This window comes from Manihot esculenta, chromosome 3 (genome assembly GCF_001659605.2).
Source record: "Manihot esculenta cultivar AM560-2 chromosome 3, M.esculenta_v8, whole genome shotgun sequence".
In the NCBI taxonomy this organism is placed as follows: Eukaryota; Viridiplantae; Streptophyta; class Magnoliopsida; order Malpighiales; family Euphorbiaceae; genus Manihot; species Manihot esculenta.
The window spans coordinates 2,436,893-2,546,154 of NC_035163.2; the positions used below are offsets into that span (position 1 = coordinate 2,436,893).

A 109,262-nucleotide genomic window follows, 5' to 3' on the forward strand; every position below is an offset into this window, starting at 1 on the left:
ATAATTAAACATTCAACTTCACTCTTATATTTATTAAAAATGTCCATTATTCTATTTTCATTTTTCAATTGAATTAATGTATAAATTTTAATTAAATTCAATCAGCAATACTAATCTGAAAATTTTAAAAAATTAAACTTTTAAATTTTTATATTAAATTAAAAATAGCTCAAAATTTTTTAATATTTGTGTTGAATTGAGTTTAAATTAAAATTTTTATATCAATTTGGATTAAAAGAATTAAAATAAATAAACTAATATATTTAATAAATACAAAGATAAATGGCTAAATGATAATCTCAAATTTGGCTAAATGTTAATTTCTTAATTTTAAAAAATATATTTAAAAAATTTATTAATAATTCTTTATTATTTTTAATTATTATATATTAAAAATTTTAAAATATTATCTATAAAAAAATCATATAAACTAAATATTAAATTTCTTAACCTGAAATATTTAATTTAAAAAAAATTAAAAATTGAATTTTTTTTAGATTTTTATATTTAACAAAATCAATAGTATAAAAATTTAATTCTCTTAAATTTTTATGATAATTGATTTTGAATTACAAATAAATATTTTCAAAATTATTAAAATTTTATATTGAAATTATTTATTTTAAAAATTTACTTAAGTACCTCTTGAAAACTTTTTTCTTTTATCCTTTATTTTTTTAATTTTAAATTTATTCTTTTTTAATTAATAATTATTCTTTAAAAAATTATTTTAATTTAATATTGACTAGTATTATTTAACCTTTATAATTAATAGTAAGAAATTTATTATATTATTTTATTAATTAAAAAAATAATATTTATATTTTTAATGATAAAAAATATGTAAAATTTATATTTAAATATTATAAAAAATATTAATAATAATTTTTCTAATAAAAACGATTGTTATTTATAAGAATAAAAATTTATTTTTAATTTAAAAATAATAAGAAGGATGAAAATTAAATAAATTTAAATTTATTATTAATTTATCTAATATAACTTGATGATCTGAGATCCAATAGAATAGGGTTTTACAAGGGTTTTGGTATTGAAGAATAAAGCTTGGTCCATCTCTCAAGAGGGGTATCCCTTTTATCCTTTCTGTCTGCTTGCTGATGACGTACAACGACTCTCCTATGATTGGGCCACGCGTTTCTGCCATACAGATATGGGCGTACGAGGATATCAGGCGCCTGCTCCATGCGTAACGGCCTCTGATTCTCCCCCGTGCGTACGCTCGAGCAGATCTGCCAGGCTGTATGACGAGTCTCGTTCTGGATCCTGGGCTGGGCCGAGAGCTGGGCTGGACGCGGAACCCAGGAGGAGAAGGAATCCGTGGGGAGGTTATACGGGCTGGGCCGATCTCGATGGGGAAGAATCTGGTGGAGTCCAGCCTCAGGGGTCTGATGATCTGGGCTTGTTTTGAGAGGGCGCGCGGGCCTTCCTTTCATGGGCCGTGGCCGTAATCTAGGCCCAGGATTGGGGGTAGGGAAATCCAGCGGTCATCAATTGCCCCTTCACCTTCTTGGCAGTTATTGCTCTGACTGCCGAGGGGGTGAATATCAAGAACCATTATGACCGCGTCTGTTCTCGTACAGATGCCTTCATAACTCCCTTTCATCTTTTTGTCATTCCTCATTTCTTGAATCCTATCTGCCTCTTTCACTTTCTGGCCTTTCCTTACCTCTCAGATACTCTGCTCTTCTTTACTTCCTTGTCATTATCGCCTGGACATGCTTCTTTTTCCTTCTCCATGAATATCTTTTAAAGATCCTGACATCGTGGGTTTAGAGTCTAGAGTTACTTTGCGCTAAGACTTCAGATTTTGAGTATATATCAGTGTTGACTCCTCTTCACTTCTAGGCCCTTTGTCGGAGAAAGGGAGTCTTTCCTTCCAGCGGGATTCTCCTGTTTTTTCTGCAAAGGATCTATTTGACGCCTTCTTCAAACGGATTGAGGTGAGCCTGGGGCTTCATTGCTTTGTTGCCCCAGGGGTTTGCTTTAATCTTACTTTCATTATCTTGACAAAAGATTATCCTGACTTGTCTCTGTTTGGAACTTTTTGCAGTACCTGAGATAAAGATGAATCAGTCCAAACCTCTTGAAAATCTGATATTACCTTGAGGGAGTCTGAAGGTTGCTTCCGAGGTCCTCCTAGTAGGGCGGTTGATGGGAGGAGCCATTTGGCAGGTCGTTGAAATTGTTTTACCCAGATCGTCTGGCTGGCCTCCTCCTCTGGTTACTGTTCGAGCTCCAAAGAGGCTATGGGCCGTTGAGAGGTCTGCTTTGCCTTTACCTTCCTTCGAGAAGGAAATTTTCCCGATGCCCCTGTTGTCTGCTTTTGATATAAATGGAGGTGGCGAAAATGATCAATTTATTATCCCCTTTGGTGTGGAATACCTGTATTATGAGAGGCTGAGATCTGCTGCACTCAGTCAAGCTTCCGTCGATGCCTTCGAATATATGCTCTGTGATCTGCTTGAAGCCGTACCTCGAAGACTTATGTTTTTCATGCGTGACATACGAACAGCATATAATATCTGAGCTTGTTCGAATGTACCGTGAATCACACTTGGGCAACCAAATGTTTGTCTATAGGGGAACAGTGAGAAATGCTTATGGGAATCAACTTATTCAGTTCTCCTATAATAACGAAGCAGGGTTCGGCCGACCTATAGAGCTCGTTTTCCGTATTCAAGAGTTCCTCTGTATCGAAAACTAGGATAGTGATAGGTGATAGTGATGTAAACGTAGACGATGTATCTGGTCATGTAAATCCTCTAAGGATAGCTTTTTGTTCTGTAATGTGGGTATTTGTAACGCGCTGTAATGAAACTTTCATTTTTTCGTTCATATCCGAACTGTTCTTTATTATGCATGAGATGTTGAGACTGTTTTCTTCGTGGTTTTCTTTGAGAAGTCTACGATATTGTTTTTTCCTTCTTGCTTTTTAATTGATCCGACCTGGAATCCATTTAGCCAGTCTGAGTTTTTAGTTTACTCTTTCCGAGCTGTATCGACCGACCTGCGAGCTTGCTTTCGGTTTACTTTGTCCAAGCGAGACTAATCCGACCTGCGAGCTCTGCTTTTAATCAAAGGGTTGAGCTTCTGACCCATAACTTTCAATTTACTTTTTTCCGAGCTGGACTAACCGACCTGTGAGCTCTGTCTGCGTTCAATGAGCCGAGCTCTAAGTTCCCTTAGCTTTCAATTTACTTTTTCCGAGCTGGACTAACCGACCTGTGAGCTCTGTCTTTAATCAATGGGTTGAGTTTCTGACCCATAACTTTGTAAGATTCCGAGGCGTCTTCGTCGCTTCGTTCTGGGCTCTTGGCCTTTGCTTAATGATGATCCTTCTTAGGTGATAGGCTGGTCTGACCTTTATCATGCTTCCCCCTGTTTGTCTCCTTGGGTCCTTCTACGACTTACTCTTCTTCCTTAGTTTTTACTGCCTGAGCGGTGATGATGTGCATTTTGCGTGTCAGGTCATCCTGAGTGAGAGATTCAATTGGAGCTCGGTCTCAGGGTTTTGACAACTTGAGTTTGTTTTATGCGAATAGCGTGTGGGCCTTCGGCTGATGGGCTATTGTCGTGGGCCTGGCCCTTTGTAGGGGTGGAGAAGCCCAGCGGTCATCTCCTTGCCCCTTTACCTTCTCGCCGGTTATTATCTAACCGTTGAGAGGGTAAACTTCGAGAGCAATTAATGATCGCGCCGCTCCAAGACAAAACTGCTCAGAACAACGTTTCATCTCATTATTGCCTTTCACTTCGAATTCTCCCTGTCTTCTGAAGAAACTCGCTCTCTTCTGCTCTCTGTTTTCCTGCAACTTCTTCTGTTTTTTCCATCCTATTGTGTTTTCAGGTACGCTTCTTTGCTCTTCCATGGAGGGTCCAAAGCTCCCGGATGTCGCTAATCTTAGGTCGCATATCACTTCTTCTACCATAAATAAACATATTTCTCAGAGGTATCTAGATACTCCGCTTTATCTTATTCGAGCTCCTTTCCAAAATGAAAGGATAGTTCTTCCAAACCCTCCCCCCTGGTTTGATGGATCCCCAGAGGGGGCGTTGTATAGTCTTTTTTCTCAAACAGAGGGATTTCGGTCTACCTTTCCCTTTTACTCCTTTTTTTGTCGAGATTTTCCGATACTTTGGAGTAACCCCCCGGATGTTATCCCCAAATTCTATTCTGTTCATGAGTTGTTTCGAATCCATCTGCCGAAGTTGGGGTTTCACACCCACGGCCTGTCTGTTCGTCACTTTCTTCCGTCTCGTTAGGGCAGTTCAGAATTTCTATTATTTTTCCCCCTGTAGTGGGTTGTCTCTTTTCACGGGCTACAAGGATTCCATAAAGGGATGGGTTGAGAATTTCCTTGTGGCGGAGCTGAAATTAGAATCCGCCTTATCATGGGAAGTGGATCTAAGTTGGGAGGATGTTCCTCCGGGCTGCAATGACCTGCCCTGGTTGAGCCTTATTGAGCAGGTGGGATTGCTTCGACTGACTTCTATTGAAAAGAAGTATGACGTCGAGAAGTGTATGTTCGTGTCTAATCTTAGGGATATCCGGGACACGGGTATAGTGCCTCGTCCAATGACTCTGTTTCTTCGTTGTAAATGATATTATAAAATGCGCTAATCCTTTATAGTTTCGTGTTTTTGCAGCTTCTGTTGTTGAAATGGAAGAGATCAGGCATCCGAAGAATTTAGTCCTGTCTCGGGATAATATGCATGCAATTTTTGATGCCCTTCGGGCTGGGCGTTCTGTGCCTGAGGTCGCTGCAGAGGTGGCTCAAGTTGCTTCTTCCAAGAAAGTTAGCCGACCTCCTACCAAGGCTTCCTCTCGAGATCCTAAGCTGAGCTCTCGAGGCTCTAAGTCATCTCGGCCCTCTAGTCGTGGCAAGTCGGCCTTGACTATTAAGCCTATTGAAGAGTCTAAGTCTGCTCAAGGTTCTTCAGAGGGTGTGAGGGAAGTTTCTCTAGCCATTGTGGAGCAGACCGGGGTCGTTGAACAGGCACAGTTGGGTCTTGCTCGTTCTTCTGAAGAGGTGTCATGGGGAAAATTTAAGTCCCCCATTACTGAGGATGAGGAGGCCCCTGGGAAGGGAAAAGAGATCGTCCTTGTGGAGGATGACGTTTTGAAGGCGCCTGCCAAAGATGCCCCTGCCCCTGTGGGGGTCAGGTCTGAGTCTGGAGACTCCGTAGGGAAAACCGGGGACAAGCGTCCAGCGCCTCATGGAACACCTGCCCCTCCTCCTGCCCAGAAGAAGCCCAGGGTTTCCAAAGGATCTTCTCCTGCCCTTCCTCCTATTGGGAAGGGAAAAAATGTTCCTGTTGTACCTCTATTGTCTTCTACTGACGACACTCTGAACGTAGCGGACATCACTTCTCAATCTCCGGCCAATGCCGTCGCCGAATTTCTTAGAGAACGGATGTTCGGCGGAGCTACAGAGGCCTCGGATCCACGCCTGCTTGCCCTTACTGGTTTTTTAGCCAGTTCTACCAAGGAGCAAGCGTCCTTCCGATCCCGATCTCGTGAAGAGCTCGGGAATACAATCAGGGAGATGCTTTTGATGGTAAATTATTTTTCTCTCTCTTTCGGTCTTCTTTATTTCTTTCTTTTGATGGTTGTCCTCTCTTACTAGGTGACGGGTCTTTTTATGGAGGTGGACGCTCGCGACCACTCCCTCCGGGAGTCCGTGGATCGCCGGATTGAAGAGGCGCGCCTGGAGGAGAATATATCTGCCACCAATGACGCCAGAGGCAATCTTACAGCTGCCCGGGAACATTCCCAGTCCCTCCAGGCTGAGTTGCACTCTGCGTTGGAGGCCCTTAAAAGAGCTGAAGACAAAGCGGCTGAGGCAGCAGAGCACACCAAATCCCTGGAAGCAGAGTTGTCTCGTACTCGCAGGGTTCTCCAGGAGTCTGATGAGAGAACAGCTGAGGTGGAAGTTCGTTGTGTAGAAGTTTTAAAGCAGCTGTCCTCTATGACAGCGGCTCTTCAGGAAAGAGATGAGGCTGTAAGTCAGAGGGATGAAGTCTAGTGCCAATATGAAGCCTTAAAGGCTGATTCTGAAGGACTTCAAGTTCGCTTGAATGAGGTGAATGCTCAGAAGGAGAGGGCCTTAGCTCGGGTGGAAGTCCTGGAGCAGGAGCTGAGCACGAGCTCTGAACGTATCAGAGTCCTGGCTTCATCGGCGGAGGAGTCTCAACTTCGCCATCAACAGCTTAACCATGAAGTCAGGACTTTGGAACGTAAATGTTCAGCCCTGCTCGAGGTGGTGAAACATGCTGAAGGCAAGGTCCTACTAGAACGCGAGAGGTGTCTAGCAGAATATCAGGAGTCGGAGGAGCTGAAAAGAAAGATTGAGCAGGCTTGTGAAGCTCACCTTCAGGACTACAAGGATTCTCCTGAGTTGAAGGCATTTATAGCTGAGGCCTGTGAAACGCATCTTGACGAATATCTAGCCTCTGCAGACATGAAAGCTGCTGTTCTTTAGAAAGCCTTCCGCATGTATGTAACTGGTTACAATCGCGGTATAAGAGAGGCTAGGCATGCTCCTGATACTCCTCTGGCAAAGCTTCGTATGGCTGAAGTGGACTCTGATAGTGAGCCGGTGTTGTATGGAGAAGATGATTTCCCTATGCCTAGAGGGGACTGTCGTATTGGAGGTCCGTCGGCTGTATCTTCTGAAGAAGAATCCGAGTCGGATGGGGAGGACCTGGGAGCCCTTGAGTCTGAAGGAGGCGACCCCGAATCTGGAGGGGAGGACCTCAATCCAGGGTTGGAGATTGCCCCTGTTGTTGATACTAAGACATCTGACCCAAAGGATGCCGGGCTTCCTCCAGATACAGTTGTAAATAAACATAATGTAGGCGAGGATGTTTCCTCCAGATACAGTTGTAAATAAACATAATGTAGGCGAGGATGTTCTTACAAATGTAAGTCCCTTAAGGACTATCTTTCCTTCAACCTCGTCCGATAAGTAGATTGTAACAGCCCTGTATTCTTAATGAAATTTTAATTTCTTTTTACTTGAGCTGTTTTTCGCTTTATAATTTGTCTCTCCTTCTCGTAACTGTAATGCTTACATTGTATATTTTTATTCATAAGTTTTTTCTGAACTAGATTAGCCTTTAGTCATGAGCCTGATTCTTAGCTAACTGTCTGAACTTATAAGTCAGATCACATACCTTCTAATGGTGATTAGCAGGGCTGCCTTTTTGCTTTTAGTTCTGTCTTGCCAGGAAATGAAGCTGAGGTCCTTTCTTCCCAAATTGCCCTCAACCTTTCATTACATGAGTGTTGAGGGGGTAAATAATTGTTTCCTGTTTCCTTGGTTATGAGCTCTGTAATACCCGGCTAGACTCCGGTATCGGAATTCCTACCGTCCGGTGGAATCTCGGATGTCGGAAGCCTCTAGTAGGGTAGAAACATGTTTTCATAAAATGTTTTAATGTTTTTCATGGTTTTAAGTAAAGAGGAAATGAGTTTTTGAATGAAAACAACCTTGGAGGAAAACCCAGGTTCGGCCACCGAACCTCAAGTTTGGCCGCCGAACATGCAGGCATTTCGGGTGTGCCTTAGGCCCCCGAAGGCATAGGTTGAGGAAAGTCCAGGTTCGGCCGCCGAACATGGCATGCATGCGGAGGCACGTTCGGCCCCCGAACGTGGCCTGGCCAGCCACTATAAAAGGGTCCCTTAGCCGAAAACGGGCGAGTTTTTCTCCCCTTTGTCGGCCAAGGTGAGCTCTCCGCCGTTCCTCACCAATCCTTGAGTTTTTCCTTCAAATCTTTCAAGATTTTCACAAGTTTTTGCTTTGTTTTGAAGATTTTCGAGTTTAAAGCAAGTTTTGGAGCTTTGAGGTTCAAGAACTCAAAAATCTCCCACCTCCGAGTTTAGGACGTCTCTCTCTCGATCTTCAAGAGGTAAGAGCCGATCTTAAGCTCATTTCATGTTTAAAGTAAGTTTTATGCAAGATCTATGGGAGTAGACTTTGTATACCAGATGACATAGGGCTAAAAGGAGACATTATGAGGGAGGCTCATAATGCAAGATACAGCGTTTACCCCGGAGCCACCAAGATGTATCAAGATTTGAAGAAAGTTTATTGGTGGCCAGCGATGAAGAAAGAAGTGGCACAGTTTGTGTCAGCCTGCGAAGTGTGCCAGAGAGTGAAGCTGGAACACCAGAAGCCGGCTGGAATGCTTAACCCGCTACCTATTCCAGAGTGGAAATGGGAGAATATAGCTATGGACTTCGTAGTGGGGTTACCGGCGACGTCCAACAGATTGGACTCCATATGGGTGATTGTGGACAGACTCACCAAATCTGCTCACTTCATCCCTGTCAGGAGTGGCTATTCTGTGGACAAGTTGGCGCAGGTGTATGTTGATGAGATCGTCAGGCTGCATGGGGTTCCTGTTTCAATAGTGTCTGATAAAGGGCCCCAGTTCACCTCCAGGTTTTGGCGGAGTCTGCAGAATGCCATGGGTACTAGGTTGGATTTCAGTACTGCCTTCCACCCCCAGACTGATGGACAGTCAGAAAGGACCATCCAGACTATCGAGGATATGCTCAGAATGTGTGTGCTGGACTTTGGCGGTTCTTGGAGGCAGCATCTACCTTTGGTGGAGTTTGCCTACAATAACAGCCATCATGCTAGCATCGGGATGGCTCCATATGAAGCTTTATATGGAAGGAAGTGCAGGTCACCTGTTTGCTGGGAAGAAGTTGGAGAAAAGGCCTTGGCAGGGCCTGAGCTAGTAGAGATTACCAGTAGGGTGGTACCCATAATCAGAGAAAGAATCAAGACTGCTGCAAGCAGACAGAAGAGTTATGCAGACATCCGCAGACGGCAGGTAGAGTTTCAGGAGGGGGATCTGGTATTGCTCAAGGTGTCTCCAATGAAAGGAGTGGTTCGGTTCGGAAGGAAAGGTAAACTGGCTCCACGGTACATCGGACCCTTTGAAGTCTTGCAAAAGATTGGGAATGTGTCGTACAAGCTGGATTTACCTGCTTCAATGGAAAGAATCCATCCGGTTTTCCATGTTTCCATGTTGAGAAAGTTCGTGTCAGATCCGGGCAAGGTTCTTGGTGAGCCTGATGTGGAGATCCAAGAGGATCTCACCTATGTTGAGCAGCCAATACGGATCCTAGACACCCAGATCAGGAAGCTGAGAAATAAGGAAATCCCGATGGTGAAAGTCCTTTGGAACCACCACAATATGGAAGAATGCACTTGGGAGACACGGGAGTCCATGCTCCAGCAATACCCTTATCTTTTCTAAGATTAGTTTCTTATATGTTTCATGTGTTTTATGTGTATGTTATGTTGTGTACCTTGCATGTGCTAGTTGAGGAACATTCGGGGACGAATGTTCTTAAGGGGGGGAGAATGTAATACCCGGCTAGACTCCGGTATCGGAATTCTTACCGTCTGGTGGAATCTCGGATGTCGGAAGCCTCTAGTAGGGTAGAAACATGTTTTCATAAAATGTTTTAATGTTTTTCATGGTTTTAAGTAAAGAGGAAATGAGTTTTTGAATGAAAACAACCTTGGAGGAAAACCCAGGTTCGGCCGCCGAACCTCAACTTCGGCCGCCGAACATGCAGGCATTTCGGGTGTGCCTTAGGCCCCCGAAGGCATAGGTTGAGGAAAGTCCAGGTTCGGCCGCCGAACATGGCATGCATGCGGAGGCACGTTCGGCCCCCGAACGTGGCCTGGCCAGCCACTATAAAAGGGTCCCTTAGCCGAAAACGGGCGAGTTTTTCTCCCCTTTGTCGGCCAAGGTGAGCTCTCCGCCGTTCCTTACCAATCCTTGAGTTTTTCCTTCAAATCTTTTAAGATTTTCACAAGTTTTTGCTTTGTTTTGAAGATTTTCGAGTTTAAAGCAAGTTTTGGAGCTTTGAGGTTCAAGAACTCAAAAATCTCCCACCTCCGAGTTTAGGACGTCTCTCTCTCGATCTTCAAGAGGTAAGAGCCGATCTTAAGCTCATTTCATGTTTAAAGTAAGTTTTATGCAAGATCTATGGGGTAGAATGCATGTTTAGCTCATAGTTAGGTTTTTGAGTTTATGTTGTGTTTATGAGCAATGTGTGTTGTAGTTGGGGTTTAAGTTAGTTTGAAGCCCCTAGGAGCCAATGTATGTATATTTGCATGATTTGAATGAGTTATATGCATGTTGGAAGTTTTGGAGGCAAATATGCATAGAAGAGCTGAGTTTCTGCCATTCTGGGAGAAGGAACTTTCGGCCGCCGAACCCTCTTGTGGAAGCAGCCTTCGGCTGCCGAAGCTTGCCCCCGAAAGGAGACTTTCGTCTCTGTCTGGGAGTTTCGGCCGCCGAAAGTGCCGCCGAACATGCATGAGTTTCGCCTCTGTCTGGGAGTTTCGGCCGCCGAAGGTGCCGCCGAACCTGCCTGACTTTCGGCTCTGGAGGGACTTTCGGCCGCCGAACCTGCCGCCGAAAGTGCCCTGTCCAGCCTTTCTTTGCATGTTTTGCATGGATGTTTTGAGGTGTTTTAGGGGGGTTTTGGGGGATGTTTTTAGAGTTATGTTCTAGTTGTTTGGTCCCTCATTTGAGTCCACCTGTGTAGGTTCGGACCCGAGGAACCGAGGACCCCAGCAGTGAGTTCAGCTGCTTCTGAGTCAGTAGAGCTTCAGCCAGAGGTGAGTAGAATAAACCTTTACGATTTTAAAACAAATAAATTATAAAGTTTTTAGCATGTTCATGCATCATGAATGCCATGTGATGAATTAGGTTGTTTGCATTAGAATTCACGAATATGTTGCATTGCATTTATGATGTTGATGTGGATTGGTTATTGGATGATCCTTTAGTCCTCATATGGCATGATGATGTTATGGCATGATATGGTATGGAAGTCCAGGTTGTACCCATTCTACGTCCCTGGCACTATGTAAGAGAAAGTCCAGGTTGTACCCATTCTACGTCCCTGGCACATTGGAACGTTATGATATGTTATGTTAAGAGAAAGACCGGTTGTACCCATTCTACGTCCCGGCACTTTGAAATGTAGAGGACTATTGGTGACAATACCATCCGAGATGTGATTTATTGTGATGTGTTGCATTACATGATGGCATGAGATTTAAATGTTGTTTTCTATTATTCTGCTCACTGGGCTCTAGTAGCTCACCCATTTTCCCTAATCCCCCAGGATTGCAGGTACGGGCTAGACAGAGAAGTCAAGAAGAGTAAAGTCTTGTAATTGTAATAGTTAGAAAGTGGACATGATAAATTGTAAGATGATGTATAACTGTATAGTTATGTTATGTATAATGATATTGAGGATTAGAAGTTGTGCTTGACCCTATAGATGTTGTAATCCCTTTTTGTTACATGATCTTAATGTTTTTGGATGACTATGTTAGCCAACTCAACACATGTTATGCCACCCATTGGGGGCATTGATGAGACCCCACAGAGGGGTCAAGTTTATGATTATGATTATGTTCAGTGCATGCACAGGTTGAGTTTGGCGTATGATAGAATGTATGAAAGAAAAGTTTTAATTTTTATGTATGTTGTTGATCATGTATGGGATTAAACAGGTTTACAGGTTGCATGTCAGGCTTGCTACGGGTCCCGGCGGCCTTAAGCCGATCTGGATCCTAGCGCCGGTAGCGGTCCGATTTTTGGGTCGTTACAGAATGGTATCAGAGCCCTAGGTTCATATGGTCGGACCTAGAGTGTCGGGCTCATAGATGTTATAGAAGGTCAAGCACAATAGGAAGATCATGTCCACTAGGATAGGATGTAGAGTCCTGTCTTGATTGAGGATGTGAAATGCCATGATTATATACATGTGCATTAATGCTATGATATGAATGATCTGTATGTGATGAGGGTTCATGTGTGCCCACATGAACCATATGATGCTAATGTTTGCTTGTTATGTGCTGCCTTTCAGAAAACAGGATGAGGGGAACTCGTCGATCGGCAAGATTGACTGGAGTGCCACCTGAGGATGAGGGCATGAGCGCCCGTCCTCCTACATTGCCTAGGGCGATGTCTAGTAGGTCTAACAGAGACAGAACAGTAAGAGACCCTAGAAGGTCTTTAGATCTGGGTAGAAGCACATCAGTCAGAGGAACAGTTTAGGGAGGAGCGTCAGAGGACATGGGGGATGATATGGATGTAGAGCAGAGGAGGGATGGCAGTTTGGGAGTTAGCATGTCAGAAGAAGGTATGGGAGAATCCCAAGGAGGCACATAGGCCTCGGGATTTGTTCAGCCACCCCACTACCCACACTTCTCACAAAATCCCGGGTGTTCGATGGGAGGTACATCGGATTACCCTAGCTTCACCCCTTACCCCACACAGATGCCATACCCACCCTACTACCCACCATATTCACAATACCCAATGTATCCACCCCCACCTTACTATCCAAACCCTACCTCAGAAAATGTTGCCCCACCTCCACCACCTACAGAACCAGCAGCCCCAGCTACTCAACCTCCTAGACCTAGCTCAGCCAGTGGGAGCAAGGTCAAAATGACCGACTACATGAAACTGGGTGCTCCTCAGTATGAAAAAGGGGATGAACCATTTGTGTATCTGGAAAGGGTTAAGGTGATCACAGATGAGATTGGGGCTGATGATAGTAGAGCCATTCAGATGGCTGGGTTCACTCTTAAGTGCAAGAAGGCACGAGAGTGGTTCAAGAATTATGTGAACCCCAGAGTAGACAGCATGTCTTGGGAGGAGTTTGCAAACGAGTTTGCAGGATGGGCGTTCCCAGATAGTTCAAGGGAGCTGAAGATGATAGAGTTTGAGCAGTTGAGGCAGACCGAGGATATGGGTGTAGAGGAGTTCACAGACAGATTCTTGGAGCTGTTGCCATTTGCAGGGCAAAACCTTGACACGGATCAGAAAAGATCAAGGAGGTATATCATGAAACTCCACTCTAGATATTCCTCCTTGATCCAATCAGCAGATAGGGAGAGCTTTCACGCCATAGTGGATATGGCCCGGAAAATGGAGGCCAGTGCCATCGTTCAGGGAACAGTTAAGCAGTCAGTGGCACAGCCTTCTGGTTCCAAGACCCCAGGCTCTTCTTCTTTCAGTGTAGCAGCTTCAGGTAGCAAAAAGTGGAGTAACACCACTAGGAAGCCCAAGAAGAACAAGTTTTGGAACAAGGTCAAGTCTAGTCTGGGACTAGGGAGTGGCTCAAGCTCTGGCGCGGATAATGCAGTTTGTGCAAAGTGTGGTAGGCTACACAGAGGAGTTTGTTGGGCTGGGACAACAGCCTGCTTCAGATGTGGGCAAGAGGGACACATGGCTCGGGAGTGTCCTAGGGCAGCTTTTGGAGCGCAGTCTCAGCAGACAGCTTCTGGCAGTGTGGCTCAGCCAACAGCTCCAGCCATGACTCAGGCCAGCGGCAGAGGCAGAGGGAGAGGGGCAGCCTCTTCTTCAGCGGGTTTCAGAGGTGAAGGTCCATCAGCTCCAGCACGGATCTTCACAATGACTCAGCAGGAGGCAGATGCATCTAACACCGTGGTGGCAGGTAACTTAGTCATTGGTTGTTCAGATGTGTATGCCTTGATGGACCCTGGTGCATCTCATTCTTTTATTGCTCCGAGAGCCGTCCAGAGGTTGGGGTTGATGATCTCTGAGTTAGAGTGTCCTCTCTGGGTCAGTGGACCCAAGTGTGATCCATCAGTGGCAGAGTCAGTCTGCCAGTGTAGTCCTGTGTTTGTTGAGAGAAGATGCTTGTCCGCCGACCTGGTGGTTCTAGATTTGACAGATTTTGACGTCATTCTAGGGATGGACTGGTTATCTACCCATGGTGCTACCTTGGACTGCAGGGACAAGGTAGTCAGGTTCAGAGGTCAGGATGGGTCAGAGGTTGTCTTCAGGGGAGACAGGAGGGGTACACCTAGAGGTCTGATATCAGCTGTTCAGGCTCGTAGGTTGCTTAGGAAGGGATGTCAGGGGTATTTGGCTCATGTGAGAGAGCTTAGCAGTCAGGTTAGAGAGCCCGCCTCGGTGCCAGTGGTTAGGGAGTTTCTAGATGTCTTCCCAGACGAGCTGCCAGGTTTACCACCTGCTAGGGAGATAGAGTTCGAGATAGAATTGATGCCTGGAACCCGACCGATCTCTATCCCTCCCTACAGGATGGCTCCAGCCGAGTTGAAAGAATTGAAAGAACAGTTGCAAGAGCTGGTAGAAAAGGGCTTCATCCGACCGAGCACCTCACCTTGGGGTGCACCAGTCTTGTTTGTCAGAAAGAAGGATGGATCCCTTAGGCTTTGTATCGACTACAGGCAGTTGAACAAAGTCACTACCAAGAATAAGTATCCGTTGCCTAGGATCGACGATCTATTCGACCAGCTAGCCGGAGCAGGTTGTTTCTCCAAAATAGATCTGAGATCGGGGTACCATCAGCTAAGGATAAGGGAGGAGGATGTGCCGAAGACAGCCTTCAGGACCAGATATGGGCATTTTGAGTTCCTTGTAATGCCGTTCGGGTTAACCAACGCCCCTGCAGCATTCATGGATCTCATGAACAGAGTGTTTAGTCAGTACCTGGATCACTTTGTTATTGTCTTCATAGATGATATCTTGGTGTATTCCAGGAATGCAGAGGAGCATGCCCATCATCTGAGGTTGGTTCTGCAGACCTTGAGGGAACATGGCTTGTATGCCAAGTTCTCCAAGTGTGAGTTCTGGCTGAGGAGCATTTCGTTCTTGGGGCATGTAGTGTCAGAGAATGGGATAGAGGTGGACCCCAAGAAGGTAGAAGCTGTGGCTAACTGGCCTAGACCCACTTCAGTGATGGAGATCAGGAGTTTCTTGGGTTTGGCAGGTTACTACAGGAGGTTCGTTCAGGACTTCTCGAAAATAGCAGCTCCTCTGACCAGACTAACCAGGAAGAATCAGAAGTTTCTGTGGACCGACCAGTGCGAAGAGAGTTTTGAAGAGCTTAAGAGGAGGTTGACTTTAGCACCAGTTTTAGCTCTGCCATCTAGTGATGAGGACTTTACAGTCTTTTGTGATGCGTCCCGTGTGGGACTGGGTTGTGTACTGATGCAGAATGAGAGGGTGATTGCTTATGCTTCTAGGCAGCTAAAGAAGCATGAGTTGAATTACCCCACACATGACCTTGAGATGGCAGCAGTAATCTTTGCACTCAAGATGTGGAGGCACTACCTCTATGGGGTAAAATGTGAGATCTTTACAGATCATAAGAGCCTGCAGTACATCCTGAGTCAAAGAGATTTGAATTTGAGACAGAGGAGATGGGTAGAGCTGCTGAGTGATTATGATTGCAAGATTCAGTATCATCCGGGTAAGGCGAATGTCGTGGCAGACGCCCTAAGCCGGAAGTCACTAGGCAGTCTATCCCACATCACGGCAGAGAGGAGACCAGTGGTGAAGGAGTTTTACAAGCTCATTGATGAAGGTCTACAGTTGGAGTTGTCTGGTACAGGTGCTTTAGTGGCCCAGATGAGAGTGACACCTGTGTTTCTAGAGCAAGTGACTCAGAAACAGCATGAGGACCCAGAGTTAGTAAAGATTGCCAGGACTGTTCAGTCAGGCAAGGACAGTGAGTTCAGATTTGACAGTAAGGGGATCCTCCGCTATGGGAGCAGACTTTGTGTACCAGATGACATAGGGCTAAAAGGAGACATTATGAGGGAGGCTCATAATGCAAGATACAGCGTTCACCCCGGAGCCACCAAGATGTATCAAGATTTGAAGAAAGTTTATTGGTGGCTAGCGATGAAGAAAGAAGTGGCACAGTTTGTGTCAGCCTGCGAAGTGTGTCAGAGGGTGAAGCTGGAACACCAGAAGCCGGCTGGAATGCTTAACCCGCTACCTATTCCAGAGTGGAAATGGGAGAATATAGCTATGGACTTCGTAGTGGGGTTACCGGCGACGTCCAACAGATTGGACTCCATATGGGTGATTGTGGACAGACTCACCAAATCTGCTCACTTCATCCCTGTCAGGAGTGGCTATTCTGTGGACAAGTTGGCGCAGGTGTATGTTGATGAGATCGTCAGGCTGCATGGGGTTCCTGTTTCAATAGTGTCTGATAGAGGGCCCCAGTTCACCTCCAGGTTTTGGCGGAGTCTGCAGAATGCCATGGGTACTAGGTTGGATTTCAGTACTGCCTTCCACCCCCAGACTGATGGACAGTCAGAAAGGACCATCCAGACTATCGAGGATATGCTCAGAATGTGTGTGCTGGACTTTGGCGGTTCTTGGAGGCAGCATCTACCTTTGGTGGAGTTTGCCTACAATAACAGCCATCATGCTAGCATCGGGATGGCTCCATATGAAGCTTTATATGGAAGGAAGTGCAGGTCACCTGTTTGCTGGGAAGAAGTTGGAGAAAAGGCCTTGGCAGGGCCTGAGCTAGTAGAGATTACCAGCAGGGTGGTACCCATAATCAGAGAAAGAATCAAGACTGCTGCAAGCAGACATAAGAGTTATGCAGACATCCGCAGACGGCAGGTAGAGTTTCAGGAGGGGGATCTGGTATTGCTCAAGGTGTCTCCAATGAAAGGAGTGGTTCGGTTCGGAAGGAAAGGTAAACTGGCTCCACGGTACATCGGACCCTTTGAAGTCTTGCAAAAGATTGGGAATGTGTCGTACAAGCTGGATTTACCTGCTTCAATGGAAAGAATCCATCCGGTTTTCCATGTTTCCATGTTGAGAAAGTTCGTGTCAGATCCGGGCAAGGTTCTTGGTGAGCCTGATGTGGAGATCCAAGAGGATCTCACCTATGTTGAGCAGCCAATACGGATCCTAGACACCCAGATCAGGAAGCTGAGAAACAAGGAAATCCCGATGGTGAAAGTCCTTTGGAACCACCACAATATGGAAGAATGCACTTGGGAGACACGGGAGTCCATGCTCCAGCAATACCCTTATCTTTTCTAAGGTTAGTTTCTTATATGTTTCATGTGTTTTATGTGTATGTTATGTTGTGTACCTTGCATGTGCTAGTTGAGGAACATTCGGGGACGAATGTTCTTAAGGGGGGGAGAATGTAATACCCGGCTAGACTCCGGTATCGGAATTCCTACCGTCCGGTGGAATCTCGGATGTCGGAAGCCTCTAGTAGGGTAGAAACATGTTTTCATAAAATGTTTTAATGTTTTTCATGGTTTTAAGTAAAGAGGAAATGAGTTTTTGAATGAAAACAACCTTGAAGGAAAACCCAGGTTCGGCTGCCGAACCTCAAGTTCGGCCGCCGAACATGCAGGCATTTCGGGTGTGCCTTAGGCCCCCGAAGGCATAGGTTGAGGAAAGTCCAGGTTCGGCCGCCGAACATGGCATGCATGCGGAGGCACGTTCGGCCCCCGAACGTGGCCTGGCCAGCCACTATAAAAGGGTCCCTTAGCCGAAAACGGGCGAGTTTTTCTCCCCTTTGTCGGCCAAGGTGAGCTCTCCGCCGTTCCTTACCAATCCTTGAGTTTTTCCTTCAAATCTTTCAAGATTTTCACAAGTTTTTGCTTTGTTTTGAAGATTTTCGAGTTTAAAGCAAGTTTTGGAGCTTTGAGGTTCAAGAACTCAAAAATCTCCCACCTCCGAGTTTAGGACGTCTCTCTCTCGATCTTCAAGAGGTAAGAGCCGATCTTAATCTCATTTCATGTTTAAAGTAAGTTTTATGCAAGATCTATGGGGTAGAATGCATGTTTAGCTCATAGTTAGGTTTTTGAGTTTATGTTGTGTTTATGAGCAATGTGTGTTGTAGTTGGGGTTTAAGTTAGTTTGAAGCCTTTAGGAGCCAATGTATGTATATTTGCATGATTTGAATGAGTTATATGCATGTTGGAAGTTTTGGAGGCAAATATGCATAGAAGAGCTGAGTTTCTGCCATTCTGGGAGAAACCAAGTTCGGCAGCCGAAGGAACTTTCGGCCGCCGAACCCTCTTGTGGAAGCAGCCTTCGGCTGCCGAAGCTTGCCCCCGAAAGGAGACTTTCGTCTCTGTCTGGGAGTTTCGGCCGCCGAAAGTGCCGCCGAACATGCATGAGTTTCGCCTCTGTCTGGGAGTTTCGGCCGCCGAAGGTGCCGCCGAACCTGCCTGACTTTCGGCTCTGGAGGGACTTTCGGCCGCCGAACCTGCCGCCGAAAGTGCCCTGTCCAGCCTTTCTTTGCATGTTTTGCATGGATGTTTTGAGGTGTTTTAGGGGGGGTTTTGGGGGATGTTTTTAGAGTTATGTTCTAGTTGTTTGGTCCCTCATTTGAGTCCACCTGTGTAGGTTCGGACCCGAGGAACCGAGGACCCCAGCAGTGAGTTCAGCTGCTTCTGAGTCAGTAGAGCTTCAGCCAGAGGTGAGTAGAATAAACCTTTACGATTTTAAAACAAATAAATTATAAAGTTTTTAGCATGTTAATACATCATGAATGCCATGTGATGAATTAGGTTGTTTGCATTAGAATTCACGAATATGTTGCATTGCATTTATGATGTTGATGTGGATTGGTTATTGGATGATCCTTTAGTCCTCATATGGCATGATGATGTTATGGCATGATATGGTATGGAAGTCCAGGTTGTACCCATTCTACGTCCCTGGCACTATGTAAGAGAAAGTCCAGGTTGTACCCATTCTACGTCCCTGGCACATTGGAACGTTATGATATGTTATGTTAAGAGAAAGACCGGTTGTACCCATTCTACGTCCCGGCACTTTGAAATGTAGAGGACTATTGGTGACAATACCATCCGAGATGTGATTTATTGTGATGTGTTGCATTACATGATGGCATGAGATTTAAATGTTGTTTTCTATTATTCTGCTCACTGGGCTCTAGTAGCTCACCCATTTTCCCTAATCCCCCAGGATTGCAGGTACGGGCTAGACAGAGAAGTCAAGAAGAGTAAAGTCTTGTAATTGTAATAGTTAGAAAGTGGACATGATAAATTGTAAGATGATGTATAACTGTATAGTTATGTTATGTATAATGATATTGAGGATTAGAAGTTGTGCTTGACCCTATAGATGTTGTAATCCCTTTTTGTTACATGATCTTAATGTTTTTGGATGACTATGTTAGCCAACTCAACACATGTTATGCCACCCATTGGGGGCATTGATGAGACCCCACAGAGGGGTCAAGTTTATGATTATGATTATGTTCAGTGCATGCACAGGTTGAGTTTGGCGTATGATAGAATGTATGAAAGAAAAGTTTTAATTTTTATGTATGTTGTTGATCATGTATGGAATTAAACAGGTTTACAGGTTGCATGTCAGGCTTGCTACGGGTCCCGGCGGCCTGAAGCCGATCTGGATCCTAGCGCCGGTAGCGGTCCGATTTTTGGGTCGTTACAAGCTCGGATGTCTATGTATGGCGAACTGACTCGAGTTATGAGTACGGTCCTCCTTTTTTTTTTTTTTTTTTTTGAGCTGAGAGCTCGGCTCTTCACTCTTTACGTAGGCTTTTACACCTATGGCTTGTGATGCTTCGTATATCCCTGGGTATCTTCCAGGTTATTTGCTGTCTAGACCTCTTTGTAAGCTGAGCTTAGCGTCAGCGATCACTTTTTAAGTGCCTTTTGGCCATAGTGCTCCGAGCTCCTTCGGGAGATCGGGATTTGGACTTGCTTTGATGCCTTTGGATGCATCTTTTTGTGAGGTCGGAACTGTATTTTCATGAATTGTCCCTGCATATGATATGGGGATTTTTTGCTTAGAGATGGTCTTAAGGCCTTCTCCAGCTGTTTTTTACTTTGTTTCCCGGGAGTTCTTAGGGGGTCCCGGTCTTCTTCGTGTTTCCGGGACGACCTCGGGGCCTCGCCGGCTGTTTTTGCTCCAGGAGATCTTACGGGATCCTGGTCATTTTGGTATTTCCGGGATGACCTCGGGGCCTCGCCGGCTGTTTTTGCTCCAGGAGATCTTACGGGATCCTGTTCATTTTTATATTTCCGGGACGACCTCGGGGCCTCGCCGGTTGTTTTTGCTCCAGGAGATCTTACGGGATCCTGGTCATTTTTGTATTTTCGAGACGACCTCGGGGCCTCGCCGGTTGTTTTTGCTCCAGGAGATCTTACGGGATCCTGGTCATTTTTGTATTTCCGGGACAACCTCGGGGCCTCGCCGGTTGTTTTTGCTCCAGGAGATCTTACGGGATCCTGGTCATTTTTGTATTTCCGGGACGACCTCGGGGCCTCGCCGGTTGTTTTTGCTCCAGGAGATCTTACGGGATCCTGGTCATTTTTGTTCCGGAGTGACCTCGGGGCCCCGCCGGCTGTTTGTGCTCTCAATTTGGTTTGTGGTGTCAGGAAATCTAGGGGGTCCTGTACACCTACCTTTCTTTTTCATGGAGGAATATTATTCATGATAATAAAGATAATCTCATTGTGTAAATAACTTGTTTCTTCCATATTTATCAGAATACAATGTTTTTCTTTACAACTATATCAAGGGAAATACCTCTTGAGGTGTTGAATATTCCAAGCGTGGGGCTCCTGGTTCCCTTGCATATCTTCAATCCGGTATACTCCTGGCCGGACCACTTTTGTTACCTTGAACGGGCCCTCCCAGGTCGGTGCTAGCTTACCAGCTGCCGCCCTTTTTCCTGTGGCTTCCAGGTTTTTTAAGGTCAGGTCTCCCACTTTTAAGCTTCTTTCTCTGACCTTTTGGTTGTAGTATCGTGCTGCCCGTTGCTGATAGGCGGCAGTTCGGACTTGAGCTTCTTCCCTGATTTCCTCAAGGGCATCCAGGTTGCTTCTTAGCTTGTCATCATTCATGCTTTCACTAGCAAATTGGACTCGATGAGTAGGAATCTGCAACTCAACTGGGACTACGGCCTTTGTACCATAGGCAAGTGCAAAGGGCGTTTCTTTAGTGGGTGCTCTAGGGGTTGTTCGGAGTGCCCACAGGATGCTGTTGAGTTCTTCTGCCCAATTTGCCTTTGCCCCATCTAGTCGCTTTTTTAATCCTTGTAGGATGGCTCTGTTGGTGACCTCTGTTTGGCCGTTAGTTTGAGGATGAGCCACAGAGGAGAATTTATGCCAGATACCCATGTTCGTGGTGAAAGCTCTGAAGGTGCTGCAATCAAACTGTCTGCCATTATCTGAAATAAGCACTCTGGGTACACCAAATCTGCAGATGATATGCCCCCACACAAAATCTATCATCTTTCTAGCTGTGATCGTGGCTATTGCTTCTGCCTCTGGCTATTGCTTCTGCCTCTGGCTATTGCTTCTGCCTCTGGCCATTTTGAGAAGTACTCTATAGCCACCACTACGAATTTCCTCTGCCCCGTGGTTTTGGGGAAGGGTCCCAGGATGTCAATTCCCCATTGCGAGAAAGGCCATGGACTGGATATGCTAGCTTGAGGAGTGGCTGGAGTTTTGATGGCATTAGCAAATCTCTGGCATACGTCGCATCTTTGGACGAACTCTTCTGCTTCTTTTTTAACAGTGGGCCAATAATACCCTTGCTTGAATACTTTATTAGCTAATGTCCCTCCTCCCTCGTGGGCTCCACACATGCCTCTGTGTATTTCTTCCATCACCTTCGTAGCCTCTTCCGGGCTCACGCATCGGAGCCACGGACTGGACTTTCCTTTTCTGTACAAGGTCCCCCTTATCGCTTGGTAGTTAGCGGCACGAGCTGCTATCTTTTTGGCTTCGTCTTTATCCTCGGGGAGTTTACCTTGCTCCAGGTATTCTAAGTAAGGGGTCATCCATGTCGGGTTCTGTTCCACCTGCAATATCGTGTTAGTTTTATTAAAAGCAGGTGTATGGACATGTTGTACGTACACTTCATCGGGAAGCTGTTCCAGTTCTTCTTTGGATAATCGGCTAAGCAGATCTGCTTCCTCATTTTCCTCTCGGGGTATTCTTTGAAACCTGATGGTTACTCCTCGACTTGTGAGCTCGGCTTCTAAAGTTTTTACTTTAGCCAGGTAACTCTGCATAAGGGGGTCTCTAGCCTGATACATCCCTGTTACTTGGTTGATCACCAGCTGAGAGTCGTTGTTTATCTCGAGATCGGTTACTCCCACTTCCAGTGCCACCAACATCCCATTTATCAGGGCTTCATATTCTGCCACATTATTCGAGGCTTTGAACTCTAGGCGTAAGGCGTAACACACCTTAAAATCCTCTGGCCCCTTAAGCATTATTCCGGCACCACTGCCCTCAGTGCCTGATGCTCCGTCTACATACAACTTCCAGTTAAATTCTGGATGAGGCTCCCCCTCACGTTCCCGTCCTGCTATCCCTGAGGATGATCCTCCCTGCTCCTCGTTGAATGAGCATTCTGCTATGAAGTCAGCCAAAGCTTGAGATTTTATAGTTGTCCTGGGTCGATATTCTAGACAGTAAGGGCTGATCTCTACGGACCAAGCCAACATCCGACCTGAAGTTTTCGGCCTGCGTAGAATCTTCTTTAAGGGTTGGTCTGTCATCACAACTTCTTGGTGGCCTTCCAAGTAAACTTTGAATTTCCGGACTGCTAGCAATAGGGCGTAAGCCATTTTTTCAATGTTCGAATATCTGACCTCGGTATCTCTGAGTACCTTGCTGACGTAAAAAACGGGTTTCTGCTCCCCTTCTTCCACCCTTACTAACACTGCGCTGACTGCTTGTTCTGAGGCTGCCAAGTATATCAAGAGTTCTTCTCCTTTCATAGGACTACTGAGCACGTGGGGCGAGCTGAGATATCTTTTAAGCTCTGCGAAGGCCTTTTGGCAGTCTTCTGTCTATTCAAAGTTTGGCACCTTCCTCAATTTTTTGAAAAATGGTAAGCATTTTTCTGCTGATCTTGACATGAATCGGTTGAGTGCTACTACTCTTCCGGTTAGTCTTTGGACGTCCCTTACACAGGTCGGCTCTGGCATTGTCAATATGGCTTCTACCTTCTCCGGGTTAGGCTCGATGCCTTTTCCGCTCACCATGAATCCCAAGAATTTTCCTCCTCTAATAAAGAAAGCACATTTTGCTGGGTTCAACTTCATTCTGTACTGGTTTAATACCCCGAATACCTCCTTCAAGTCTGCTATGTGCTGCTGGAAATTTGGGCTTTTTACCACCATATCATCTACATAAACTTCTACATTTCTGCCAATCTGGTTTTTGAAGATTTTATTCATCAATCTTTGGTAAGTTGCCCCGGCATTCCTTTATCCGAATGGCATAGCTCTGTAGCAATAAGTTCCATCTTCAGTTATAAACGAGGTCTTTTCCTCATCCGACCTTTCCATTGGGATTTGATGATAACCAGACATGGCATCCAAAGAAGACATATAATCAAAACCGGCCGTAGAGTCGACCATTTTATTAATATCAGGAAGTGGATAACAATCTTTAGGGCAGGCCTTATTTAGGTCAGTAAAATCTATGCACATCCTATATTTGCCATTGGCTTTTTTGACTAATACAGGATTTGCTAACCACTGTGGGTACATAACTTCCCTAATAAAGCCTGCCTCCTCGAGTTTCTGCACCTCTTCCCTGGTGGCCTGCTGCTTCTCTCTTCCCACTACTCTCTTCTTCTGTTTTACTGGCTTGGCTTCGGGGAGTACATTCAGTTTGTGTGTCATGACCTTAGGGTCAATTCCAGGCATGTCGGAGGGCTTCCAAGCGAAACTAGACGCATGACCTCGGATCAGGGCCATGACTTCAGCTTTTTGTTCTTCAGTGAGGCCGACGTTGAGACTGAAGACTTTTTTTGCCTCTGCTTCTGATAAAGGGAAGATCTCCAGCTCCCCCACCGGTTCTGTCCTGGCTTCTGTTTTCTCATCCCGAACCTCTAGAACTTCTGAGTCAATAGCTTCTCCAGTGGAGCTCGGTTCTGCTACTGTGGCTAAGTATACTGCTCTTGCCTCTTCCTGGCTGCCCCGGACTATTCCCACTCCTTCTTCTGTTGGAAATTTAAGCGCCAAATACCTGATACTGGTGACAGCTTCGAAATTGAACAGCGCAGGCCTCCCCAGGATCACATTATAGCTCAACGGAAGTTTGACCACTAAGAATACCTCGTGGTGAGTGCGAGTCCTGGGTGCTTCACCTAAGGTGAGAGCCAGCTTCACCTTCCCTTCTACGAGCACTGGTACTCCTCCGATTCCCTTGATTGGTGCCTGTTCTCGGACCAACTGTTCTTCCGGAATTCCCATCTGCTGAAAAACCCGGTATGGTAGCAAGTTGACTTTACTCCCGTCATCCACTAAGACCTTCTTTACCCGATAATTGTTAATGACGGCTTCAATGACGAGCGCGTCATCATGGGATATCTGAATACCCTGAGCATCTTCTGAAGAGAAGGTGATGGTCATGGGAGAGTGGTCAACGATCTGCATGACCTCGGTGCTGCTAGTCTCTCCCTCCCGATTTCTCTTCTTCCCTCGGCGGCCCATCCGTCCTCCCGTTCCTCCAACAATCATGTTGATGGTCCCACTGGATCCATCGTTCACTGGTCCCGTTCCTGTTCTCCTCGGCACCTGAACCGCCGGACTGGATTGAGGCCTTTGTCCCTCTGATTTCTTTATAAAGTTCTTGAGGTGCCCCCTCTTTATTAACCTCTCGATCTCTGCTATCAACTGGAAGCAGTTGTTGGTATCGTGGCCATGCGTCCGATGATATTGACAATATTTGTCAGGATTCCGTTGGTCTGCTTCCGACTTCATAGGTTTGGGCCACTGGAGGAATTCCTTATCTTGGACAGCCATGAGCACCTCGGCTCTGGACGCATTTAGTGGAGTTGGCTTCTCAGGGACCCAAGGGGGAGGCAATCTTGACTCAGGGACCCGTGGAGGGGGAGGCCTTTGATCCCTTCGCTCCCAGGCCTGCTTGTACGGCTCGGGCCTCTTGCCATGTTTCTTTTCATGTTTCTCCGGCCTCCTTTCTTCTGAGGCTTTTTCTTTTCCTGCCATCCTTTTGGCAAATCGGCTTGTTACTAAGGCATCATCCTGCCTTATATACTTCTCCGTTCTCTGCATCAGCTCGGCCAGGGATGTCGGAGGCTTCCTGCTTAAGGAACCGAAGAACTCAGCAGAGGTCGTTCCCTTTTGCATTGCTTCTACCGCCCTTCCTTCATCGAGATCGGGAATCTGCAGGGCCTCCGTATTGAAACGAGCGACATACTCTCTGAGTGATTCACCCTCTCTCTGCCTTACTGTCTCCAAGTAGCTCGTCTTCCTCTCTGCTGGCACCCTGGCTATGAATCGACTGATGAAGCGAATGGCTAGGTCTCCGAAACTCCTGATACTTCCGGCCTCAAGGCTGTTGAACCACGCCCGCGCTGGTCCCGAGAGCGTCGTTGGAAATACTTTACACATTAAGGCATCAGACAGAGTTTGCAACTCCATGAAGGTCTTATAGTTCATGACGTGCTCCCTCGGGTTACCAGTTCCATCATAAGCCGCCATTGATGGCATCATAAACTTCTTAGGGACAGTCTCTTACTGCACCCACTTTGAGAAAGGGGAAGAAGTAGGCAAAGAGGTTTGGCTTTGGTCTTTCTTACCTAGCTCGGCGAGGAGCTGTTCTCTCAATTTCTTCAACTTTTGGTCCACCTTCTCGTCTTCTGGGCTGGGTTTTTTCTCCAGGTGGTACTCCTCCTCCTCTACTTCAGTTCCCGTCCACCCGGTTATTTCGGCGGAATAGTTATCCACCTCCTCATTTTCTATCATCTCTCTCGCCCTCCTCGCATGGATTCGGGCCTCCGGTCCTTCCTCTTCGCCGGCTTTTCTTCCTCTTTCTTCAGTATCGCGGCTGCTGGTTTGAAGACGGTCAGGTGCAGGTCGGGGGTCATTGGTCTAAGGTTCCTCTACAACCGGGAGTGTATTTACTGGGGTGTTGAGGCCTCTCTGTTGCATTATCTGCCCCAACCAGTGGGCGGTATTCTGTAACTGGAAAGCCATGTTTTGAAGATCTTGGTTAGACAAGGTAACAACGGGAGTATTCCCTGCCAAACTTGGCGAAGGATTAAGAGGAACAGGTGTTTGGTTGTTTAATGTCGTAGGACTAGAAAAGGAGAATTGTTGCCCCTCTTGGGAAGAGCTTAGGTCATTTGGGACGTTAAGGTTACTTTCTTGGTGATTAGCCATCGTGGATCTCAGTGGGTTTCTTTAAGAGTGAAAACTCCGGTGATGAAAAGATCTCCGTCGTTTCCCACAGACGACGCCAATTGATGATCTGAGATCCAATAGAATAGGGTTTTACAAGGGTTTTGGTATTGAAGAATAAAGCTTGGTCCATCTCTCAAGAGGGGTATCCCTTTTATCCTTTCTGTCTGCTTGCTGATGACGTACAACGGCTCTCCTATGATTGGGCCACGCGTTTCTGCCATACAGATATGGGCGTACGAGGATATCAGGCGCCTGCTCCATGCGTAACGGCCTTTGATTCTCCCCCGTGCGTACGCTCGAGCGGATCTGCCAGGCTGTATGACGAGTCTCGTTCTGGATCCTGGGCTGGGCCGAGAGTTGGGCTGGACGCGGAACCCAGGAGGAGAAGGAATCCGTGGGGAGGTTATACGGGCTGGGTCGATCTCGATGGGGAAGAATCTGGTGGAGTCCAGCCTCAGGGGTCTGATGATCTGGGCTTGTTTTGAGAGAGCGCGCGGGCCTTCCTTTCATGGGCCGTGGCCGTAATCTAGGCCCAGGATTGAGGGTAGGGAAATCCAGCGGTCATCATAACTCAATTAAATTTTATTATATTTAAATTAATTTCAAATACATAAATTCTTTCGGAATGAATTGAATTCAATTAATAAAAATTCAATTTTTTCTTAAAAATAAGGATTAACGTAAATTAATAAAAGAATTAATTAATAAACTTTTTAATATATTAAAAATATTTTATTATATTTTTTAAAATCAATAAAATAATTAATAATTTTTTTCATAATATAATAACTAATAATGACTTTTCCTATTTATTATGCAAGTTTAATTCGATATATTTGCAATTTTTTACATAAATTAAGTAAAAATTTTAACTTGAACTAATTTATCAAAAAAAAAAAAAAAACTTGTTGTCTTGTAAAAAAAATTAAGCTTAAATGTCCAAAAAATTTAAAATTTTAGTGTTTTTGTAAATTTTAATTATTTTTTTTATCAATTTTAATCTAATTTAGAATTTCAATATAAATTTTAATTTATAGTTAAAATTAAAATTAGAAATTACTGATATGATGGCTGATATGACATAAATATTAATATTTTAATTATTATTATAAATGTGAATAAAAGCTTTATAATAAAAAAATTTAAAATTTTTAATTTTTTTCGATTATAGCATAATTTTAAAATTTTATTTTAAAGTACAACCATAAAATTTTTTACCTTAAAGTAGTTAAATTAATATTTTAGTATGCAATACAATAACCTTAATGTATTTATTTATTTTGTATACAGTATGTTATATAAATTAAGTAAATATAATTTATCACAATATAATATATTATTTATATTACTACATTTCAATTTTAATATAATATCTCTGATTAATTATATTTTCTTTTTAAATAAAAATATGTATTAATTAATTTTTGTAATTTTTCTTTATTTTGTTAGAAAGTATTTTAATATAAATATTTAAAATAATGCAAAATGGTCTGTATATTTAAAAACGGATTAAAACTCACGTGTGGGGACTAACTCCTACTTGATTATGCCTATTTATTATTGTTAAAAATATTATAATTATTGCAGCAATTAATATTTATGAAAAAAATATATAAATTATAATAAAAAATATTAAATAATTAATAACAATAATAAATATATCATTACTGTCATTTCTTTAGAAAATATAAAAAAATAAAAATATTAAAGATAATTTTATATATATTTATTTTAATATTTTTTACTATTATAAAATTAATGTTTTTTAAAAAATTATAATTTATACAAAAACTCAAAAAATATTTTATATTTTAAAAATATTATTTAGTATGCTCACTTAAATTTTAAAAAAATAATTAATTTAAAGAAAAATAAAAATTATCTCTAATAGTGCTTTAAATAATATAATATTTTTAATTATAAAATATTATTTTTATTTCTCAAATAATATTTATAAATACATAATTTCATAAATTATACTGAATAAAATAAATAAATATATTAATTTTTTATTATAATATGTAAAAAAATATTAATTTAAAATAATTTAAATCAAAATCAGTCAATTCTCTATAATTAAACAATAATTTGAAATTCAACTATAATTAATAAATATTAAAAAATTTTAAATTTTCAATATAAGACTTTTAGCTTCATAGCAATATTAAATAAAATATTAACATTTATTAGCTATGGTATCAGTAATTTTTAATTTCAATTTTAATATAAGCTGAAATGTTATCATTTTAAATTAAACTAAAATTAAAAAAAAGTTAAAATTAATAAAATCCCTGAAGTTTTGTATTTTGGAGACAGCAAAAAAATTTAGCTCAATTCATGGCTCAGGAGGGGAGGCATGGCAAGGAGCAGAATAGCAACAGTTGCCCGCAAAAGTTAACAAAAAATTTGCCACTTCTTGCTGCTCTTTCCTCTCTTTCTCTCAGGTGTTCGATATTCTAGCTATAAAATCATTCCATTGCGTTTGGTCTGTTTCCTCTGACTCGCTTAGCTATCAAAACTAATGTATGTTTTACTTTGATAATTTTAGGTCAATCCAAGATTGGGTTTGGTCGCTTCCGAGCTAGAAGAAGAGATTGGAAGTTGCGGCGCAGAAGTTCAGAACAAGTTGGAGGCGGTTCGGCTTGACGACTTGCGGCAGAATTTTACTCTGAAGAGGCTGCTGAAGCTCTCGTAACTGAGTAGGTTCCTTTACTTGTGACGCTTGGTATTTGTGTCTTGTTGTTTCTCATGCCGGTGAGATAATATCTACAATTGCGAATATTTAATGTGTTTGCTTTTGAGGATAGGAAGAAATTGAATCTGGTTTTGTGGAGAAAAAAAATGAAGAGATGATTGGATGAAGCAACAAGGTATAAGTGTTGTACACAATATGTAAAATGGAATGGTTGATGGTTATATAGTCAGTTGTTAATGAGAATTGTTGTCATAGGCTTGCTTCGCTCTACATTGCAGTAATGATCCTCACTATCTTGCTTTGGTTGTTGAATCTGTAATAGCAACTGTCTGATTATTCATAAGATATTAAATAAACTGACAAATCCAAACAATGTAATTTATGGAATTATTCCTTATCTTATTCTGTGGAATTACTGTTATTTTTCATGATTCCAGTTATTTGGAATTTTGGATATTTGATATCTGGAATTCTGGATGAAATGCCTATGCACTATTAGGATAGTCAAATTTTTACTACTTGATAACATATAAATATCATCCTACATTCTCACCCTGAGCTCTAAGGATCAGGATAAAATCTGCCTCGAACGATAAAATGACCCATTTCTCACAAAAGATGCTTATCAGGTTGACTGCCTACCATTAATGCATTATTCGGAGAGACTGCTCCCTGACCAAAAGTAGAATAAATTAGCAATAAATACCTATGTCCTAGAAGGTGTTTGTAATCCCACGATGCTGTAAATGTGCCCAACAAGTAACTTCATCTCAGCCACTCCGTATTTATTAGTCGACCGCCCACCGTTAATGCATCATACAGAGGGACATGCTTCCTAAAAAAAATAGAATTGTCAACATCTTAGAGGGACATGCTCCCTAAAAAAATAGAACTGTCAACATCTTAGGATAACATTAAATTGTGAGAGTACAACTTAGATTAAGGGCAAAGAGATCATAGCAAAATGGTGAACATGGAATATACAAGGGGTAGATATACAAGGAATAAGACCATTCTTTCTGAACCACCATGAATCTTCATTTTTGTTATATCTTTCGCTAGAGCGTTTACAAAGGTTCTAAACTCTCCAGAAACTTCACATCCATCAATTAACCCATTTTCAAAATACTATCAAAGCTCAACCCGACCTTCCCATTTTTGAAGTTGTTTGTGTAAAAGCATGGCTATGGCTGCACTCTTCTTTCTCATTGACATGTTTTAATCAAACTCATTTCCTCTTTTTCATTGTAGACAATGCCATTCTCCTTTGCATTGCACAATTCTAGAATATTTTGGTAGGCCTCAATTTTGTGCTTGCAGTCTTTACATTTGGATATCACTCTTTTGCAGTTTTTTCTTATATCAGCTATTTGGAAGCAGTTAATTGGATTTATGATATTAAAGGAATAATCCAAACCCTTGTTCATTTTCTGTTGGGAACTTGATACTCTATGTGTGGAACCTGTTTCCATTGTATTAAGGTGAAGTTGTATTCATGGTTGTCAAAACTGGCCCATTTTAATCAAGAACCATAGTAGTCGCTTGTGCAGTTTAGCTATAGGTCCCCTTTATTTGAGAACTGGGGTTTACTTGAGTGAATTGGCCAGCTAACCAATGAACTGGTCCACCCAGGCGGGTTAAAAGTTTATCATCTTTGTGGTACTTTTTGTTGAATAAACTAAATGAGGTTGAAAATTGATTATTTTCTCACCTAAACTTCACTTTTTTTATATAATAGTATGACATTATTGTTTATATTGTTTAAGCAGTATGTGGTTCAATAGTAGATATTTGTCATTTCAGATTTTCTAGAGGAGTTGAGTGCATCTGAGAAGTTCGTGAATCCAGGATTCCAGTGTGGGGAGTCAGATGGCCTTCACGAGTATAAAATTTGACAGGCAATGAGCAGTGGGTTGTATCAAGGAATTTTAGATTCTCGGAAACACTTTACGTATGTTATGAAGGTTGCTTCCATCTGGTTGTGCAGCATTGACAGTTGTGACCTTACCTGGCAAGGGAAGTACAGGATTCTTAAACATGGATGACAAAGCTTCCGATTGAGAAACTACCTAATATGTAAATGTCTTAGTAAAAGAAGATTAACTGTTTTGGTAATTATAGTTTGGTATTTGCAAATTGTCAGCCAATTCTCTATTGCTATTGAAACTATTCTAAATGTCATTTATGACCTTTCATTGTATTTCAAATATTAAAACTGTACAAATTTAGAATTACTTAAACAACAGTGTTCTTGTTATTGTTGTTAGATGGAGATGGTATTTTATGGGAGCAAATGGATCAGCTTCAACTGTTGCTCCAGTGTATACTATTCATTGTACTTGGCGCTCATTTCTGTCTCCACAACATTGATGACCCTTTTATGGAAGAAGGGGGAGAATGATTTACCTTCTAGGTGATTGCATGTCAAATCTTCACTCGATTATAGATTATTTTCTGTGCTGCATATTTAGATTTTGCTTTATGAAGAACATTGCTATATTGATAATGTAATGCTGCTCATAGAAATTTTGTAACATACCTTTTGAGGTTGTAAATTAGTAGTAACTAAAAGCCAAACACGAAATACTTTTATTTGATTGGAAGTATCTGTTAATGGTCTTTTTGATGCCTCTATTCGCAGCCTTTTCACTGGCGCAGATCTCCATGTGTGTGCATGCATCAGTGTGATTTACTTTTTATTTCCTTTACTTTTCCTCTAATACTCGCAAAAATTTTTTTGCTAAGCTTCAATGCAAAGAAGAAAAATGTTGCAATGAGGTCATATGAAGAAGATGTTGCAATGAGGTGGATATGGTTTTATACTGAATTGTTGCAACAGGTGAAAGTGCATTTGCTTATGTATAGGGAAAACTGTCACTTTGCATCTGTTATATTTTAGTTTACTTGAATAGGAGATTAAGTTCTCAAGTTTTAGAGGAGTTTGTCTTAGATGGTAATTGATGGACAAGTGGAAACGAAATTAGTGAATAATCAGTAGGTATGTATCATTTGTGTGAATTTTATCTAAATTTCCTTGGCGGCTTTGGGTTGGTACTATTTGTTCAAGACAAAATAAAATATCAAGAGAAACATCAATTCCGGTTTTGTTGAATGTAGAAGAATAATTGAGTTTATGGTTGAAAACCTTTGGAAACTTCCTTTCATTTTGAGATATTGTATGGGAATCTCCTAATCTCTCCAGTAACTATACTTCAGGTGAAATTGGGCAAAGCACGGCTAACTTCTTTCTGTCTGTCTTAAACATTTTGTACAGCAATTCCTAGTGAATTCCATAAGTGTCTGATGTCGGAGTTTAGGCATACTCAGCTGGTGAACCTAAACTACACAGAGTTTCCTCTTACTAGAAAGACTGCAGAAAAAGGGAAGAATCTCAGTGACTGACTCTATTGTAAAATGATGATGACTAAAATGAGTTTATTATGTCACATGGGCATGGCTAGTGGGATTTGTCACTGGATTTTGGGAGGTTGTAGCATTCTTTTCTACAAGAAGGTCCAAAGGCTTATGTTTCTTGATGATGACAAGAAAGGCCTGCTAAAATCCTCAATATGAAGGGCTTCAGCTCAAAGTTAATTAGGATTCAACATCAATAAATGACAGGTATTGCTTCAAACACAATATCTCATGCATTCTGTGGTTCTTGGTGGGTGATTGTTTGCAAAGGAGATACTTCTTTGCAGTGTTTTCTTACACGTAATGCATTCTACATCCAAAATAAGATTACCTTGAGTATTTTTTTTGTATGACCACAGGTACTCCCAGTCCACTAAGCTGAGACTAAATCTTGTTTGCATCAGGTCAGTCCACTAAGAGGTAAAGTGCTCCTAATAAGTATTTGTTAATGGATCTAACCGTTGACTTCACTCAAGGAAGTGCCGAACTACTTATCTCAATACTCAACACTCATTGGTTCCTTGAGCATATTTTAGTACCTATCAGACAGAGCTGAGGAATAAATTAGCATATAAGTTTATGCATGAACTTTCACAGTACTAATAAATGTATGCCACCTGCTTAGGTAGTTCAAGTCCAGTTGTTTCTTGCTCTTGTAGTCTTGCAATCTTTTCATCCAGAGGTTTTCATCTCAATCTGAGGATTCTTTGAATCTCTTATTACGTGCATTATGAAGTATTAGATCATTAAATTATCCAACTTTGATGTCATCCCATGTGATGCTATGTATATTTAGATGTTACATGACATATATTATTTCCAAAATCTGATGACAAAACATTTGAATATTGAAACATTCAATCCTCATGTTTCAATCATTGGAAGATGACATTGGTTGGACACTCAAATAATTCCATACAGAAAGAATGAGAGGGCGATTTCCCATCTTCCCAATTGGGAAGATCATGTACAAACTGAAAATATGGAAGGCCACATGAACTGTGGATTTGTGATCTAAATGGGGACTGATTTTCCAAAAAGTATGATCAGATTGTGATCAAAGTGTGGACCCACTATCCCATTTGCTGCATTGGCAGCGCAGATCACGCAAGTGGAAAAAAATACTGAATTTTCTTCACTTTTTGAAGGTATTCACCAACTTTGAATGAAGTAGATAGCTCAGTTGCATGTGTTGATCATATATGGTGGATGGAATTCTGTGGCCGCTCGTGTGCCATATGGGGTCACGTGGACGGCTGTGATCTATCTGTTTGGTGCAGATTTTGACTAGAAAAACATAAGCCTAAAAGGTTTGGTTGGTGACTTGGTGCCGTGGCTACCTTACAACTATTATTTTTTAATGTTGTCTGAACCATATAAGTAAATTTTTATTTGCTTTCACACGCACGAGCAAGGTCCTTGCTTTTTGTTCCTTTTAAGAACAAATATTACTTTTTTTTTTTCTTAAATTATTCTCGTTGATAAACTACATCCATTGAATAGATGATTATTATCTATTTATTTTTGAAGTGGATTTTGATTTATAAAAATATCTTTTGTACTCGACTCTTCAGTATTTGGTGTCACACTGATCTTAATTGATCTGAAATCGAGTTGTTCAGACTTAATTAGAAAACGCTATCCGTAAACTTTTATTTATTTACAAGGTTTGAATTTGAAATCTTATTCAAAACCCTCTTAATTTCTTTCTCTAGACTTAACTTTAATTTGTTGAAAATGTAACTTTTTTATTAATCTTCTATGCAATTGAACTCGAAATTTCACCATTCTAGCTATGAATTTATTATCATATAATTGAATAGAGAGTATTTAAAATTTGTAATCTAATTGAAATTAAGTCATGGTTTTTAAAGTTGAATTTCTATTATAGATAAGTAATGTGAAATATTAAACTATTTACATTCTATACTCAATCGGTAAATTGTTACAAGAAAATAGGCTGGATTAGAGATAAGGTAATAGAATGGATTTGCTTAAGAATTTGTCTTTTTCCTTATATAAATACAAGAAACTAAAAAGTCATGAATATATTGTAATTAATAATGTTTTAGAATTTTTATTTATAAATTAAAAGAATGGGAAAGGAATTAATTTATGTTTGATGCACCTATTACTAAACTAAGAATATAATTTAAATAATTAACAATTAAAAAAAATGCAACAATTTGACAAAAAAATAAAAGTCACACAACTGTGAGATGTAGTCAAATTTATTTAATCTTTTAATTATAATTTATAAAGAAATTTAAATTGAAATATGAAATTTTACTGATAAACAAATTTTGATTATTTTGCCAATTTCATATATGTCAGAGTCAGTATTTCCAAAAACCAGTCGCTATGCTGGTTTCCTTTCAAGTTATTTAGACCGAGTCACCTTCTTCAAAGTCAATTGATACTTCTCTAAAAACTAAAAAGTAAATACATAAAAAAATTCATCAAAGTAAACTAAACTTATTATAATTTTCCTAAAGTAGAGGTGACACAGAGAGACAAAAATTAATTAAAAAAATTCCTTGAGTTAGTCAAAACAGCTGAAGATGCATACACACTATATGATTCCAGTTGATTATATAACTCAGCTTTCTTGCCTTTCATTTTGTTGTTTTTTCCTCATCTTTTTAAAATTAAAAGGAAAAATATATATTATTTGGTAGAAAAATCAAATTGCAACTCTTTCCTTTAATTTCCTTTGTAAGATATTATTATTGCCAAACCAAGTTGGAGGATATCTCCTGACCTGAATATTCAAAAATTCTTGATCTTCAATCACACCTTCAAGATCATACCTTGCTTTAGCTTAATTACATATAAAATAATTATCACGTGGCAATTACTTAATATATTAGAAGTCGGCTTTCATTGTGAAGCATATATTAAATAAAGTTCATAGTTAATTCATTTAGTTTCCACTCCAGCATTTACTGATTTTAAGAAAATAGGCGAAAGTTAATTCACTTTTAAAATTAATTCAATGGAGAAATTTTATAAGATAGTATTAGAAAAAGGATTTTGATATGTGCGAGTGAATTTAACTTGAATGATTCGCGTTTTTTTCTTTTATTCTCTTTTTATTTTATTTTTTAAAGACGTATAACTGTTATTCTATTATAGTGTCACCTATCATTATCATATAGAACCGTACATACAAACATACTCTTTTTTCTTTTCATCGTAAAATAGTTATTTAATTTTCTTTTGGCACTCGTATTGACAAGATCATAGTGTAGTTGGGTCTGTTTCCCACTGACCCACTACGTCAAATGAGTTGAGTCTTTTTTTTATGAATCTCGAATCTCGATCTATCTGGTCTGTGGAATGTGATCTTAAAAAAATGTTAATGTTTATATTACAAACTAGCCATTGTAATTATCAGGGCTGCTTCATGATAATATGAAATGTAATATATCAGCCGCGCCGGGGGACCAGAAATCGTTGGTAATGAGCAAGGATCACACGCTAAACCTTTATATATAGAAATTAAAGCACACCAAATCTTTAATTATCTAAATAATTACATCTTAATTAATTAATCAAAGCCATAATGACCTGACCATGTCAGGATGATTAATATTAATTAGTTAAAAAAAAGCTTTATTTATTTATTTATTTATTTTTATAGATATGTCATATTAAATCTGAAGGGTGAAGTCCAACTTAGTTTTCCAACCTAGCCATGCGGCGTTTTGGCTTTGGAGTTTGGTCCCCAGCTGCCGCTTAACCATCGTAATCTTTCAAACCCACATTTGTCAAGTACTAATTCAGTCAAAAGAATGTTAAATTAGACATTAATCATCATTATTTATATCTAATCATTCTTTATAAAAATTACTAATTATTCTCTCTCACATAATTTTATTCACTTGAGTTTTTCATATATATTAAAAATATAATTTTTTAATTATATTTATAATAAATATATTAAATTTTATTAGATATTAAAATTATTAATTAAGTGAAAATAAATTTGTATTTTTTTAAAATTATTTTTTAAAAAAATAAAAATTAAAAATTAAGAGAATAAAATTTAAAACCTTTCAGATTTAATGAGAAATAATTATCGTTAGATTAAAAAGCGAGAAATTCAAAATGAAAATGGACGTTTTTAGCGTCCTCCACCAGCCCCGCAGATAATTAAAGAAGTCAAAAAGTTCTCTATACACGGAAAGGACATTATTAAAAATACTTGGGAATTAAACTTGTTAATTAATGTGGATAGACATATGGACAGCAATTGAAAGCTTTGACAAGTAGCTTCACCCATTGACAATTTCACATACTTTTTTTTATTTCTATAAAAGTCATCATGTTGGTTGAGTATGCTTAGCATAGAACCCAAAATCAAACCCATTTCTTGCATTAATCAAACAATGACCAAGACAAATACACGTATCATAAACATATTGATTAAGGTAGATTAAAATCTTCTAGCAGTTTAACTGAAATGAATATTGATTAAGGTAGATTAAAATATTCTAGCAGTTTATCTATATCATTTCAGTTTAGTAATATAGTGGTTTTAAAACCGCAACAGTTCTGTTCAAATTAATTTAAATAAGTTTTTAATCCACTTTTTACTGAATTCAAAATGATTAAATTAAATTATTTAATAGTTTACCATTAATTGACTTAAAATGATTCATCTAAATTATTTAGTAGTTTCGTACCGATTAAAGTGGTTTTAGAACCGCAACAGTCCTCACTCAAATAACTTTTGAATCCACTTTTCATTTTAATTAAAATAGTTAATCCAAAATTATTTATCTAAAATTATTTAGTAGTTTCGTATTAATTATTATATATAATTTTAATTGATCGTAATCTGTGACATAAAACGTTTTGTTACGCGCAGACGGCTCAGCTCAACATTATCATTATTTATGCAGATTGAATTTTGAGTTTTTTTTATATAGATTAACAATCCAAAATATTTCAGGTTGCAATTTTTTATCTTTACAATGTGAAAAGTTATAAATATTTGTATATTTTCCTATTTTAGATTATGTGAAATTTTGAAAAGTATATTGAGACTAGGGTTTTAAAAGTCGTGAAAGATTATATTACTCTTCTTTATCTAATATAATTTTATTTTTGTTTTATTTTGTGAAATAATTAAAATTTTTATATTACCTTTCTTTTCTCTTTATCTAATATTACAATTGAGGGTGAACGTGTGTATAGTATTATGTGTTTATCTCAACAAGAACAGTGGGACATATAGTTGGAAACCTAATTGAGAATGTACCAAAGAAAAGATTAAGTTGTGGGTAACAAATTCCAGAGACATTTTATATGATATATATGAAAACTTTCTTTCAAACGTATTACAATTGAATGAGACAAATGGAATTTCCAGGAAACTTGCTTGGGAAAGCAAGAAAACAAGAATGTATAACATATTGCAATCTGGTATACAATATATATTTATATATGTAATAATGAATTCTGGGTTTGGGTTTGGGTTTGGTCATCTAATTAAAGAATCAAAATGGCTAAAGCCATTAAAAAATTGCATATTGCTGTAAGAAGAGATTTAGTTGGTTTCTTTTTTCCTTTGATCCATGAAATTATGTATCCTCTTCAGTGCAACTTCCAGTGTCTGCTCGCTCATGTTTGCAAAACAAACTCTAAACCAGCCTGGTTCAGAGCAATGGCAAGAAGAACCAGGAGAAATATTCAGCTTCAATTCATGAATCACAGATTTCCAAAGAGACAATTCACTTTCTCTTGTTTGTGTCTTCAACAAAGGACTTAAATTCATCCAGCAAAACAACCCAGCATTGCCTTTTAAACACTCGATCCCAGCATTTTTCAATCCTTCAATGATCATTTCATACCTTTTCCTTAATCTTTGTCTGTTTATCTTAATATAATTCTCGGTGAATTTCTTGTCAGACAACATGCAAGCTAAGAGATGTTGTGTTTGCGAGGAAATTAAGGTGAAACTAGACATCCTTCTTGCAGTTGTAACAACTTTTTCATTGTATGAATATATAGTTCCAACTCGAAAACCTGGAAGACCAAGATCTTTTGAAAGACTGTAAACAATGTGAACTCTTTCTGAATCTTTATATCCACGAGCTTCAAGAATTTCTGCAATGCTTACGAATTCAGATGATGAGAATGCAGATCCTGAGTAGATTTCATCAGAAACAAGATGGATGTTTTTTCTTGTGACGAAATCAAGAATCTCTTCCAATACTGAACGTTGGATTGTGGCACCTAATGGGTTTGAAGGATTTGTTATAAGAACACCTCTCACTTTGATTTTCATGGCTTCTGCATCTTTATATGCAGCTTCCAAGGCTTGAGGAGTGATCTGAAAATTGTTTGAGCTGTCGCAATGAATGGGTAGGATTCTTACACCAGTCCTCCACCTCAAATCTCTGTCGAATCTGGAAATCAAAACCAGAAAAATCACAAGTTCAGCTACAGCACGTAGAGGAATGAAAAGAAAGAAAACAAGTTTCAGTTAAAGTTCTTGGTTCTTACCCAGGATAATATGGAGTTGGAACAAGCAAAGCATCGCCAGGATCAGCTAGAATGAAGGTTAACAACTCGTTGGCTGCAGTTGCGCCTGCAGTTAACACTACTCTATCTGGGTCAAATTTTGCTCTTCCCCCTCTAATCTGTTCCATGAAACTTGCCATTGCCTGTACAATTTATTGCATATAACCGGTCAGAATTTTTCTTTGTCTATTCTTATAATAAACGTGGGTAGACGGAACAAGCAAGTACCTGTCGGAAAGATTTTAGCCCGTGGTAATCTTGAAACAAGGCATTCTCTCTGAACCCAGGAGCTCCTTTTCCCCAGGTAGAAGCTTCCGGATGCTTTTCCAAGTACTCTTCTACTAAATCAAATGAAACCTGTTTGATGAAATTAACAAGAGAAAGAATAAGATTATTGTTGTTATATAGTTGCATCAATCGATGAATCAAGCTGCTTATGGAAGGTCTAAATGAAAGTTTAAGCTTGGTGCTGAGACTGAAACTTACTTGATTTTCAGCAAGTCCCATTTGTATAACTCCTGAGGGATTTTCTGATTCATCGTAAGGATCTTCATCATATGCTTTCCAGCCTGCAAAGTATGGAGAATCCTCTCCATGAGTTTCAGAAACTGCAACTCTTGATAGCGGAACAGTAGGTTGCTCAATCTCTATCGCCATAACAGGATTACAGCAAGCGCTAAGCTTTTCTTGAGAGCTCGCAAGCTTTTGTGTATGGAAGGCGAGAGAAAGAGAGAGAGAGAGAGAGAGAGAGGCTGTGCTGCTTGAGAATTGCTGATTGAAGCCAATGTCAAGAACTGTCGTATATATAGCACAAAGTCTAGAGCTTTGACATTAAAAGAAGGGACCCACAACTGGCTTGGTAATAATGAGAAATAAAATAAGAGAGAAAAAAAAAATTAAATTATCAATAATTGATTCTCTGTAATGGAAGCAGTATAAAAAATCTCTCTCTCTCAACATTTACAGAAGAAAATTTTATCTCCATTTGCCAACTGTTCGTTTCTGTCATCTTCCCAAAACTTTCTTTTTCTCAATCTTCATGAGATCTACAAAGAATATGGTGGTTGATAGATAGGGGGCCAGGGTTGGTGTTAATCATTTTCATTTTAATTACTTAATTTCCACTTCCTTAAAAATGTGATCATTTTCATTAACCCATTAATTAAACTCTCATTAAATAAATTTCTTTATTATCCTATGCCTTGAATTTTATATATTTTCTTTTATAAATCCTAATTATTATCCATTCAAAAAGCTTATAATAAAGTATTTTGTAAAGTTAATGATAAGTTTATTGTTAGATTTTGGATAAATCTACTATCATATTAGGGTTTTCATTTGGAGAATTTCGACAAAATTTTATTTTATGTGATTTTTATTTTAATAAATTAATGGTGGGTTTTTTCCCTTAAAGTTTTCATTTCCAAAACCTATGACTAATCAAAACCTTGTTATGAGCAAAAACACTTGTAATTAAGAATCCATACATATATGTTTGCTAAGTAGAGAAACCAAAATCATGCATGAGATCAGAATAAGGATACTGAAACAGTTCTATAGCATGCAAAATATTTGAAGAGATCTAGTAGTAGTTAAGCTCTAATGATCTGACAAAGATACCAATTTAAACAAGATTAAAATTCTGATTTGGAAACACAACTAACACAAACTAAAAGCTTTTAGAAGATCTTATGGTCCCACTGGATTAACTCCGAGCAACATAATTTATAACATCATTAGTCCTTAAACATCCTAGTTAATGATCTACATAGCAGCTAACTACTCAATGAAAGTGGAAGCTGAGTCTCATATTGGTCCCAACTAATTTAAAGTCCATCTATCATAAAATTTAAATGGAAAAAGCTTTCTCGGAAAAAATTATCTACAAGAATGGAACTCGAGATCTTACTTAAGAAATATTTAACTTCTTCTATTAAATATAACTTCTGAAAGCATTTCTTAATGCGTATCCTTCGATGTTCAAGTGTTATATTAGTTCTAATTAATTTGAAGTCGAATCGTTATTTAATTTAAATGGAAAATTTTTTAGTGGTTTTTTTTTCAATTCACGAGATTTAATGTAAAAACTTTATTTAAGAGGTATCTAATTTCTATCATTAGATATAATCCACGTCAGTAAAATGAAAATATTTATGAAGTTTCGACTATGCAGAATTGCTTATGGTTGATTAACCTCATTAATCACAGGATTAGTGGGTTAATCACTAGAGGGATTAGCTCTTAAGTACGCAAAACAAACGCATGCATGATGTGGAAAAAGGAAGATGCATATCTACGATGTGGTAGTTTTGGTTGACAATTTGCATGCATAGATGTAAGAATTAAGATACTTGTCGAGATTGTGTAGCATTTCAACTAACAAACCTAGATAATAATATCCAAGAGGAAGCAGAAACCAATAAAAATAAATAAGAAATTCACAGTCGATGAGGAGAATATGTGCGTATATGACGTGGGAATATAAATATATTGCAAGAAATTGATGATCAAAAATCAACTGAAGCCTGTATTAAAGGTCTAAGATTTTGCAATATGAATAGACATATTAGATTGCATTTTAATGCAAAATTGAGAACGTGAAATTGAGTGATCCATGATCATTGCTCCTCGGCTTTGGTATGTAACAGACAACCAATACACTAATACCATTTAATTAAGTAGCAACGCTTAAACATTTATTACTAAAATAATATTTAATAATTTAAAATTATTTTTAAAAAATTAATTTTACACTCATAAATTTAGTCTGGTCATAAGTGCATCTGAATAAATTTGAGAGATCTCAAATTCTACTATTTTAATTTCCAATTCCTATTTTAAAAAAATAATTAATATTATTTTTATATATAATAATATATTTTAATATTTTATTATTAAAAAAGAAAAATTATTTTTTAGTCATTGAAATATAGTGTAATTAATGAATTCGTCTCCCTATTTTTAAAACCCAACACTTCATCCTTGAGGTTTAATTCCGTTAAAATTAGAGGTATCTCCATAAAAAATACAGTCAATGGCAAGAAAAAATGACCGAACTACCCTTTCTACAACCCAACATTTTAGTCCTTAAAATTTAATTATTACAAATTTATAGGTCACTCTCCCTCTTTCAAAGAATCAAAGAAAAAAATATATTTTCGTCCCTAAGATATTACATAATTAATAGATTTGTCCCTCTATTTTTCGAATTCAATACTTTAGTTTTTAAAGTTTAATTTTATCAAAATTCAAGAAAGAAAATCTCAAATTCAATATCCATAAACAAATAAAATTTTTAATAAATTTAAGATTTAAATTCAGCAAAGATAATAAAAATCAAAATATATAAAATTTAAATTATTAAAAATAAAAAGTTAAAACTTAATAGAAATTATTTTTGTAATATTTGAAAAATTAATTAAAACATTTATAACATTTGAAAAAATCTACTAGTTAGTTTTTCATTAATTTTAGTCGTTAAGTATCATAAAAAAAATCTACAATACTTTTGAAATGGACGGAGTAATTAGTAAATTTTCTAATAATTTGAGGGACCAACTAATAATTTTTTCTAAACTATAGAGACTAAATAGTAAAATATTTAGTGATAAAATTAATAGAGAAACTAATTAGTAAACTTTTTAAAATATAGAGATATTTTAATATATTTTTTAAAATTAAAAGATTAAATAGCGAGTTTTTTTATATTATAGGAACAAAATAATAATTTTTTTATTTTATTATTGATAAGGATATTTTTGATATTATATTTGTTTTTCTTTCTTTTGATCAAATCGAAATCATTGACTTAACAAAAATTTTTTACGGAGAAATTTTGAATTTTGATAGAATTAAATTTTAAGAACGAAAGTATTGAATTCTAAAACTAGAGAAAAAAATTTATTAATTATGTTATATTTTAGAGACTAAAAAAAAATTTTCTTATAAAAATATATATAAAGATTGTTTATACTACAATAATGAAAATATAAATATAATAATTCTTAAATTATTATTATTAATTTATAATTATAATTTAAATATATAAGATAATAATTTATAACTGTAAAATTAAATTCAATTTTATAATATTGCTATTATTATTATTATTATTACTATATTAAATATTTTTAGTATTTTTAAAAAATATATAATAATATATTAAAATATTATTTTAATATAAATTAAATTATAAATTAAAAAAAAACTGATAAAATTACATAATAACTTTTTCTTAAATTTGATTATGCCATCCACCATTTTTTTAAAGTGTTAGGTACCCAACACAATAATAGCAAAATTGTCATAACCAAGCAAATTAAAAACCAGTAGAATATTAAAAAAATGGTGGGAAATTCCTTAGTTTAATTAAACACTAATCCATTAATAATCATATGAAAACAAATTTCATAAAAGTCCACAACTTTAAAAAAAAAAATAGAGTTGGATTCCAATTGAGCAGAGCAGAGGACATCTAGGGAAGCTCCCCAGAAGCTAGGGAGTTCATTATCAAAGGAAAATGACAGGTCAAAGGGATTTATTGAAGACCATAATTAAGGAATTAACTTAATTAATTACAACTGGACTGCTTGAAGACAGCTTCTTTGATTTAATTTCCATGCATATATATTTATACATTAATTAATTAATATAATATAATAATTGTATTATAAAAGTTATTAATTTTGGATTTATAGTTTTAAGATTAAGATTGGATGCGTCACAGAAGCAGTCTGTCACTTTCATGCTGTGCATTTGGACTACAACAGTGAATTAAAGCTACTGTCTGTTCTTGCTATTGTCTCCAACCTTTGACTCGCAAGGTAATACATTGACAGAAATATAAGATTCTCAGTTTTTTTATGGTAATAACCGACACACGAGTTAGTAGAATCACGTTGTTTTGTCCAATATATCATTGAAAAATTCTTAACAGAGCATTTTTAAAACTTGGAAAGAAGTTTTTGCCCCCCTATTCAATTTACTCATAATAAATTAATGAATTATTTTAAAATTATACATAACTTTTATTCTTTTAATTAAAATTTTATTTTAAATAAAAATTAAAAAAATAACTTAATTAAAATTTACAGATATCATATAATTATCTCTGTAGCGGCTTAATTTCTTCGATGACAACACCAAAAGAAGTTAAGTCCAGCCGTCCATAACCTTCAAGAGTCTGAATAACCTCCAAACTATCTCCCTCACAAACCATATTCAACCAATTTCTCCCACGTACCCAACTCAATACTTCCTTTATAGCCAAAGCTTCAACTACTCTCATTGAAAATACTCCAGTGATTTGACTATTCCTTGTAGCCAAGAAGTTTCCCTGATCATCTTGAACTACAAATGCAACACCTGTGTTCGAACCACCAACATTAGTTGCAACATCAGTATTTATTTTCTCCCAATTTGCTGATGGCTTTCGCCACCATTTTTCTCTACCTTGCTGCTGAACGTGTAAAGCCTTCACTTGGGCATTCTGCCAATCAACTTGTGTGCGTTGTGCAGCGAGCCATATGCCAATTGGTTTTCTATAATTACCCAACTAGACCACAACATTCCTTGCATTCCATATAGTCTAACAAACACCTAGAACTAAGCTAGCATCAAGCTCATTAAATAGCAAAATCATTGCCTTAAGCCAATCAAAGAATGATCCAACAGCAGAACGGTACCATCTAAAAGCCGAAACATTCTATACCTATTGCGCATAATTACAGTCAACCAGCAAATGCATCATTGATTGTCAACCAGGTTACACATTGGACAAATCTCTGGCATTGGGACTCGCCTCTATGAAAGTGAAACTCTTGTTGGTATAACATTATTGCCAGCACGGCATACAAAACTCATCACCTGCAGCAGCAGTAGCAATTTTCACAACTTCCTCCATATTCGCCTGCTATGCTAATTGGGATTTGTGTCTGGTGTCGATAGAAGAGTAGCTCGATAAGTCCTTATCCCAGCTTTCTTGCTTGATCAAATCCCTTAACATAAAGACATGCTTATCCGGAGAGAAAACCGTAGAAACAAATCGATTCCTAGGATTTTGAATCCATTGATCAAACCAAATAGAAATATCAGCGAAAAACAAATCGATTCCCCACCAAAAGTCAGCGAAAAACTTCTCCAAATCCTCGCATGTCCCTTTTGGTAATAAAAACAAAGACATGACATAATTTGGAATTGCTTGGAGAATTGTTTTAAATAAAATCTCCTTCCCCACCTTAGATAATAACTTATTCCTCCATAAATTCAGTCTTTTCTAATCTTTGTCTTTTACAAAGTTAAATATCTCCTTCCTATTATGCCCTATAGCCGTTGGCAGACCCAAATAATTACTTAGATTATCATGCTCGACTACTTGTAGAACACCACCCACTGCATTCCTCACATTTGATGGGGTATTTGGGCACTTGACCTGAAATTTACCATACCGCTTGACTTGAAGCATTCTCATAAACCTTGAGCAAATCTTTAACAACTCTGGCTTCCTTCTTCGTAGCCTTAAAAGACAGTACACTATCATCCGCAAAAAATAGATGACTAACCCCCTCTTCGCACACAACAACCGTGAAGATCTCTTGATTCAAACCCAAGCTTGAATAATGCGGGATAACACCTCCGCACATAATATAAAAAGATAAAGGCTCAGAGGATCACTTTGACGTAATCCTCTCGCAGGTTGAATAGGCCCCAAAATCTGAACTTGCTGCAAAACTTTATAGCTAACTGTTGAAACACAATATTGTATCATATATGTCCATGCTTCACAGAACACCATATGTAACATAACATCCCTCAGAAACGTCCATTCGAACTTGTCATAGGCTTTACTAATATCTATCTTCAAAGCTGCCATACCCGTCTTACCCAACTTCTTGCTTCTAAGATAATGAAGAACCTTATAAGCAATAATTGAATTATCTTGAATCTGCCTTCCAGCCACAAAAGCACTTTGCTGCGGGAAAATAATAAAAGACAGGAGTGGTTTCAACCTGTTAGACAACATCCTTGAAATGATCTTATAAAGTACCTGGCATAGCGCAATGGGATGCAAATCCATCATGGATTCTGGTGATGTCTTCTTTGGTATTAGTACTAAAAGGGTCTCATTCAACTGCTGCGGAAATGGTCCATTTGCAATATAAGAAATGCAGAAGTTTGAAACCTCCCTGCCAATAAAACTCCAAAATTGTTGAAAAAAAAACACCCAGGATTTAAACCATCAATACTTGGTGGTTTATCCATCCCCATACTAAAGGCAACACATCACAGCTCCTCAATAGTAAAAGGCTACAACAGTTCTAAATTATCTTCATCAAATACAAGCCTTGGAACATAATTCAACACAACCTGTGAATCGCATTGCTGTGAAGCATACAAATTCTCAAAATAATTTGTAAACACTGCAGGCAAACTAGAATGCCACTCGCGCCAAATACCAAAATTATCCTGCAACCTCTCCAAATTATTTTTCTGTCTCCTTTCCGAAGCTCTAGCATGAAAGAACTTTGTGTTCCGATTACCTTCTCTTAGCCATTCTACATTTGCTCGCTGCTTCTAGTATACTTCTCTCTGATTGAGCAACAAATCGAATTTTTCCTTGGCTAGCAAAAAATCTCTTCTGTCACAAGCACATCATCTACCCCTAAGCTGGGACATATTCCTCCTGCAGCTTTCAATCTCCTCGTTGAACTTTCGTTTAAAACAATGACCCACTTCTCAAGAGCCCTGATGGGTATCAAAATCACAAAAAATAACTTATAGGAATCAATCCACAGGAATTGACACTAAAAAATTTCTAAACAATAACTAGAAAAAATAAATAAGGAGGGGTTTTGAAAATGAGTAAAAATAAAAATTAAAGCAATTAAAGAAAACAATAATTAAAAGAGAAATAAATCAATATAAATAAATTTTAGTTAAAGTGTAGGATTCATTTCAATTTGAAAATTGATCAATGATGCAAAAAGATTTTTATTAGTTTCAATAAATTAGTTATAGTTATGAAATACACTCCACATAACCAATCTCCTTAGATTTTAAATTAACTAGGAAATGTTAATTAATTAACTCCTGTGACCTAATTCTAATTCTAACTAATCAGCCGCATGGTAAGCAGGAGTTAGATTATGCAACTTCTTAATTGTTACACTAATTGTTATTTTGAAATTAAGAACAACGAGTTTTAAATAACAAAACAATAATAATATGAAGAATAAAAGATGAACAATTGAGTTTAAATCTCCCAATTCATGTATCAACTGAAATTTCACCCTAACTTCAAAGAAATAAAGAGTTTAGTCACTCATGGCATTTGAAAGAAAATACAAAAGAGAAAAGAAAAGATTATGCAACTTCTTAGTTGTTACACTAATTGTTACTTTGAAATTAAGAACAACGAGTTCTAAATAACAAAGCAAAAATAATATGAAGAATAAAAGATGAACAATTGAGTTTAGATCTCCCAATTCATGTATAAACTTAAATTTCACCCTAACTTCAAATAGAAATAAAGAGTTTAGTCACGCATAGCATTTGAAAGAAAATACAAAAGAGAAAAGAGAAGATAAAGGATCGGTACTGGTGAGGTGATAGCGGTTGTCGAAGCCGTAAAAAATAAACCTATTAAACAATCAACAATAAACTTGTAGATAGTGGCAATAGTGTAATACCCGGCTAGAGTCCGGCATCGGAAGTCCTGTAGTCCGGTGGAATCTTGGATGTCGGAACCCTCTAGAAGGGTAATACATATGTTTTCGAAGGTATTTTACCATGTTTTCATGTGTTAAATTGTTAAAGGAAAAGAGTTTTTGAATGAAAAGCAATAAGGGAGAAATGCTAATGTTCGGCCGCCGAACCTTGCATGGTTTCGGAGTCACGTTCGGCTGCCGAAGGTGGTCTGGCCAGCCACCTATAAAAGGGCCAAAGGTCAGTGAGAGGAGGGTATTTTCTCCTCCACTTGCAGCCAGAGGTGAGCCAAAACCTTCTCACGTTGACTTTGATGAGTTTTTAGTTTTCCTTCAAATCTTTCAAAGTTTTGAAGGGTTTTATGTTTGTTTTGAAGGGTTTAAGCAAAAGAGCAAAGTTTGGAAGTTTGGAAGCTTGGTTCTTCATAACTCCACGTTGGGATCGTCTAATCTCTTGTTTGGAAGAGGTAAGAGAAGCTCCTGACCTTCCTTTCTTGATTTTTGAAGGTTTTATGAAGTTTGTATGGGTAGTATGCATGTGTAGGTTTAGGTGAGGTTTTTTGATGATCTTTGAGTTGAAGCATGTTTAAGTGTTGTTAGATGTGTTTGTTTGGGGTTTTAGGATAGTTTTAGACCCCTTTGTGCATATTTATGTGTATGTGCTAGTTGGGAGTAGTTGATATGCATGTTGTAGGTTTTTGGGCAAAGTTTGCATGAAACAGAGCAAGATTCTGTCCCCTGGACAAAACCAGGTTCGGCCGCCGAAAGAAGGTTCGGCCGCCGAACATGCTTGGAGGCAGTTTCGGCTGCCAAAGCTTGCCCCCGAAAGCTAAGCTTTCGGTTTAGAAAGGGACTTTCGGCCGCCGAAAGAGGGAGTTCGGCCGCCGAAAGTATGTGAGTTTCGTCTCTGGACGAGACCTTCGGCCGTCGAAGGTGCCGCCGAACATGCATGAGTTTCGTCTCTGGAGAGGGGTTTCGGCCGCCGAACCTGCCGCCGAAAGTGCCCTGTCCAGCCTTCTTTTGCATGTTTTCTGTGAATGGTCTAGGATGGTTTCGAAGGGTTTTGGGGAGTTTCTTAGAAATGTTCTTGAGTGAGTTTGGTCCCTCATTTGAGTCCACCTGTGTAGGTACGGACCAGAGGAATCAGGGAGGTCAGCAGTGAGTCCAGTTTCAGAACCTGCAGAGTCAGTTCAGAGTCAACCCGAGGTGAGTGGAACTGAACTTCGTATTTTAATATGAAAAACGAGTATTTTATCATGCTTCATGCATCATGACTATGCTATAGGCTGAGTGCATTAGTGTACACGAAGATGCTGCATTGCATTTATCCTTGATTCTATGACTGTATGGACATAGTAAGGATTCAATAGCCCTCAGAGGAAAGACATGGAACAGCCCTACGGGGACCAGGCACAAAGACCTGGAACAGCCCTACGGGGACCAGGCATATGGTATAGAGGGAGTGTTGATCCGTCCATGCTGAGATGTGATTACTTGTGATGTGATACATTGCATGAGAACATGTTTTATCACCTGTTCTTTATTAATGTTCTCCTCACTGGGCTACAGTCGCTCATCCCTCTCCCCTAACTCCAGTTGTGCAGGTTCAGAGGTCAGAGGGAGGTCAGCAGGGTACAGGAAGAGTACTTATTGTAATAGCTAGTGTGGACATGTAAATGTATAGAGATAGTGTATATGTACAGTGTATAGAATGGTGCTTGACTTATAAGAGTTGTAATCCCTTTTTGTGTTTTCACATGATCAGTTTATGTTTATATATTGTTGTATGTTATGAGAAAAACCAGGCTTAACATTATGAGTTTTATCCGCCTAGAGCAATGGGGAGCTCTAGTAGGGATTGGTAGAGAACAGAGATAGTGCATGCACAGGTTAAGCCTTGGAATGAAGAAAAGTTTTATGTTTTTACAGAAAATGTATGATCATGTATGGGATTTCACAGGTACACAGACAGGATAGCAGGCTTACTACGGGTCCCGGCGACCTTAAGTCGATCTGGATCCTAGTGCCGGTGGCAGTTCGGTTTCCGGGCTGTTACAGATTGGTATCAGAGCCCTAGGTTCACATGGTCGGACCTATATAGATAGAGTTGGGCTCATAGAGGTTTACTGGGTCAAGCACAGTAGGAAAACATGTCCACTAGGATAGGTTGTGAGTCCTGTTTATCTGTTGATGTTGTGCACTGCCATGATGCATGTGTTGTTTTCCTCCATGTGTTGCTTATGTGTTCTGTTATGTGTTGTTTCCAGAGAGCGTTACGATGCAAGGAACTCGTCGATCCGCGAGATTGACTGGAGTCCCACCTGAACGTGAGGGTACAGCTGCTCGTCCTCCTGCATTGCCAAGGGCAAGATCGCACAGGTCAAGCAGAGAGGGAACGTCAAGAGACCCTAGAAGGTCTTCTGACGAGAGCAGAAGAGTAATAGGCAAAGGGGGAAGATCAGAAGAAGAAAGGGAGGAGGCTCAGAGTAGAGATGTCAGTATGGGGGTAGGAAGGTCAGAAGAAGGTATGGGGGAGTCTCAGGGAGGCGCTCAGGCCTCGGGGTTTGGCTATCCACCCTTTCCACAGGGCCTAGGGGATCCGATGGGAGGCACGTCGGATTACTCCAGCTTTGCCCCATATCCACCCTACATGCCATATATGCCCTATCCTTCCTTTTATCCACCATATCACATGTATCCACCCCCACCTTTTCATCCAAGTTCAGCATCGCCTGAAGCTAGAGAAACAGTACCTCCACCACCACCACCTGAACCAGTAGCCCCTGTTGTTGAAGCACAACCCAGTTCTTCAGGGGGAAGTAAGGTGAAGATGACCGAGTACTTAAAGTTGGATGCTCCTAAGTTCAATACGGGAGATGATCCCTTTGAGTAGCTTAGTGCAGTCAGAATGATAACAAGTGAGTTGGGAGCAGATGAGAGCAGGGCTATTGAGATGGCAGGGTTCACATTAAAGTGCAAGAAAGCTAGAGAATGGTTCAAGAATTATGTGGACCCCAGAATTGACAGTATGACATGGGAAGAGTTCGCCAATAAATTTGTTGGGTGGGCTTTCCCTGACAGTTCTCGGGAGTTAAAGGTTGTGGAGTTTGAGCAGTTGAGACAGACGGAGGCGATGAGCGTTGAGGAGTATACAGATAAGTTCTTGGAATTGTTACCATACGTGGGTCAGGCGTATGATACGGATCTGAAGAAGGCAAAGAGATATGCCACAAGGCTGCATCCCAGGTATTTCTCTTTGATTCTTAATGCGGAGAAGGAGAGTTTCCACTCCATTGTGGATGCTGCTAGAAAGCTGGAGGCCAGTGCCATAAGTCAAGGTGTAGTCAAGGCACAGTCTTCTGGTGTTAAACCAGGTTCCTCCTCACAGAGTACAGCAAGTGCAAGCAAGAAGAGATGGGAGAAATTCAGAGGAAAGAGAGGCAAGTTCTGGAACAGGATTAAGACGGGTCTGGGAATGAGTAGCGGCGCCAGCTCTGGCACAGATCTTCCAGTTTGCAATAGGTGTGGGAGACAGCACAAAGGAGCTTGTTTGTTGGGATCTACAGCCTGCTATAGATGTGGGCAGGAGGGACATTATGCACGAGAATGTCCTCAGGCGACTTTGGTTGCACCATCCCAGCAGATGACTTCAGGTAGTGTCGTCCAGTCCGCAGCTTCAATTCGTCCACCAAGCAGTGGCAGAGGTAGAGGAAGAGGGGCAGCCTCTTCATCAGGGATGGGTTCCCGAGGTGCAGGTCCGTCAGCTCCAGCACGGATTTTCACCATGACGCAACAGGAGGCAGACACTTCGAACACAGTGGTGTCAGGTAACCTCATCATTGGGTGTTCAGAGGTGTATGCTTTGATGGACCCCGGTGCTTCTCACTCTTTCATTTCTTGTAGAGCCGCAGAGAGATTGGGGTTGATTGTATCCGAGTTAGAGTGTCCTCTCTGGGTCAGTGGACCTAGATGTGACCCATCATTGGCAGAGTCAGTTTGTCAGTTCAGTCCAGTGTTTATAGAGGATAGATGCCTTCCAGCTGACCTTGTGGTGCTAGAGTTGACAGATTTTGATGTCATTCTAGGGATGGATTGGTTATCTACCTATAGTGCTACTTTGCACTGCAGGGACAAGGTCGTGAGTCTCAGAGACCAGGATGGGTCAGAGTGTGTCTTCAGAGGAGACAAGAGAGGGACACCTAGGGGTTTGATATCAGCCCTCCAGGCTCGTAGGATGTTGAGGAAGGGGTGTCAGGGGTTCCTAGCTTATGTGAGAGAGCTAGACAGTCAGGTTAGGGAACCATCCTCAGTACCAGTTGTGAACGAATTTCCAGATGTGTTTCCTGAAGAGCTTCCAGGACTACCACCTGATAGGGACATAGAGTTCGAGATAGAGTTGATGCCCGGTGCTAGACCGATCTCTATTCCTCCCTACCGGATGGCACCAGTAGAGCTGAGAGAGTTGAAAGACCAGTTACAGGATTTGGTAGCAAAAGGTTTCATCCGCCCGAGTACCTCCCCTTGGGGTGCTCCAGTATTATTTGTCAGAAAGAAGGATGGACCACTTAGACTTTGTGTCGACTACAGACAGTTGAACAAAGTCACGATCAAAAATAAGTATCCTTTACCCAGGATTGATGATCTATTCGACCAGCTGTCAGGAGCAGGTTGTTTTTCTAAAATAGATCTGAGATCAGGATACCACCAGTTGAAGATCAGAGAAGAAGATGTCTCCAAGACTGCTTTCCGGACCAGATATGGGCATTATGAGTTCCTAGTAATGCCGTTCGGGTTGACTAATGCCCCTGCAGCATTCATGGATCTCATGAACAGGGTTTTCAGGGAGTACTTGGATCGTTTTGTGATCGTCTTTATAGATGATATCTTAGTGTACTCCAAGAATGCAGAGGAGCATGCCCAGCATTTGAGACTAATTTTGCAAACCTTGAGAGAGCATGGCTTGTATGCTAAGTTCTCCAAGTGCGAGTTCTGGCTAAGGAGCATTGCCTTTTTGGGACATGTCGTATCAGAAGAAGGAATAGCAGTAGATCCCAAGAAGGTAGAGGCAGTAGCCAACTGGCCTACACCCACGACAGTGACAGAGATCAAGAGTTTTCTGGGTTTGGCAGGCTACTATCGGAGGTTCATTCAGGACTTTTCGAAGATAGCTGCTCCTATGACCAGACTGACCAGGAAGAATCAGAAGTTCGTATGGACAGAAGATTGTGATGAGAGTTTTGAAGAGTTGAAGAGGCGGTTAACTTCAGCACCGGTGTTAGCTCTGCCGATTAGTGAGGAAGATTTTACAGTGTTCTGTGATGCATCCCGAGTGGGATTAGGTTGTGTGTTAATGCAGAATGACAGAGTGATAGCTTATGCTTCTAGACAGCTGAAGAAGCACGAGCTGAACTATCCGACACACGATCTTGAGATGGTACCTGTTATCTTTGCACTTAAGATGTGGAGGCATTACCTCTATGGGGTAAAGTGTGAGATCTATACGGATCATAAGAGCTTGCAACACATCTTCAGTCAGAGAGAGTTAAACTTACGGCAGAGACGGTGGGTAGAATTGCTCAGTGATTACGATTGTAAGATCCAATATCATCCGGGTAAGGCTAATGTTGTAGCTGATGCCTTAAGTCGGAAGTCACTTGGCAGTTTATCCCACATTGCAGTGGAGAGACGACCGGTGGTGAAGGATTTTTACAGGCTTATGGATGAAGGGCTACAGTTGCAGTTATCTGGTACAGGTGCTTTGATTGCACAGATGAGAGTTACACCAGTGTTTCTAGAGCAAGTGGCTCTGAAACAGCACGAAGATCCTGCGTTAGTGAAGATTGCCAGGACTGTTCAGTCTGGCAACAGTGCAGAGTTCAGATTTGACAGTGAGGGAATTCTTCGTCATGGCAAGAGATTATGTGTACCAGCTGATAGTAGTTTGAAGGAAGACATTATGAGGGAAGCTCATAATGCAAGGTATAGCGTTCACCCTGGAGCCACTAAGATGTATCAGGACCTGAGAAGGGTGTATTGGTGGCCAGCGATGAAGAGGGAAGTGACACAGTTTGTGTCAGCCTGCGAGACATGTCAAAGGGTGAAGCTAGAACACCAGAAGCCGGCTGGAATGCTTAACCCACTGCCGATTCCAGAGTGGAAATGGGAGAATATCGCTATGGATTTTGTAGTGGGGTTACCGGCGACGTCTAACAGACTAGACTCCATATGGGTGATTGTGGATAGATTCACGAAATCTGCTCACTTCATTCCAGTCAGGAGCAATGACACGGAACAACTAGCCTTGGATTTGATGGCAGACTTGGACCGGGGCTAACTTTTATATTTTAATTATTATTTTGGATATTTTGGGTATTTTTATAATTTTGCATATTAGAGTTTTATTTTTATTGTAAATAGCCTCCCTTGGCTATTAGGATTTTAAACTCCTATTAGGATTATGATTATTTTGCATATTAGAGTTTTATTTCTATTTAGCCTCCCTTGGCTATTAGGATTTTAGACTCCTATTAGGATTAGGATTATTTTGCATATTAGAGTTTTATTTCTATTTAGCCTCCCTTGGCTATTAGGATTTTAGACTCCTATTAGGATTAGGATTATTTTATTTCTATTATAAATAGCCTCTCTTGGCTATTAGGAACTCACTTTTCACTTTTCAATCTTTGAGGAATTTCAATAAGACTTTTAGTCTTTCAGCTTATCTTTTCTCCTATTTCATCTTAACCAAACGATATTGGTTAAAACTCCTGACGGAGTCTAAATAGTCATTCTTTTCTCTTATTTCGTCTTAACCAAACGATATTGGTTAAAACTCCTGACGGAGTCTAAATAGTCCTGTATCAGATTGGTATCAGAGCGAAGTTCGACCATGGCAGATAACCAAGAGGCGCAACTTACTGCAATTGAGGCATCTTTGGCAGAATTGAGGAAGATGATCGGACAATTGACCTTGCAGCAGGGAATCCACCCACCCGCCGCCGCCGCACATCCCCATGTGGCCGCCAATCCTGAAGTCACCTATGTGGTGAAGAAAATCTTATGTTCAACAAAACAGGAGGATGAAACGCAAAGGAGGAAGATTTTTCAAGCAAAGTGTCGAATAGGAGAGGCAATTTGCAGACTAATTATAGATAGCTGCAGTTGTGAGAATCTGATAGCTAAGCAATTAGTGGAGAAATTGCAGTTGCCTACACAGCCGCATCCTTCGCCATACAAAGTCGGATGGATTAAGGAAGGTCCGACAATTGAGGTCAACAGAATCTGCAGCGTGCCTATCTCGATCGGTAAATCTTATACTGAACTTGTTAATTGTGATGTTGTGGATATGGATTGTTGTGGAATTTTGCTAGGCCGCCCTTGGCAGTTCGATGTTGATGCTTTGTATAAAGGGAAGGAGAACTCATACATGTTCATGTGGAATCAAAAGAAGATTACTATCTTACCTTCCGGTTCTGCGAAACATTCTAAAGTGAAAGAGAAGAATGTTGTTGCTATTCCTACAGGAGTGCAGAAGCTATTAGGCACAGTTGAGAAATCTGGGGGCACACAGACTTTATTGGCAAAAGAAAAAAGTACAATGGAGGATGCACCATCTTTACCACCGCCCGTCAAAGAGTTGTTAAAGGAGTTTCCTAAGATAGTGGAGGAATCATCAAAGCTTCCACCTCCGCGGGATATCCAACATCAGATTGATCTCATTCCTGGAGCAAAATTACCGAATCTGCCTCATTACAAGATGAGTCCAAAGGAGAGTGAAAACCTCCAAGACCAGGTGGAATTTGCTTACAACAGTATTGCAGCAAGCAACTTGGCAAAACAGCACGTGAATGTTTTCAAGCAAGTACAACAATGCCTTACGGAAGCCAATGATAAATATAAAGCTACAGCTGATAAATATAGGCGTTTCAAGTCCTTCAATGTCGGTGACCAAGTTATGGTGTATTTACGCAAGGAGCGTGGTGGAGGACAGAAAAAGCTTGACGCCAAGAAGATTGGTCCATTCCGGATCATTCAGAAGATCAATGACAATGCCTATGTTCTTGACCTCCCACATGAAATGAAAATTTCCAAGACGTTTAATGTGGCAGATCTATTTCAGTACTACCCTGCTGATGACAACTCGAGGGCGAGTTCTTTACAAGTGGAAGGGAATGACACGGAACAACTAGCCTTGGATTTGATGGCAGACTTGGACCGGGGCTAACTTTTATATTTTAATTATTATTTTGGATATTTTGGGTATTTTTATAATTTTGCATATTAGAGTTTTATTTTTATTGTAAATAGCCTCCCTTGGCTATTAAGATTTTAAACTCCTATTAGGATTATGATTATTTTGCATATTAGAGTTTTATTTCTATTTAGCCTCCCTTGGCTATTAGGATTTTAGACTCCTATTAGGATTAGAATTATTTTGCATATTAGAGTTTTATTTCTATTTAGCCTCCCTTGGCTATTAGGATTTTAGACTCCTATTAGGATTAGGATTATTTTATTTCTATTATAAATAGCCTCTCTTAGCTATTAGGAACTCACTTTTCACTTTTCAATCTTTGAGGAATTTCAATAAGACTTTTAGTCTTTCAGCTTATCTTTTCTCCTATTTCGTCTTAACCAAACTATATTGGTTAAAACTCCTGACGGAGTCTAAATAGTCTTTTTCTCTTATTTCGTCTTAACCAAACGATATTGGTTAAAACTCCTGACGGAGTCTAAATAGTCCTGTATCAAGCAACTATTCTGTGGACAAGTTAGCGCAGGTCTATGTAGAAGAGATAGTCAAGTTGCATGGAGTTCCAGTGTCGATAGTATCGGATAGAGGACCGCAGTTCACCTCCAGATTTTGGCGGAGTCTGCAAGCTGCTATGGGTACAAGATTGGATTTCAGCACTGCTTTCCATCCACAGACAGACGGTCAGTCAGAAAGGACCATCCAAACCATAGAAGATATGCTGAGACTGTGTGTGTTAGACTTTGGCGGTTCTTGGAGGCAGCATCTACCTCTGGTAGAGTTTGCCTACAACAACAGCCATCATGCTAGCATAGGGATGGCCCCTTATGAAGCTTTGTATGGGAGAAAGTGCAGAACACCTGTTTGCTGGGAAGAGGTAGGAGAGAAGGCGCTTGCAGGGCCAGAGTTAGTTGAGATTACCAGCAAGTTGGTGCCTGTGATCCGAGAGAGGATCAGAACAGCAGTAAGCAGGCAGAAAAGCTATGCAGACATTCGTAGGAAGCAGATAGAGTTCCAGGAGGGGGATATGGTATTGCTGAAGGTGTCTCCAATGAAGGGAGTGGTTCGCTTTGGAAAGAAGGGTAAATTAGCACCACGGTACATAGGTCCCTTTGAGATCTTGCAGAAGATCGGGCCTGTGTCGTATAAGCTGGATTTACCTGCATCAATGGAACGAGTTCACCCGGTATTTCATGTTTCTATGTTAAGAAAGTTTGTGTCAGATCCAGAGAAGGTTCTTAGTGAGCCTGAGGTGGAAATCTTAAGCGATCTCACCTATGTCGAGCAGCCAGTGCGGATCCTTGACACCCAGATTCGGAAGCTGAGAAACAAGGAGATACCAATGGTGAAAGTCCTGTGGAACCACCATAACCTAGAAGAGTGCACCTGGGAGACTCGTGAGTCTATGCTTCATCAATACCCATATCTGTTTTGAGGTTAGTTTTCCCCTTTTCTCTGTGTTGTTTTTGTTGTTTTATGTTGTGTTAGGAACATTCGGGGACAAATGTTCTTAAGGGGGGGAGAATGTAATACCCGGCTAGAGTCCGGCATCGGAAGTCCTGTAGTCCGGTGGAATCTTGGATGTCGGAACCCTCTAGAAGGGTAATACATATGTTTTCGAAGGTATTTTACCATGTTTTCATGTGTTAAATTGTTAAAGGAAAAGAGTTTTTGAATGAAAAGCAATAAGGGAGAAATGCTAATGTTCGGCCGCCGAAGGTCACTTTCGGCCGCCGAACCTTGCATGGTTTCGGAGTCACGTTCGGCTGCCGAAGGTGGTCTGGCCAGCCACCTATAAAAGGGCCAAAGGTCGGTGAGAGGAGGGTATTTTCTCCTCCACTTGCAGCCAGAGGTGAGCCAAAACCTTCTCACGTTGACTTTGATGAGTTTTTAGTTTTCCTTCAAATCTTTCAAAGTTTTGAAGGGTTTTATGTTTGTTTTGAAGGGTTTAAGCAAAAGAGCAAAGTTTGGAAGTTTGGAGCTTTGGAAGCTTGGTTCTTCATAACTCCACGTTGGGATCGTCTAATCTCTTGTTTGGAAGAGGTAAGAGAAGCTCCTGACCTTCCTTTCTTGATTTTTGAAGGTTTTATGAAGTTTGTATGGGTAGTATGCATGTGTAGGTTTAGGTGAGGTTTTTTGATGATCTTTGAGTTGAAGCATGTTTAAGTGTTGTTAGATGTGTTTGTTTGGGGTTTTAGGATAGTTTTAGACCCCTTTGTGCATATTTATGTGTATGTGCTAGTTGGGAGTAGTTGATATGCATGTTGTAGGTTTTTGGGCAAAGTTTGCATGAAACAGAGCAAGGTTCTGTCCCCTGGACAAAACCAGGTTCGGCCGCCGAACATGCTTGGAGGCAGTTTCGGCTGCCAAAGCTTGCCCCCGAAAGCTAAGCTTTCGGTTTAGAAAGGGACTTTCGGCCGCCGAAAGAGGGAGTTCGGCCGCCGAAAGTATGTGAGTTTCGTCTCTGGACGAGACCTTCGGCCGCCGAAGGTGCCGCCGAACATGCATGAGTTTCGTCTCTGGAGAGGGGTTTCGGCCGCCGAACCTGCCGCCGAAAGTGCCCTGTCCAGCCTTCTTTTGCATGTTTTCTGTGAATGGTCTAGGATGGTTTCGAAGGGTTTTGGGGAGTTTCTTAGAAATGTTCTTGAGTGAGTTTGGTCCCTCATTTGAGTCCACCTGTGTAGGTACGGACCAGAGGAATCAGGGAGGTCAGCAGTGAGTCCAGTTTCAGAACCTGCAGAGTCAGTTCAGAGTCAACCCGAGGTGAGTGGAACTGAACTTCGTATTTTAATATGAGAAACGAGTATTTTATCATGCTTCATGCATCATGACTATGCTATAGGCTGAGTGCATTAGTGTACACGAAGATGCTGCATTGCATTTATCCTTGATTCTATGACTGTATGGACATAGTAAGGATTCAATAGCCCTCAGAGGAAAGACCTGGAACAGCCCTACGGGGACCAGGCACAAAGACCTGGAACAGCCCTACGGGGACCAGGCACAAAGACCTGGAATAGCCCTACGGGGACCAGGCATATGGTATAGAGGGAGTGTTGATCCGTCCATGCTGAGATGTGATTACTTGTGATGTGATACATTGCATGAGAACATGTTTTATCACCTGTTCTTTATTAATGTTCTCCTCACTGGGCTACAGTCGCTCATCCCTCTCCCCTAACTCCAGTTGTGCAGGTTCAGAGGTCAGAGGGAGGTCAGCAGGGTACAGGAAGAGTACTTATTGTAATAGCTAGTGTGGACATGTAAATGTATAGAGATAGTGTATATGTACAGTGTATAGAATGGTGCTTGACTTATAAGAGTTGTAATCCCTTTTTGTGTTTTCACATGATCAGTTTATGTTTATATATTGTTGTATGTTATGAGAAAAACCAGGCTTAACATTATGAGTTTTATCCGCCTAGAGCAATGAGGAGCTCTAGTAGGGATTGGTAGAGAACAGAGATAGTGCATGCACAGGTTAAGCCTTGGAATGAAGAAAAGTTTTATGTTTTTACAGAAAATGTATGATCATGTATGGGATTTCACAGGTACACAGACAGGATAGCAGGCTTACTACGGGTCCCGGCGACCTTAAGTCGATCTGGATCCTAGTGCCGGTGGCAGTTCGGTTTCCGGGCTGTTACAAATAGGGTCGAACCACAGAGAATTGACACCAATGATTTTCCTAATAATGACTAGGTCAAGTAAATAACAAGTAAATAAAAGAGGGGGGTTTTGAGTTGATGGATTAACACTAAATAACAAAAGAAAGCAATAATTTAAAGATGAGTAAATCAATAAGAAAAAAAGTTTCTAGTTGAAGTATGGATCTATTTCAGATTGTTTAGAATTGATCATTGATTCTTTAACACTCCTATTTATTCCAATAAATTAGTTTAGGATGTGGAAGACGCTTCTCACAATCCAAATTCCTCCTTAGTTCTAGCTTGATTAGGAAACGTTCGCTAATCAAACACTAGTTAACAAGTTGCCAAGGAACGTCCTTGGCATCGAACAACTGTCAACTGCATTAAGACTTAGAGAAACCTAATTCTATCCTTGCCAACCGCGTGGTCAAGTTTAGATTATGCAATTTGATTAAATGTGTATTTGAACAACCTAAGCAATTACGGACCTAAATCATTCAAACAATATTACTTAAGCAATTTAAAAGCAATGGGCCCTTATTGATTCTAAAAGCAAAGTAATAATTATGGAAAGCTCAAATTGCATAAATATTGAAAATAAATAGAAGTTTAACAATGGAGATTTAAATCTCCCAATTCATCACAAAATCTGAAATTCACTAACTTCAACTAGAAAAGGAGGAAATTAGCCACTCATGGTGGACTAAATACACAAAAGATGAAAAGAAAGGAAAGAAAGCAGCTGCAGAATTTTTGGTGAGGGGAGAAGATGCTGAGTAGCTGATCAGAAGATGCCCCTTACTGGTTTGGAGGTTGCTCTTTTATAGCTGAAGAATTCCATCCTTCTAGGGTTTTGAAATCCCTTTTTAATTTGGCTTGTGATTCCTCTTTTAATGTTGAATTTAATTGCAACTGGAATTCCTTAAGTGAGAAACTCTTTCGTGGCTCTTGGAATTGTTTTGGTAGTGATTGAGTTGGATTTGGACTTCTGAAAACTCAAAATTCGGTTTCCTGAACAATTTCCTGCTCTGCTGTATTTTCTGCTGTCATTGTGATCGGAGCAGTGATTTGGGCAAATCACTGGTCCAATCACTTTCTGCAAGTCTATGCTATCTCTGCTAGTGATTTGGGCAGTTTCTGCGAGTGATTTGGGCAAATCACTGGTCCAATTACTTCTGTTTGTTGCCTCCAGGTTTCTGCTTCAGCTTGATTTGGGCAGTGATTTGGGCAAATCACTGACCCAATCACTTTTCTGTCATTTTTTGCACTTTTTCTCCATTTTTCCAATTTCTTCCTTTTCTGTAAAAACAAGGTAAAAACCATAAATTAAGCTAAAGAATGTGTAAATAAACAATAATAAAGATCATAAAAATATGGCTAAATTATGCTTGATCAAATACCCCACACCTAACTTTTTGCTTGTCCTCAAGCAACAAATAACTTAGTCAATCAAGCTCCTTTTTTCTTTTGAGCCTAAGTACCACTTAATCAGCCCCCCTAGACTCCTAAATTGAAGTATCACAGTATAGAATACATGCACCAAGGTTGTTTTCTTCTTTTCCTTGTTTCCCCTCACCTACCATGGTCAAGAAAAAGGTTTTTGATTTAATCATACTTATTCTCTTTATATGAGCTCAATGCAACCTCTAAGAGTGACTTGCCCTTCTTTGAGTATTTTATTTTATTTTATTCAGCAGCACTTTTTATTCTTGCCTGAAAAAGTCACTAACCTTTTTACGCGAATGTGCATATTGGTGATACCCACCCCCGGTTACTCAGTCAGTCACTTGTTCAAGTGGCTACTAGCTCTGTTCATAGCTTATTTGGCCATTGAAACAGGTTTATGATTTGTGCTTTGTGCTGGGTTTTTTTTTTTTCTTTTTTTTTTTTTTCTTTTTTTTTTTTTTTTCTTTTCATGACAGTTTGGGCAAATCACCTCATAGGGAGTTACACTAACTTTTTATTTGCATGTATTTATATTTTTATTTCCCTTGACCAATGCAAATTTAGAGATTCAATTCAAGAAAAGAACTTCCACATCAATAAAATTTATATGAAATTTTATATATTTAATAAGAATTTAAACCAACATCTGAAATATTATTCTATTTAAAAGGAAAATAAATGAGAAGAAAAAAAAAAGTGGCGGTGGAAGAAACAAAAATTCATGTATAAAAGGATAATTCATTAATGGCGTGGAATTATTAATATGGTATTAAGGTCAAAAGTCAAAATAACAATTGGGATGTTAGATGCTTTAACAACTAAAGCACCATCATTAATAATAAATAAATAGAGTATTTCTCAATCTTCACGAAATTTCCAAAATAGAACAGCTGGTATTATGCTTATTTTTAACTAAGAAAATTTTTTCTAGAACCAGTAAAAGGAAATGAAACTAATATAAATCATATAAGTAAAATTTTTAAAAATTATGAAAACTTAGTTTGCCTTTCTTTTTAATGTATTTCAGGCAATTTATAATTGAAAGAGGGTTTAAATCGGTTGTTGATTCAAAAAACAACCAATCCAACTCAATTTAAATTCACAAGAACAATCCAATCCATAACTCAGAGCCGCAACTAAATCAAAACTAAATCTCAAAAATGTTACATAAAAATTTAATGCAATGCATATTCAGTTATATCATCCATCATCATTAACACCGATCAATAAAGAAATGAAACCAGACCAATCACCACTATAATAATTGACTCATTACAACAACTATAACTAATGGACATTAAAAAGCACAATATTAAACATGCATGTATTAAAATTAAAGAAAAAAAATTCTCAAAAGCAAAATAATAGAGGCAATTGGAGGGAAAATCAAAATACGAGAAAGGAGACATGAGTTTTTAGTTGGTTATCGGTCAGAGGGAGCGTGAACCATTGGACATATTAGTTTAATTTTAAAAATGCCAGCATTAACACTGATAAAAATCCCCTCCAAAGTAGAGATACCAACTCTCACTTAGGTCTAAAGAGCATTCATCCCTCTCACATAAACAAAAAGGACTTGTAAAATAAATGACAAAAAAAACATTAAAAAAAAAAAGCCACTGCCACACTCTCACAATGAGGGACAACCATGGAGGATGATACTATTCCCTATTGAAAGACAGTAAAAAATATAAGAGAGAGCAAATGAAACAATAAACGACAATAGCTTAATCAAACCCTATCCACCTTCATGCACTCAAAACACAACTTTGCAATCACTCTAGTAAATCTCTTTGACTTGAAATTACTTAGTTTATCTATATATCACTTTGTGTTTTATAAATTCAAAAGTGAATCCTTACTCTCTCAATTTTCTTATTAAAAATTAATAAATATGTAAATTATTTTTAGATTTCAGTATTATATTATTAATTTTAATTATAATAAATACTAACACAATAATTTATTTCTTCCGGTCGATTTATCTAGGGCGTTCTCTCGTCTTGTCCCTCTGACAAGTTTCGTCAATTTTCGTTTCTTAATGATTATTGATCGTACTTATTGACTTAAATTATGGCTGCGAATCAATTGGCGGCTGATGATACTAAACGTATGGCGAAAGACATGGCTAGGTTATCTGTGGAGGATGATGGTGAAGAGGTTGTCGTGATCAGTGAGAATACTGGAGAGGATTTTGATATTTCTTCGTTGTGCTTGATCGGACATTTCTTGACAGAGAGGCTAGTCAACTTCACGGCTATGAAACATACATTGGCAGCTCTCATGAAACCTGTTATGGGATTTCGGTTAGGGAGGTCAATGGAGGGGTGTATGTTTTTCAGTTTTATCATGCTGTGGATATGAACAGAATTTTAGACATGAGTCCATGGTCCTTTAATAACCAGACACTTCTAATGGAGAAAATGGGGGATTTTGAGAACTCCTGTGATGTTCCTCTTAATCATATGTACATGTGGGTGAAGGTGTTCGGTTTGAAGGCTAGTTTTAAATCAGAAAGTGTGGCTGCGTAAAGAACTTTAGCCACCATGTCATCGTAGAGTCTACATATTTAAAACAAACAATACATGTTTAAATTTCTGCCTCTTGGGTAAACAAAATGGAGTTCAAATAAATGGTGACCACATATGGTACAGAAGACAGATAGAAAGGAGGGCTCCAAAGGGATAAGGAAGAACAAGATGAAGAACAATGCACACACTATGATTGTGAGAAGTAACAAATCAAGCAGTATAGAAAGTCTAAGGAATTAAACAGTGGAGAAAAAAAGAAACTAACCAATAGTGAAGTCACAGGCAAGGCTGGCTCCAACAGCATCCTCACAAGAGTCTCTGAATGGCATTGTTTATCAGGATGTAAGCACATAAAAAGCAAAACCATTGAAAGTACACCAAAAATAGACGTTTCTGCAATCAACAATTACATTGTTTTGAACAAACTAAATAGGCCTAAAGCCAACTAAGCAGCAGAATTCCTCAAGACATTCAAATGTACTCAATCGACATTTTCAGTTTGATTTAAATTCTATACCATTCACCTATGCCAAAAACCAAAATATAATAAGAGGCAAAATTATCCTTTACCAGTTTGTAAAAAATAACTCAAAATTCAAACTAAAGATTAAACTACACTAACCGAAGAAGTAGAAGCTCTGTAACCCAGTTATTGAGCCAACAATCCAACTTCTCAGTTCCTTCTCCAGCGCTTCCCCTCGATTCCCTATTCGTAAATCCAAGCATAGCTTCAACAAGAAAACCTCAGAAATAACAACTCCAGCCAAGTTTGCAACTGTTGACCCTCCAACACTAATCTCTTTATATATCTCATCACTCGTGAGAGGTAAAAAACCCTTCAAGCCGTCGTTCCCATCAATCCAGAGACTAGCCAAATCTAAAAACGATACACTCAAATTTGAATCACTTTCCTTACTGACATCCTTACCACAACACACACTTACATATCCAATAATCTCCCCAATCAAAGACTTGGCCTCCTTAGCAGCTTTCTTCACTCTCCTAGCTCCCAAATCTTTGCCCAATAACTCAACAACCAAATTATAAACTTGGAAAACAACAGGAGCTAGCAATGCTATGCTTTTCGAAGCACTACACGGACCTGAGCATCTCGAAATAAGTTGAAACAGTTCCTTTACAATCAGAATATGATCTGAAAGATCCTGGTTTGCTTTTTTTCGGCTCCTGAAGGACAAAGCAGAGTAGATCCAGATCGTTTCTATAGGAGGATCAACTTTCGATTGCATTAATCGGTAGAATACATTGATGAAATGAGACAAATTTAATGTTTCTTTGTGTATTTCATCTACGAGTTGTTGCATTGATTGGTGGAATGCGAGCCCATAATTTTCCTCGATAAAAGGAATGGGTTTCGAAGACGAGGCCATGCTGATTCTTGAAAATTAGGAATTCGAAGAGCAACTCTGCCCAGTCAAACCCTAAGTAATGGCCTCGTAGGGTTTTAGCACAACAGAAACGATGACGTTTTGCATGGAATTACAATGATTTTACTTTTATATATCTATTTGATGAAACTTATGACTTAAGCATTACCTGTTTAATGAGAAAAAATAAATTCAAAAATTTTGTGATAATTTCATCTCTATAGTTTTAATTTTTATAATAATTTAATTTTTATATTTTAAATATTTATAATAATTTAATCTTTTAATTAGGTATAATTTTTCAATTTATAATTAATTAATAATAAATTTAAGGGAAAGAATTTTTATTAACAAAATAAAATTTTAAAAATTAAATTATTTAATTTTAAAAATTATCTTAAATTTCAGTTATTTAATTGTAAATTACTCTATTTTTTTAACACTTTATTTTCGTATTTACCATATGAATTTTTTCTACAAGTTAAAATAACTATTAATAAGATAATAACATATAAAATAATTATTATAATTCTATTTAATTTTATTTTATTTTTAAAAAAAAATCTCTTTTATTATTTAATAAAATTTAATATTTTTAAATTAAATATAATTAAAAAGTTAATAAAAAATTATTTTTTTAAAATATGTGTGAAGAAATAAAGTGAATAAAAATTATGAGATGAAATGAATATTAATTATTATTATATTTATTATTTAAATAATTATTTAAAAATTCTAATATAATAAATATTAGTTAAGTTAAAAGTTGAAAATATCATTATAGAAAATACATATTAAACAAAATATTAAATATATTCATAATTTTTATACATAAAAAAATGTGATAAATAGGTTGAAACCAATTGTGATTGTGATTCCTAATGCATATCTTGGATCCTATGAGTCGAAATATTTACGAGTAAAACCTTCAGGAAATTTGTATAGCCTGCCTGTATTCTGAAGTCTGAACCAACACCGATTCTGCCACCTTCCATACCATATATATAGATATACAGCTTATGCAGAAGAGACACCGAATTTGTATTTGCAATTCCGAGCTACAAAAACTCCTGTGTGATTGTCAGCTAAGAGAGTCATAGCTAAACATAAAAGCAAGTTTTGTTGGGTTTAAAAAAGATTTAGTTTAAAAGATTGATTAAAATATGGCATGTTCTTTAGTTAAAATTTTTTTTTAAAATAATAAAGAAGAAAAAAACATAATGGCTGTGCTTTGATTGCATTAGCTATATTTTTACTTTTATTGTATACATTATTAAATTTAATATGTCTATTTATAATAAAAAAATAATAAATTAATTACATTTTTATTAGTTACAACTATAAAATTTAAACAATCTATAAAATTTTAAAAATATTTAAATTTAATTTTCAAAGAGATATTATTATTCCAACAGTTCTCACAGATTTAGCGACTCTATTGGTAGTATCAACGTGGGTGCCAATCTCTCTTTCAGCCAAGAGACCTGTTTTTGGTGCAAGAAAATAAGAACTCTTAAATTGAAACTTTAATTAATGCACAAATCAATAATATCGATAATAACAATCTCAAATCAAACTAACTACTTAATATTAAATAAATATAAAATATATCCAAAATTCAAAATTCAAATTTAAATTTCAATAAAAATTAAAAAATATAAAGATTATCGATAGATATTACGAAATCACTCGAATTTCTATTCTAATATAATATATTAGTAAAATTCATAACAATTTATATAAAGTAGTTTTTATTATAAAATTAAAAAAAAATTCACCGCAATAATTTAGTCATCGTAGAAACTCACACTTCACTTATTATAACATAATTGAATATATATTCATTAAAAATAAAAAATCTTCCATTTACAATAAAACTAAAAATTCTCACAAACTCTTAAATTGAAATATTGAATCAATGTATAAATCAATAATCTCAATAATAACAATCTCAAATCAAATTAACTACCTGAAGTTGAAGTTAAATAAATCTAAAGTATATTTAAAAATTAAAATTAAAAGCTAAATCCTAGTAAAAATTAAAGAAGATAAAGATTGTTCCGTCGATGGTCTGTATGGATGGACTTACTGATGATATTAAGAAGCCTTCTCGGATGCGACAATTTCATTCTCCTTCACATTCAATCAAACTCTACTCCAATTATGTCTTGATGTTAGTTCATTGCTTTCTTGTTAGTTCGTTGCTTTTTAATTGGACGCGACAATTTTACAAGTGACCAACCACCATCATATATGAAAAGTTTTTAAAATTTTGCCAATATTAACATTCTTCTCCAATGTGGTCCAAGGGATGACACCGATGAAATATCAAAAGTCCTTCAAAGGAATAAGAATTAATTTCGAAGAGAAAAATAATTTAATTTTTTTCTTAATAAATTAACGATAAAAATAAATGAAATGAATGAAAAAAAAAATAATAACTTTTAATAAATTTTAAAAAATACAGATTAATTTATAAATAATGACAATACTAAAAAAATAAATAGTAAATTTTTTTTATTTTAATATAAATAATAATTTTTTTAATTTAAATTAATTTTCAGTTTATAATTAATTTAGTAGTAAATTTAACATAAAAATTATTTTATTAATAAAATAAAATTTTAAAAATTATATTCTTTATTATAAAAAAATAATAAATAAAATTATAAATTCTGTCAATATCTCAAAATTTTCACTATAAATTACTCTTATTCTTTATTTTTTAACATTGTATTTTCATATTTACCATATGAATATTTTTCTAGAGTTTAAAATAATTATTAGTAAGATAAAAATATATTTTATTATATATATACTCAAAGTTTACATATTCATATTTAAAATAACACATAATTAAATAATAATAAACAATAGATTAAATAATAATGAGCACGCACTTGACTCATCACTAGCTCAGGCCATTGGAGTAAATACTGAAAACTTGCTTCTATCACAACCTGATTGTGGTGAACAAGCTCTCAGCCTGGTGGACATGCTTATAAGGAGTGGTTCTGTGGATGTTGTGGTTGTTGACAGTGTAAGTAAAAGTCTGTTGTTGGTACTTTGCATGGTGTAGAGTTCTCTTTCAGTTATAGTATCTTGTTTCTGCTAGAGCATTTTGCATGTTTCATGGAATTGGTCTTCTTCCCCATCCCTACTCTTGATATCTCTGTGTCTCAGGCAATGTTCTTATCACTGCAGGAGGTTTTAGAAAGGACATTGAATATGCTTGAGCTCATTGGATTGAAGTTGCTGAATTAAACTCAAGTCCTTTAATTATGGTTAACCTTTTTCATTTGGTTACAGGTAGCTGCCCTTGTGCCTAAAAGTGAGCTTGATGGTGAGATGGGCGACGCTCACATGGCAATGCAAGCTAGATTGATGAGCCAGGCGCTGCGCAAATTGAGCCATTCTTTATCGCTGTCACAGACAATATTGATCTTTATAAATCAAGTATGAATATTTAGGCCTTTGTTTGTGTAATTCGTAAGTTTTGGTTACAAATGGATCCTTGTTCCTTTGTGAAATCCATACTGCTAAGACTGAACTTTAAGGGGACTATCTACTTGTTATTCTGAGGTCTGAGTGTTGCAACAATGTTACCATTGCCCTTTCCGATTAAAAGCCATGGGTTTCCGGAAATAGGTTCCTTGCAGAAAAGCAGGGTGACCGCCGTGTACAATAGATGATCCTATGCTGAAATTTGCAAGTAGAGATCCATATGCACCGGGGAATGGGGATGCTCTACCTACTTATTATTTTATTTTGGGCTTAGACATTCCTGAACTTCTTGAAATTACTACCTTCATCAAATTTAGTTAGTTTGTTGTAATCAGTTTGCTGGGTTGTGAGTCTGCTGTGAATCACAATTGACCCAATTTGCATGCGGTCCTTCCCGTCCTTCTTTGACCCCCCTCCCCAGAACCCAAAAAAAGAAAGTTCTGAACTGAGCTTGATCCAAGAACCATGGTTGTGATTAGGTTCTATGCTAAGCTTGATTTGAGAGGTGTAGGTGTAACTAGGGCAGGAATGAACTTAGGCCAAGGTATCATCAGTCATGCTGTGCTATGACTATCCCCTTTCAGTAGCATGTAGTTGGTAATTTAATGCATTATTAGTGTCAGTCTTTGTATGTTCTTTCTAAAGAAACATGGTTATATTCTCTTTTTGATGTAATTTAACTTCTTAACTTCTATCATCTTGGTGGCAATGCCAATATTGCCTGAAGTGTAATGAAGTGAGTTGTTCATTGGAGACTCTTGCGGATATTGGTGTCATCTTCTCAATATGAAGTTTGTTTATATCTTGATCTAATGTGCACACAGAGGAAGTACATTATCGGTCTGCAATTTCTGTATTATGTGTACATTTACTTAATGATCATACTTCCTCACTGCTTACATCCATATACAGGTGAGGTCAAAGATTAGTACATTTGGAGGATTTGGTGGGCCAACTGAAGTAACTTGTGGTGGTAATGCTTTGAAGTTCTATGCTTCAGTGCGCTTGAACATAAGAAGGGTGGGGTTTATAAAGAAGGGGGAAGAGGTACGACGTTTGTCTGTTCATCAATTTATTAACTAACTGTACCTAATCAAAGTATTTCTGATTTTACCTCATACTTGTTTGAACTCTAAAATTTGCATGACCTTTTGTCTTCCTATGAGAACAGTCTAAAACACACTTGATTTGAAGTGCCTCTAGCTCTCTACCTTTCTTTCATTGAAACGCAAAAAACAATGTCATATCATGTGGCAAAATTGCCTAGAACCAGTACGTAGCATTTGGTCCCAGACATATCTTTGTGTTCCCAAACCAAGTACTGGATGTGCAAGGATGCTTCTTGGTGTAGGGAGTTGTCTGGAGAAAAGATCTAATCTAGATCCCCGAGGAGTGCAAAAGGCTAACGCTAACAGGGCTAAACGGATTGATTGAAAGTACGGATGGATTTTTTTGCATTGCAAATTGCTCCATCTACATTGGTGTCACCACCTTTTTACACTTTGACTTTATAAGAAAGAGAATGTGATGTAGAATATTGATAATGGCTATGATTCTTTTCCCATCCAAGTTGACTAGTAAAATCTCTTGTTGATCTACCATTATATGGACCATGTATTTAGCGTGGCACCAGTTCTCTTGTTGACCTTGATGTTTTCAGCATAAGCCATGTGCTTGAAATGAGGGGTTGGGTTTGGCTTTAGCACAAATGGTTAAAGGTGGGGAAGGAGTGGGCCTGCAGGGTTCAAATTAGCCAAAATGTATACATTGATTGACTTCTCTGATTGTTCCTGTGCCTTCTCTCTCTGATTTTAATCTGTGATACTTTTTGTCTTTGCAGACTACTGGAAGTCAAGTTCAAGTGAAAATTGTAAAGAATAAACTTGCCCCCCCATTTAAAACAGTCCAATTTGAACTTGAATTTGGAAAGGGAATATGTCGAGAATCAGAGCTCATAGAATTGGGGGTAAAACACAAATACCTTGTCAGGGCTGGTTCGTTTTACAATTACAATGGTCAGAGTTTCCGCGGGAAGGAAGCCCTTAAACGCTTTCTAGCAGAAAATGATGTTGCTCGGGAAGAACTTATGATGCAACTCAGGCAGAAGCTACTTGATGTCGGCTCAAGTAAGGACGAGGGAGCAGAGGATGGAGAACCTGTAGAAGAAATTGTTTCACCTGATTCTACAGATGAAGAAGCTGTTACTGCAGTAGAAGCATAGTTTTCAAATGCATGAAATTGAAAATCATTGGAGTTATCCTGCTAGATTCCATGGTATCCTTCAGTTTTCCCAGGGATTCTGCAATTTCAGCCTGCACAAATTGATGGAAGGATATGAAAGGCTCTTGGTTTCTAATCACAAGCTACCATTGCTTATATACACACATGGCCTTGAATTGGTGGCTTTGTAAGTTAAATGTGTTAAGTTGATCATGTAAATTTTAGGCTTTTGTGGCTTTATGTACCAGCCGCAAAATTTTTCCTTAGCTTTCCATCTGCATTTTGTATGTGAACAGAGTAACCAAGTAATCAAAATCCACATTTTTTTTTTGTTTTAGTGCAATTTATCGTTTCTTCAGTCTTTTTATTTAAGGTGCATTAAGATATTTAAAAAAAAAAAAGAACCCTACATTTAACATAAGCTCGATTATAACAAAAATATGTTTAATAATTATTAAAGTAAATGTTTATAAAAAAATTATGAAAAAATATAAATATTTAATATAATGGTTATGAAGTTGGCTTTTTTTTATGAATTTAAATCTCTGTAACATTATTTTTTATTAATTGAGAGAAAAGAAAGTAAATTTTACTTAACATATAACCATTAAATTTTTGTAAATATTTTTCAAATAATTGAAGGAAAAAAAAAAAGAAAAAAGAAACCCTTCGGGATCTCTTGTTATGCCACTTCAAGCACCTGTTGCTGGCTGTGACTTTTTCGGTTAAAAATCTGATGAACTCCATAAAAAAATGTGCTTGAAGGCACTAGCTTTTTCATTACCTTTGAGCAAGTTCCAAATCCTCAGATTCAAGCACATTCTCTCATGTCCTTTGAGATTCATCTCCAACGCCTGAAGTGTTTCCTGTGAGAGTTCCTGTAAATATACCAGTAATTTCATTCTCTCTTTCAATTGCCATGATCTGATACAATATCTTTGATTGTAGTTCAACCAAAGGAGAGAAGATAGTAATAGTCTCTCACCATGTTGAAGCAAATCTCGAGTAAAACTCCATAGAAAATCGTCTAAGCGTGAGTTGGCCGAGTTAATTAGGCCCGACTCGATCTCAAAGTGGCTCAAGGACGGGATCGTAGGCAAATCAAATGTCCAACTGCGGTGCCGGTGGGAGCGTAGTGGATGAAGTATTGAGCCTCTGGTGCGATTCAAGGAGTTGCGCATGGTAGAAAGAATGAGCTCTTTGAGAGCATAGTAAAGCCTCAGTTGTGATGCCTTCAATTGAAATATTGTTGACATAGGTTATTGAAGAATTTTTCAAGAGTAAATATTTTGAAACATATATTTTTTTATTATAAAAAATTTGAAAAACATCTTATTATTTTTATGGTAAACGTATTTACGTTTTAATTTAAATATTCTAATTTTAATTTAATTATTTCAATTTTTATTTTTTAATATAATTTTAGTTGATTTATATATTTTTAAATTTGATAATTTAACAATTTAATAATCTAGTATATGACGTATATTATTATTATTATTTTTTAAAAAATTAATTTATTGATAAAAAAAACTCAACATTTATATTTTTTTATATTTTAATCCAAATATTTAAATTTTAAACAAATTGATTTAACAATTATATTTGAATATAATTTGATTAATTTTTAAAATTAAAATTAAAAATAAATAATCTAATCGTTAAATATGATATTCACATTTTCTATAAATTTTATTTTTATAATAATAGTTATAAATATTTTATAATAAATATATTATTTAATTTAAAATAGCAGTATATAATAAATAATTAAAAATAATATATTATTATAAAATTTTCATAAATATAAATTAATATTATTTTCATCTAAATTCTTATATTTTAATTCTTAAAAATCGAATAAAATTATATTTAAATGTAAATATTATATTAATTAATATAAAATTTAAATGTTTAATTTAAAATATAAAATGATATAAATATTAAAATTTTTAATTATTTAATAATTAATTCATATAGAAAAGTAATAATAATATATATGATATGACATCCCAATTAAATTATTAAAGTGCTATGTAAATTATTAAAATTTAAAAATTTATTGGTGAATTAAAATTATATAAAAATATAAAAGTTGAATCAATTAAATTAAAATTAAAAAATTAAAATTAAAATGTAAATATACTTGGATGTTGATCGTTTTAATTAATTAATCTATTTTTATTGGTTCAATTAATTAAAAGTATTAAATTAAGCTAAAATAAAAAATAAACCGTAAAAGAAGGAAAATGAAGACCGCATGGATTGCTTACGTAAGCATTGAAGTCGTTATTCAGTAAATAGTAACTGAAGTCGTTATACGGTAAATGGTAATTGGTAACTGTAAAACAGTAAAAATGGTGTTGCTTTGGGCTATAAAGCTGAGCTTAGATCCCGCCTTTTTCATATTCTCTCTGGACACGAGCGACTGCAACTCTCTGGTGCCAACTTGCTTACTGTACGTCTCGTCTCTTCAAGAAACCACAACATCTCCGTCAGTCTTTTCTTGCCGGTCGTCTTCAATTATTGGAAATGGTAAACACCTCGTCTCTTCTCTTCTCTTTTACTGCAATATACATGTAGTCCTAACGACAATAGTTACATAATTTTGAAGCCAAAGAGAAGAAGAAATCGAGGCAATCGTAGGAATAATGCGAGAAGGAATCAGCAAGGGCAGGGAAGGAACGGCGACGAAATTAATGTAGATGGAATTAAGGTACCAGAAATCATCTTTCTCATAATGTTCAAACACAATAGGAAATAAAGAAACATATTTGATACGTAAAAGATGATTTAGGATACACAATTTTTGTTCTTCAAGAATTGAAGTATGTCAACTTGTAATCTCTTTCTCTTTAACGGTTTCCTTTTTCTTGAATCTTTATATATGTCTGCTTTCTTGTGATTTGCATCTGCTTGTTTTATTTATTCATGGGCCACTGCCAAGTATCATGATGGTTGATGCTTTTAGTGTTCTTTATACAGCAAATATCTGAAGAAGGGAATAATCTGTTGTTTGAGTTGTTTCAAATTCATGCATCTGTATTATTTCAATATTTTCTACCATGCTGCATCTAGATGACTTTTTAAATTGTGAAATTTGGAATTCTTGAGTAATTATGGAATTGATTTATTTTATGCGATGCATTTCCCCCTTGTTACATAAAATTAGTTACCAACTGATATTCCCTTGACCACATTTACATTCCAGGAAATGCTGAAGGATGTAGTGACAACTAAAACTTATCAAAATGTTATATATCAGAATAAGTTTCTGTTTAAGAATAAAATAGTACTTGATGTTGGCGCTGGAACTGGAATTCTGTCCCTATTTTGTGCAAAAGCTGGGGCTGCACATGTTTATGCGGTATGTGTTCACTTCTTTCCTTTCTTCTATTCAGCAAGGAATTGTTTCAATCAAGATGCTACGATTAGGCATGTCATATTTTGTGTTTTTGTCATGTGTTTTTTTATATTAAATGTGGTTGCCTGCTTTTCCATTTTCAGGTTGAGTGCTCAGACATGGCTGACATGGCAAAAGAAATAGTTGAATCAAATGGTTTTTCAGAAGGTAATATGTTTGTGTTATGAAGTTTTGCTAATTCTACTGTCTTTCTATATTCCTTCAAAGTAGTCAGTGACTCTGCCCTTTTTTTCTTAAATAAAATATTGTTACAGTTGTAACAGTTTTGAAGGGAAAGATTGAAGAAATTGAGCTACCAGTTGCTAAAGTAGATATTATAATTTCAAAGTGGATGGGATATTTTCTATTGTATGAAAATATGTTAAACACGGTCCTCTATGTACGAGATAAATGGCTTGTAAGTTGTATTTCATTTTTCACTTTATTCTCTGACTATGCAGAACATTGTTATATCAATTGTAGTTCTTTGATATAAGAAATCAATGGTGTCAACTTTTCTTGTGCTTTGCCGGTTTTCAGGTCAGTGATGGAATTCTTCTACCAGACAAAGCTTCCCTTTATTTGACAGCCATTGAGGATGCAGACTACAAAGAAGATAAGATTGAATGTGAGTCTCTTGAATTTCTAATGCATACAAGTATATTTTTTAGTCGTTTTCTTTAGGCTCCAAAATTTGGATAGTTTTGGGGACTCTTCTCTCATATCAATTCCATGAATGGGGCTTTTAGTTTTTCTTAGACTTCTCTTCTATGCATGTGTTTCTGTAAGCTGAAAAATTATTGGATCTTGTTTTGTAATGGTTGTTTGGTCCCTTTTGCTCTCACACTACTCCAGTTTGGAATAATGTGTATGGCTTTAACATGAGTTGCACCAAGAAGCAAGCCATCATGGAACCTCTTGTTGATACTGTTGATCAGAAACAAATTGTCACAGACTGCCAGCTCCTCAAGGTGAGATATGCATAAACTTGTGTGTGTGCCAAAAACACGTATGTGCATGTAGACAAGGATGTATGCTTGTTTAAAAATTTTTTGGTCTATACTTTTGTTGGGTGTTCTTCCCTGTTTTGGTGATCGTTTGGTTTACTTCGCCTCATTTCAGATTATGGATATCTCTCAAATGGTTTCTGGGGACGCTTCCTTCACAGTTCCTTTTAAGCTTGTGGCTGAGCGGGATGATTACATCCATGCCTTGGTGGCCTACTTTGATGTGTCATTTACCAAATGTCGCAAGTTAATGGGCTTCTCTACAGGTTAATCTTTTTTTTATTTATGCTTTTATGTGCTGTTTGTCTAGTCATTTGGATTAGATGCTTGTCTTTGTAAAATTCAATGAGTTTGAAGGTCACCTCAAAAATACTACACATTTCATTACTTTGAGCATCGTCATCACGAGACTAATACAAGTCTAAAGTTAAAAGTTAGAATGACAACTTGACAGTACGTGGGGGATTGTACGCGGCCAGTTGGTTGTGTGTTGTGCTTGAACAATGCTCTGTCCATTGTCTACATTTCATTCTTAGAATAGCATATTGGGGAAGACTTTATGCTTCTCTGACGAACTCAAATCAATGCAGGGCCAAGATCACGGGCTACACACTGGAAGCAAACAATTCTGTACCTAGAAGATGTGTTAACTATATGCGAAGGGGAAGTCTTATCTGGGAACATGACTGTCGCACCGGACCAAAAAAATCCTCGCGACATTAATATAATGATCAAATATGCATTGAATGGGCAGCGGTGTGTGGTCTCAAGAACTCAATATTATAAGATGCGGTGAAGTAATCTACATGTTATTCAAAATTCAAAGCACTAGTGGCAAAGGTGATGCTTAACCACAACTTCTATCTAGTAAGTTGCTTTCTATTTGGGAGCTGAGTGTATTTCTTATTTCTCTCTGTTCAAGAATTGAGAGAGTTGCGGGCTTGGCTTCCCTTACATGTATTTTGCCTGCAATTTTTGGCAATCCCCTTTTACGTATTTGCAAAGGGGGAATGAGAATCTAACGCTGAAATTTTGAGTTTTAATTTTTCAGGACCTTAATTGTATTGTTTTAAGTGGTTGGAAATTGAATCTTATTTCTTCACTGTACACCTTATGTCCCCTATGATTTGCAAGAAATTACTTTTCAGGCGATTCCGTTCATAGTGAGCGGGGTTTAGGTCGTCTCAAAATTAGTCTTCCAACTTTATTTCTGTAATCAATTAGAATCTTATTATTATTATTATTGGTATTATTAATTTCTTTCCATCTGAGTTGAAATTTGAGAGTTTACCCCCTTAGTTAAAAGATAGTATATATATTGTAATTTGCTGTTAATTTTTTTAAAATTCAATGTTCTAATCTTTGCAAATTAAAAGGTTTAACAATTTTTTATTCAATGGGTTTTATTTTTTAATCTATTGTTTATTATTATTTAATTATGTGTTATTTTAAATATCAATATGTAAACTTTGAGTATATATATAATAAAATATATTTTTATCTTACTAATAATTATTTTAAACTCTAGAAAAATATTCATATGGTAAATATGAAAATACAATGTTAAAAAATAAAGAATAAGAGTAATTTATAGTGAAAATTTTGAGATATTGACAGAATTTATAATTTTATTTATTATTTTTTTATAATAAAGAATATAATTTTTAAAATTTTATTTTATTAATAAAATAATTTTTATGTTAAATTTACTACTAAATTAATTATAAACTGAAAATTAATTTAAATTAAAAAAATTATTATTTATATTAAAATAAAAAAAATTTACTATTTATTTTTTTAGTATTGTCATTATTTATAAATTAATCTGTAAAAAATTAAATTATTTTTCTCTTCTAAATTAATTCTTATTCTTTTGAAGGACTTTTGATATTTCGTCGGTGTCATCCCTTGGACGACATTGGAGAAGAATGTTAATATTGGCAAAATTTTAAAAACTTTTCATATATGGTGGTGGTTGATCACTTGTAAAATTGTCGCGTCCAATTAAAAAGCAACGAACTAACAAGAAAGCAATGAACTAACATCAAGGCATAATTGGAGTAGAGTTTGATTGAATGTGAAGGAGAATGAAATTGTCGCATCCGAGAAACCTTCTTAATATCATCAGTAAGTCCATCCATACAGAACATCTACGGAACAATCTTTATCTTCTTTAATTTTTACTAGGATTTAGCTTTTAATTTTAATTTTTAAATATACTTTAGATTTATTTAACTTCAACTTCAGGTAGTTAATTTGATTTGAGATTGTTATTATTGAGATTATTGATTTATACATTGATTCAATATTTCAATTTAAGAGTTTGTGAGAATTTTTAGTTTTATTGTAAATGGAAGATTTTTTATTTTTAGTGGATATATATTCAATTATGTTATAATAAGTGAAGTGTGAGTTTCTACGATGACTAAATTATTGCAGTGAATTTTTCTTTAATTTTATAATAAAAACTACTTTATATAAATTGTTATGAATTTTATTAATATATTATACTAGAATAGAAATTCGAGTGATTTCATAATATCCATCGATAATCTTTATATTTTTTAATTTTTATTAAAATTTAATTTTGAATTTTGAATATATTTTATATTTATTTAATATTAAGTAGTTAGTTTGATTTGAGATTGTTATTATCGATATTATTGATTTGTGCATTAATTAAAGTTTCAATTTAAGAGTTCTTATTTTCTTGCACTAAAAACAGGTCTCTTGGCTGAAAGAGAGATTGGCACCCACGTTGATACTACCAATAAAGTCGCTAAATCTGCGAGAACTGTTGGAAATAATAATATTTCTTTGAAAATTAAATTTAAATATTTTTAAAATTTTATAGATTGTTTAAATTTTATAGTTGTAACTAATAAAAATGTAATTAATTTATTATTTTTTTATTATAAATAGACTTATTAAATTTAATAATGTATACAATAAAAGTAAAAATATAGCTAATGCAATCAAAGCACAGCCATTATGTTTTTTTCTTCTTTATTTTTTATTTTTTTATTTTTTTAAAAAAAATTTTTAACTAAAGAACATGCCATATTTTAATCAATCTTTTAAACTAAATCTTTTTTAAACTCAACAAAACTTGCTTTTATGTTTAGCCATGACTCTCTTAGCTGACAATCACACAGGAGTTTTTGTAGCTCGGAATTGCAAATACGAACTCGGTGTCTCTTCTGCATAAGCTGTATATCTATATATATGGTATGGAAGGTGGCAGAATCGGTGTTAATTCAGACTTCAGAATACAGGCAGGCTATACAAATTTCCTGAAGGTTTTGCTCGTAAATATTTCGACTCATAGGATCCAAGATATGCATTAGGAATCACAATCACAATTAATTTTAACCTATTTATCACAGTTTTTTATGTATAAAAATTATGAATATATTTAATATTTTGTTTAATATGTATTTTCTATAATGATATTTTCAACTTTTAACTTAACTAATATTTATTATATTAGAATTTTTTAAATAATTATTTAAATAATAAATATAATAATAATTAATATTTATTTCATCTCATAATTTTTATTCACTTTATTTCTTCACACATATTTTAAAAAAATAATTTTTTATTAATTTTTTAATTATATTTAATTTAAAAATATTAAATTTTATTAAATAATAAAAGAGATTTTTTTAAAAATAAAATAAAATAAAATAGAATTATAATAATTAATTTATATGTTATTATCTTATTAATAGTTATTTTAATTTGTAGAAAAAATTCATATGGTAAATACGAAAATAAAGTGTTAAAAAAATAGAGTAATTTACAATTAAATAACAGAAATTTAAGATAATTTTTAAAAGTAAATAATTTAATTTTTTATTTTTTATTTTGTTAATAAAAATTCTTTCCCTTAAATTTATTATTAATTAATTATAAATTGAAAAATTATACCTAATTAAAAGATTAAATTATTATAAATATTTAAAATATAAAAATTAAATTATTATAAAAATTAAAACTATAGAGATGAAATTATCACAAAATTTTTGAATTTATTTTCTCATTAAACAGGTAATGCTTAAGTCATAAGTTTCATCAAATAGATATATAAAAGTAAAATCATTGTAATTCCATGCAAAACGCCATCGTTTCTGTTGTGCTAAAACCCTACGAGGCCATTACTTACGGGTTTGACTGGGCAGAGTTGCTCTTCGAATTCCTAATTTTCAAGAATCAGCATGGCCTCGTCTTCGAAACCCATTCCTTTTATCGAGGAAAATTATGGGCTCGCATTCCACCAATCAATGCAACAACTCGTAGATGAAATACACAAAGAAACATTAAATTTGTCTCATTTCATCAATGTATTCTACCGATTAATGCAATCGAAAGTTGATCCTCCTATAGAAACGATCTGGATCTACTCTGCTTTGTCCTTCAGGAGCCGAAAAAAAGCAAACCAGGATCTTTCAGATCATATTCTGATTGTAAAGGAACTGTTTCAACTTATTTCGAGATGCTCAGGTCCGTGTAGTGCTTCGAAAAGCATAGCATTGCTAGCTCCTGTTGTTTTCCAAGTTTATAATTTGGTTGTTGAGTTATTGGGCAAAGATTTGGGAGCTAGGAGAGTGAAGAAAGCTGCTAAGGAGGCCAAGTCTTTGATTGGGGAGATTATTGGATATGTAAGTGTGTGTTGTGGTAAGGATGTCAGTAAGGAAAGTGATTCAAATTTGAGTGTATCGTTTTTAGATTTGGCTAGTCTCTGGATTGATGGGAACGACGGCTTGAAGGGTTTTTTACCTCTCGAGTGATGAGATATATAAAGAGATTAGTGTTGGAGGGTCAACAGTTGCAAACTTGGCTGGAGTTGTTATTTCTGAGGTTTTCACGAATAGGGAATCGAGGGGAAGCGCTGGAGAAGGAACTGAGAAGTTGGATTGTTGGCTCAATAACTGGGTTACAGAGCTTCTACTTCTTCGGTTAGTGTAGTTTAATCTTTAGTTTGAATTTTGAGTTATTTTTTACAAACTGGTAAAGGATAATTTTGCCTCTTATTATATTTTGGTTTTTGGCATAGGTGAATGGTATAGAATTTAAATCAAACTGAAAATGTCGATTGAGTACATTTGAATGTCTTGAGGAATTCTGCTGCTTAGTTGGCTTTAGGCCTATTTAGTTTGTTCAAAACAATGTAATTGTTGATTGCAGAAACGTCTATTTTTGGTGTACTTTCATTGGTTTTGCTTTTTATGTGCTTACATCCTGATAAACAATGCCATTCAGAGACTCTTGTGAGGATGCTGTTGGAGCCAGCCTTGCCTGTGACTTCACTATTGGTTAGTTTCTTTTTTTCTCCACTGTTTAATTCCTTAGACTTTCTATACTGCTTGATTTGTTACTTCTCACAATCATAGTGTGTGCATTGTTCTTCATCTTGTTCTTCCTTATCCCTTTGGAGCCCTCCTTTCTATCTGTCTTCTGTACCATATGTGGTCACCATTTATTTGAACTCCATTTTGTTTACCCAAGAGGCAGAAATTTAAACATGTATTGTTTGTTTTAAATATGTAGACTCTACGATGACATGGTGGCTAAAGTTCTTTACGCATGGTGCCACACTGTCTGATTTAAAACTAGCCTTCAAACCGAACACCTTCACCCACATGTACATATGATTAAGAGGAACATCACAGGAGTTCTCAAAATCCCCCATTTTCTCCATTAGAAGTGTCTGGTTATTAAAGGACCATGGACTCCTGTCTAAAATTCTGTTCATATCCACAGCATGATAAAACTGAAAAATATACACCCCTCCATTGACCTCCCTAACCGAAATCCCATAACAGGTTTCATGAGAGCTGCCAATGTATGTTTCATAGTCGTGAAGTTGACTAGCCTCTCTGTAAAGAAATGTCCGATCAAGCACAACGAAGAAATATCAAAATCCTCTCCAGTATTCTCACTGATCACGACAACCTCTTCACCATCATCCTCCACAGATAACCTAGCCATGTCTTTCGCTATATGTTTAGTATCATCAGCCGCCAATTGATTCGCAGCCATAATTTAAGTCAATAAGTACGATCAATAATCATTAAGAAACGAAAATTGACGAAACTTGTCAGAGGGACAAGACGAGAGAACGCCCTAGATAAATCGACCGGAAGAAATAAATTATTGTGTTAGTATTTATTATAATTAAAATTAATAATATAATACTGAAATCTAAAAATAATTTACATATTTATTAATTTTTAATAAGAAAATTGAGAGAGTAAGGATTCACTTTTGAATTTATCAAACACAAAGTGATATATAGATAAACTAAGTAATTTCAAGTCAAAGAGATTTACTAGAGTGATTGCAAAGTTGTGTTTTGAGTGCATGAAGGTGGATAGGGTTTGATTAAGCTATTGTCGTTTATTGTTTCATTTGCTCTCTCTTATATTTTTTACTGTCTTTCAATAGGGAATGGTATCATCCTCCATGGTTGTCCCTCATTTGTGAGAGTGTGGCAGTGGCTATTTTTTTTATTGTTTTTTTTGTCATTTATTTTACAAGTCCTTTTTGTTTATGTGAGAGGGATGAATGCTCTTTAGACCTAAGTGAGAGTTGGTATCTCTACTTTGGAGAGGATTTTTATCAGTGTTAATGCTGGCATTTTTAAAATTAAACTAATCTGTCCAATGGTTCACGCTTTCTCTGACCGATAACCAACTAAAAACTCATGTCTCCTTTCTCGTATTTTGATTTTGCCTCTATTATTTTGCGAGCTTTTTTCAATTCATACATAAAAAATGAAAATTTTATAGATTCAGTCAGGATTCGAAAATATTTTCGGATCCTGTGTGTCAAATCTGAGTGTTCGGCAGTCATACTGCCGAACACTCTTGTTCGACACCATTGGTGTCGAACAAAAAGCAGTTCGACATCAATAGTGTCGAACTGCCACGCGACATCTTTGTTCGACACCATTGGTGTCGAACAACGACGCCCCTTGCCACGGGAGCAGTGGGCACTGCTCCAGTGGCTTATGAGGCGTGTTCGGCCTCATGGACTTTAAAACGTATGATAATTTTTAAAAAATTAATTTATAATATTATTAAAAAACATTAAATTTTATTAACTTGTTAATTATATTTATCTTAAAAAATTATATTTCATAAATTATTAAAAAATAAAAATAAAAACTAAAACATAAAATATAATTAATACTAATCAATTTAATTATTATTATAATAAAAAATAAAATTAATAATAATTTTAAAATAATTACATAAAAAAAAGACTGATGATAAATTTTATGAATTTAAATTATTATTCTTTAAAAAACAATTAATTCTTTAAACTATCATTTTCAAGATTTTAAAATAATATACTTTTAAAAATCTATGTCTGGATTATATTTGATTACTTTTATTTATTTTTTAAATTATTTTTTTTATATATGTATATAAAAAAAGATTAAAAATTTTTTTATTTAATTTTATATTTTATGGGCGATTATAATTTTTCAAAAATTTAACTTGTTAATATCTTATATACAAATATTAATTTTTTTAATTTCTTACAAATTTAATAATTAATTAATAAATTTTTTAAAATTATAACAACTTACATACAAAAATTATTTAAAAAAAAATTTAAAAACTCAAATACCTCTAATTTTCATTTTTTAACATTTAACAATAATATAATTAAATTTTAGCACAAAAAAATAATTTTCCTTTAACTTTTTTATACATATAATAAATTAAAATTTTGTATAAAATTTTATTTTATAATCTTATTTTATTTTTACATGTAAAATATAAAAAAATATTAAAATGCAAAATTAAAAAAAAAATACCTTACGGTGGTGCAGACGCTGGAACTGAGAAAAAATTGTTTACAGAAAGTATGGAGAAGGAGAAGAAACTGGAAGAAGAAAGCAAAGAAGGAGAAGAAACTGGAAAGTATGGAGAAGGAGAAGAAACTGGAAGAAGAAAGCAAACTCAGAGGAGAATGGGCTTTAAATCAGGCCACGCCTCATGAGCCACGGAAGCAGTGCTCCCGTGGCAAGGGGCGTCGTTGTTCGACACCATTGGTGTCGAACAAAGATGCCACCATTGTTGTCGAACTGCTTTTTGTTCGACACACAAAATTTAAAAATATTTTCGGATCCTGACTGAATCTATAAAATTTTCATTTTTTATGTATGAATTGAAAAAAAACTCTTATTTTGCTTTTGAGAATTTTTCTTCTTTAATTTTGATGCATGCATGTTTAATATTGTGCTTTTTAATGTCCATTAGTTATAGTTGTTGTAATGAGTCAATTATTGTAGTGGTGATTGGTCTGGTTTCATTTCTTTATTGATCGGTGTTAACGACGATGGATGATATAACTGAATATGCATTGCATTAAATTTTATGTAACATTTTTGAGATTTAGTTTTGATTTAGTTGGGGCTCTGAGTTATGGATTGGATTGTTCTTGTGAATTTAAATTGAGTTGGATTGATTGTTTTTTGAATCAACAATCGATTTAAACCCTCTTTCAATTATAAATTGCCTGAAATACATTAAAAAAAAAGCAAACTAAATTTTAATAATTTTTAAAAATTTTATTTATGATTTATATTAGTTTCATTTCCTTTTACTGGTTCTAGAAAAAATTTTCGTAGTTAAAAATAAGCATAATACCAGCTGTTCTATTTTGGAAATTTCGTGAAGGTTGAGAAATATTCTATTTATTTATTTATTTATTATTAATGATGGTGCTTTAGTTGTTAAAGCATCTAACATCCCAATTGTTATTTTGACTTTTGACCTTAATACCATATTAATAATTCCACGCCATTAATGAATTATCCTTTTATACATGAATTTTTGTTTCTTCCACCGCCACTTTTTTTTTTCTTCTCATTTATTTTCCTTTTAAATCGAATAATATTTCAGATGTTGGTTTAAATTCTTATTAAATATATAAAATTTCATATAAATTTTATTATTATTTTTTATTATTAATTTATATAAAATTTTTTTATTCAAAATCTAAAATATATTAAAACAGTGAGTATATAAACTGAGTTTAGAATATGAAAGATAATATTTTTCTTTTAGGAGCATTGTCATGTAAAATTGTGATAATAGACATTCAAAATATAATAAAATTAAAAAAATTACATATAATAATTCTGTTATGTTTTTAAAAAAATTAAAATTAAAAATGTAAGAGAGAAAAGAAAGAATATATAGACCTCAGATTAATTATTTATAATTGTTGGAGTTATTTTCTCAAACAGATATATCTTACCATCTATTTATAATAATTGAAAATACTTTTTTAAATAAATATATTTTATTAATATTTAAAAAATAATAATTTTTATCAGAGATAATTTCTGTACCTGAATCAACACTCGTGCCACAGGATTCATTTTTTTATAATATAATTCTATTAATTTTAATTTTTTTTAAAAAAATATTTCTTTAAAATACTTCACATTTAAAGTAAAATTTTCTATATACATAAATATTTTTAAAAAACTTATAATCTTTATATGAAATTTTTTCTCTTTTGTTTCTCATAATTTATTTAAACAAATTATTTTTATAAATATTCACATTAAATCACCCTTCTATACATTAAAAAATATATAAGAAAAAAAATAATTTTAATCATGAATGATATATTTAATTGTTATTTTTTAATTATTCACCCATGACATTTTATTAACGCAATAAATTTTAATAAAAAATTATCAATTAATCTTTATAATATAAAGCACTCACATATTTAGTTTAATGGTAAGAGCATATGAGTAAATTTGAGAGATTTGAGATTTTACTCTTCCAATTTCTAATCTCATGGTAAGGGCATATGAATAAATTTGAGAGATTTGATATTTTACTCTTCTAATTTTTAATTTTATTTAAAAAAAATTATAATATGAAAAATTTATTAATTACTTTAATTTTATAAAAATATATTAAAAATATCTTAAAATTTTAAAAATTTTATTAATTAATTTTTCATAAATTTAACTATTAAAAAGTTAAAAAAAATAAATTTCAATGTCAAAATCTAATTACTAAAATTTTTTAAAATTATCTACATTTTACTGTGTTTTTTTAAAATTAATATTCAATTATTAATATTTTTTATATTATATAAATTTATCTATATAATATATTTAATAATTAAAATTAATAGATAAATTTTTTCATATATATTATAAAATTTAAATAATAATATTCTATTACAAATAATCAACTAAACAGTATAATGTGTCACAACATGTGTCAATGAACAAAACAATTAAAATTAAAAATTAAAAATTAAAATTATAACAAAGCCACGTTTTGTTTTATTTTATTTTTTAAAAATAAGCCATACGTCCATGCCAACTGCTTGCGACCAGTCTAATTAAGCACACGTATGCGTGGCAGAAGATCGTCCACGTGTCGACGGCGCCCGGAAACTCTGGAACCTGCCTCCGCAAGGTCCCATATTACATGCAGCTGCTCAGCTACTTCATCGGAGAAGGGGGACAGAGACACTCTTAGGATAAAATATTTGTTGCTCTATGTATTCATAAATCAGAAATGTAATTGCAGCACATAATTTAATGGTATTTTTTAAAATTAATTTTTTATTGTAATTTTATTAATTTGTTCAACAATTATTCATATTTTCACTAATTTTAGCAAACTTTTTATCATAGATATTTAATAATTTAATAATATTACTCTATTTATCTCATAATTTTAATTTTATTTTATTTTTTAATAAATTAAAAAATAATTATTATTTTAATTAAATGACAATTTTTTTTATCAACCATTCAATTATACCATTTTTAATGTACAATGATAATATTAAAATTTATTAAAATAATAAAATCATTATTAGGACCAAAAGATAAAGTCTAATCTAATCCAAATTGACTTATTCTATTCACACTAAAAGCTTTTTAACTATCTTAGGCTGTAAAATCATCCAAATATTAATATTAAGAAACTGATTACATGCACAATGGAGTGGCTACCATGGAGAAGAGAGCGAAACCATGAAGGAAAGAGCTAATTGAGTCATTGAGAAGGGGAGACTAACACATTTTCTAGTGTTCTACATCATCCATGTCTATCGCCACCGTTAACCTCTACTCTTTCGAGTTGACAAAAAAATTCCATTTGCATCGATTTCATTTCTCTTATTAGCTTTTCACATTACATTAGTCTCATCTCCTCATAGGTCTATTGGGTTGGTTTGAGAGAGAGGCTCAAATTTATTTTACCAGCCATGGATTTTAGAAAGGAGGAAGGAGAAAAGGTGAGTTATTACTTAATTATACATACAAAAATTAAATAATAGATAAAGTACTCAAGAACATGAAACACCGAAAAAAATACAAGTGTTTATAAAGAGAGGGAGTGTCAATGTCCATTTTGCTAGAAGCGTGTGGATATTATCTGATATGGGTTGGCAAAGTACGGGGCTGCAATGTTTTTCAGATTGGTTTCGGGTTGTGTTTGTGAGTGTTGGCGTGGAAAATGCAACAAAGATGATAATGATATGCTGGAGCTTATGGTATAATCGAAACTTGATTGTGTGGGAGCATAAATTCAAGTCCCCACAGCAAGTTTATTCTTTGTCTATGAGATATCTTCAAGAATGGCGAGCAGCAGCAACGCCTTTAGTTCAACAGAATGGCAGCAATGTTTCTAGTAGGTCCTGGCAACGTCCTGACTCAAGGTTGCATTAAATTGAATGTGAATGCTTCTGTTGGGTCTAGCTTGGGGTTTATTGGCATTGGTGTAGTGGTTAGAGATGAAAATGGTGTTTTTGTAGCAGCCCAACCTTGACGGTTTTCAGGATTTTTCACAGGGAAAATTGTGAAAGTTTTGGCAATTTGAGAAAATCTTAAGTTATTTTCGAGATTTTGGTCAAATGTGATTTTTTGATTCTGATTCATAGTCAGTAGTAAATGCAATTTGCAATACTACTTTGGCTGATTTTTCATATTTAAATTTAATAATAGTTGATTGTAAATCTATAATTTTTAATATCGATTCAATTATTTGTTATAATATTTACCGATTTATAGATATTGTGTCTGGCGTTGGAATATGATTTAACCACTAAATTTTTTTGTTTTGATATTTAACATAAGACTAATTAAATTTCACTAAAAATTTTAACTAATAATATTTGGTTAAGATAAAATTGGTTAAGATAAAATAATGGAATGAAACGTTAGAAATTTATTAAAATTTTTGAAAAATAATAAAGTGTGTTAAATAATAAAAAAAATTATTTAAAAATAATTTATAATATATAAAATTATAAAAATATATAAAAAAATAATTAAAATATAAAATTAATCTCAGTGAAATTTTTACTTTGAATTTTATAACATACTTTTAATTTTTATCATATTTTTGAAAATCATATATTTATAAATCTTTTTTTTTAAATTATCATAAATTTTCATTTAGACATCAAAATAAAAATTAAATTCGATTTAAATTTTTCATCAATTTCAAGACTACTCAATATTCTTAGAAAATAAATATAAACTCTCTTTTACACTAAAAAAATAATAATAATTTAAATATAAATTTAATTGGAAATTAAAATTTCACATTTTAAAATTAAATATTATTTTACTCATCCTCCTCAATTTCCCTTAAAAAGAAATAAAGTCAAATATTATCTTTTTGTTTAAAAAAGAAAATTCCCATGACAACTTACCTTCTAACTTTCAGCATTAAAATTCCATAACCCATACGTTAATACATAAACCCTAATTTCCCGCTCCCGCCTCCAGAGCCAAAACCCTAATCTACAGAATGGGCCATCGAAAGAACAGCACTAGTAACAATCAGGGCTCAATGGGCTTCCCTAATGCGCAATACCAGGGCACCAAGATTCGATTCCAAGATGAAGACGAAGAGCTGACAACAGATAGCTCAAAACGTGACGAGTCAACTGTAGCCGGCGACAAAGTTATGGCTATGGAGGACGACTCCATGTGCGAGCCCGATGTCTCCTTTGTCGATGGTGATGGTGATAAGACTAGTGCCGATTATTACTTCGATTCCTATTCTCACTTTGGTAACTATATCATCCTCTGCTCCTTATTTAATTTGTTTTTTTTTTTTCTATTTTTTCTTGCTGAGATGAAATTTTAGGAAAGCAAGGCCCTGATTAGATGCTATTTATTCATTACTAAAACGCGAACTGCATTTCGTTTTGCTTTAAGTTTATAGCTCGGCTCGAAATAGATATTTATACGATGTTCCAATTGAGTGAAAGTTTCAAGCTTTACACCTGTTAGTTAATGAAATATTTATATTATAGCTCATCTTGATTCATAAAGTTTTAAATGTAATGTCAAGTTGTACTCAGTGAAACTCTGGATGTTCTTCAAATGGGTCTATTTTGGCTTTTAGAATGCATAGTATACTGGGTATAGAAATGTATTTTGGCCTTACGGTTTTTGAGAAAAAGGTAGATGAGCATAACTTCGCAAAAAACTAAAATTTGTTTATTCTGTTTTTGTGTTCACAGGTATTCACGAAGTAAGTGGGTTGCCCCTGCGCTCAAAATATCATCTCTTGCTACTTCAAATGGATGATTTCTTGAACTCCTTATTTATGTGTTTTCTTTTTATTTTAGTTTGAATTGGGAGTAGCTTTTATGGGAGCATGTGTTTACAAAATGGTCATGCACTCGTAACGCCTAAGGATTTGTAGGTTTATGCTAGCAAGAGTAGCATCCATTTGACCTCACAGAAACCACTCCAAAATCAATGATTCTCCCGCGCACAGGATGAAAACCACGTTTTAAATTATTATTGAGTTTAAAGATGAATATCTTGTCCTTGCAAATCTGTTGTTTGAGTTGTTTCAAATTCATGCATCTGTATTATTTCAATATTTTCTACCGTGCTGCATCTAGATGACTTTTTAAATTGTGAGATCTGGAATTCTTGAGTAATTATGGAATTGATTTATTTTGTGCGATGCATTTCCCCCTTGTTACATAAAATTAGTTACCAACTGATATTCCCTTGACCACATTTACATTGCAGGAAATGCTGAAGGATGTAGTGAGAACTAAAACTTATCAAAATGTTATTTATCAGAATAAGTTTCTATTTAAGAATAAAATAGTACTTGATGTTGGCGCTGGAACTGGAATTCTGTCCCTATTTTGTGCAAAAGCTGGGGCTGCACATGTTTATGCGGTATGTGTTCACTTCTTTCCTTTCTTCTATTCAGCAAGGAATTGTTTCAATCAAGATGCTACGATTAGGCATGTCATATTTTGTGTTTTTGTCATGTGTTTTTTTATATTAAATGTGGTTGCCTGCTTTTCCATTTTCAGGTTGAGTGCTCAGACATGGCTGACATGGCAAAAGAAATAGTTGAATCAAATGGTTTTTCAGAAGGTAATATGTTTGTGTTATGATGTTTTGCTAATTCTACTGTCTTTCTATATTCCTTCAAAGTAGTCGGTGACTCTGCCCTTTTTTTCTTAAATAAAATATTGTTACAGTTGTAACGGTTTTGAAGGGAAAGATTGAAGAAATTGAGCTACCAGTTGCTAAAGTAGATATTATAATTTCAGAGTGGATGGGATATTTTCTATTGTATGAAAATATGTTAAACACGGTCCTCTATGCACGAGATAAATGGCTTGTAAGTTGTATTTCATTTTTCACTTTATTCTCTGACTTTGCAGAACATTGTTATATCAATTGTAGTTCTTTGATATAAGAAATCAATGGTGTCAAATTTTCTTGTGCTTTGCCGGTTTTCAGGTCAGTGATGGAATTCTTCTACCAGACAAAGCTTCCCTTTATTTGACAGCCATTGAGGATGCAGACTACAAAGAAGATAAGATTGAATGTGAGTCTCTTGAATTTCTAATGCATACAAGTATATTTTTTAGTCGTTTTCTTTAGGCTCCAAAATTTGGATAGTTTTGGGACTCTTCTCTCATATCAATTCCATGAATGGGGCTTTTAGTTTTTCTTAGACTTCTCTTCTATGCATGTGTTTCTGTAAGCTGAAAAATTATTGGATCTTGTTTTGTAATGGTTGTTTGGTCCCTTTTGCTCTCACACTACTCCAGTTTGGAATAATGTGTATGGCTTTAACATGAGTTGCACCAAGAAGCAAGCCATCATGGAACCTCTTGTTGATACTGTTGATCAGAAACAAATTGTCACAGACTGCCAGCTCCTCAAGGTGGGATATGCATAAACTTGTGTGTGTGCCAAAAACACGTATGTGCATGTAGACAAGGATGTATGCTTGTTTAAAAAATTTTTGGTCTATACTTTTGTTGGGTGTTCTTCCCTGTTTTGGTGATCGTTTGGTTTACTTCGCCTCATTTCAGATTATGGATATCTCTCAAATGGTTTCTGGGGACGCTTCCTTCACAGTTCCTTTTAAGCTTGTGGCTGAGCGGGATGATTACATCCATGCCTTGGTGGCCTACTTTGATGTGTCATTTACCAAATGTCGCAAGTTAATGGGCTTCTCTACAGGTTAATCTTTTTTTTATTTATGCTTTTATGTGCTGTTTGTCTAGTCATTTGGATTAGATGCTTGTCTTTGTAAAATTCAATGAGTTTGAAGGTCACCTCAAAAATACTACACATTTCATTACTTTGAGCATCGTCATCACGAGACTAATACAAGTCTAAAGTTAAAAGTTAGAATGACAACTTGACAGTACGTGGGGGATTGTACGCGGCCAGTTGGTTGTGTGTTGTGCCTGAACAATGCTCTGTCCATTGTCTACATTTCATTCTTAGAATAGCATATTGGGGAAGACTTTATGCTTCTCTGACGAACTCAAATCAATGCAGGGCCAAGATCACGGGCTACACACTGGAAGCAAACAATTCTGTACCTAGAAGATGTGTTAACTATATGTGAAGGGGAAGTCTTATCTGGGAACATGACTGTCGCACCGAACCAAAAAGATCCTCGCGACATTGATATAATGATCAAATATGCATTCAATGGGCAGCGGTGTGTGGTCTCAAGAACTCAATATTATAAGATGTGGTGAAGTAATCTACATGTTATTCAAAATTCAAAGCAGTAGTGGCAAAGGTGATGCTTAACCACAACTTCTATCTAGTAAGTTGCTTTCTATTTGGGAGCTGAGTGTATTTCTTATTTCTATCTGTTCAAGAACTGAGAGAGTTGTGGGCTTGGCTTCCCTTACATGTATCTTGCCTGCAATTTTTTGCAATCCCTTTTACGTATTTGCAAAGGGGAATGAGAATCTAACGCTGAAATTTTGAGTTTTAATTTTTCAGGACCTTAATTGTATTGTTTTAAGTGGTTGGAAATTGAATTTTATTTCTTCACTGTACACCTTATGTCCCCTATGATTTGCAAGAAATTACTTTTCAGGCGATTCCGTTCATAGTGAGCGGGGTTTAGGTCGTCTCAAAATTAGTCTACCAACTTTATTTCTGTAATCAATTAGAATATTATTATTATTATTGTTGGTATTAGTAATTTCTTTCCATCTGAGTTAAAATTTGAGAGCTTACCCCCTTGAGTTAAAAGATAGTATATATATTGTAATTTGCTGTTAATTTTTTTAAAATTCAATGTTCTAATCTTTGCAAATTAAAAGGTTTAACAATTTTTTATTCAATGGGTTTTATTTTTTAATCTATTGTTTATTATTATTTAATTATGTGTTATTTTAAATATCAATATGTAAACTTTGAGTATATATATAATAAAATATATTTTTATCTTACTAATAATTATTTTAAACTCTAGAAAAATATTCATATGGTAAATATGAAAATACAATGTTAAAAAATAAAGAATAAGAGTAATTTATAGTGAAAATTTTGAGATATTGACAGAATTTATAATTTTATTTATTATTTTTTTATAATAAAGAATATAATTTTTAAAATTTTATTTTATTAATAAAATAATTTTTATGTTAAATTTACTACTAAATTAATTATAAACTGAAAATTAATTTAAATTAAAAAAATTATTATTTATATTAAAATAAAAAAAAATTTACTATTTATTTTTTTAGTATTATCATTATTTATAAATTAATCTGTATTTTTTAAAATTTATTAAAAGTTATTATCTTTTTTTTTCATTCATTTCATTTATTTTTATCGTTAATTTATTAAGAAAAAAATTCAATTATTTTTCTCTTCTAAATTAATTCTTATTCCTTTGAAGGACTTTTGATATTTCGTCGGTGTCATCCCTTGGACGACATTGAAGAAGAATGTTAATATTGGCAAAATTTTAAAAACTTTTCATATATGGTGGTGGTTGATCACTTGTAAAATTGTCGCGTCCAATTAAAAAGCAACGAACTAACAAGAAAATATTTTCGGATCATTTGTGTCAAACCTGAGTGTTCGGCAGTATGACTGCCGAACACTCTTGTTCGACACCATTGGTGTCGAACAAGAAGCAGTTTGACATCAATGGTGTCGAACTGCCACACGACATCTTTGTTCGACACCATTGGTGTCGAACAACGACGCCCCTTGCCACGGGAGCAGTGGGCACTGCTCCCGTGGCTCATGAGGCGTGTTCGGCCTCATGGACTTTAAAACGTATGATAATTTTTAAATCAAACTGAAAATGTCGATTGAGTACATTTGAATGTCTTGAGGAATTCTGCTGCTTAGTTGGCTTTAGGCCTATTTAGTTTGTTCAAAACAATGTAATTGTTGATTGCAGAAACGTCTATTTTTGGTGTACTTTCATTGGTTTTGCTTTTTATGTGCTTACATCCTGATAAACAATGCCATTCAGAGACTCTTGTGAGGATGTTGTTGGAGCCAGCCTTGCCTGTGACTTCACTATTGGTTAGTTTCTTTTTTTCTCCACTGTTTAATTCCTTAGACTTTCTATACTGCTTGATTTGTTACTTCTCACAATCATAGTGTGTGCATTGTTCTTCATCTTGTTCTTCCTTATCCCTTTGGAGCCCTCCTTTCTATCTGTCTTCTGTACCATATGTGGTCACCATTCATTTGAACTCCATTTTGTTTACCCAAGAGGCAGAAATTTAAACATGTATTGTTTGTTTTAAATATGTAGACTCTACGATGACATGGTGGCTAAAGTTCTTTACGCATGGTGCCACACTTTCTGATTTAAAACTAGCCTTCAAACCGAACACCTACACCCACATGTACATATGATTAAGAGGAACATCACAGGAGTTCTCAAAATCCCCCATTTTCTCCATTAGAAGTGTCTGGTTATTAAAGGATCATGGACTCATGTCTAAAATTCTGTTCATATCCACAGCATGATAAAACTGAAAAATATACACCCCTCCATTGACCTCCCTAACCGAAATCCCATAACAGGTTTCATGAGAGCTGCCAATGTATGTTTCATAGTCGTGAAGTTGACTAGCCTCTCTGTAAAGAAATGTCCGATCAAGCACAACGAAGAAATATCAAAATCCTCTCCAGTATTCTCACTGATCACGACCACCTCTTCACCATCATCCTCCACAGATAACCTAGCCATGTCTTTCGCTATATGTTTAGAATCATCAGCCGCCAATTGATTCGCAGCCATAATTTAAGTCAATAAGTACGATCATTAAGAAACGAAAATTGACGAAACTTGTCAGAGGGACAAGACGAGAGAACGCCCTAGATAAATCGACCGGAAGAAATAAATTATTGTGTTAGTATTTATTATAATTAAAATTAATAATATAATACTGAAATCTAAAAATAATTTACATATTTATTAATTTTTAATAAGAAAATTGAGAGAGTAAGGATTCACTTTTGAATTTATCAAACACAAAGTGATATATAGATAAACTAAGTAATTTCAAGTCAAAGAGATTTACTAGAGTGATTGCAAAGTTGTGTTTTGAGTGCATGAAGGTGGATAGGGTTTGATTAAGCTATTGTCGTTTATTGTTTCATTTGCTCTCTCTTATATTTTTTACTGTCTTTCAATAGGGAATGGTATCATCCTCCATGGTTGTCCCTCATTTGTGAGAGTGTGGCAGTGGCTATTTTTTTTATTGTTTTTTTTGTCATTTATTTTACAAGTCCTTTTTGTTTATGTGAGAGGGATGAATGCTCTTTAGACCTAAGTGAGAGTTGGTATCTCTACTTTGGAGAGGATTTTTATCAGTGTTAATACTGGCATTTTTAAAATTAAACTAATCTGTCCAATGGTTCACGCTCTCTCTGACCGATAACCAACTAAAAACTCATGTCTCCTTTCTGGTATTTTGATTTTCCCTTCAGTTGCCTCTATTATTTTGCGAGCTTTTTTCAATTCATACATAAAAAATGAAAATTTTATAGATTCAGTCATGATCCGAAAATATTTTCGGATCCTGTATATCAAATATGAGTGTTCGAGAACACTCTTGTTCGACACCATTGGTGTCGAACAAAAATGGTGTCGAATTCGACACCATTGGTGTCGAACAACGACGCCCCTTGCCCCTTGCCCCTTGCCCACTGCTCCACTGCTCCACTGCTCCCGTGGCTCATGAGGCGTGTTCGGCCTCATGGACTTTAAAACGTATGATAATTTTTAAAAAATTAATTTATAATATTATTAAAAAACATTAAATTTTATTAACTTGTTAATTACATTTATCTTAAAAAATTATATTTCATATATTATTAAAAAATAAAAATAAAAACTAAAATATAAAATATAATTAATACTAATCAATTTAATTATTATTATAATAAAAAATAAAATTAATAATAATTTTAAAATAATTACATAAAAAAAAAAGACTGATGATAAATTTTATGAATTTAAATTATTATTCTTTAAAAAACAATTAATTCTTTAAACTATCATTTTCAAGATTTTAAAATAATATACTTTTAAAAATCTATGTGTCTGGATTATATTTGATTACTTTTATTTATTTTTTAAATAAATTTATATAAAAAAAAGATTAAAAATTTTTTTATTTAATTTTATATTTTATGGGCGATTATAATTTTTCAAAAATTTAACTTGTTAATATATTATATACAAATATTAATTTTTTTAATTTCTTACAAATTTAATAATTAATTAATAAATTTTTTAAAATTATAACAACTTACATACAAAAATTATTTAAAAAAAAATTTAAAAACTCAAATACCTCTAATTTTCATTTTTTAACATTTAACAATATTATAATTAAATTTTAGCACAAAAAAATAATTTTCCTTAACTTTTTTATACATATAATAAATTAAAATTTTGTATAAAATTTTATTTTATAATCTTATTTTATTTTTACATGTAAAATATAAAAAAATATTAAAATGCGAAATTAAAAAAAAAAAAATACCTGACGGTGGTGCAGGCGCTGGAACTGAGAAAAAATGGTTTACAGAAAGTATGGAGAAGGAGAAGAAACTGGAAGAAGAAAGCAAAGAAGGAGAAGAAACTGGAAAGTATGGAGAAGGAGAAGAAACTGGAAGAAGAAAGCAAAGAAGGAGAAGAAACTGGAAGAAGAAAAATGGAGAAGAAACTGGAAGAAGAAAGCAAACTCAGAGGAGATGGTGGAGAATGGGGAAATTGGAGACAGAAGAGTTGAGACTCCTAGGCTGTGCATGCACTACTGTCCTGTGCATGCACAGCGCCACGCGGGAGATGGCAGAAAAGTGTTCGGCACTATAAATGCCGAACACTTTTCTGGCTTTAAATCAGGTGACGCCTCATGAGCCACGGAAGCAGTGCTCCCGTGGCAAGGGGCGTAGATGCCCCGTTGCAGTTCGACACCATTGATGTCGAACTGCTTTTTATTCGACACATAGATTTCGAAAATATTTTCAAATTCTGACTGAAACTATAAAAATTTCATTTTTTACGTATGAATTGAAAAAAAGCTCTTATTTTGTTTTTGAGAATTTTTCTTCTTTAATTTTAATATATGCATGTTTAATATTGTGCTTTTTAATGTCCATTAGTTATAGTTGTTGTAATGAGTCAATTATTATAGTGGTGATTGGTCTCGTTTCATTTCTTTATCGATCGGTGTTAATGACGATGGATGATATAACTGAATATGCATTGCATTAAATTTTTATGTAACATTTTTGAGATTTAGTTTTGATTTAGCTGGGGTTCTGAGTTATGGATTGGATTGTTCTTGTGAATTTAAATTGAGTTGGATTGGTTGTTTTTTAAATCAACAACCGATTTAAACCCTCTTTCAATTATAAATTGCCTGAAATACATTAAAAAGAAAGGCAAACTAAGTTTTAATAATTTTTAAAAATTTTACTTATGATTTATATTAGTTTCATTTCCTTTTACTGGTTCTAGAAAAAATTTTCTTAGTTAAAAATAAGCATAATACCAGCTGTTCTATTTTGGAAATTTCGTGAAGGTTGAGAAATACTCTATTTATTTATTTATTTATTATTAATGATGGTGCTTTAGTTGTTAAAGCATCTAACATCCCAATTGTTATTTTGACTTTTGACCTTAATACCATATTAATAATTCCACGCCATTAATGAATTATCCTTTTATACATGAATTTTTGTTTCTTCCACCGCCACTTTTTTTTTTCTTCTCATTTATTTTCCTTTTAAATCGAATAATATTTCAGATGTTGGTTTAAATTCTTATTAAATATATAAAATTTCATATAAATTTTATTATTATTTTTTATTATTAATTTATATAAAATTTTTTTATTCAAAATCTAAAATATATTAAAACAGTGAGTATATAAACTGAGTTTAGAATATGAAAGATAATATTTTTCTTTTAGGAGCATTGTCATGTAAAATTGTGATAATAGACATTCAAAATATAATAAAATTAAAAAAATTACATATAATAATTCTGTTATGTTTTTTAAAAAATTAAAATTAAAAATGTAAGAGAGAAAAGAAAGAATATATAGACCTCAGATTAATTATTTATAATTGTTGGAGTTATTTTCTCAAACAGATATATCTTACCATCTATTTATAATAATTAAAAATACTTTTTTAAATAAATATATTTTATTAATATTTAAAAAATAATAATTTTTATCAGAGATAATTTCTGTACCTGAATCAACACTCGTGCCACAGGATTCATTTTTTTATAATATAATTCTATTAATTTTAATTTTTTTTAAAAAAATATTTCTTTAAAATACTTCACATTTAAAGTAAAATTTTCTATATACATAAATATTTTAAAAAAACTTATAATCTTTATATGAAATTTTTTCTCTTTTGTTTCTCATAATTTATTTAAACAAATTATTTTTATAAATATTCACATTAAATCACCCTTCTGTACATTAAAAAATATATAAGAAAAAAAATAATTTTAATCATGAATGATATATTTAATTGTTATTTTTTAATTATTCACCCATGACATTTTATTAACACAATAAATTTTAATAAAAAATTATCAATTAATCTTTATAATATAAAGCACTCACATATTTAGTTTAATGGTAAGAGCATATGAGTAAATTTGAGAGATTTGAGATTTTACTCTTCCAATTTCTAATCTCATGGTAAGGGCATATGAATAAATTTGAGAGATTTGATATTTTACTCTTCTAATTTTTAATTTTATTTAAAAAAATTATAATATGAAAAATTTATTAATTACTTTAATTTTATAAAAATATATTAAAAATATCTTAAAATTTTAAAAATTTTATTAATTAATTTTTCATAAATTTAACTATTAAAAAGTTAAAAAAAATAAATTTCAATGTCAAAATCTAATTACTAAAATTTTTAAAAATTATCTACATTTTACTGTGTTTTTTTAAAATTAATATTCAATTATTAATATTTTTTATATTATATAAATTTATCTATATAATATATTTAATAATTAAAATTAATAGATAAATTTTTTCATATATATTATAAAATTTAAATAATAATATTCTATTACAAATAATCAACTAAACAGTATAATGTGTCACAACATGTGTCAATGAACAAAACAATTAAAATTAAAAATTAAAAATTAAAATTATAACAAAGCCACGTTTTGTTTTATTTTATTTTTTAAAAATAAGCCATACGTCCATGCCAACTGCTTGCGACCAGTCTAATTAAGCACACGTATGCGTGGCAGAAGATCGTCCACGTGTCGACGGCGCCCGGAAACTCTGGAACCTGCCTCCGCAAGGTCTCATATTACATGCAGCTGCTCAGCTACTTCATCGGAGAAGGGGGACAGAGACACTCGTAGAATAAAATATTTGTTGCTCAATGTATTCATAAATCAGAAATGTAATTGCAGCACTTAATTTAATGGTATTTTTTAAAATTAATTTTTTATTGTAATTTTATTAATTTGTTCAACAATTATTCATATTTTCACTAATTTTAGCAAACTTTTTATCATAGATATTTAATAATTTAATAATATTACTCTATTTATCTCATAATTTTAATTTTATTTTATTTTTTTAATAAATTAAAAAATAATTATTATTTTAATTGAATGACAATTTTTTTATCAACCATTCAATTATACCATTTTTAATGTACAATGATAATATTAAAATTTATTAAAATAATAAAATCATTATTAGGACCAAAAGATAAAGTCTAATCTAATCCAAATTGACTTATTCTATTCACACTAAAAGCTTTTTAACTATCTTAGGCTGCAAAATCATCCAAATACTAATATTAAGAAACTGATTACATGCACAATCATTGAGAAGAGGGAGACATGGAGTGGCTACCATGGAGAAGAGAGCGAAACCATGAAGGAAAGAGCTAATTGAGTCATTGAGAAGGGGAGACTAACACATTTTCTAGTGTTCTACATCATCCATGTCTATCGCCACCGTTAACCTCTACTCTTTCGAGTCGACAAAAAAATTCCATTTGCATCGATTTCATTTCTCTTATTAGCTTTTCACATTACATTAGTCTCATCTCCTCATAGGTCTATTGGGTTGGTTTGAGAGAGAGGCTCAAATTTATTTTACCAGCCATGGATTTTAGAAAGGAGGAAGGAGAAAAGGTGAGTTATTACTTAATTATACATACAAAAATTAAATAATAGATAAAGTACTCAAGAACATGAAACACTGAAAAAAATACAAGTGTTTATAAAGAGAGGGAGTGTCAATGTCCATTTTGCTAGAAGCGTGTGGATATTATCTGATATGGGTTGGCAAAGTACGGGGCTGCAATGTTTTTCAGATTGGTTTCGGGTTGTGTTTGTGAGTGTTGGCGTGGAAAATGCAACAAAGATGATAATGATATGCTGGAGCTTATGGTATAATCGAAACTTGATTGTGTGGGAGCATAAATTCAAGTCCCCACAGCAAGTTTATTCTTTGTCTATGAGATATCTTCAAGAATGGCGAGCAGCAGCAACGCCTTTAGTTCAACAGAATGGCAGCAATGTTTCTAGTAGGTCCTGGCAACGTCCTGACTCAAGGTTGCATTAAATTGAATGTGAATGCTTCTGTTGGGTCTAGCTTGGGGTTTATTGGCATTGGTGTAGTGGTTAGAGATGAAAATGGTGTTTTTGTAGCAGCCCAACCTTGACGGTTTTCAGGATTTTTCACAGGCAAAATTGTGAAAGTTTTGGCAATTTGAGAAAATCTTAAGTTATATTCGAGATTTTGGTCAAATGTGATTTTTTGATTCTGATTCATAGTCAGTAGTAAATGCAATTTGCAATACTACTTTGGCTGATTTTTCATATTTAAATTTAGTAATAGATGATTGTAAATCTATAATTTTTAATATCGATTCAATTATTTGTTATAATATTTACCGATTTATAGATATTGTGTCTGGCGTTGGAATATGATTTAACCACTAAATTTTTTTATTTTGATATTTAACATAAGACTAATTAAATTTCACTAAAAATTTTAACTAATAATATTTGGTTAAGATAAAATTGGTTAAGATAAAATAATGGAATGAAACGTTAGAAATTTATTAAAATTTTTGAAAAATAATAAAGTGTGTTAAATAATAAAAAAAATTATTTAAAAATAATTTATAATATATAAAATTATAAAAATATATAAAAAAATAATTAAAATATAAAATTAATCTCAGTGAAATTTTTACTTTGAATTTTATAACATACTTTTAATTTTTATCATATTTTTGAAAATCATATATTTATAAATCTTTTTTTTTAAATTATCATAAATTTTCATTTAGACATCAAAATAAAAATTAAATTCGATTTAAATTTTTCATCAATTTCAAGACTACTCAATATTCTTAGAAAATAAATATAAACTCTCTTTTACACTAAAAAAATAATAATAATTTAAATATAAATTTAATTGGAAAGTAAAATTTCACATTTTAAAAGAGCCTTCCCCTCACGGTTTTGTTTCTATGTCAAGGGATTTACTACCCTTTCTTCCCAAAACGCGTCTATTGTGGTCTCTTGGGGCTTGCCCTTATAAGGCTTCCCCCTCCTTACCTCTTTCCGATGTAGGATACTTTTAATCCACCTCATAGGGCTTCTACCCCCCATAAGACCTGAGCGTCCTCGCTCAGCACACCGTACTCATGAGGCCCAGGCTCTGATACCACTCTGTAACAGCCCGGAAATCCGGACTGCTACCGGCGCTAGGATCCAGATCGGCGTAAGGCCGCCGGGACCCGTAGCAAGCCTGACATATAACCTGTAAACCTGTAAATCCCATACATGATCAAACAATCTCAAAAGAATCTGTAAACATTCTCATATATCAACCAAGCTCAACCTGTACATTACATAAACATAAACATAAACCACCACTGGAGTCCTCATCAAATGCTCCAATGGGGTATCTCATCAAACATTGAGTTTGGACTATCATGAACATCATAAACATATCTATAGATCATGTATTAAAAGGGATAACAATACTCATAGGGTCAAGCACAACTATAACCTCAATATACCTCACTACATAACATACCGTAATCTTTTACATTACATCATATTACAATGGTCATGTCCACAATCTAACTATTACATAAACATACTTCAAAACTCTGGCTAACCTCCTGGTCTACCCTGTACCTGCACATCTGGGGTTAGGGGAAAGGGGTGAGCTACAAAGCCCAGTGAGCAGAATAGAGAAAACATATATTAAAATTTCATGCTTTCATGAAATGCAACACATTACAAACATAGCACATAAGGATGGTATTGTCACCTATAGTCCTCTACATTCCAAAGTGTCGGGACGTAGAATGGGTACAACCGGACTTTCTTTTACATAACATAACATAACATTCCAATATGCCAGGGACGTAGAATGGGTACAACCTGGTCTTTCTCTTATTCTGGCCGGGACGTAGAATGGGTACAACCGGCAATCATACCATAACATGTCTCATCATAACATATCAAGGACTAAAGGATCATTCAATACCCATCCACATCATCATCAAGTATGCAATGCAACATATTCGTGGAATCTAATGCATACAACCTAAAATATCACATGGCATACGTGATGCATGAATCATGCTCAAAAATTTCATATTTCGTTAATTTAAAAACTTAAGGTTTATTCCACTCACCTCTGGCTAGCTCTGACAATACTCTGTAGCAGCTGACTCACTGCTGGGGTCCTCGGTTCCTCGGGTCCGAATCTACACAGGTGGACTCAAATGAGGGACCTAACATACATGAACATTACTCTAAACTAATCCCCAAAAACCCCCCTAGAACATCATGAAAACATCACATAAAAACATGCAAGAAATGGCTGGACAGGGCACTTTCGGCGGCAGGTTCGGCGGCCGAAAGTCCCTCTAGAGCCGAAAGTCAGGCACTTTCGGCGGCACCTTCGGCGGCCGAAAGTCCCAGACAGAGACGAAAGTCTTCTTTCGGGGGCAGGCTTCGGCAGCCGAAAGCTGCCTCCACAAGAGGGTTCGGCGGCCGAAAGTCCCTTCGGCGGCCGAACCTGAGCTTCTCCCGAATGGCAGAAACTCAGCTCTCCTATGCACATTTCGCCTCCCACGCTCAAATCATGCATACCACTCAACCAAAACATGCATACAAGCTCCTAGGGGCCTCAAACAAACATATACCCCAACTACAACACTTCAAACATACTCAAACATGCCACATTGTTCAAAATCATAACATTTGCTCAAAAACTCATACAACCCTATACATGCCATTCTATCCCATAAAACAACTTAAAACTTACTTAAAACATACAAAGAACTTAAGATCGGCTCTTACCTCTTGAAGATCGAGAGGGAGACGACCTAAAACTCGGAGATCCAAGCAAATGAGCTCCTGAGTTTCCAAAGCTCCAAAACTTGTCTTAAATGCTCAAAACTTGCAATGTGAGGTTAAAACTCAAGAAAAATTGAGGAGATTTGGTGAAAGAACACAAGATTTGGGGAGAGGGAGGTCGGAAGCTAGCTGTGGCCGAAAATGGGAGAAAGCTTGCCCATTTCGGCTAAGCGACCCTTTTATAGGTGGCTGGCCAGGCCACGTTCGGGGGCCGAAAGTGCCTCCGCATGCATGCCATGTTCGGCGGCCGAACTAGAGTTTCAGCGGCCGAACCTGGACTTCCCTCACTCATGCTTTCGGGGGCCTAACGTGCCTCCAAAACGCATGCATGTTCGACGGCCGAACTTGACTTTCGGCGGCCGAACCTGGGTTTTCCTCCAAAGACTTTTCATGCAAAAACTCATTTAATTTCATACTTAAAAACATTAAAATACATGAAAACATTTTATGAAAACATGATGTCACCCTTCTAGAGGTCTCCGACATCCAAATTCCACCGGATGGTAGGAATTCCGATACCGGAGTCTAGCCGGGTATTACATTCTCCCCCCTTAAGAACATTCGTCCCCGAATGTTCCTCAACTAGTACATGCATAACATCAAACATAACACACATACATAACATGTAAACACATAAACACTAACCTTGAAAGAGATGGGGATACTGCTGGAGCATGGACTCCCGTGTCTCCTAGGTACATTCTTTTATATTGTGGTGGTTCCAAAGGACCTTCACCATCGGGATTTCCTTGTTCCTTAGCTTTCTGATCTGAGTGTCAAGAATCCGTACTGGCTGCTCTACATAGGTGAGATCCTCTTGGATCTCCACATCAGGCTCACTAAGAACCTTGCCCGGATCTGACACAAACTTCCTCAACATGGAAACATGGAAAACCGGATGGATTCTTTGCATTGAAGCAGGTAAATCCAGCTTGTACGACACATTCCCAACCTTTTGCAAGATCTCGAAGGGTCCGATGTATCGTGGAGCTAGCTTACCTTTCTTCCCAAACCGAACCACCCCTTTCATTGGAGACACCTTGAGCAATACTAGATCCCCCTCCTGAAACTCTACCTGTTTCCTGCGGATGTCTGCATAACTCTTCTGCCTGCTTGTAGCAGTCTTAATCCTTTCTCTGATAATGGGCACCACCCTGCTGGTAATCTCTACTAGCTCAGGCCCTGCCAAGGCCTTCTCTCCTACTTCTTCCCAACAGATGGGTGACCTGCACTTCCTCCCATACAAAGCTTCATATGGAGCCATCCCGATGCTAGCATGATAGCTGTTATTGTAGGCGAACTCCACCAAGGGTAGATGTTGCCTCCAAGAACCGCCAAAATCTAGCACACACATTCTGAGCATATCCTCTATTGTCTGGATGGTCCTCTCTGACTGTCCATCAGTCTGGGGGTGGAAGGCAGTACTGAAATCCAACCTGGTACCCATAGCACTCTGCACACTCCGCCAAAACCTGGAGGTGAACTGGGGCCCTCTATCCGACACTATTGAAACAGGGACCCCATGCAGCCTGACTATCTCATCAACATACACCTGCGCTAACTTATCCACAGAGTAGTTGCTCCTAACAGGGATGAAGTGAGCAGATTTGGTGAGTCTGTCCACAATCACCCATATGAAGTCTAATCTGTTGGACGCCGCTGGTAGCCCCACTACAAAGTCCATAGCTATATTCTCCCATTTCCAGTCTGGAATCGGTAGTGGGTTAAGCATTCCAGCCGACTTCTGATGTTCCAGCTTCACCCTTTGACATACTTCGCAGGCTGACACAAACTGTGCCACTTCTCTTTTCATAGCTGGCCACCAATACACCCCTTTTAGATCTTGATACATTTTGGTGGCTCCAGGGTGAACGCTGTACGTTGCATTATGAGCCTCTCTCATAATGTCTCCCTTTAGCCCTATGTCATCTGGTACACATAAACGGTTCCCATAGCGGAGGATCCCCTTGCTATCAAATCTGAATTCACTATCCTTGCCTGACTGAACAGTCCTGGCAATCTTCACTAGCTCTGGGTCCTCATGCTGTTTCTGAGCCACCTGCTCCAGAAACACGGGTGCCACTCTCATCTGTGCAATCAAAGCACCTGTACCAGACAACTCTAACTGTAGACCTTCATTCATGAGCTTATAAAACTCCTTCACCACCGGTCTCCTCTCTGCCGTGATGTGGGATAGACTGCCAAGTGATTTCCGGCTTAAGGCATCAGCTACTACATTAGCCTTACCCGGATGGTACTGTATCTTGCAATCATAGTCACTGAGCAGCTCTACCCATCTCCTCTGCCTCAAATTCAGCTCTCTCTGGCTCAAGATGTGCTGCAGGCTCTTATGATCTGTGAAGATCTCACATTTTACCCCATAGAGGTAGTGCCTCCACATCTTGAGTGCAAAGATAACCGCTGCCATCTCAAGATCGTGTGTGGGGTAATTCAACTCATGCCTCTTCAGCTGTCTTGAAGCATAAGCGATCACCCTACCATTCTGCATCAACACACAACCCAAGCCTACTCTGGATGCATCACAGAATACGGTGAAATCCTCATTACTAGTCGGCAGAGCTAACACCGGTGCTGAAGTTAACCTCTTTTTAAGCTCCTCAAAACTCTCTTGGCACTGGTCTGTCCATACAAACTTCTGATTCTTTCTGGTTAACCTGGTCAAAGGAGCTGCAATCTTTGAGAAGTCCTGAACGAACCTCCTGTAGTAACCAGCCAAACCCAAGAAACTTCTGATCTCGGTCACTGTAGTGGGTCTAGGCCAGTTAGTCACAGCTTCTACCTTCTTGGGGTCTACTTCAATTCCATTCTCTGACACTACATGCCCCAAGAATGATATGCTCCTTAACCATAACTCACACTTGGAGAACTTGGCATACAAGCCATGTTCCCTCAAGGTCTGCAAAACTGTCCTCAGATGATGGGCATGCTCCTCTGCATTTCTGAAATACACTAGGATATCATCTATGAAGACAATAACGAAGCGATCCAGATACTGTCTAAACACTCTATTCATGAGATCCATGAATGCTGCAGGGGCGTTGGTTAACCCGAACGGCATCACAAGGAACTCAAAATGCCCATATCTGGTCTTGAAAGCTGTCTTTGGTACATCCTCTTCTCTGATCCTCAGCTGATGGTACCCAGATCTCAGATCTATTTTGGAGAAACAACCCGCTCCTGCTAGCTGGTCGAATAGATCGTCGATCCTTGGCAACGGGTACTTGTTCTTAGTGGTGACTTTGCTCAACTGCCTGTAGTCGATACAAAGCCTGAGGGATCCATCCTTCTTTCTTACAAAAAGCACTGGAGCACCCCAAGGTGAGGTACTCGGTTGGATGAAGCCCTTGTCTACTAGCTCTTGCAACTGTTCTTTCAACTCTTTCAACTCAGCTGGTGCCATCCTGTAGGGAGGGATAGAGATCGGTCTGGTTCCAGGCATTAATTCTATCTCGAACTCTATCTCCCTAGCAGGTGGTAAACCTGGCAGCTCGTCTGGGAAAACATCTAAGAACTCTCTGACCACTGGCACTGAGGCGGGCTCTCTAACCTGACTGTCTAGCTCTCTCACATGAGCCAAATACCCCTGACATCCCCTCCTGAGCAGCCTACGAGCCTGTAGGGATGATATCAAACCTCTAGGTGTACCCCTCCTGTCTCCTCTGAAGACAACCTCTGACCCATCCTGACATCTGAACCTGACTACCTTGTCTCTGCAATCCAAGGTAGCACCATGGGTAGATAGCCAATCCATCCCTAGAATGACATCAAAATCTGTCAAATCTAGAACCACAAGGTCGGCGGACATGCATCTCCCCTCTATAAAAACTGGACTACACTGGCAGACTGACTCTGCCACTGACGGGTCACACTTGGGTCCACTGACCCATAGGGGACACTCTAACTCAGAGACCATCAACCCTAACCTCTGAACGGCTCTCGGAGCAATAAAAGAATGAGATGCACCCGGGTCCATTAATGCATACACATCAGAACACCCAATGATGAGATTACCTGACACCACGGTGTTGGATGTGTTAGCCTCCTGCTGTGTCATGGTGAAGATCCGTGCTGGAGCTGACGGACCCTCACCTCTGAACCCTGCTGAAGAAGAGGCTGACCCTCTCCCTCTACCTCTGCCACTGACCTGTGTAGCAGCTGGAGCTACTGGCTGCGCCACACTACCTAATGCTGTCTGCTGAGGCTGTGCCGTATGAACTGCCCTAGGACACTCCCGTGACATGTGTCCCTCTTGCCCACATCTATAGCAGGTTGTTGTCCCAAACCGGCACACTCCCCAGTGTTGCCTACCACACTTCGCACAAACAGCGTTGTCCGCACCAGAGCTCGAACCACTTCCTAATCCCAGACCTGATTTGATCTTGCTCCAGAACTTATTCTTCTTTGATTTCCTGGTGGTGTTACTCCACTTTTTACTGCTTGAACTCAGAGAAGAAGGGTCTACTCTTCCCCCACCTGGGGTCTTGAAACCAAAAGGCTGTGCTACTGACTGCTTGACTTTTCCCTCGATGATAGCACTAGCCTCCATCCTCCTGGCCATATCCACTATGGTGTGGAAACTCTCTCTATCTGCTGACTGTATCAAGGAGGAATACCTGGAATGGAGCCTCATGATATACCTCCTTGACTTCTTCTGGTCTGTGTCAAGGTTCTGCCCAGCAAATGGCAGCAACTCCATAAACCTGTCAGTGTATTCATCTACACTCATATCATCACTCTGTCTCAGCTGCTCGAACTCTATCATCTTCTGTTCCCTTGAACTATCAAGGAAAGCCCATCCAGCAAATTCATTAGCAAACTCCTCCCATGATAGACTGTCCACCCTCGGTTTTACATAGCTCTTGAACCACTCACGGGCCTTCTTGCATTTTAGAGTAAACCCAGCCATCTGAATGGCTCTACTGTCATCAGCCCCTATCTCATCTGTAATCACCTTGACCCTCTCAAGGTATACAAAGGGATCATCACCGGTTTCAAACTGTGGGGCACCCAACTTCATGTAGTCGGTCATCTTGACCTTGCTCCCTCCAGATGAGGTAGGTGCTTGGGTTTCTGGGATAGTAGATGCTGGTGGTGGTGGAGGTGGTGCAACATCCCCTTGGGTAGGGTTTGTTGTACCTGGATAGTATGGTGGAGGTGGGTACATGGGGTACTGTGGATATGGTGGGTAGTATGGTGCGTATGGCATCTGTGTGGGGTAAGGGCTAAAACTAGGGTAATCCGATGTACCTCCCATCGAATACCCGGGATTATGTGGAAAGGGTGGGTACTGGGGTGGCTGAACAAATCTCGAGGCCTGAGTGCCTCCTTGGGACTCTCCCATGTCTTCTCCTGACATACCCATTCCTAAACTGCCATCCCTCCTCTATTCCACGTCCATCTCATCTCCCACATCCTCTGACATACCTCCCTGAACTGTTCCTCTGACTGATCTGCTTCTTCCCAGATCTAAAGACCTTCTAGGGTCTCTTACTGCTCGGTCTCTGCTGGACCTACTAGACATCGCCCTAGGCAATGCTGGAGGACGGGCATCAGTGCCCTCGTCCTGAGGTGGTACTCCAGTCAATCGTGCAGATCGACGAATTCCTCTCATCCTGTTTCTGAAAAACAACACATATCTCAAAACATCAGCATCATATGGTTCATGCGTCAACACATGAACCCTTATCACATACATAGCATACATAACATATCATTTATGCACATGTATATAATCATGACATTTCACATCATCATTCAAGACAGGACTCTACATCCTATCCTAGTGGACATGATATTAGAATAGAAATTCGAGTGATTTCGTAATATCCATTGATAATCTTTATATTTTTTAATTTTTATTGAAATTTAATTTTGAATTTTAAATTTTGGATATATTTTATATTTATTTAATATTAAGTAGTTAGTTTGATTTGAGATTGTTATTATCGATATTATTGATTTGTGCATTAATTAAAGTTTCAATTTAAGAGTTCTTATTTTCTTGCACCAAAAACAGGTCTCTTGGCTGAAAGAGAGATTGGCACCCACGTTGATACTACCAATAGAGTCACTAAATCTGCGAGAACTATTGGAAATAATAATATCTCTTTGAAAATTAAATTTAAATATTTTTAAAATTTTATAGATTGTTTAAATTTTATAATTGTAACTAATAAAAATGTAATTAATTTATTATTTTTTTATTATAAATAGACTTATTAAATTTAATAATGTATACAATAAAAGTAAAAATATAGCTAATGCAATCAAAGCACAGCCATTATGTTTTTTTCTTCTTTATTTTTTATTTTTTTATTTTTTAAAAAAAAAAAATTTAACTAAAGAACATGCCATATTTTAATCAATCTTTTAAACTAAATCTTTTTTAAACCCAACAAAACTTGCTTTTATGTTTAGCCATGACTCTCTTAGCTGACAATCACACAGGAGTTTTTGTAACTCGGAATTGCAAATACGAACTCGGTGTCTCTTCTGCATAAGCTGTATATCTATATATATGGTATGGAAGGTGGCAGAATCGGTGTTGGTTCAGACTTCAGAATACAGGCAGGCTATACAAATTTCCTGAAGGTTTTGCTCGTAAATATTTCGACTCATAGGATCCAAGATATGCATTAGGAATCACAATCACAATTGGTTTTAACCTATTTATCACAGTTTTTTATGTATAAAAATTATGAATATATTTAATATTTTGTTTAATATGTATTTTCTATAATGATATTTTCAACTTTTAACTTAACTAATATTTATTATATTAAAATTTTTAAATAATTATTTAAATAATAAATATAATAATAATTAATATTTATTTCATCTCATAATTTTTATTCACTTTATTTCTTCACACATATTTTAAAAAATAATTTTTTATTAACTTTTTAATTATATTTAATTTAAAAATATTAAATTTTATTAAATAATAAAAGAGATTTTTTTAAAAATAAAATAAAATTAAATAGAATTATAATAATTAATTTATATGTTATTATCTTATTAATAGTTATTTTAACTTGTAGAAAAAATTTCATATGGTAAATACGAAAATAAAGTGTTAAAAAAATAGAGTAATTTACAATTAAATAACTGAAATTTAAGATAATTTTTAAAAGTAAATAATTTAATTTTTAATTTTTAATTTTGTTAATAAAAA

General features: G+C 36.3%; 5 protein-coding genes and 1 long non-coding RNA gene across 13 annotated transcripts; 4 read left to right on the forward strand and 2 right to left on the reverse strand.

The window, feature by feature from the left end:
- Window positions 1–28,379: 28,379 nt before the first annotated feature.
- LOC110610311 lies at window positions 28,380–33,703 on the forward strand. 2 transcript variants are annotated; one of them, XR_002487193.2, is made up of 5 exons: window positions 28,380–28,512; window positions 28,617–28,767; window positions 30,567–31,176; window positions 32,038–32,384; window positions 32,537–33,703. It is a non-coding gene; the product is annotated as an uncharacterized LOC110610311 (long non-coding RNA). The 2 variants fall into 2 exon arrangements; XR_006350288.1 differs by lacking the exon at window positions 28,380–28,512 and having other exon boundaries at window positions 28,521–28,767; window positions 30,567–30,839; window positions 31,031–31,176.
- Window positions 33,704–37,610: 3,907 nt separating this feature from the next.
- On the reverse strand, window positions 37,611–39,462 carry LOC110610310 (1-aminocyclopropane-1-carboxylate synthase 7). The gene is made up of 4 exons (XM_021750175.2): window positions 39,195–39,462; window positions 38,937–39,065; window positions 38,691–38,851; window positions 37,611–38,593 (listed from the first exon to the last, which is right to left on the reverse strand). The coding sequence occupies exons 1-4, from the start codon at window positions 39,363–39,365 to the stop codon at window positions 37,732–37,734; spliced, it is 1,323 nt and encodes a 440-aa protein (XP_021605867.1). The 5' UTR covers window positions 39,366–39,462; the 3' UTR covers window positions 37,611–37,731.
- A 6,380-nt stretch (window positions 39,463–45,842) lies between these two features.
- On the reverse strand, window positions 45,843–64,730 carry LOC110610931. 3 transcript variants are annotated; one of them, XM_043955346.1, is made up of 3 exons: window positions 63,911–64,729; window positions 63,554–63,606; window positions 45,843–46,451 (listed from the first exon to the last, which is right to left on the reverse strand). In XM_043955346.1, the coding sequence occupies exons 1-3, from the start codon at window positions 64,674–64,676 to the stop codon at window positions 46,443–46,445; spliced, it is 828 nt and encodes a 275-aa protein (XP_043811281.1). In that variant the 5' UTR covers window positions 64,677–64,729; the 3' UTR covers window positions 45,843–46,442. The 3 variants fall into 3 exon arrangements, with proteins under 3 accessions (XP_043811281.1, XP_043811280.1, XP_043811282.1); XM_043955345.1 differs by lacking the exon at window positions 45,843–46,451 and adding an exon at window positions 60,260–60,610 and having other exon boundaries at window positions 63,911–64,730; XM_043955347.1 differs by lacking the exon at window positions 45,843–46,451 and adding an exon at window positions 61,422–63,047.
- Window positions 64,731–66,739: 2,009 nt separating this feature from the next.
- Window positions 66,740–70,734, forward strand: LOC110608311 (DNA repair protein recA homolog 3, mitochondrial-like). Its single transcript, XM_043954748.1, has 5 exons — window positions 66,740–66,846; window positions 67,551–67,713; window positions 67,983–68,129; window positions 69,090–69,224; window positions 70,018–70,734. The coding sequence occupies exons 1-5, from the start codon at window positions 66,740–66,742 to the stop codon at window positions 70,396–70,398; spliced, it is 933 nt and encodes a 310-aa protein (XP_043810683.1). The 3' UTR covers window positions 70,399–70,734.
- A 1,990-nt stretch (window positions 70,735–72,724) lies between these two features.
- On the forward strand, window positions 72,725–75,944 carry LOC110608312 (probable protein arginine N-methyltransferase 1.2). The gene is made up of 9 exons (XM_043954749.1): window positions 72,725–72,855; window positions 72,981–73,113; window positions 73,609–73,764; window positions 73,905–73,968; window positions 74,076–74,218; window positions 74,341–74,428; window positions 74,656–74,771; window positions 74,923–75,073; window positions 75,398–75,944. The coding sequence occupies exons 1-9, from the start codon at window positions 72,725–72,727 to the stop codon at window positions 75,601–75,603; spliced, it is 1,188 nt and encodes a 395-aa protein (XP_043810684.1). The 3' UTR covers window positions 75,604–75,944.
- A 3,041-nt stretch (window positions 75,945–78,985) lies between these two features.
- On the forward strand, window positions 78,986–94,015 carry LOC110608304 (probable protein arginine N-methyltransferase 1.2). 5 transcript variants are annotated; one of them, XR_006350217.1, is made up of 11 exons: window positions 87,568–87,890; window positions 88,347–88,357; window positions 88,870–89,025; window positions 89,166–89,229; window positions 89,337–89,479; window positions 89,602–89,689; window positions 89,916–90,031; window positions 90,183–90,333; window positions 90,658–90,934; window positions 92,612–92,664; window positions 93,790–94,015. XR_006350217.1 is itself a non-coding variant. In XM_043955026.1 (9 exons), exons 1-9 carry the CDS (start codon window positions 87,626–87,628, stop codon window positions 90,861–90,863), a joined length of 1,200 nt encoding a protein of 399 aa, XP_043810961.1. In that variant the 5' UTR covers window positions 87,568–87,625; the 3' UTR covers window positions 90,864–91,172. The 5 variants fall into 5 exon arrangements, 1 of the variants encoding a protein (XP_043810961.1); XR_006350218.1 differs by lacking the exons at window positions 87,568–87,890; window positions 88,347–88,357; window positions 93,790–94,015 and adding exons at window positions 78,986–79,768; window positions 80,073–80,125 and having other exon boundaries at window positions 92,612–92,760; XR_006350216.1 differs by lacking the exon at window positions 93,790–94,015 and having other exon boundaries at window positions 92,612–92,760.
- The last annotated feature ends 15,247 nt before the right edge of the window (window positions 94,016–109,262 follow it).

Bases quoted from the DNA above. Each gene is read 5' to 3' on its own strand.
- LOC110610310 (XM_021750175.2), bottom strand. From the start codon at position 39,365: ATGGCGATAGAGATTGAGCAACCTACTGTTCCGCTATCAAGAGTTGCA. The intron at 39,066-39,194 runs GTAAGTTTCAGT...TTCATCAAACAG, and splicing joins TGGGACTTGCTGAAAATCAA to GTTTCATTTGATTTAGTAGA. The intron at 38,594-38,690 runs GTAAGAACCAAG...TTTGATTTCCAG, and splicing joins CCAACTCCATATTATCCTGG to ATTCGACAGAGATTTGAGGT.
- LOC110610931 (XM_043955345.1), bottom strand. From the start codon at position 64,676: ATGGCCTCGTCTTCGAAACCCATTCCTTTTATCGAGGAAAATTATGGG. The intron at 63,607-63,910 runs GTTAGTGTAGTT...AATGCCATTCAG, and splicing joins ACAGAGCTTCTACTTCTTCG to AGACTCTTGTGAGGATGCTG. The intron at 60,611-63,553 runs GTTAGTTTCTTT...TTGTTTTTACAG, and splicing joins TGCCTGTGACTTCACTATTG to AAAAGGAAGAAATTGGAAAA.
- LOC110608311 (XM_043954748.1), top strand. From the start codon at position 66,740: ATGGTCTGTATGGATGGACTTACTGATGATATTAAGAAGCCTTCTCGG. The intron at 68,130-69,089 runs GTATGAATATTT...ATCCATATACAG, and splicing joins TATTGATCTTTATAAATCAA to GTGAGGTCAAAGATTAGTAC. The intron at 69,225-70,017 runs GTACGACGTTTG...TTGTCTTTGCAG, and splicing joins TTATAAAGAAGGGGGAAGAG to ACTACTGGAAGTCAAGTTCA.
- LOC110608312 (XM_043954749.1), top strand. From the start codon at position 72,725: ATGGTAATTGGTAACTGTAAAACAGTAAAAATGGTGTTGCTTTGGGCT. The intron at 72,856-72,980 runs GTACGTCTCGTC...ATATACATGTAG, and splicing joins CTGGTGCCAACTTGCTTACT to TCCTAACGACAATAGTTACA. The intron at 73,969-74,075 runs GTAATATGTTTG...ATATTGTTACAG, and splicing joins ATCAAATGGTTTTTCAGAAG to TTGTAACAGTTTTGAAGGGA.
- LOC110608304 (XM_043955026.1), top strand. From the start codon at position 87,626: ATGGGCCATCGAAAGAACAGCACTAGTAACAATCAGGGCTCAATGGGC. The intron at 89,026-89,165 runs GTATGTGTTCAC...TTCCATTTTCAG, and splicing joins GGGCTGCACATGTTTATGCG to GTTGAGTGCTCAGACATGGC. The intron at 90,032-90,182 runs GTGGGATATGCA...GCCTCATTTCAG, and splicing joins CAGACTGCCAGCTCCTCAAG to ATTATGGATATCTCTCAAAT.